The sequence below is a fragment of the Pagrus pagrus genome (assembly GCF_965226575.1).
Source record: "Pagrus pagrus genome assembly, chromosome: 18".
Lineage (NCBI taxonomy): Eukaryota > Metazoa > Chordata > Actinopteri > Spariformes > Sparidae > Pagrus > Pagrus pagrus.
In genome coordinates this window covers 13,014,731-13,158,909 of record NC_140202.1, presented here as the reverse complement: position 1 = coordinate 13,158,909, position 144,179 = coordinate 13,014,731, and the positions used below count along the sequence as shown (strand labels likewise).

General features: G+C 39.7%; 6 protein-coding genes across 15 annotated transcripts; 2 read left to right on the top strand and 4 right to left on the bottom strand.

Moving 5' to 3' along the window:
- Positions 1-61,034: 61,034 nt before the first annotated feature.
- htr1b (5-hydroxytryptamine (serotonin) receptor 1B) lies at positions 61,035-62,516 on the bottom strand. Its single transcript, XM_084380980.1, has one exon. It carries the CDS (start codon positions 62,180-62,182, stop codon positions 61,049-61,051), a length of 1,134 nt encoding a protein of 377 aa, XP_084237106.1. The 5' UTR covers positions 62,183-62,516; the 3' UTR covers positions 61,035-61,048.
- Positions 62,517-73,891: 11,375 nt separating this feature from the next.
- On the top strand, positions 73,892-82,562 carry LOC311273885 (snake venom 5'-nucleotidase-like). Its single transcript, XM_084381173.1, has 9 exons — positions 73,892-74,235; positions 74,400-74,622; positions 74,843-75,031; positions 75,586-75,783; positions 76,209-76,363; positions 76,730-76,841; positions 76,934-77,083; positions 77,675-77,875; positions 81,562-82,562. The coding sequence occupies exons 1-9, from the start codon at positions 73,909-73,911 to the stop codon at positions 81,717-81,719; spliced, it is 1,713 nt and encodes a 570-aa protein (XP_084237299.1). The 5' UTR covers positions 73,892-73,908; the 3' UTR covers positions 81,720-82,562.
- Positions 82,563-83,527: 965 nt separating this feature from the next.
- LOC311273471 (sorting nexin-14-like) lies at positions 83,528-101,303 on the bottom strand. 7 transcript variants are annotated; one of them, XM_084380560.1, is made up of 30 exons: positions 100,576-101,303; positions 100,309-100,429; positions 99,500-99,573; positions 99,034-99,112; positions 98,907-98,950; positions 98,702-98,789; positions 98,530-98,614; positions 98,288-98,444; positions 98,040-98,115; positions 97,833-97,877; positions 97,623-97,703; positions 97,321-97,435; positions 96,843-96,998; positions 96,609-96,733; positions 95,932-95,990; positions 94,953-94,979; positions 93,275-93,421; positions 92,490-92,622; positions 90,708-90,894; positions 90,285-90,368; positions 90,015-90,115; positions 87,871-87,982; positions 87,648-87,688; positions 87,286-87,405; positions 85,989-86,112; positions 85,391-85,555; positions 85,185-85,280; positions 84,961-85,052; positions 84,000-84,056; positions 83,528-83,792 (listed from the first exon to the last, which is right to left on the bottom strand). In XM_084380560.1, exons 1-30 carry the CDS (start codon positions 100,710-100,712, stop codon positions 83,751-83,753), a joined length of 2,970 nt encoding a protein of 989 aa, XP_084236686.1. In that variant the 5' UTR covers positions 100,713-101,303; the 3' UTR covers positions 83,528-83,750. The 7 variants fall into 7 exon arrangements, with proteins under 7 accessions (XP_084236686.1, XP_084236685.1, XP_084236688.1 ...); XM_084380559.1 differs by having other exon boundaries at positions 97,321-97,438; positions 100,576-101,299; XM_084380562.1 differs by lacking the exon at positions 94,953-94,979 and having other exon boundaries at positions 100,576-101,300.
- Positions 101,304-101,983: 680 nt separating this feature from the next.
- Positions 101,984-110,596, bottom strand: LOC311274322 (heterogeneous nuclear ribonucleoprotein Q-like). Of its 2 annotated transcripts, XM_084381899.1 has the most exons (12): positions 110,445-110,596; positions 108,503-108,662; positions 107,428-107,546; positions 107,035-107,142; positions 106,669-106,782; positions 106,252-106,428; positions 106,026-106,161; positions 105,378-105,583; positions 105,107-105,256; positions 104,626-104,747; positions 104,187-104,512; positions 101,984-103,491 (listed from the first exon to the last, which is right to left on the bottom strand). In XM_084381899.1, the coding sequence occupies exons 2-12, from the start codon at positions 108,648-108,650 to the stop codon at positions 103,463-103,465; spliced, it is 1,635 nt and encodes a 544-aa protein (XP_084238025.1). In that variant the 5' UTR covers positions 108,651-108,662; positions 110,445-110,596; the 3' UTR covers positions 101,984-103,462. The 2 variants fall into 2 exon arrangements, with proteins under 2 accessions (XP_084238025.1, XP_084238026.1); XM_084381900.1 differs by lacking the exon at positions 108,503-108,662 and having other exon boundaries at positions 110,445-110,579.
- A 5,503-nt stretch (positions 110,597-116,099) lies between these two features.
- On the bottom strand, positions 116,100-118,663 carry fcf1 (FCF1 rRNA-processing protein). Its single transcript, XM_084381066.1, has 8 exons — positions 118,575-118,663; positions 117,879-117,943; positions 117,648-117,719; positions 117,422-117,570; positions 117,251-117,323; positions 117,058-117,145; positions 116,503-116,597; positions 116,100-116,353 (listed from the first exon to the last, which is right to left on the bottom strand). Exons 1-8 carry the CDS (start codon positions 118,575-118,577, stop codon positions 116,305-116,307), a joined length of 594 nt encoding a protein of 197 aa, XP_084237192.1. The 5' UTR covers positions 118,578-118,663; the 3' UTR covers positions 116,100-116,304.
- Positions 118,663-134,416, top strand: arel1 (apoptosis resistant E3 ubiquitin protein ligase 1). Of its 3 annotated transcripts, none has more exons than XM_084381063.1 (22): positions 118,663-118,710; positions 119,629-119,861; positions 120,346-120,514; positions 122,123-122,343; positions 122,890-122,961; positions 123,278-123,504; positions 123,600-123,837; positions 123,944-124,113; positions 124,311-124,491; positions 125,178-125,422; positions 125,558-125,635; positions 125,727-125,868; positions 125,970-126,091; positions 126,217-126,292; positions 126,899-127,008; positions 127,103-127,282; positions 127,573-127,698; positions 129,047-129,176; positions 129,283-129,341; positions 129,426-129,515; positions 129,605-129,780; positions 132,077-134,416. In XM_084381063.1, the coding sequence occupies exons 2-22, from the start codon at positions 119,714-119,716 to the stop codon at positions 132,177-132,179; spliced, it is 3,063 nt and encodes a 1,020-aa protein (XP_084237189.1). In that variant the 5' UTR covers positions 118,663-118,710; positions 119,629-119,713; the 3' UTR covers positions 132,180-134,416. The 3 variants fall into 3 exon arrangements, with proteins under 3 accessions (XP_084237189.1, XP_084237190.1, XP_084237191.1); XM_084381064.1 differs by lacking the exon at positions 118,663-118,710 and adding an exon at positions 118,727-118,834; XM_084381065.1 differs by lacking the exon at positions 118,663-118,710 and adding an exon at positions 119,007-119,269.
- The last annotated feature ends 9,763 nt before the right edge of the window (positions 134,417-144,179 follow it).

The following is a 144,179-nucleotide window of genomic DNA, read 5'->3' as shown; positions in this document are numbered from 1 at the left end:
ACTAAAATCCAATAAAAACTGTTGTGTCCCATTCTACCCGTATAACAAGACATGTCGGCATTGATTTCGAGTCGATGGCTCAAATGACCTGGGAGCTATTGAAAAAATCGGGCGGTGTATTCGCCAAAAATGGTGATTTTTCATTCAAATATTCATGAAAAATAAAAATTCCACTAAAATCCAATAAAAACTGCTGTGTCTCATTCTACCACTGTAACAAGACATGTCGGCATTGATTTGGAGTCGATGGCTCAAATGACCTGGGAGCTATTTAAAAAATCGGGCGTTGTATTCACCGAAAATGGTGATTTTCCATTCAAATATTCATGAAAAATAGAAATTCCACTAAAATCCAATAAAAACTGCTGTGTCTCATTCTACCAGTATAACGACACCTTTGGCCATTGATTTGGAGTCGATGGGTCAAATGACCTGGGAGCTATTGAAAAACTCAGGCGGTGTATTCGCCGAAAATGGTGATTTTTCATTCAAATATTCATGAAAAATAGAAATTCCACTAAAATCCAATGAAAACTGCTGTGTCTCATTCTACCCGTATAACAAGACATGTCGGCATTGATTTCAAGTCGATGGCTCAAATGACCTGGGAGCTATTGAAAAACTCAGGCGGTGTATTCGCCGAAAATGGTGATTTTTCATTCAAATATTCATGAAAAATAGAAATTCCACTAAAATCCAATAAAAACTGCTGTGTCTCATTCTACCAGTATAACGACACCTTTGGCCATTGATTTGGAGTCGATGACTCAAATGACCTGGGAGCTATTGAAAAAATCGGGCGGTGTATTCGCCAAAAATGGTGATTTTTCATTCAAATATTCATGAAAAATAGAAATTCCACTAAAATCCAATAAAAATTGCTGTGTCTCATTCTACCACTATAACAAGACATGTCGGCATTGATTTCGAGTCGATGGCTCAAATGACCTGGGAGCTATTGAAAAAATCGGGCGGTGTATTCGCCAAAAATGGTGATTTTTCATTCAAATATTCATGAAAAATAGAAATTCCACTAAAATCCAATAAAAACTGCTGTGTCTCATTCTACCACTATAACAAGACATGTCGGCATTGATTTGGAGTCGATGGCTGAAATGACCTGGGAGCTATTGAAAAAATCGGGCGTTGTATTCACCGAAAATGGTGATTTTTCATTCAAATATTCATGAAAAATAAAAATTCCACTAAAATCCAATAAAAACTGCTGTGTCTCATTCTACCAGTATAACGACACCTTTGGCCATTGATTTGGAGTCGATGGCTCAAATGACCTGTGAGCTATTGAAAAAATCGGGCGGTGTATTCGCCAAAAATGGTGATTTTTCATTCAAATATTCATGAAAAATAGAAATTCCACTAAAATCCAATGAAAACTGCTGTGTCTCATTCTACCCGTGTAACAAGACATGTCGGCATTGATTTCAAGTCGATGGCTCAAATGACCTGGGAGCTATTGAAAAACTTGGGCGGTGTATTCGCCGAAAATGGTGATTTTTCATTCAAATATTCATGAAAAATAGAAATTCCACTAAAATCCAATAAAAACTGTTGTGTCCCATTCTACCCGTATAACAAGACATGTCGGCATTGATTTCGAGTCGATGGCTCAAATGACCTGGGAGCTATTGAAAAAATCGGGCGGTGTATTCGCCAAAAATGGTGATTTTTCATTCAAATATTCATGAAAAATAAAAATTCCACTAAAATCCAATAAAAACTGCTGTGTCTCATTCTACCACTGTAACAAGACATGTCGGCATTGATTTGGAGTCGATGGCTCAAATGACCTGGGAGCTATTTAAAAAATCGGGCGTTGTATTCACCGAAAATGGTGATTTTCCATTCAAATATTCATGAAAAATAGAAATTCCACTAAAATCCAATAAAAACTGCTGTGTCTCATTCTACCAGTATAACGACACCTTTGGCCATTGATTTGGAGTCGATGGGTCAAATGACCTGGGAGCTATTGAAAAACTCAGGCGGTGTATTCGCCGAAAATGGTGATTTTTCATTCAAATATTCATGAAAAATAGAAATTCCACTAAAATCCAATGAAAACTGCTGTGTCTCATTCTACCCGTATAACAAGACATGTCGGCATTGATTTCAAGTCGATGGCTCAAATGACCTGGGAGCTATTGAAAAACTCAGGCGGTGTATTCGCCGAAAATGGTGATTTTTCATTCAAATATTCATGAAAAATAGAAATTCCACTAAAATCCAATAAAAACTGCTGTGTCTCATTCTACCAGTATAACGACACCTTTGGCCATTGATTTGGAGTCGATGACTCAAATGACCTGGGAGCTATTGAAAAAATCGGGCGGTGTATTCGCCAAAAATGGTGATTTTTCATTCAAATATTCATGAAAAATAGAAATTCCACTAAAATCCAATAAAAATTGCTGTGTCTCATTCTACCACTATAACAAGACATGTCGGCATTGATTTCGAGTCGATGGCTCAAATGACCTGGGAGCTATTGAAAAAATCGGGCGGTGTATTCGCCAAAAATGGTGATTTTTCATTCAAATATTCATGAAAAATAGAAATTCCACTAAAATCCAATAAAAACTGCTGTGTCTCATTCTACCACTGTAACAAGACATGTCAGCATTGATTTGGAGTCGATGGCTCAAATGACCTGGGAGCTATTGAAAAAATCGGGCGTTGTATTCACCGAAAATGTTGATTTTCCATTCAAATATTCATGAAAAATAGAAATTCCACTAAAATCCAATAAAAACTGCTGTGTCTCATTCTACCAGTATAACGACACCTTTGGCCATTGATTTCGAGTCGATGGCTCAAATGACCTGGGAGCTATTGAAAAAATCGGGTGGTGTATTCGCCAAAAATGGTGATTTTTCATTCAAATATTCATGAAAAATAGAAATTCCACTAAAATCCAATGAAAACTGCTGTGTCTCATTCTACCACTATAACAAGACATGTCGGCATTGATTTCAAGTCGATGGCTCAAATGACCTGGGAGCTATTGAAAAACTCAGGCGGTGTATTCGCCGAAAATGGTGATTTTTCATTCAAATATTCATGAAAAATAGAAATTCCACTAAAATCCAATAAAAACTGTTGTGTCCCATTCTACCCGTATAACAAGACATGTCGGCATTGATTTCGAGTCGATGGCTCAAATGACCTGGGAGCTATTGAAAAAATCGGGCGGTGTATTCGCCAAAAATGGTGATTTTTCATTCAAATATTCATGAAAAATTAAAATTCCACTAAAATCCAATAAAAACTGCTGTGTCTCATTCTACCACTGTAACAAGACATGTCGGCATTGATTTGGAGTCGATGGCTCAAATGACCTGGGAGCTATTGAAAAAATCGGGCGGTGTATTCGCCAAAAATGGTGATTTTTCATTCAAATATTCATGAAAAATAGAAATTCCACTAAAATCCAATAAAAACTGCTGTGTCTCATTCTACCACTATAACAACACCTTTGGCCATTGATTTGGAGTCGATGGCTCAAATGACCTGGGAGCTATTGAAAAAATCGGGCGGTGTATTCGCCAAAAATGGTGATTTTTCATTCAAATATTCATGAAAAATAGAAATTCCACTAAAATCCAATGAAAACTGCTGTGTCTCATTCTACCCGTATAACAAGACATGTCGGCATTGATTTCAAGTCGATGGCTCAAATGACCTGGGAGCTATTGAAAAACTCAGGCGTTGTATTCGCCGAAAATGGTGATTTTTCATTCAAATATTCATGAAAAATAGAAATTCCACTAAAATCCAATAAAAACTGTTGTGTCCCATTCTACCAGTATAACAAGACATGTCGGCATTGATTTCGAGTCGATGGCTCAAATGACCTGGGAGCTATTGAAAAACTCAGGCGGTGTATTCGCCGAAAATGGTGATTTTTCATTCAAATATTCATGAAAAATAGAAATTCCACTAAAATCCAATAAAAACTAATGTGTCCCATTCTACCAGTATAACAAGACATGTCGGCATTGATTTCGAGTCGATGGCTCAAATGACCTGGGAGCTATTGAAAAAATCGGGCGGTGTATTCGCCAAAAATGGTGATTTTTCATTCAAATATTCATGAAAAATAGAAATTCCACTAAAATCCAAAAAAAACTGCTGTGTCTCATTCTACCACTATAACAAGACATGTCGGCATTGATTTGGAGTCGATGGCTCAAATGACCTGGGAGCTATTGAAAAAATCGGGCGTTGTATTCACCGAAAATGGTGATTTTCCATTCAAATATTCATGAAAAATAGAAATTCCACTAAAATCCAATAAAAACTGCTGTGTCTCATTCTACCAGTATAACGACACCTTTGGCCATTGATTTGGAGTCGATGGCTCAAATGACCTGGGAGCTATTGAAAAAATCGGGCGGTGTATTCGCCAAAAATGGTGATTTTTCATTCAAATATTCATGAAAAATAGAAATTCCACTAAAATCCAATGAAAACTGCTGTGTCTCATTCTACCCGTATAACAAGACATGTCGGCATTGATTTCAAGTCGATGGCTCAAATGACCTGGGAGCTATTGAAAAACTCAGGCGGTGTATTCGCCGAAAATGGTGATTTTTCATTCAAATATTCATGAAAAATAGAAAGTCCACTAAAATCCAATAAAAACTGTTGTGTCCCATCCTACCCGTATAACAAGACATGTCGGCATTGATTTCGAGTCGATGGCTCAAATGACCTGGGAGCTATTGAAAAAATCGGGCGGTGTATTCGCCAAAAATGGTGATTTTTCATTCAAATATTCATGAAAAATAGAAATTCCACTAAAATCCAATGAAAACTGCTGTGTCTCATTCTACCCGTATAACAAGACATGTCGGCATTGATTTCAAGTCGATGGCTCAAATGACCTGGGAGCTATTGAAAAACTCGGGTGGTGTATTCGCCGAAAATGGTGATTTTTCATTCAAATATTCATGAAAAATAGAAATTCCACTAAAATCCAATAAAAATTGCTGTGTCTCATTCTACCACTATAACAAGACATGTCGGCATTGATTTCGAGTCGATGGCTCAAATGACCTGGGAGCTATTGAAAAAATCGGGCGGTGTATTCGCCAAAAATGGTGATTTTTCATTCAAATATTCATGAAAAATAGAAATTCCACTAAAATCCAATAAAAACTGCTGTGTCTCATTCTACCACTGTAACAAGACATGTCAGCATTGATTTGGAGTCGATGGCTCAAATGACCTGGGAGCTATTGAAAAAATCGGGCGTTGTATTCACCGAAAATGTTGATTTTCCATTCAAATATTCATGAAAAATAGAAATTCCACTAAAATCCAATAAAAACTGCTGTGTCTCATTCTACCAGTATAACGACACCTTTGGCCATTGATTTCGAGTCGATGGCTCAAATGACCTGGGAGCTATTGAAAAAATCGGGTGGTGTATTCGCCAAAAATGGTGATTTTTCATTCAAATATTCATGAAAAATAGAAATTCCACTAAAATCCAATGAAAACTGCTGTGTCTCATTCTACCCGTGTAACAAGACATGTCGGCATTGATTTCAAGTCGATGGCTCAAATGACCTGGGAGCTATTGAAAAAATCGGGCGGTGTATTCGCCAAAAATGGTGATTTTTCATTCAAATATTCATGAAAAATTAAAATTCCACTAAAATCCAATAAAAACTGCTGTGTCTCATTCTACCACTGTAACAAGACATGTCGGCATTGATTTGGAGTCGATGGCTCAAATGACCTGGGAGCTATTGAAAAAATCGGGCGGTGTATTCGCCAAAAATGGTGATTTTTCATTCAAATATTCATGAAAAATAGAAATTCCACTAAAATCCAATAAAAACTGCTGTGTCTCATTCTACCAGTATTTATTTATTTATTTATTTATTTATTTATTTATTTCGGCATGTTATTAGACAGTCATCATCACACATCATCTTAGTTAAAAATCAGGTAGTACACATGGCCGAAAGGGAAAGCGGGAGAAGCAGATGCTTATCTAGTCCCGCCCCCGTTGCCCACAGAATACATTATTTCCACAAGTTATATTTCTTTTGTATTTTGACGTACATGTTACAGCAGCATGCAGTGAACAGAGCTGCAGTCCAGCTCTAGACAGTCAACAGACTACGTGTGTGTCTGCACAGTGTCTATATTGGTCCATCATGAGTGAACAACAGTCTCTACTTGTTGCCTGGAGTGTAACACAGTCATAAGGTGATCCAATCGATATAGGTTAGTTTCAGTTATTTGGTTGTTAACTGGGATGGTGTGAGAGCCAGTATTGCCGTCTTTATTCATCCATCTCTTCTGTAGCTTTCGCCGCGCTTAGCTTCACCAAGACCTCTTGGTTAGAAGCCACGTCTGCTCGCATCTTTCCCATGTACTCGCACATTGTGGAGATGCCAGATCGCATCTCCACCACAGCACTCCGAGTTTTGGCGTTGTCAGCCCTCACACTGGTCTGCTCGGCAGCGATCTTTCTCAGCTTCCGAAGTAGCATGAACATTCCATATCCCAGGGAGAGCATTCCGATTGTCATGAACGTGAATATGTACACGTCCTCAACGTCCTCTATATCCATTACGGCAAGGCACAAGACTCTCCATTTTCCCCATCCATCCATTGTGTAGCCGGCCATGAAGGTCCCGTCCGGGCATGTAGGCTCACCAGAACCAGTACGCCTTGTTGAGAACACTCTGTCGATTGCATTCAGTGACCAGTTTAGCAACTCCATCATGGACCAATTGATTCTCCTTTGTGTCTCGATTAACAGAGTCAGTTGAATTCTTCACAAAAGTGGATATTTGTACTTTTCAGTGTCAGCTATTGTTTGGGTACAGTTGGTACTTGTTTAGTCTTCCCTGTAGTCTCAACATAGCGTTTGCTGATTCCTGCCTCTGACCTTTACCAGACTCTCTTGTTGGTTCAGTTTATAACGATCAATAATCATATTTACATACTTTTTTTTGAAAACACTCAGATTTGCAGATTTTTTGAGTTCCTCATCAAGATTATTCCATTGTCTGACACCCATGACCGACATGGTAAAAGACTTTAATGTAGTTCGTACCTTTCTCTTTCTGAAAACAAAGTTCCCTCTCAGATTGTGTCCCTCCTGTCTATGTAGGAATAGTGTTTGTAAGTTGTGAGGGAGGCTTTTGTTGGCAGCCTTGTACATCATTTGTACTGTGCGGTAGTTTATTAAATCAGGTAATTTGAGTAATTTTGATTTGATATATAATTGATTGGTGTGTTCCCTGTAGTTGGCAAAATGTAGAATTCTCAAAGCCTTTTTTTGAAGCATTAGCAGGGGATGTGTGTTACCTTTATACGTGTGTCCCCAGACCTCTGCACAGTATTGTAGGTGTGGAGAGACTAGTGCACAGTACAACAGATATAGTGCTTTTTGATTAAGTAGTTTTTGCGCTTTCCAAAGTATGGACACACTCCTGGCAAGTTTGCTTTTTAAGTGTTTAATGTGGGTTTTCCAATTTAACCTGTCATCGATAGTCACCCCCAACACTTTGTATTCATTGACCCTTTCGATATTCACTCCATTGACTTGAATGTTAATACTCTTGTTGTGGCCCTTCTTCCCATATAGCATGTATTTAGTTTTCTCTAGATTTAGTGATAGTTTATTTATATTGAACCACAAGTGGAGCTTGGCCATTTCATTATTGACTGTTTCCACTAATTGGTTCAAATCGTTCCCCGAACAAAAAATATTTGTATCATCTGCGAATAATATTAATTTCAAAATATTGGTTACTTTGTATATATCATTTATATATAGTATAAACAGCTTTGGACCCAGTACCGACCCCTGCGGGACCCCACAGACTATCTCCAAACAAGTTGATGAGTTCTCTCCCATTTTAACATATTGGGATCTCTTGTGTAGGTAGCTCTTGACCCACGTCAACACTATGCCTCTAACACCATATCTTTCCAGTTTAGCTACCAAAATATCATGGTTAATTGTGTCAAATGCCTTTTTTAGATCTATAAAGATTCCTATTGAGTGTAATTTTTGGTCAATAGCATCAGTGATGAATTCCACAGATTCCGTTAGAGCTAGAGCAGTTGAGTGTTTCGTTCTGAATCCATATTGGCTATCGTATAATAGATTATGTTTGTTGATAAAGCTATCTAGTCTATTGTTAAATAATTTCTCTAGGATTTTAGACAGTTGCGGCAGTATTGAGACTGGTCTGTAATTTGTAAATTCATGTATATCACCTTTCTTGTACAGTGGGACCACTTTTGCAACTTTCATTTTGGTAGGAAATACTCCAGTTTGGAATGACAGGTTGCAGATATATGTGAGAGGTGAAATGATTCCATCTAAAACTGTCTTTATTAGCTTCATGTCGAGGTCATTGACATCAGTGGATGTTTTGGATACGCATTTGTTGACCAGGTGTCTAATCTCTGTGTCCTTCACTGGTGTGAGAAACATTGTGCTGGGATTTCTGCCTCTCTCCTTATCAAAGTGGTCCCAGTGTAGGGGTGAGTCAGGAATGTCCTTGGCTAGATCTGGCCCCACATTAACAAAGAAGTTGTTGAATCTTTCTGCTATGATTTCCATATTGTCTTCTTTCATATTATTATCCTTAAAGTAGGGAGGGTAGCTGGGTTTTGAGTTTTTGTTCTTGATCACATCATTTAGAATATCCCATAGTTTTTTGGTATAGTTCCTGTTTTCTGCTAGTAGATTACTGTAATATTCTTTTTTGTGATTATTTAGGATATTATTTAGTTTGTTTCTGTATCGTTTGTATCTCATTTCTGCCTGGTCCGTCCTTAATGTTATGTATTGTCTGTACAGGGTGTTTTTCTTCTTGCAGGCATTTATCAATGTTTTTGTCAGCCAAGGTTTCATGTCTTTGCTCTGTTTAGTTTTTCTTTTTTCTACCGGACAGTGCTTGTCATACAATGTTTTAAATATATGCAAAAAGGCATCATATGCATCATTCACATCTGTTGTATTGTAAACACTGCTCCAGTTTTGCCTTATTAATTCATTTTTTAGTGTATTCAATCCTTTGTCATTCCTAACCCTTCTATACGTACAGTTGGTCTGTATTCTTCTCACAGTGTGTTTCCAGTCATAGATAGCAAAGATTGGTAGGTGGTCACTTATGTCATTTATCAGTAGTCCGCTTGTTATGTCGTTCCCCATAATATTAGTGAAAATGTTATCGATTAAAGTGGCACTGTGGGTAGTGATTCTACTTGGTCGTGTAATGAGAGGTTGTAGGCCCATCGAATACATCGTATTGGTAAACTCATCTATCATCGTATTATTTTTTGGGTTAAGTAGGTCAATATTTACATCACCACAGATGAATACCCTCTTTTGGCTAGTTTCTGAGAATATCCCACCCACACATTCATTGAAATCATCTATCTTGGAGTCTGGTGCTTTGTAAACACAACTTATCAATATATTTCTACCTTTTGCAATACAGATTTCAATTGTCACACATTCCATTAAATATTCAACAGCTATAGACATATTTTGTACCGTCTCGAACTTGATGTTATTGTCAATGAAAAGGGCCACTCCACCTCCACCTTTGTTTCTTCTGTTCACACAAACAAGCTTATATCCTTCCAGGCAAAAATCTGCGCCTTTGTCTTCATTAATCCATGTTTCCGACACCGCAATGATGTTGAAAGGATTTTTGAAGTGGTGTAGGTATTCCTTGATGTGGTCAAAGTTGGTATATAGACTCCGGCTATTAAAGTGAATGAGAGACAGTTTCCCCTCCATCTCAATGCTCCCATTGTATTTCTCATCCGTGTAGTATTGGCATTTCTCAGTCATGTTACAGTAGAAGTGATTTTCCGGGTCAATTCCTTCATTCGGGTCTGTTAAGGTGTGTTTCACATGTTGATGTGTTATCAGCTCCACATTTTCATGTGTGGCAATCCTCTCTGTTATATTCATTGTCTTTTTGTACTGTGTAAGAACCCTTAACCTTTGTTGCTCTGTAGTTATGGAGAGATCGTCAGCCATACCTTAATTGTTGAATTTGTCCAGTTCTTCCTCACTCCTGATTTGCATTATTTTGACGTCTTCTGGTGAAGATCCATTCATTTTGATGTAGATTCTGCAGTTCGCCGTCCAGGTGTGTTGGATCTTGCCTCCTTTCTTCAGTTGTCGAGCTTTTCTGGCGATGCTCGCATTCTTTCTGGTGAGATTCTCGTTGATGTAGACGTCCGAGCCTTTGAGCTTCCTGCCCTGCTTCAGCAGTGCTGTCTTGTATTTTCTGTTGGTGAATCTCAGCACGACAGCTCGTGTTCCAGAGTCCTTCCTCCGGGGTAAGAGGTGACATACTTCCACGTTGTTGAAATCCACATCGATATCTTTGCCAGCCAGGAACTCAGACACCTGTTTCTCCACAGATTTGATATCTGATTCATCAGGCTCCAACGAGTTGGTCGCCGTCGCAGCTGCCTTTGCGTAGGTCTGATGCTTAATCTTGAGGCCCGTCACAATCACCTCGTTGAGTCTCCCTTGCTGTTCCAGGTCCTCCACTCTGTTCCCCAGCTCCTTTAGCAGCTGGTCTTTTTTTGCATTCTCTTCTTGGAGCTGTTTGATTTCAGCCGTCATCTTTTGGAGAGGTTCCATCTTCTTCATGATTTCGGTCATGCTTGTCTTAAGCATTTCCTTTATCTCCTCTCTCAATGCGTTCATAGCCTCCACCATTGTCTCAGATTCGGCTCCACTGGTTTTATTAGGTCTTCCCATTTCCTTTTCTTGTCTTTTTCTCCTTTTCTGCTTTTCTCACTTGCTTTGTAGTGCAAGTTGTCTCAAACTTGGCTCTGCTGCGCTCTGTTGCTGCTTGCAGCTCCACCAAGGACGAATGATAGTATAACAACACCTTTGGCCATTGATTTGGAGTCGATGGCTCAAATGACCTGGGAGCTATTGAAAAACTCAGGCGGTGTATTCGCCGAAAATGGTGATTTTTCATTCAAATATTCATGAAAAATAGAAATTCCACTAAAATCCAATAAAAACTGCTGTGTCTCATTCTACCAGTATAACGACACCTTTGGCCATTGATTTGGAGTCGATGGCTCAAATGACCTGGGAGCTATTGAAAAAATCGGGTGGTGTATTCGCCAAAAATGGTGATTTTTCATTCAAATATTCATGAAAAATAGAAATTCCACTAAAATCCAAAAAATACTGCTGTGTCTCATTCTACCACTATAACAAGACATGTCGGCATTGATTTGGAGTCGATGGCTCAAATGACCTGGGAGCTATTGAAAAAATCGGGCGTTGTATTCACCGAAAATGGTGATTTTTCATTCAAATATTCATGAAAAATAAAAATTCCACTAAAATCCAATAAAAACTGCTGTGTCTCATTCTACCACTATAACAAGACATGTCGGCATTGATTTGGAGTCGATGGCTCAAATGACCTGGGAGCTATTGAAAAAATCGGGCGTTGTATTCACCGAAAATGATGATTTTTCATTCAAATATTCATGAAAAATAGAAATTCCACTAAAATCCAATAAAAACTGCTGTGTCTCATTCTACCAGTATAACGACACCTTTGGCCATTGATTTGGAGTCGATGGCTCAAATGACCTGGGAGCTATTGAAAAAATCGGGCGTTGTATTCACCGAAAATGATGATTTTTCATTCAAATATTCATGAAAAATAGAAATTCCACTAAAATCCAATAAAAACTGCTGTGTCTCATTCTACCAGTATAACGACACCTTTGGCCATTGATTTGGAGTCGATGGCTCAAATGACCTGGGAGCTATTGAAAAAATCGGGCGGTGTATTCGCCAAAAATGGTGATTTTTCATTCAAATATTCATGAAAAATAGAAATTCCACTAAAATCCAATGAAAACTGCTGTGTCTCATTCTACCCGTATAACAAGACATGTCGGCATTGATTTCAAGTCGATGGCTCAAATGACCTGGGAGCTATTGAAAAACTCAGGCGGTGTATTCGCCGAAAATGGTGATTTTTCATTCAAATATTCATGAAAAATAGAAATTCCACTAAAATCCAATAAAAACTGTTGTGTCCCATCCTACCCGTATAACAAGACATGTCGGCATTGATTTCGAGTCGATGGCTCAAATGACCTGGGAGCTATTGAAAAAATCGGGCGGTGTATTCGCCAAAAATGGTGATTTTTCATTCAAATATTCATGAAAAATAGAAATTCCACTAAAATCCAAAAAATACTGCTGTGTCTCATTCTACCACTATAACAAGACATGTCGGCATTGATTTGGAGTCGATGGCTCAAATGACCTGGGAGCTATTGAAAAAATCGGGCGTTGTATTCACCGAAAATGGTGATTTTTCATTCAAATATTCATGAAAAATAAAAATTCCACTAAAATCCAATAAAAACTGCTGTGTCTCATTCTACCACTATAACAAGACATGTCGGCATTGATTTGGAGTCGATGGCTCAAATGACCTGGGAGCTATTGAAAAAATCGGGCGTTGTATTCACCGAAAATGATGATTTTTCATTCAAATATTCATGAAAAATAGAAATTCCACTAAAATCCAATAAAAACTGCTGTGTCTCATTCTACCAGTATAACGACACCTTTGGCCATTGATTTGGAGTCGATGGCTCAAATGACCTGGGAGCTATTGAAAAAATCGGGCGTTGTATTCACCGAAAATGATGATTTTTCATTCAAATATTCATGAAAAATAGAAATTCCACTAAAATCCAATAAAAACTGCTGTGTCTCATTCTACCAGTATAACGACACCTTTGGCCATTGATTTGGAGTCGATGGCTCAAATGACCTGGGAGCTATTGAAAAAATCGGGCGGTGTATTCGCCAAAAATGGTGATTTTTCATTCAAATATTCATGAAAAATAGAAATTCCACTAAAATCCAATGAAAACTGCTGTGTCTCATTCTACCCGTATAACAAGACATGTCGGCATTGATTTCAAGTCGATGGCTCAAATGACCTGGGAGCTATTGAAAAACTCAGGCGGTGTATTCGCCGAAAATGGTGATTTTTCATTCAAATATTCATGAAAAATAGAAATTCCACTAAAATCCAATAAAAACTGTTGTGTCCCATCCTACCCGTATAACAAGACATGTCGGCATTGATTTCGAGTCGATGGCTCAAATGACCTGGGAGCTATTGAAAAAATCGGGCGGTGTATTCGCCAAAAATGGTGATTTTTCATTCAAATATTCATGAAAAATAAAAATTCCACTAAAATCCAATAAAAACTGCTGTGTCTCATTCTACCACTGTAACAAGACATGTCGGCATTGATTTGGAGTCGATGGCTCAAATGACCTGGGAGCTATTGAAAAAATCGGGCGTTGTATTCACCGAAAATGGTGATTTTCCATTCAAATATTCATGAAAAATAGAAATTCGACTAAAATCCAATAAAAACTGCTGTGTCTCATTCTACCAGTATAACGACACCTTTGGCCATTGATTTGGAGTCGATGGCTCAAATGACCTGGGAGCTATTGAAAAAATCGGGCGGTGTATTCGCCAAAAATGGTGATTTTTCATTCAAATATTCATGAAAAATAGAAATTCCACTAAAATCCAATAAAAACTGCTGTGTCTCATTCTACCAGTATAACGACACCTTTGGCCATTGATTTGGAGTCGATGGCTCAAATGACCTGGGAGCTATTGAAAAAATCGGGCGGTGTATTCGCCAAAAATGGTGATTTTTCATTCAAATATTCATGAAAAATAGAAATTCCACTAAAATCCAATGAAAACTGCTGTGTCTCATTCTACCCGTATAACAAGACATGTCGGCATTGATTTCAAGTCGATGGCTCAAATGACCTGGGAGCTATTGAAAAACTCGGGCGGTGTATTCGCCGAAAATGGTGATTTTTCATTCAAATATTCATGAAAAATAGAAATTCCACTAAAATCCAATAAAAACTGCTGTGTCTCATTCTACCAGTATAGCGACACCTTTGGCCATTGATTTCGAGTCGATGGCTCAAATGACCTGGGAGCTATTGAAAAAATCGGGTGGTGTATTCGCCAAAAATGGTGATTTTTCATTCAAATATTCATGAAAAATAGAAATTCCACTAAAATCCAATGAAAACTGCTGTGTCTCATTCTACCCGTATAACAAGACATGTCGGCATTGATTTCAAGTCGATGGCTCAAATGACCTGGGAGCTATTGAAAAACTCAGGCGGTGTATCCGCCGAAAATGGTGATTTTTCATTCAAATATTCATGAAAAATAGAAATTCCACTAAAATCCAATAAAAACTGCTGTGTCTCATTCTACCCGTATAACAAGACATGTCGGCATTGATTTCAAGTCGATGGCTCCAATGACCTGGGAGCTATTGAAAAACTTGGGCGGTGTATTCGCCGAAAATGGTGATTTTTCATTCAAATATTCATGAAAAATAGAAATTCCACTAAAATCCAATAAAAACTGCTGTGTCTCATTCTACCAGTATAGCGACACCTTTGGCCATTGATTTCGAGTCGATGGCTCAAATGACCTGGGAGCTATTGAAAAAATCGGGTGGTGTATTCGCCAAAAATGGTGATTTTTCATTCAAATATTCATGAAAAATAGAAATTCCACTAAAATCCAATGAAAACTGCTGTGTCTCATTCTACCCGTATAACAAGACATGTCGGCATTGATTTCAAGTCGATGGCTCAAATGACCTGGGAGCTATTGAAAAACTCAGGCGGTGTATCCGCCGAAAATGGTGATTTTTCATTCAAATATTCATGAAAAATAGAAATTCCACTAAAATCCAATAAAAACTGCTGTGTCTCATTCTACCAGTATAACGACACCTTTGGCCATTGATTTGGAGTCGATGGCTCAAATGACCTGGGAGCTATTGAAAAAATCGGGTGGTGTATTCGCCAAAAATGGTGATTTTTCATTCAAATATTCATGAAAAATAGAAATTCCACTAAAATCCAATGAAAACTGCTGTGTCTCATTCTACCCCTATAACAAGACATGTCGGCATTGATTTCAAGTCGATGGCTCAAATGACCTGGGAGCTATTGAAAAACTCAGGCGGTGTATCCGCCGAAAATGGTGATTTTTCATTCAAATATTCATGAAAAATAGAAATTCCACTAAAATCCAATAAAAACTGCTGTGTCTCATTCTACCAGTATAACGACACCTTTGGCCATTGATTTGGAGTCGATGGCTCAAATGACCTGGGAGCTATTGAAAAAATCGGGCGGTGTATTCGCCAAAAATGGTGATTTTTCATTCAAATATTCATGAAAAATAGAAATTCCACTAAAATCCAATGAAAACTGCTGTGTCTCATTCTACCCGTATAACAAGACATGTCGGCATTGATTTCAAGTCGATGGCTCAAATGACCTGGGAGCTATTGAAAAACTCGGGCGGTGTATTCGCCGAAAATGGTGATTTTTCATTCAAATATTCATGAAAAATAGAAATTCCACTAAAATCCAATAAAAACTGCTGTGTCTCATTCTACCAGTATAACGACACCTTTGGCCATTGATTTGGAGTCGATGGCTCAAATGACCTGGGAGCTATTGAAAAAATCGGGTGGTGTATTCGCCAAAAATGGTGATTTTTCATTCAAATATTCATGAAAAATAGAAATTCCACTAAAATCCAAAAAATACTGCTGTGTCTCATTCTACCACTATAACAAGACATGTCGGCATTGATTTGGAGTCGATGGCTCAAATGACCTGGGAGCTATTGAAAAAATCGGGCGTTGTATTCACCGAAAATGGTGATTTTTCATTCAAATATTCATGAAAAATAAAAATTCCACTAAAATCCAATAAAAACTGCTGTGTCTCATTCTACCACTATAACAAGACATGTCGGCATTGATTTGGAGTCGATGGCTCAAATGACCTGGGAGCTATTGAAAAAATCGGGCGTTGTATTCACCGAAAATGATGATTTTTCATTCAAATATTCATGAAAAATAGAAATTCCACTAAAATCCAATAAAAACTGCTGTGTCTCATTCTACCAGTATAACGACACCTTTGGCCATTGATTTGGAGTCGATGGCTCAAATGACCTGGGAGCTATTGAAAAAATCGGGCGGTGTATTCGCCAAAAATGGTGATTTTTCATTCAAATATTCATGAAAAATAGAAATTCCACTAAAATCCAATGAAAACTGCTGTGTCTCATTCTACCCGTATAACAAGACATGTCGGCATTGATTTGGAGTCGATGGCTCAAATGACCTGGGAGCTATTGAAAAAATCGGGCGTTGTATTCACCGAAAATGGTGATTTTTCATTCAATAATTCATGAAAAATAGAAATTCCACTAAAATCCAATAAAAACTGCTGTGTCTCATTCTACCACTATAACAAGACATGTCGGCGTTGATTTGGAGTCGATGGCTCAAATGACCTGGGAGCTATTGAGAAAATCGGGCGTTGTATTCACCGAAAATGGTGATTTTTCATTCAAATATTCATGAAAAATAAAAATTCCACTAAAATCCAATAAAAACTGCTGTGTCTCATTCTACCAGTATAACGACACCCTTGGCCATTGATTTCGAGTCGATGGCTCAAATGACCTGGGAGCTATTGAAAAAATCGGGTGGTGTATTCGCCAAAAATGGTGATTTTTCATTCAAATATTCATGAAAAATAGAAATTCCACTAAAATCCAAAAAAAACTGCTATGTCTCATTCTACCACTATAACAAGACATGTCGGCATTGATTTCAAGTCGATGGCTCAAATGACCTGGGAGCTATTGAAAAACTCAGGCGGTGTATTCGCCGAAAATGGTGATTTTTCATTCAAATATTCATGAAAAATAAAAATTCCACTAAAATCCAATAAAAACTGCTGTGTCTCATTCTACCACTATAACAAGACATGTCGGCATTGATTGGAGTCGATGGCTCAAATGACCTGGGAGCTATTGAAAAAATCGGGCGTTGTATTCACCGAAAATGGTGATTTTTCATTCAAATATTCATGAAAAATAGAAATTCCACTAAAATCCAATAAAAACTGCTGTGTCTCATTCTACCCAGTATAACGACACCTTTGGCCATTGATTTGGAGTCGATGGCTCAAATGACCTGGGAGCTATTGAAAAAATCGGGCGGTGTATTCGCCAAAAATGGTGATTTTTCATTCAAATATTCATGAAAAATAGAAATTCCACTAAAATCCAATAAAAACTGTTGTGTCCCATTCTACCCGTATAACAAGACATGTCGGCATTGATTTGGAGTCGATGGCTCAAATGACCTGGGAGCTATTGAAAAAATCGGGCGTTGTATTCACCGAAAATGGTGATTTTCCATTCAAATATTCATGAAACATTTAAATTCCACTAAAATCCAATAAAAACTGCTGTGTCTCATTCTACCACTATAACAAGACATGTCGGCATTGATTTGGAGTCGATGGCTCAAATGACCTGGGAGCTATTGAAAAAATCGGGCGTTGTATTCACCGAAAATGGTGATTTTTCATTCAAATATTCATGAAAAATAAAAATTCCACTAAAATCCAATAAAAACTGCTGTGTCTCATTCTACCACTATAACAAGACATGTCGGCATTGATTTGGAGTCGATGGCTCAAATGACCTGGGAGCTATTGAAAAAATCGGGCGTTGTATTCACCGAAAATGGTGATTTTTCATTCAAATATTCATGAAAAATAGAAATTCCACTAAAATCCAATAAAAACTGCTGTGTCTCATTCTACCAGTATAACGACACCTTTGGCCATTGATTTGGAGTCGATGGCTCAAATGACCTGGGAGCTATTGAAAAAATCGGGCGGTGTATTCGCCAAAAATGGTGATTTTTCATTCAAATATTCATGAAAAATAGAAATTCCACTAAAATCCACTAAAAACTGTTGTGTCCCATTCTACCCGTATAACAAGACATGTCGGCATTGATTTGGAGTCGATGGCTCAAATGACCTGGGAGCTATTGAAAAAATCGGGCGGTGTATTCGCCAAAAATGGTGATTTTTCATCCAAATATTCATGAAAAATAGAAATTCCACTAAAATCCAATAAAAACTGCTGTGTCTCATTCTACCACTGTAACAAGACATGTCAGCATTGATTTGGAGTCGATGGCTCAAATGACCTGGGAGCTATTGAAAAAATCGGGCGGTGTATTCGCCAAAAATGGTGATTTTTCATTCAAATATTCATGAAAAATAGAAATTCCACTAAAATCCAATAAAAACTGCTGTGTCTCATTCTACCACTGTAACAAGACATGTCGGCATTGATTTGGAGTCGATGGCTCAAATGACCTGGGAGCTATTGAAAAAATTGGGCGTTGTATTCACCGAAAATGGTGATTTTCCATTCAAATATTCATGAAACATTTAAATTCCACTAAAATCCAATAAAAACTGCTGTGTCTCATTCTACCAGTATAACGACACCTTTGGCCATTGATTTCGAGTCGATGGCTCAAATGACCTGGGAGCTATTGAAAAAATCGGGTGGTGTATTCACCGAAAATGGTGATTTTTCATTCAAATATTCATGAAAAATAAAAATTCCACTAAAATCCAATAAAAACTGCTGTGTCTCATTCTACCACTATAACAAGACATGTCGGCATTGATTTGGAGTCGATGGCTCAAATGACCTGGGAGCTATTGAAAAAATCGGGCGTTGTATTCACCGAAAATGGTGATTTTTCATTCAAATATTCATGAAAAATAGAAATTCCACTAAAATCCAATAAAAACTGCTGTGTCTCATTCTACCAGTATAACGACACCTTTGGCCATTGATTTCGAGTCGATGGCTCAAATGACCTGGGAGCTATTGAAAAAATCAGGTGGTGTATTTGCCAAAAATGGTGATTTTTCATTCAAATATTCATGAAAAATAGAAATTCCACTAAAATCCAAAAAAAACTGCTGTGTCTCATTCTACCACTATAACAAGACATGTCGGCATTGATTTCAAGTCGATGGCTCAAATGACCTGGGAGCTATTGAAAAACTCAGGTGGTGTATTCGCCGAAAATGGTGATTTTTCATTCAAATATTCATGAAAAATAGAAATTCCACTAAAATCCAATAAAAACTGCTGTGTCTCATTCTACCACTATAACAAGACATGTCGGCATTGATTTGGAGTCGATGGCTGAAATGACCTGGGAGCTATTGAAAAAATCGGGCGTTGTATTCACCGAAAATGGTGATTTTTCATTCAAATATTCATGAAAAATAAAAATTCCACTAAAATCCAATAAAAACTGCTGTGTCTCATTCTACCACTATAACAAGACATGTCGGCATTGATTTGGAGTCGATGGCTCAAATGACCTGGGAGCTATTGAAAAAATCGGGCGTTGTATTCACCGAAAATGGTGATTTTTCATTCAAATATTCATGAAAAATAAAAATTCCACTAAAATCCAATAAAAACTGCTGTGTCTCATTCTACCACTATAACAAGACATGTCGGCATTGATTTGGAGTCGATGGCTCAAATGACCTGGGAGCTATTGAAAAAATCGGGCGTTGTATTCACCGAAAATGGTGATTTTTCATTCAAATATTCATGAAAAATAAAAATTCCACTAAAATCCAATAAAAACTGCTGTGTCTCATTCTACCACTATAACAAGACATGTCGGCATTGATTTGGAGTCGATGGCTCAAATGACCTGGGAGCTATTGAAAAAATCGGGCGTTGTATTCACCGAAAATGGTGATTTTTCATTCAAATATTCATGAAAAATAGAAATTCCACTAAAATCCAATAAAAACTGCTGTGTCTCATTCTACCAGTATAACGACACCTTTGGCCATTGATTTGGAGTCGATGGCTCAAATGACCTGGGAGCTATTGAAAAAATCGGGCGGTGTATTCGCCAAAAATGGTGATTTTTCATTCAAATATTCATGAAAAATAGAAATTCCACTAAAATCCAATAAAAACTGTTGTGTCCCATTCTACCCGTATAACAAGACATGTCGGCATTGATTTGGAGTCGATGGCTCAAATGACCTGGGAGCTATTGAAAAAATCGGGCGGTGTATTCGCCAAAAATGGTGATTTTTCATCCAAATATTCATGAAAAATAGAAATTCCACTAAAATCCAATAAAAACTGCTGTGTCTCATTCTACCACTGTAACAAGACATGTCAGCATTGATTTGGAGTCGATGGCTCAAATGACCTGGGAGCTATTGAAAAAATCGGGCGGTGTATTCGCCAAAAATGGTGATTTTTCATTCAAATATTCATGAAAAATAGAAATTCCACTAAAATCCAATAAAAACTGCTGTGTCTCATTCTACCACTGTAACAAGACATGTCGGCATTGATTTGGAGTCGATGGCTCAAATGACCTGGGAGCTATTGAAAAAATCGGGCGTTGTATTCACCGAAAATGGTGATTTTCCATTCAAATATTCATGAAACATTTAAATTCCACTAAAATCCAATAAAAACTGCTGTGTCTCATTCTACCAGTATAACGACACCTTTGGCCATTGATTTCGAGTCGATGGCTCAAATGACCTGGGAGCTATTGAAAAAATCGGGCGGTGTATTCGCCAAAAATGGTGATTTTTCATTCAAATATTCATGAAAAATAGAAATTCCACTAAAATCCAATAAAAACTGTTGTGTCTCATTCTACCACTATAACAAGACATGTCGGCATTGATTTCAAGTCGATGGCTCAAATGACCTGGGAGCTATTGAAAAACTCAGGCGGTGTATTCGCGGAAAATGGTGATTTTTCATTCAAATATTCATGAAAAATAGAAATTCCACTAAAATCCAATAAAAACTGCTGTGTCTCATTCTACCAGTATAACGACACATTTGGCCATTGATTTGGAGTCGATGGCTCAAATGACCTGGGAGCTATTGAAAAAATCGGGTGGTGTATTCGCCAAAAATGGTGATTTTTCATTCAAATATTCATGAAAAATGGAAGTTCCACTAAAATCCAAAAAAAACTGCTGTGTCTCATTCTACCACTATAACAAGACATGTCGGCATTGATTTGGAGTCGATGGCTCAAATGACCTGGGAGCTATTGAAAAAATCGGGCGTTGTATTCACCGAAAATGGTGATTTTTCATTCAAATATTCATGAAAAATAGAAATTCCACTAAAATCCAATAAAAACTGTTGTGTCTCATTCTACCACTATAACAAGACATGTCGGCATTGATTTCAAGTCGATGGCTCAAATGACCTGGGAGCTATTGAAAAACTCAGGCGGTGTATTCGCGGAAAATGGTGATTTTTCATTCAAATATTCATGAAAAATAGAAATTCTACTAAAATCCAATAAAAACTGCTGTGTCTCATTCTACCAGTATAACGACACATTTGGCCATTGATTTGGAGTCGATGGCTCAAATGACCTGGGAGCTATTGAAAAAATCGGGTGGTGTATTCGCCAAAAATGGTGATTTTTCATTCAAATATTCATGAAAAATGGAAATTCCACTAAAATCCAAAAAAAACTGCTGTGTCTCATTCTACCACTATAACAAGACATGTCGGCATTGATTTGGAGTCGATGGCTCAAATGACCTGGGAGCTATTGAAAAAATCGGGCGTTGTATTCACCGAAAATGGTGATTTTTCATTCAAATATTCATGAAAAATAGAAATTCCACTAAAATCCAATAAAAACTGCTGTGTCTCATTCTACCACTATAACAAGACATGTCGGCATTGATTTGGAGTCGATGGCTCAAATGACCTGGGAGCTATTGAAAAAATCGGGCGTTGTATTCACCGAAAATGGTGATTTTTCATTCAAATATTCATGAAAAATAGAAATTCCACTAAAATCCAATAAAAACTGCTGTGTCTCATTCTACCAGTATAACGACACCTTTGGCCATTGATTTGGAGTCGATGGCTCAAATGACCTGGGAGCTATTGAAAAAATCGGGCGGTGTATTCGCCAAAAATGGTGATTTTTCATCCAAATATTCATGAAAAATAGAAATTCCACTAAAATCCAATAAAAACTGCTGTGTCTCATTCTACCACTGTAACAAGACATGTCAGCATTGATTTGGAGTCGATGGCTCAAATGACCTGGGAGCTATTGAAAAAATCGGGTGGTGTATTCGCCAAAAATGGTGATTTTTCATTCAAATATTCATGAAAAATAGAAATTCCACTAAAATCCAATAAAAACTGCTGTGTCTCATTCTACCACTGTAACAAGACATGTCGGCATTGATTTGGAGTCGATGGCTCAAATGACCTGGGAGCTATTGAAAAAATCGGGCGTTGTATTCACCGAAAATGGTGATTTTCCATTCAAATATTCATGAAACATTTAAATTCCACTAAAATCCAATAAAAACTGCTGTGTCTCATTCTACCACTATAACAAGACATGTCGGCATTGATTTGGAGTCGATGGCTCAAATGACCTGGGAGCTATTGAAAAAATCGGGCGTTGTATTCACCGAAAATGGTGATTTTTCATTCAAATATTCATGAAAAATAAAAATTCCACTAAAATCCAATAAAAACTGCTGTGTCTCATTCTACCACTATAACAAGACATGTCGGCATTGATTTGGAGTCGATGGCTCAAATGACCTGGGAGCTATTGAAAAAATCGGGCGTTGTATTCACCGAAAATGGTGATTTTTCATTCAAATATTCATGAAAAATAGAAATTCCACTAAAATCCAATAAAAACTGCTGTGTCTCATTCTACCAGTATAACGACACCTTTGGCCATTGATTTGGAGTCGATGGCTCAAATGACCTGGGAGCTATTGAAAAAATCGGGCGGTGTATTCGCCAAAAATGGTGATTTTTCATTCAAATATTCATGAAAAATAGAAATTCCACTAAAATCCAATAAAAACTGTTGTGTCCCATTCTACCCGTATAACAAGACATGTCGGCATTGATTTGGAGTCGATGGCTCAAATGACCTGGGAGCTATTGAAAAAATCGGGCGGTGTATTCGCCAAAAATGGTGATTTTTCATCCAAATATTCATGAAAAATAGAAATTCCACTAAAATCCAATAAAAACTGCTGTGTCTCATTCTACCACTGTAACAAGACATGTCAGCATTGATTTGGAGTCGATGGCTCAAATGACCTGGGAGCTATTGAAAAAATCGGGCGGTGCATTCGCCAAAAATGGTGATTTTTCATTCAAATATTCATGAAAAATAGAAATTCCACTAAAATCCAATAAAAACTGCTGTGTCTCATTCTACCACTGTAACAAGACATGTCGGCATTGATTTGGAGTCGATGGCTCAAATGACCTGGGAGCTATTGAAAAAATCGGGCGTTGTATTCACCGAAAATGGTGATTTTCCATTCAAATATTCATGAAACATTTAAATTCCACTAAAATCCAATAAAAACTGCTGTGTCTCATTCTACCAGTATAACGACACCTTTGGCCATTGATTTCGAGTCGATGGCTCAAATGACCTGGGAGCTATTGAAAAAATCGGGTGGTGTATTCACCGAAAATGGTGATTTTTCATTCAAATATTCATGAAAAATAAAAATTCCACTAAAATCCAATAAAAACTGCTGTGTCTCATTCTACCAGTATAACGACACCTTTGGCCATTGATTTCGAGTCGATGGCTCAAATGACCTGGGAGCTATTGAAAAAATCGGGTGGTGTATTTGCCAAAAATGGTGATTTTTCATTCAAATATTCATGAAAAATAGAAATTCCACTAAAATCCAAAAAAAACTGCTGTGTCTCATTCTACCACTATAACAAGACATGTCGGCATTGATTTGGAGTCGATGGCTCAAATGACCTGGGAGCTATTGAAAAAATCGGGCGTTGTATTCACCGAAAATGGTGATTTTTCATTCAAATATTCATGAAAAATAGAAATTCCACTAAAATCCAATAAAAACTGCTGTGTCTCATTCTACCAGTATAACGACACCTTTGGCCATTGATTTCGAGTCGATGGCTCAAATGACCTGGGAGCTATTGAAAAAATCGGGCGGTGTATTCGCCAAAAATGGTGATTTTTCATTCAAATATTCATGAAAAATAGAAATTCCACTAAAATCCAATAAAAACTGTTGTGTCCCATTCTACCCGTATAACAAGACATGTCGGCATTGATTTGGAGTCGATGGCTCAAATGACCTGGGAGCTATTGAAAAAATCGGGCGGTGTATTCGCCAAAAATGGTGATTTTTCATCCAAATATTCATGAAAAATAGAAATTCCACTAAAATCCAATAAAAACTGCTGTGTCTCATTCTACCACTGTAACAAGACATGTCAGCATTGATTTGGAGTCGATGGCTCAAATGACCTGGGAGCTATTGAAAAAATCGGGTGGTGTATTCGCCAAAAATGGTGATTTTTCATTCAAATATTCATGAAAAATAGAAATTCCACTAAAATCCAATAAAAACTGCTGTGTCTCATTCTACCACTGTAACAAGACATGTCGGCATTGATTTGGAGTCGATGGCTCAAATGACCTGGGAGCTATTGAAAAAATCGGGCGTTGTATTCACCGAAAATGGTGATTTTCCATTCAAATATTCATGAAACATTTAAATTCCACTAAAATCCAATAAAAACTGCTGTGTCTCATTCTACCACTATAACAAGACATGTCGGCATTGATTTGGAGTCGATGGCTCAAATGACCTGGGAGCTATTGAAAAAATCGGGCGTTGTATTCACCGAAAATGGTGATTTTTCATTCAAATATTCATGAAAAATAAAAATTCCACTAAAATCCAATAAAAACTGCTGTGTCTCATTCTACCACTATAACAAGACATGTCGGCATTGATTTGGAGTCGATGGCTCAAATGACCTGGGAGCTATTGAAAAAATCGGGCGTTGTATTCACCGAAAATGGTGATTTTTCATTCAAATATTCATGAAAAATAGAAATTCCACTAAAATCCAATAAAAACTGCTGTGTCTCATTCTACCAGTATAACGACACCTTTGGCCATTGATTTGGAGTCGATGGCTCAAATGACCTGGGAGCTATTGAAAAAATCGGGCGGTGTATTCGCCAAAAATGGTGATTTTTCATTCAAATATTCATGAAAAATAGAAATTCCACTAAAATCCAATAAAAACTGTTGTGTCCCATTCTACCCGTATAACAAGACATGTCGGCATTGATTTGGAGTCGATGGCTCAAATGACCTGGGAGCTATTGAAAAAATCGGGCGGTGTATTCGCCAAAAATGGTGATTTTTCATCCAAATATTCATGAAAAATAGAAATTCCACTAAAATCCAATAAAAACTGCTGTGTCTCATTCTACCACTGTAACAAGACATGTCAGCATTGATTTGGAGTCGATGGCTCAAATGACCTGGGAGCTATTGAAAAAATCGGGCGGTGTATTCGCCAAAAATGGTGATTTTTCATTCAAATATTCATGAAAAATAGAAATTCCACTAAAATCCAATAAAAACTGCTGTGTCTCATTCTACCACTGTAACAAGACATGTCGGCATTGATTTGGAGTCGATGGCTCAAATGACCTGGGAGCTATTGAAAGAATCGGGCGTTGTATTCACCGAAAATGGTGATTTTCCATTCAAATATTCATGAAACATTTAAATTCCACTAAAATCCAATAAAAACTGCTGTGTCTCATTCTACCAGTATAACGACACCTTTGGCCATTGATTTCGAGTCGATGGCTCAAATGACCTGGGAGCTATTGAAAAAATCGGGTGGTGTATTCACCGAAAATGGTGATTTTTCATTCAAATATTCATGAAAAATAAAAATTCCACTAAAATCCAATAAAAACTGCTGTGTCTCATTCTACCACTATAACAAGACATGTCGGCATTGATTTGGAGTCGATGGCTCAAATGACCTGGGAGCTATTGAAAAAATCGGGCGTTGTATTCACCGAAAATGGTGATTTTTCATTCAAATATTCATGAAAAATAGAAATTCCACTAAAATCCAATAAAAACTGCTGTGTCTCATTCTACCAGTATAACGACACCTTTGGCCATTGATTTCGAGTCGATGGCTCAAATGACCTGGGAGCTATTGAAAAAATCGGGTGGTGTATTTGCCAAAAATGGTGATTTTTCATTCAAATATTCATGAAAAATAGAAATTCCACTAAAATCCAAAAAAAACTGCTGTGTCTCATTCTACCACTATAACAAGACATGTCGGCATTGATTTCAAGTCGATGGCTCAAATGACCTGGGAGCTATTGAAAAACTCAGGTGGTGTATTCGCCGAAAATGGTGATTTTTCATTCAAATATTCATGAAAAATAGAAATTCCACTAAAATCCAATAAAAACTGCTGTGTCTCATTCTACCACTATAACAAGACATGTCGGCATTGATTTGGAGTCGATGGCTCAAATGACCTGGGAGCTATTGAAAAAATCGGGCGTTGTATTCACCGAAAATGGTGATTTTTCATTCAAATATTCATGAAAAATAAAAATTCCACTAAAATCCAATAAAAACTGCTGTGTCTCATTCTACCACTATAACAAGACATGTCGGCATTGATTTGGAGTCGATGGCTGAAATGACCTGGGAGCTATTGAAAAAATCGGGCGTTGTATTCACCGAAAATGGTGATTTTTCATTCAAATATTCATGAAAAATAAAAATTCCACTAAAATCCAATAAAAACTGCTGTGTCTCATTCTACCACTATAACAAGACATGTCGGCATTGATTTGGAGTCGATGGCTCAAATGACCTGGGAGCTATTGAAAAAATCGGGCGTTGTATTCACCGAAAATGGTGATTTTTCATTCAAATATTCATGAAAAATAAAAATTCCACTAAAATCCAATAAAAACTGCTGTGTCTCATTCTACCACTATAACAAGACATGTCGGCATTGATTTGGAGTCGATGGCTCAAATGACCTGGGAGCTATTGAAAAAATCGGGCGTTGTATTCACCGAAAATGGTGATTTTTCATTCAAATATTCATGAAAAATAGAAATTCCACTAAAATCCAATAAAAACTGCTGTGTCTCATTCTACCAGTATAACGACACCTTTGGCCATTGATTTCGAGTCGATGGCTCAAATGACCTGGGAGCTATTGAAAAAATCGGGTGGTGTATTTGCCAAAAATGGTGATTTTTCATTCAAATATTCATGAAAAATAGAAATTCCACTAAAATCCAAAAAAAACTGCTGTGTCTCATTCTACCACTATAACAAGACATGTCGGCATTGATTTCAAGTCGATGGCTCAAATGACCTGGGAGCTATTGAAAAACTCAGGTGGTGTATTCGCCGAAAATGGTGATTTTTCATTCAAATATTCATGAAAAATAGAAATTCCACTAAAATCCAATAAAAACTGCTGTGTCTCATTCTACCACTATAACAAGACATGTCGGCATTGATTTGGAGTCGATGGCTGAAATGACCTGGGAGCTATTGAAAAAATCGGGCGTTGTATTCACCGAAAATGGTGATTTTTCATTCAAATATTCATGAAAAATAAAAATTCCACTAAAATCCAATAAAAACTGCTGTGTCTCATTCTACCACTATAACAAGACATGTCGGCATTGATTTGGAGTCGATGGCTCAAATGACCTGGGAGCTATTGAAAAAATCGGGCGTTGTATTCACCGAAAATGGTGATTTTTCATTCAAATATTCATGAAAAATAAAAATTCCACTAAAATCCAATAAAAACTGCTGTGTCTCATTCTACCACTATAACAAGACATGTCGGCATTGATTTGGAGTCGATGGCTGAAATGACCTGGGAGCTATTGAAAAAATCGGGCGTTGTATTCACCGAAAATGGTGATTTTTCATTCAAATATTCATGAAAAATAAAAATTCCACTAAAATCCAATAAAAACTGCTGTGTCTCATTCTACCACTATAACAAGACATGTCGGCATTGATTTGGAGTCGATGGCTCAAATGACCTGGGAGCTATTGAAAAAATCGGGCGTTGTATTCACCGAAAATGGTGATTTTTCATTCAAATATTCATGAAAAATAAAAATTCCACTAAAATCCAATAAAAACTGCTGTGTCTCATTCTACCACTATAACAAGACATGTCGGCATTGATTTGGAGTCGATGGCTCAAATGACCTGGGAGCTATTGAAAAAATCGGGCGTTGTATTCACCGAAAATGGTGATTTTTCATTCAAATATTCATGAAAAATAGAAATTCCACTAAAATCCAATAAAAACTGCTGTGTCTCATTCTACCAGTATAACGACACCTTTGGCCATTGATTTCGAGTCGATGGCTCAAATGACCTGGGAGCTATTGAAAAAATCGGGCGGTGTATTCGCCAAAAATGGTGATTTTTCATTCAAATATTCATGAAAAATAGAAATTCCACTAAAATCCAATAAAAACTGTTGTGTCTCATTCTACCACTATAACAAGACATGTCGGCATTGATTTCAAGTCGATGGCTCAAATGACCTGGGAGCTATTGAAAAACTCAGGCGGTGTATTCGCGGAAAATGGTGATTTTTCATTCAAATATTCATGAAAAATAGAAATTCCACTAAAATCCAATAAAAACTGCTGTGTCTCATTCTACCAGTATAACGACACATTTGGCCATTGATTTGGAGTCGATGGCTCAAATGACCTGGGAGCTATTGAAAAAATGGGGTGGTGTATTCGCCAAAAATGGTGATTTTTCATTCAAATATTCATGAAAAATGGAAATTCCACTAAAATCCAAAAAAAACTGCTGTGTCTCATTCTACCACTATAACAAGACATGTCGGCATTGATTTGGAGTCGATGGCTCAAATGACCTGGGAGCTATTGAAAAAATCGGGCGTTGTATTCACCGAAAATGGTGATTTTTCATTCAAATATTCATGAAAAATAGAAATTCCACTAAAATCCAATAAAAACTGCTGTGTCTCATTCTACCACTATAACAAGACATGTCGGCATTGATTTGGAGTCGATGGCTCAAATGACCTGGGAGCTATTGAAAAAATCGGGCGTCGTATTCACCGAAAATGGTGATTTTTCATTCAAATATTCATGAAAAATAGAAATTCCACTAAAATCCAATAAAAACTGCTGTGTCTCATTCTACCAGTATAACGACACCTTTGGCCATTGATTTCGAGTCGATGGCTCAAATGACCTGGGAGCTATTGAAAAAATCGGGCGGTGTATTCGCCAAAAATGGTGATTTTTCATTCAAATATTCATGAAAAATAGAAATTCCACTAAAATCCAATAAAAACTGTTGTGTCCCATTCTACCCGTATAACAAGACATGTCGGCATTGATTTGGAGTCGATGGCTCAAATGACCTGGGAGCTATTGAAAAAATCGGGCGGTGTATTCGCCAAAAATGGTGATTTTTCATCCAAATATTCATGAAAAATAGAAATTCCACTAAAATCCAATAAAAACTGCTGTGTCTCATTCTACCACTGTAACAAGACATGTCAGCATTGATTTGGAGTCGATGGCTCAAATGACCTGGGAGCTATTGAAAAAATCGGGCGTTGTATTCACCGAAAATGGTGATTTTCCATTCAAATATTCATGAAACATTTAAATTCCACTAAAATCCAATAAAAACTGCTGTGTCTCATTCTACCACTGTAACAAGACATGTCGGCATTGATTTGGAGTCGATGGCTCAAATGACCTGGGAGCTATTGAAAAAATCGGGCGTTGTATTCACCGAAAATGGTGATTTTTCATTCAAATATTCATGAAAAATAGAAATTCCACTAAAATCCAATAAAAACTGCTGTGTCTCATTCTACCAGTATAACGACACCTTTGGCCATTGATTTCGAGTCGATGGCTCAAATGACCTGGGAGCTATTGAAAAAATCGGGCGGTGTATTCGCCAAAAATTGTGATTTTTCATTCAAATATTCATGAAAAATAGAAATTCCACTAAAATCCAAAAAAAACTGCTGTGTCTCATTCTACCACTATAACAAGACATGTCGGCATTGATTACAAGTCGATGGCTCAAATGACCTGGGAGCTATTGAAAAACTCAGGCGGTGTATTCGCCGAAAATGGTGATTTTTCATTCAAATATTCATGAAAAATAGAAATTCCACTAAAATCCAATAAAAACTGCTGTGTCTCATTCTACCACTATAACAAGACATGTCGGCATTGATTTGGAGTCGATGGCTGAAATGACCTGGGAGCTATTGAAAAAATCGGGCGTTGTATTCACCGAAAATGGTGATTTTTCATTCAAATATTCATGAAAAATAAAAATTCCACTAAAATCCAATAAAAACTGCTGTGTCTCATTCTACCACTATAACAAGACATGTCGGCATTGATTTGGAGTCGATGGCTCAAATGACCTGGGAGCTATTGAAAAAATCGGGCGTTGTATTCACCGAAAATGGTGATTTTTCATTCAAATATTCATGAAAAATAAAAATTCCACTAAAATCCAATAAAAACTGCTGTGTCTCATTCTACCACTATAACAAGACATGTCGGCATTGATTTGGAGTCGATGGCTCAAATGACCTGGGAGCTATTGAAAAAATCGGGCGTTGTATTCACCGAAAATGGTGATTTTTCATTCAAATATTCATGAAAAATAGAAATTCCACTAAAATCCAATAAAAACTGCTGTGTCTCATTCTACCAGTATAACGACACCTTTGGCCATTGATTTCGAGTCGATGGCTCAAATGACCTGGGAGCTATTGAAAAAATCGGGCGGTGTATTCGCCAAAAATGGTGATTTTTCATTCAAATATTCATGAAAAATAGAAATTCCACTAAAATCCAATAAAAACTGTTGTGTCTCATTCTACCACTATAACAAGACATGTCGGCATTGATTTCAAGTCGATGGCTCAAATGACCTGGGAGCTATTGAAAAACTCAGGCGGTGTATTCGCGGAAAATGGTGATTTTTCATTCAAATATTCATGAAAAATAGAAATTCCACTAAAATCCAATAAAAACTGCTGTGTCTCATTCTACCAGTATAACGACACATTTGGCCATTGATTTCGAGTCGATGGCTCAAATGACCTGGGAGCTATTGAAAAAATCGGGTGGTGTATTCGCCAAAAATGGTGATTTTTCATTCAAATATTCATGAAAAATGGAAATTCCACTAAAATCCAAAAAAACCTGCTGTGTCTCATTCTACCACTATAACAAGACATGTCGGCATTGATTTGGAGTCGATGGCTCAAATGACCTGGGAGCTATTGAAAAAATCGGGCGTTGTATTCACCGAAAATGGTGATTTTTCATTCAAATATTCATGAAAAATAAAAATTCCACTAAAATCCAATGAAAACTGCTGTGTCTCATTCTACCCGTATAACAAGACATGTCGGCATTGATTTCAAGTCGATGGCTCAAATGACCTGGGAGCTATTGAAAAACTCAGGCGGTGTATTCGCCGAAAATGGTGATTTTTCATTCAAATATTCATGAAAAATAGAAATTCCACTAAAATCCAATAAAAACTGCTGTGTCTAATTCTACCAGTATAACGACACCTTTGGCCATTGATTTCGAGTCGATGGCTCAAATGACCTGGGAGCTATTGAAAAAATCGGGCGGTGTATTCGCCAAAAATGGTGATTTTTCATTCAAATATTCATGAAAAATAGAAATTCCACTAAAATCCAATGAAAACTGCTGTGTCTCATTCTACCCGTATAACAAGACATGTCGGCATTGATTTGGAGTCGATGGCTCAAATGACCTGGGAGCTATTGAAAAAATCGGGCGTTGTATTCACCGAAAATGGTGATTTTTCATTCAATAATTCATGAAAAATAGAAATTCCACTAAAATCCAATAAAAACTGCTGTGTCTCATTCTACCACTATAACAAGACATGTCGGCGTTGATTTGGAGTCGATGGCTCAAATGACCTGGGAGCTATTGAGAAAATCGGGCGTTGTATTCACCGAAAATGGTGATTTTTCATTCAAATATTCATGAAAAATAAAAATTCCACTAAAATCCAATAAAAACTGCTGTGTCTCATTCTACCAGTATAACGACACCCTTGGCCATTGATTTCGAGTCGATGGCTCAAATGACCTGGGAGCTATTGAAAAAATCGGGTGGTGTATTCGCCAAAAATGGTGATTTTTCATTCAAATATTCATGAAAAATAGAAATTCCACTAAAATCCAAAAAAAACTGCTATGTCTCATTCTACCACTATAACAAGACATGTCGGCATTGATTTCAAGTCGATGGCTCAAATGACCTGGGAGCTATTGAAAAACTCAGGCGGTGTATTCGCCGAAAATGGTGATTTTTCATTCAAATATTCATGAAAAATAAAAATTCCACTAAAATCCAATAAAAACTGCTGTGTCTCATTCTACCACTATAACAAGACATGTCGGCATTGATTTGGAGTCGATGGCTCAAATGACCTGGGAGCTATTGAAAAAATCGGGCGTTGTATTCACCGAAAATGGTGATTTTTCATTCAAATATTCATGAAAAATAGAAATTCCACTAAAATCCAATAAAAACTGCTGTGTCTCATTCTACCAGTATAACGACACCTTTGGCCATTGATTTGGAGTCGATGGCTCAAATGACCTGGGAGCTATTGAAAAAATCGGGCGGTGTATTCGCCAAAAATGGTGATTTTTCATTCAAATATTCATGAAAAATAGAAATTCCACTAAAATCCAATAAAAACTGTTGTGTCCCATTCTACCCGTATAACAAGACATGTCGGCATTGATTTGGAGTCGATGGCTCAAATGACCTGGGAGCTATTGAAAAAATCGGGCGTTGTATTCACCGAAAATGGTGATTTTCCATTCAAATATTCATGAAACATTTAAATTCCACTAAAATCCAATAAAAACTGCTGTGTCTCATTCTACCACTATAACAAGACATGTCGGCATTGATTTGGAGTCGATGGCTCAAATGACCTGGGAGCTATTGAAAAAATCGGGCGTTGTATTCACCGAAAATGGTGATTTTTCATTCAAATATTCATGAAAAATAAAAATTCCACTAAAATCCAATAAAAACTGCTGTGTCTCATTCTACCACTATAACAAGACATGTCGGCATTGATTTGGAGTCGATGGCTCAAATGACCTGGGAGCTATTGAAAAAATCGGGCGTTGTATTCACCGAAAATGGTGATTTTTCATTCAAATATTCATGAAAAATAGAAATTCCACTAAAATCCAATAAAAACTGCTGTGTCTCATTCTACCAGTATAACGACACCTTTGGCCATTGATTTGGAGTCGATGGCTCAAATGACCTGGGAGCTATTGAAAAAATCGGGCGGTGTATTCGCCAAAAATGGTGATTTTTCATTCAAATATTCATGAAAAATAGAAATTCCACTAAAATCCACTAAAAACTGTTGTGTCCCATTCTACCCGTATAACAAGACATGTCGGCATTGATTTGGAGTCGATGGCTCAAATGACCTGGGAGCTATTGAAAAAATCGGGCGGTGTATTCGCCAAAAATGGTGATTTTTCATCCAAATATTCATGAAAAATAGAAATTCCACTAAAATCCAATAAAAACTGCTGTGTCTCATTCTACCACTGTAACAAGACATGTCAGCATTGATTTGGAGTCGATGGCTCAAATGACCTGGGAGCTATTGAAAAAATCGGGCGGTGTATTCGCCAAAAATGGTGATTTTTCATTCAAATATTCATGAAAAATAGAAATTCCACTAAAATCCAATAAAAACTGCTGTGTCTCATTCTACCACTGTAACAAGACATGTCGGCATTGATTTGGAGTCGATGGCTCAAATGACCTGGGAGCTATTGAAAAAATTGGGCGTTGTATTCACCGAAAATGGTGATTTTCCATTCAAATATTCATGAAACATTTAAATTCCACTAAAATCCAATAAAAACTGCTGTGTCTCATTCTACCAGTATAACGACACCTTTGGCCATTGATTTCGAGTCGATGGCTCAAATGACCTGGGAGCTATTGAAAAAATCGGGTGGTGTATTCACCGAAAATGGTGATTTTTCATTCAAATATTCATGAAAAATAAAAATTCCACTAAAATCCAATAAAAACTGCTGTGTCTCATTCTACCACTATAACAAGACATGTCGGCATTGATTTGGAGTCGATGGCTCAAATGACCTGGGAGCTATTGAAAAAATCGGGCGTTGTATTCACCGAAAATGGTGATTTTTCATTCAAATATTCATGAAAAATAGAAATTCCACTAAAATCCAATAAAAACTGCTGTGTCTCATTCTACCAGTATAACGACACCTTTGGCCATTGATTTCGAGTCGATGGCTCAAATGACCTGGGAGCTATTGAAAAAATCAGGTGGTGTATTTGCCAAAAATGGTGATTTTTCATTCAAATATTCATGAAAAATAGAAATTCCACTAAAATCCAAAAAAAACTGCTGTGTCTCATTCTACCACTATAACAAGACATGTCGGCATTGATTTCAAGTCGATGGCTCAAATGACCTGGGAGCTATTGAAAAACTCAGGTGGTGTATTCGCCGAAAATGGTGATTTTTCATTCAAATATTCATGAAAAATAGAAATTCCACTAAAATCCAATAAAAACTGCTGTGTCTCATTCTACCACTATAACAAGACATGTCGGCATTGATTTGGAGTCGATGGCTGAAATGACCTGGGAGCTATTGAAAAAATCGGGCGTTGTATTCACCGAAAATGGTGATTTTTCATTCAAATATTCATGAAAAATAAAAATTCCACTAAAATCCAATAAAAACTGCTGTGTCTCATTCTACCACTATAACAAGACATGTCGGCATTGATTTGGAGTCGATGGCTCAAATGACCTGGGAGCTATTGAAAAAATCGGGCGTTGTATTCACCGAAAATGGTGATTTTTCATTCAAATATTCATGAAAAATAAAAATTCCACTAAAATCCAATAAAAACTGCTGTGTCTCATTCTACCACTATAACAAGACATGTCGGCATTGATTTGGAGTCGATGGCTCAAATGACCTGGGAGCTATTGAAAAAATCGGGCGTTGTATTCACCGAAAATGGTGATTTTTCATTCAAATATTCATGAAAAATAAAAATTCCACTAAAATCCAATAAAAACTGCTGTGTCTCATTCTACCACTATAACAAGACATGTCGGCATTGATTTGGAGTCGATGGCTCAAATGACCTGGGAGCTATTGAAAAAATCGGGCGTTGTATTCACCGAAAATGGTGATTTTTCATTCAAATATTCATGAAAAATAGAAATTCCACTAAAATCCAATAAAAACTGCTGTGTCTCATTCTACCAGTATAACGACACCTTTGGCCATTGATTTGGAGTCGATGGCTCAAATGACCTGGGAGCTATTGAAAAAATCGGGCGGTGTATTCGCCAAAAATGGTGATTTTTCATTCAAATATTCATGAAAAATAGAAATTCCACTAAAATCCAATAAAAACTGTTGTGTCCCATTCTACCCGTATAACAAGACATGTCGGCATTGATTTGGAGTCGATGGCTCAAATGACCTGGGAGCTATTGAAAAAATCGGGCGGTGTATTCGCCAAAAATGGTGATTTTTCATCCAAATATTCATGAAAAATAGAAATTCCACTAAAATCCAATAAAAACTGCTGTGTCTCATTCTACCACTGTAACAAGACATGTCAGCATTGATTTGGAGTCGATGGCTCAAATGACCTGGGAGCTATTGAAAAAATCGGGCGGTGTATTCGCCAAAAATGGTGATTTTTCATTCAAATATTCATGAAAAATAGAAATTCCACTAAAATCCAATAAAAACTGCTGTGTCTCATTCTACCACTGTAACAAGACATGTCGGCATTGATTTGGAGTCGATGGCTCAAATGACCTGGGAGCTATTGAAAAAATCGGGCGTTGTATTCACCGAAAATGGTGATTTTCCATTCAAATATTCATGAAACATTTAAATTCCACTAAAATCCAATAAAAACTGCTGTGTCTCATTCTACCAGTATAACGACACCTTTGGCCATTGATTTCGAGTCGATGGCTCAAATGACCTGGGAGCTATTGAAAAAATCGGGCGGTGTATTCGCCAAAAATGGTGATTTTTCATTCAAATATTCATGAAAAATAGAAATTCCACTAAAATCCAATAAAAACTGTTGTGTCTCATTCTACCACTATAACAAGACATGTCGGCATTGATTTCAAGTCGATGGCTCAAATGACCTGGGAGCTATTGAAAAACTCAGGCGGTGTATTCGCGGAAAATGGTGATTTTTCATTCAAATATTCATGAAAAATAGAAATTCCACTAAAATCCAATAAAAACTGCTGTGTCTCATTCTACCAGTATAACGACACATTTGGCCATTGATTTGGAGTCGATGGCTCAAATGACCTGGGAGCTATTGAAAAAATCGGGTGGTGTATTCGCCAAAAATGGTGATTTTTCATTCAAATATTCATGAAAAATGGAAGTTCCACTAAAATCCAAAAAAAACTGCTGTGTCTCATTCTACCACTATAACAAGACATGTCGGCATTGATTTGGAGTCGATGGCTCAAATGACCTGGGAGCTATTGAAAAAATCGGGCGTTGTATTCACCGAAAATGGTGATTTTTCATTCAAATATTCATGAAAAATAGAAATTCCACTAAAATCCAATAAAAACTGTTGTGTCTCATTCTACCACTATAACAAGACATGTCGGCATTGATTTCAAGTCGATGGCTCAAATGACCTGGGAGCTATTGAAAAACTCAGGCGGTGTATTCGCGGAAAATGGTGATTTTTCATTCAAATATTCATGAAAAATAGAAATTCTACTAAAATCCAATAAAAACTGCTGTGTCTCATTCTACCAGTATAACGACACATTTGGCCATTGATTTGGAGTCGATGGCTCAAATGACCTGGGAGCTATTGAAAAAATCGGGTGGTGTATTCGCCAAAAATGGTGATTTTTCATTCAAATATTCATGAAAAATGGAAATTCCACTAAAATCCAAAAAAAACTGCTGTGTCTCATTCTACCACTATAACAAGACATGTCGGCATTGATTTGGAGTCGATGGCTCAAATGACCTGGGAGCTATTGAAAAAATCGGGCGTTGTATTCACCGAAAATGGTGATTTTTCATTCAAATATTCATGAAAAATAGAAATTCCACTAAAATCCAATAAAAACTGCTGTGTCTCATTCTACCACTATAACAAGACATGTCGGCATTGATTTGGAGTCGATGGCTCAAATGACCTGGGAGCTATTGAAAAAATCGGGCGTTGTATTCACCGAAAATGGTGATTTTTCATTCAAATATTCATGAAAAATAGAAATTCCACTAAAATCCAATAAAAACTGCTGTGTCTCATTCTACCAGTATAACGACACCTTTGGCCATTGATTTGGAGTCGATGGCTCAAATGACCTGGGAGCTATTGAAAAAATCGGGCGGTGTATTCGCCAAAAATGGTGATTTTTCATCCAAATATTCATGAAAAATAGAAATTCCACTAAAATCCAATAAAAACTGCTGTGTCTCATTCTACCACTGTAACAAGACATGTCAGCATTGATTTGGAGTCGATGGCTCAAATGACCTGGGAGCTATTGAAAAAATCGGGTGGTGTATTCGCCAAAAATGGTGATTTTTCATTCAAATATTCATGAAAAATAGAAATTCCACTAAAATCCAATAAAAACTGCTGTGTCTCATTCTACCACTGTAACAAGACATGTCGGCATTGATTTGGAGTCGATGGCTCAAATGACCTGGGAGCTATTGAAAAAATCGGGCGTTGTATTCACCGAAAATGGTGATTTTCCATTCAAATATTCATGAAACATTTAAATTCCACTAAAATCCAATAAAAACTGCTGTGTCTCATTCTACCACTATAACAAGACATGTCGGCATTGATTTGGAGTCGATGGCTCAAATGACCTGGGAGCTATTGAAAAAATCGGGCGTTGTATTCACCGAAAATGGTGATTTTTCATTCAAATATTCATGAAAAATAAAAATTCCACTAAAATCCAATAAAAACTGCTGTGTCTCATTCTACCACTATAACAAGACATGTCGGCATTGATTTGGAGTCGATGGCTCAAATGACCTGGGAGCTATTGAAAAAATCGGGCGTTGTATTCACCGAAAATGGTGATTTTTCATTCAAATATTCATGAAAAATAGAAATTCCACTAAAATCCAATAAAAACTGCTGTGTCTCATTCTACCAGTATAACGACACCTTTGGCCATTGATTTGGAGTCGATGGCTCAAATGACCTGGGAGCTATTGAAAAAATCGGGCGGTGTATTCGCCAAAAATGGTGATTTTTCATTCAAATATTCATGAAAAATAGAAATTCCACTAAAATCCAATAAAAACTGTTGTGTCCCATTCTACCCGTATAACAAGACATGTCGGCATTGATTTGGAGTCGATGGCTCAAATGACCTGGGAGCTATTGAAAAAATCGGGCGGTGTATTCGCCAAAAATGGTGATTTTTCATCCAAATATTCATGAAAAATAGAAATTCCACTAAAATCCAATAAAAACTGCTGTGTCTCATTCTACCACTGTAACAAGACATGTCAGCATTGATTTGGAGTCGATGGCTCAAATGACCTGGGAGCTATTGAAAAAATCGGGCGGTGCATTCGCCAAAAATGGTGATTTTTCATTCAAATATTCATGAAAAATAGAAATTCCACTAAAATCCAATAAAAACTGCTGTGTCTCATTCTACCACTGTAACAAGACATGTCGGCATTGATTTGGAGTCGATGGCTCAAATGACCTGGGAGCTATTGAAAAAATCGGGCGTTGTATTCACCGAAAATGGTGATTTTCCATTCAAATATTCATGAAACATTTAAATTCCACTAAAATCCAATAAAAACTGCTGTGTCTCATTCTACCAGTATAACGACACCTTTGGCCATTGATTTCGAGTCGATGGCTCAAATGACCTGGGAGCTATTGAAAAAATCGGGTGGTGTATTCACCGAAAATGGTGATTTTTCATTCAAATATTCATGAAAAATAAAAATTCCACTAAAATCCAATAAAAACTGCTGTGTCTCATTCTACCAGTATAACGACACCTTTGGCCATTGATTTCGAGTCGATGGCTCAAATGACCTGGGAGCTATTGAAAAAATCGGGTGGTGTATTTGCCAAAAATGGTGATTTTTCATTCAAATATTCATGAAAAATAGAAATTCCACTAAAATCCAAAAAAAACTGCTGTGTCTCATTCTACCACTATAACAAGACATGTCGGCATTGATTTGGAGTCGATGGCTCAAATGACCTGGGAGCTATTGAAAAAATCGGGCGTTGTATTCACCGAAAATGGTGATTTTTCATTCAAATATTCATGAAAAATAGAAATTCCACTAAAATCCAATAAAAACTGCTGTGTCTCATTCTACCAGTATAACGACACCTTTGGCCATTGATTTCGAGTCGATGGCTCAAATGACCTGGGAGCTATTGAAAAAATCGGGCGGTGTATTCGCCAAAAATGGTGATTTTTCATTCAAATATTCATGAAAAATAGAAATTCCACTAAAATCCAATAAAAACTGTTGTGTCCCATTCTACCCGTATAACAAGACATGTCGGCATTGATTTGGAGTCGATGGCTCAAATGACCTGGGAGCTATTGAAAAAATCGGGCGGTGTATTCGCCAAAAATGGTGATTTTTCATCCAAATATTCATGAAAAATAGAAATTCCACTAAAATCCAATAAAAACTGCTGTGTCTCATTCTACCACTGTAACAAGACATGTCAGCATTGATTTGGAGTCGATGGCTCAAATGACCTGGGAGCTATTGAAAAAATCGGGTGGTGTATTCGCCAAAAATGGTGATTTTTCATTCAAATATTCATGAAAAATAGAAATTCCACTAAAATCCAATAAAAACTGCTGTGTCTCATTCTACCACTGTAACAAGACATGTCGGCATTGATTTGGAGTCGATGGCTCAAATGACCTGGGAGCTATTGAAAAAATCGGGCGTTGTATTCACCGAAAATGGTGATTTTCCATTCAAATATTCATGAAACATTTAAATTCCACTAAAATCCAATAAAAACTGCTGTGTCTCATTCTACCACTATAACAAGACATGTCGGCATTGATTTGGAGTCGATGGCTCAAATGACCTGGGAGCTATTGAAAAAATCGGGCGTTGTATTCACCGAAAATGGTGATTTTTCATTCAAATATTCATGAAAAATAAAAATTCCACTAAAATCCAATAAAAACTGCTGTGTCTCATTCTACCACTATAACAAGACATGTCGGCATTGATTTGGAGTCGATGGCTCAAATGACCTGGGAGCTATTGAAAAAATCGGGCGTTGTATTCACCGAAAATGGTGATTTTTCATTCAAATATTCATGAAAAATAGAAATTCCACTAAAATCCAATAAAAACTGCTGTGTCTCATTCTACCAGTATAACGACACCTTTGGCCATTGATTTGGAGTCGATGGCTCAAATGACCTGGGAGCTATTGAAAAAATCGGGCGGTGTATTCGCCAAAAATGGTGATTTTTCATTCAAATATTCATGAAAAATAGAAATTCCACTAAAATCCAATAAAAACTGTTGTGTCCCATTCTACCCGTATAACAAGACATGTCGGCATTGATTTGGAGTCGATGGCTCAAATGACCTGGGAGCTATTGAAAAAATCGGGCGGTGTATTCGCCAAAAATGGTGATTTTTCATCCAAATATTCATGAAAAATAGAAATTCCACTAAAATCCAATAAAAACTGCTGTGTCTCATTCTACCACTGTAACAAGACATGTCAGCATTGATTTGGAGTCGATGGCTCAAATGACCTGGGAGCTATTGAAAAAATCGGGCGGTGTATTCGCCAAAAATGGTGATTTTTCATTCAAATATTCATGAAAAATAGAAATTCCACTAAAATCCAATAAAAACTGCTGTGTCTCATTCTACCACTGTAACAAGACATGTCGGCATTGATTTGGAGTCGATGGCTCAAATGACCTGGGAGCTATTGAAAGAATCGGGCGTTGTATTCACCGAAAATGGTGATTTTCCATTCAAATATTCATGAAACATTTAAATTCCACTAAAATCCAATAAAAACTGCTGTGTCTCATTCTACCAGTATAACGACACCTTTGGCCATTGATTTCGAGTCGATGGCTCAAATGACCTGGGAGCTATTGAAAAAATCGGGTGGTGTATTCACCGAAAATGGTGATTTTTCATTCAAATATTCATGAAAAATAAAAATTCCACTAAAATCCAATAAAAACTGCTGTGTCTCATTCTACCACTATAACAAGACATGTCGGCATTGATTTGGAGTCGATGGCTCAAATGACCTGGGAGCTATTGAAAAAATCGGGCGTTGTATTCACCGAAAATGGTGATTTTTCATTCAAATATTCATGAAAAATAGAAATTCCACTAAAATCCAATAAAAACTGCTGTGTCTCATTCTACCAGTATAACGACACCTTTGGCCATTGATTTCGAGTCGATGGCTCAAATGACCTGGGAGCTATTGAAAAAATCGGGTGGTGTATTTGCCAAAAATGGTGATTTTTCATTCAAATATTCATGAAAAATAGAAATTCCACTAAAATCCAAAAAAAACTGCTGTGTCTCATTCTACCACTATAACAAGACATGTCGGCATTGATTTCAAGTCGATGGCTCAAATGACCTGGGAGCTATTGAAAAACTCAGGTGGTGTATTCGCCGAAAATGGTGATTTTTCATTCAAATATTCATGAAAAATAGAAATTCCACTAAAATCCAATAAAAACTGCTGTGTCTCATTCTACCACTATAACAAGACATGTCGGCATTGATTTGGAGTCGATGGCTCAAATGACCTGGGAGCTATTGAAAAAATCGGGCGTTGTATTCACCGAAAATGGTGATTTTTCATTCAAATATTCATGAAAAATAAAAATTCCACTAAAATCCAATAAAAACTGCTGTGTCTCATTCTACCACTATAACAAGACATGTCGGCATTGATTTGGAGTCGATGGCTGAAATGACCTGGGAGCTATTGAAAAAATCGGGCGTTGTATTCACCGAAAATGGTGATTTTTCATTCAAATATTCATGAAAAATAAAAATTCCACTAAAATCCAATAAAAACTGCTGTGTCTCATTCTACCACTATAACAAGACATGTCGGCATTGATTTGGAGTCGATGGCTCAAATGACCTGGGAGCTATTGAAAAAATCGGGCGTTGTATTCACCGAAAATGGTGATTTTTCATTCAAATATTCATGAAAAATAAAAATTCCACTAAAATCCAATAAAAACTGCTGTGTCTCATTCTACCACTATAACAAGACATGTCGGCATTGATTTGGAGTCGATGGCTCAAATGACCTGGGAGCTATTGAAAAAATCGGGCGTTGTATTCACCGAAAATGGTGATTTTTCATTCAAATATTCATGAAAAATAGAAATTCCACTAAAATCCAATAAAAACTGCTGTGTCTCATTCTACCAGTATAACGACACCTTTGGCCATTGATTTCGAGTCGATGGCTCAAATGACCTGGGAGCTATTGAAAAAATCGGGTGGTGTATTTGCCAAAAATGGTGATTTTTCATTCAAATATTCATGAAAAATAGAAATTCCACTAAAATCCAAAAAAAACTGCTGTGTCTCATTCTACCACTATAACAAGACATGTCGGCATTGATTTCAAGTCGATGGCTCAAATGACCTGGGAGCTATTGAAAAACTCAGGTGGTGTATTCGCCGAAAATGGTGATTTTTCATTCAAATATTCATGAAAAATAGAAATTCCACTAAAATCCAATAAAAACTGCTGTGTCTCATTCTACCACTATAACAAGACATGTCGGCATTGATTTGGAGTCGATGGCTGAAATGACCTGGGAGCTATTGAAAAAATCGGGCGTTGTATTCACCGAAAATGGTGATTTTTCATTCAAATATTCATGAAAAATAAAAATTCCACTAAAATCCAATAAAAACTGCTGTGTCTCATTCTACCACTATAACAAGACATGTCGGCATTGATTTGGAGTCGATGGCTCAAATGACCTGGGAGCTATTGAAAAAATCGGGCGTTGTATTCACCGAAAATGGTGATTTTTCATTCAAATATTCATGAAAAATAAAAATTCCACTAAAATCCAATAAAAACTGCTGTGTCTCATTCTACCACTATAACAAGACATGTCGGCATTGATTTGGAGTCGATGGCTGAAATGACCTGGGAGCTATTGAAAAAATCGGGCGTTGTATTCACCGAAAATGGTGATTTTTCATTCAAATATTCATGAAAAATAAAAATTCCACTAAAATCCAATAAAAACTGCTGTGTCTCATTCTACCACTATAACAAGACATGTCGGCATTGATTTGGAGTCGATGGCTCAAATGACCTGGGAGCTATTGAAAAAATCGGGCGTTGTATTCACCGAAAATGGTGATTTTTCATTCAAATATTCATGAAAAATAAAAATTCCACTAAAATCCAATAAAAACTGCTGTGTCTCATTCTACCACTATAACAAGACATGTCGGCATTGATTTGGAGTCGATGGCTCAAATGACCTGGGAGCTATTGAAAAAATCGGGCGTTGTATTCACCGAAAATGGTGATTTTTCATTCAAATATTCATGAAAAATAGAAATTCCACTAAAATCCAATAAAAACTGCTGTGTCTCATTCTACCAGTATAACGACACCTTTGGCCATTGATTTCGAGTCGATGGCTCAAATGACCTGGGAGCTATTGAAAAAATCGGGCGGTGTATTCGCCAAAAATGGTGATTTTTCATTCAAATATTCATGAAAAATAGAAATTCCACTAAAATCCAATAAAAACTGTTGTGTCTCATTCTACCACTATAACAAGACATGTCGGCATTGATTTCAAGTCGATGGCTCAAATGACCTGGGAGCTATTGAAAAACTCAGGCGGTGTATTCGCGGAAAATGGTGATTTTTCATTCAAATATTCATGAAAAATAGAAATTCCACTAAAATCCAATAAAAACTGCTGTGTCTCATTCTACCAGTATAACGACACATTTGGCCATTGATTTGGAGTCGATGGCTCAAATGACCTGGGAGCTATTGAAAAAATCGGGTGGTGTATTCGCCAAAAATGGTGATTTTTCATTCAAATATTCATGAAAAATGGAAATTCCACTAAAATCCAAAAAAAACTGCTGTGTCTCATTCTACCACTATAACAAGACATGTCGGCATTGATTTGGAGTCGATGGCTCAAATGACCTGGGAGCTATTGAAAAAATCGGGCGTTGTATTCACCGAAAATGGTGATTTTTCATTCAAATATTCATGAAAAATAGAAATTCCACTAAAATCCAATAAAAACTGCTGTGTCTCATTCTACCACTATAACAAGACATGTCGGCATTGATTTGGAGTCGATGGCTCAAATGACCTGGGAGCTATTGAAAAAATCGGGCGTCGTATTCACCGAAAATGGTGATTTTTCATTCAAATATTCATGAAAAATAGAAATTCCACTAAAATCCAATAAAAACTGCTGTGTCTCATTCTACCAGTATAACGACACCTTTGGCCATTGATTTCGAGTCGATGGCTCAAATGACCTGGGAGCTATTGAAAAAATCGGGCGGTGTATTCGCCAAAAATGGTGATTTTTCATTCAAATATTCATGAAAAATAGAAATTCCACTAAAATCCAATAAAAACTGTTGTGTCCCATTCTACCCGTATAACAAGACATGTCGGCATTGATTTGGAGTCGATGGCTCAAATGACCTGGGAGCTATTGAAAAAATCGGGCGGTGTATTCGCCAAAAATGGTGATTTTTCATCCAAATATTCATGAAAAATAGAAATTCCACTAAAATCCAATAAAAACTGCTGTGTCTCATTCTACCACTGTAACAAGACATGTCAGCATTGATTTGGAGTCGATGGCTCAAATGACCTGGGAGCTATTGAAAAAATCGGGCGTTGTATTCACCGAAAATGGTGATTTTCCATTCAAATATTCATGAAACATTTAAATTCCACTAAAATCCAATAAAAACTGCTGTGTCTCATTCTACCACTGTAACAAGACATGTCGGCATTGATTTGGAGTCGATGGCTCAAATGACCTGGGAGCTATTGAAAAAATCGGGCGTTGTATTCACCGAAAATGGTGATTTTTCATTCAAATATTCATGAAAAATAGAAATTCCACTAAAATCCAATAAAAACTGCTGTGTCTCATTCTACCAGTATAACGACACCTTTGGCCATTGATTTCGAGTCGATGGCTCAAATGACCTGGGAGCTATTGAAAAAATCGGGCGGTGTATTCGCCAAAAATTGTGATTTTTCATTCAAATATTCATGAAAAATAGAAATTCCACTAAAATCCAAAAAAAACTGCTGTGTCTCATTCTACCACTATAACAAGACATGTCGGCATTGATTACAAGTCGATGGCTCAAATGACCTGGGAGCTATTGAAAAACTCAGGCGGTGTATTCGCCGAAAATGGTGATTTTTCATTCAAATATTCATGAAAAATAGAAATTCCACTAAAATCCAATAAAAACTGCTGTGTCTCATTCTACCACTATAACAAGACATGTCGGCATTGATTTGGAGTCGATGGCTGAAATGACCTGGGAGCTATTGAAAAAATCGGGCGTTGTATTCACCGAAAATGGTGATTTTTCATTCAAATATTCATGAAAAATAAAAATTCCACTAAAATCCAATAAAAACTGCTGTGTCTCATTCTACCACTATAACAAGACATGTCGGCATTGATTTGGAGTCGATGGCTCAAATGACCTGGGAGCTATTGAAAAAATCGGGCGTTGTATTCACCGAAAATGGTGATTTTTCATTCAAATATTCATGAAAAATAAAAATTCCACTAAAATCCAATAAAAACTGCTGTGTCTCATTCTACCACTATAACAAGACATGTCGGCATTGATTTGGAGTCGATGGCTCAAATGACCTGGGAGCTATTGAAAAAATCGGGCGTTGTATTCACCGAAAATGGTGATTTTTCATTCAAATATTCATGAAAAATAGAAATTCCACTAAAATCCAATAAAAACTGCTGTGTCTCATTCTACCAGTATAACGACACCTTTGGCCATTGATTTCGAGTCGATGGCTCAAATGACCTGGGAGCTATTGAAAAAATCGGGCGGTGTATTCGCCAAAAATGGTGATTTTTCATTCAAATATTCATGAAAAATAGAAATTCCACTAAAATCCAATAAAAACTGTTGTGTCTCATTCTACCACTATAACAAGACATGTCGGCATTGATTTCAAGTCGATGGCTCAAATGACCTGGGAGCTATTGAAAAACTCAGGCGGTGTATTCGCGGAAAATGGTGATTTTTCATTCAAATATTCATGAAAAATAGAAATTCCACTAAAATCCAATAAAAACTGCTGTGTCTCATTCTACCAGTATAACGACACATTTGGCCATTGATTTCGAGTCGATGGCTCAAATGACCTGGGAGCTATTGAAAAAATCGGGTGGTGTATTCGCCAAAAATGGTGATTTTTCATTCAAATATTCATGAAAAATGGAAATTCCACTAAAATCCAAAAAAACCTGCTGTGTCTCATTCTACCACTATAACAAGACATGTCGGCATTGATTTGGAGTCGATGGCTCAAATGACCTGGGAGCTATTGAAAAAATCGGGCGTTGTATTCACCGAAAATGGTGATTTTTCATTCAAATATTCATGAAAAATAAAAATTCCACTAAAATCCAATGAAAACTGCTGTGTCTCATTCTACCCGTATAACAAGACATGTCGGCATTGATTTCAAGTCGATGGCTCAAATGACCTGGGAGCTATTGAAAAACTCAGGCGGTGTATTCGCCGAAAATGGTGATTTTTCATTCAAATATTCATGAAAAATAGAAATTCCACTAAAATCCAATAAAAACTGCTGTGTCTAATTCTACCAGTATAACGACACCTTTGGCCATTGATTTCGAGTCGATGGCTCAAATGACCTGGGAGCTATTGAAAAAATCGGGTGGTGTATTCGCCAAAAATGGTGATTTTTCATTCAAATATTCATGAAAAATAGAAATTCCACTAAAATCCAAAAAAAACTGCTGTGTCTCATTCTACCACTATAACAAGACATGTCGGCATTGATTTCAAGTCGATGGCTCAAATGACCTGGGAGCTATTGAAAAACTCAGGCGGTGTATTCGCGGAAAATGGTGATTTTTCATTCAAATATTCATGAAAAATAGAAATTCCACTAAAATCCAATAAAAACTGCTGTGTCTCATTCTACCAGTATAACGACACATTTGGCCATTGATTTCGAGTCGATGGCTCAAATGACCTGGGAGCTATTGAAAAAATCGGGTGGTGTATTCGCCAAAAATGGTGATTTTTCATTCAAATATTCATGAAAAATAGAAATTCCACTAAAATCCAATAAAAACTGCTGTGTCTCATTCTACCACTGTAACAAGACATGTCGGCATTGATTTGGAGTCGATGGCTCAAATGACCTGGGAGCTTTTGAAAAAATCGGGTGATGTATTCGCCAAAAATGGTGATTTTTCATTCAAATATTCATGAAAAATAGAAATTCCACTAAAATCTAATAAAAACTGCTGTGTCTCATTCTACCACTGTAACAAGACATGTCGGCATTGATTTGGAGTCGATGGCTCAAATGACCTGGGAGCTATTGAAAAAATCGGGCGTTGTATTCACCGAAAATGGTGATTTTCCATTCAAATATTCATGAAAAATAAAAATTCCACTAAAATCCAATAAAAACTGCTGTGTCTCATTCTACCAGTATAACGACACCTTTGGCCATTGATTTCGAGTCGATGGCTCAAATGACCTGGGAGCTATTGAAAAAATCGGGCGGTGTATTCGCCAAAAATGGTGATTTTTCATTCAAATATTCATGAAAAATAGAAATTCCACTAAAATCCAATAAAAACTGCTGTGTCTCATTCTACCACTGTAACAAGACATGTCGGCATTGATTTGGAGTCGATGGCTCAAATGACCTGGGAGCTATTGAAAAAATCGGGTGGTGTATTCGCCAAAAATGGTGATTTTTCATTCAAATATTCATGAAAAATAGAAATTCCACTAAAATCCAATGAAAACTGCTGTGTCTCATTCTACCACTATAACAAGACATGTCGGCATTGATTTGGAGTCGATGGCTCAAATGACCTGGGAGCTATTGAAAAAATCGGGCGTTGTATTCACCGAAAATCGTGATTTTCCATTCAAATATTCATGAAAAATTCAAATTCCACTAAAATCCAATAAAAACTGCTGTGTCTCATTCTACCAGTATAACGACACCTTTGGCCATTGATTTGGAGTCGATGGCTCAAATGACCTGGGAGCTATTGAAAAAATCGGGCGGTGTATTCGCCAAAAATGGTGATTTTCCATTCAAATATTCATGAAAAATAAAAATTCCACTAAAATCCAATAAAAACTGCTGTGTCTCATTCTACCAGTATAACGACACCTATGGCCATTGATTTCGAGTCGATGGCTCAAATGACCTGGGAGCTATTGAAAAAATCGGGCGGTGTATTCGCCAAAAATGGTGATTTTTCATTCAAATATTCATGAAAAATAGAAATTCCACTAAAATCCAATAAAAACTGCTGTGTCTCATTCTACCAGTATAACGACACCTTTGGCCATTGATTTGGAGTCGATGGCTCAAATGACCTGGGAGCTATTGAAAAAATCGGGCGGTGTATTCGCCAAAAATGGTGATTTTTCATTCAAATATTCATGAAAAATAGAAATCCCACTAAAATCCAATAAAAACTGTTGTGTCTCATTCTACCAGTATAACAAGACATGTCGGCGTTGATTTGGAGTCGATGGCTCAAATGACCTGGGAGCTATTGAAAAAATCGGGCGTTGGATTCACCGAAAATGGTGATTTTTCATTCAAATATTCATGAAAAATAGAAATTCCACTAAAATCCAATAAAAACTGCTGTGTCTCATTCTACCAGTAAAACGACACCTTTGGCCATTGATTTCGAGTCGATGGCTCAAATTACCTGGGAGCTATTGAAAAAATCGGGCGTTGTATTCACCGAAAATGGTGATTTTTCATTCAAATATTCATGAAAAATAAAAATTCCACTAAAATCCAATAAAAACTGTTGTGTCCCATTCTACCAGTATAACAAGACATGTCGGCATTGATTTCGAGTCGATGGCTCAAATGACCTGGGAGCTATTGAAAAAATCGGGTGGTGTATTCGCCAAAAATGGTGATTTTTCATTCAAATATTTATGAAAAATAGAAATTCCACTAAAATCCAATAAAAACTGTTGTGTCCCATTCTACCAGTATAACAAGACATGTCAGCATCGATTTCGAGTCGATGGCTCAAATGACCTGGGAGCTATTGAAAAAATCGGGCGGTGTATTCGCCAAAAATGGTGATTTTTCTTTAAATGATTACCTGACCCAGTTAATCCTCTGAACCCCAAGCAGTTTCTGGACACTTATTGCTTCAGTCACGTTTTTCCCTACTGTGGACTCGTTTTTCATGTATAGTCCTGCACATGGAAACAGCACAGCCAAGAAACAATGAGAGGCTAAAATTGTCTTTTGTGCAGTATGCCACAAAAAAATTACGATATAAGTTTGTAGCCGTCCCATTGTTTGAGACTTGCTGTGTTCCAAAATCCCTCCAGACTAATTGCAGGGGATTCAGATCACCTGTGTGCAGGGTGGGGAGACTGACTCCTGATTGAGGAGTGGAAGCATCTTGGGGCCAGCCAGAAACGCTTGTCTGTTTAGGCCCTATTGTGTTTTCTTTACTGCCCACATCATGTATTGTCCAAGTAGCAGACATTGGGCATTCCCCCTAGATTTACATGTTTTTGTTTATATTTTTATGTAGGTTGGGCTGGCCTGGAAGCATTTTACTGCCAGTACCACCACAAGTTCTGATTTTGTAGGTTTCCACACATATTTTTTTCTGCCCTACTGACAAATTCAACACAGTGGTGAGATAAAGGATTTATTTAGGGAGCAACACAATACAGTGAGGAGGGAAGAAGAGAAAGCAGTTAAAATGGATAATTAACTTCATCAGCCTGGCCAAATGCTGTTCTTATCCAAGTTTCCAGGTCAGTTCAGATTTGTCTCACTAACCCATGCACAAAGATGCATGTGCATCTAACACATTACACACGACAGGTTGACCCGAAACTCAGTGATAGGCCATCAGACTTTCATCAAAACACAGTGTTAACCTTACACAACCTGTTCAAAGCAACATGAGACAAGCGCTCATGTGATGATGCTGCACAAGGACAAGTCAAATGGGGAGACGCACTTTAAAACAAATGATGACATCCTCTCTCCTGAGCAGAAAACCATTGAGTCATCCGCATATGAAACATATAACAGAATATCAGATTGAGGCGGCTTTCAGATCTCTTTTAAATGACCTATTAAAGATGTCACATGCAATGAGAGCTTGAAAAAGGCACATGGCTTTGAGAGGAATTATATCCAAAGCTGTCTCCAGTTGACAGGTGGAAGTGTAGAGATTAATCGCTCGTGTCTTTGTTCTCTGTAAGAGGTGCCAATGTAGATGCCCAGGAGGGTTCCCTCCAGCTGTCCGAGCTGAAAAGGAGTTAAAAGGCGGCGTTCCCATGCTGCTTCGACGAAGATGGAAACATGACTCCAGGTATCCCGCAAAATGGAGCCTGTTTATCATGTTACCCGTGGGGAGGCTTCATTTTCTGTTGAAGGAAGGGTGTAACGCAGCAGGAACGACAGTGATAGAGGGTTGATGCGGAGCGAGGCATGGGGAGGCAGATGATATAAAGAAACTGAACGGAAAATGGGGAATGGAGAAGTTGAAGACAGAGGGAAGAGGGAAGAAGAGGGAGGAGGAGATGGAAGATGGAAAATATAGTGGGATGGAGCTGGAGAACCGGCAATGTATGGCAGGCGAACAAAGAAGAGAAAAGGGTGAAAAGCAGAGAAGGAGGTCAAGTCAATTGACAGCCCATCAGGGAAGCATTTCTGTCCCGGTGTATTAATCCACACCTGCTCACAACCCGCTGCAGCATGACAGAGCCAGCACAGAAACCATGACTATATCCACCGCAGAATATAAACCTGTCAAAACTGCATCAGCCACAGAGCAACACATGCATTGCTGTGGTGTGCTGTGTGGTTTCTGACAAGCTTGAAACACGAAAAGTCATAAAAACATTTCACAAATATAGAGACAGATGTTATGCCAGGCAAAGCAGACAACGTAGAAGAAAACGTTGCCTCTAAGAATGCTGTGAAGGTTATCTGCCCTCTTGTTCATGTGCACATTTCCCTGCTTGTGTCTTGACTTTGAGGGTAAGTGGATCAGACGTTTTTAATCATGTCAACGCGGCTGTCCTCGCTTTGTCTGAAGATGCTCACCTTTCTCGCAGCATTTGAACTCTGAATGGTGAAACATGGTCATGTTCATGGTCATGGCCTTATTTTATGGACATTCTCAAATAAGAAAGAAAACACACACCTGTCAGAATACAAAAATAAAGGTGCCTTATTTTAACCCCTCACTGAACATTTACAGCATTTAGCAGCATCACGCTTATCCACAAGGAGACACAGGCTTTGTGACAGAAAGAGCTTTTTAAAATTTGCTTTGGACTGCATTGACCTTTTGATCTTGGTTGTCAAAGCTGCTGGTTTTACTTGTCGATCTACCGGTATGTAAAAACCCTGAACTGGCAGTCATGAGGTTTGGATAATGAGAGCCACTCAGTCACACATGTTCACCTCCAACATTTCTCATTTCTCGTTGGTCTACATGTCCCCCCTTCCTATGTTGGCAACAGCAATCAGTTACCAGTCAAAGCCAGATAATGTGTTTTGAAGGAGCAGCAGGGCAACTTCCCATAATGGTTGGTGCAGTCACAGTGTTCACAGGCTGTTGGGTCACAGAAGAGGCCAAAAGCTACATGTCCATGTTCATAAATATTGTAGACGAGGTCTATAAGTTGCGCCTTACTTATGAAGATACTAAAATAATAATACAAGGCTCCATAGTCAGCCGAGACAGCACACTTTTATTCTGCTTACATGATTCATTCTGTTCTTGTACCTTTCACAATAGACCTCAATCACACAGGGGCCATTATCCTCAAACGTCAAGCTCAGGGTGGGAAGCTTCAATGCCGGGATGATGTAATGCTGCTGTGTTCCATGTCCTATAAATGTAGGTAATCTTACTTTGTCTCAAAGATGTGTGCTGATATTTCTGATTTAATATCTGCCTTTCCTGATCGTATCGTAGCAAAACAGCATGGTATAAAACAGTAATGTTAGCTAAATGTGGTTGAGTGCTAACCTTAGCTGTTGTCTCATGGAAGCTAGGGGTTTTTGTGCCTAATCCTAACTAGAGCAGTAGCGCAGCATTGTGACAAGACAAATTGGTCTATTGTCTTCCTCAGCCACTTCAGCGTCGTGTTCAAGTGGGCGTATGTTGGAGGAGTCGTGGTCTGAATACTCTGCAAGGCTGCAGCTGGACCCTTGCCCCAGGGTCTGCCAACTAAGCTTCCAGTGAGGCTGGGAGTATCTCCTACCCCCCAGGACACCAGGTAAACTGGGCTGATATGAGTTTTCTCTGCAGGGTGAGCTGGACACACTTTAATCAGGGAGGATTTGCACCTCCAAACTGAGACATGCAATAGAAAAATGGCTTGGCATCAAGTAATGATAAGCATGTGGACCTCGAGGAAGGTGACCTGGATAAACATCTGCAGATGAATGGATGGATGGATGGTACATTAGCCAGATAGCGTATTATCTACACCTTTCAAAAGCTAGAGGGGGTTGAGGGTTCAGCCACAGTCACCTCTGACTGAACTCCAGATTTAACGGGGCTGTGAGTCCACACAGATGCACTCGCATGATCAGACTCAGTGTTTTCCATATGATCTCACACTGACAAATATAATTGATGCATCATTTAATGATTTCGCAAGCGTGAGTCTTGCTTTTACAGCGGTAAGCCAGTAAACTTAATTCATATGATTTGATTGAAGCCTACAGACGTAGCGAAAACGTGTCAAGAGTTTGTCAGAAGGACAGTTTGAGGACAGCTCGATCTATTCTGGGCTAATTGACTGCTCTTATTTTCTGTGACTGGATTTAGCTGCCGCCTTGTTTATGTCGGATAAAGAACTAAATTATCAAGATCACCAAAATTGTTGTATTCCGACTTCAGGGAACAATTCAGAATGATAAATCAGAAATTAGCTTTAGTCAAGGCTAGCTGTGGCTATCTCTAGCTAGCTTTAACTGGATTACTTAGAAATCTACTAAATATCAACCAATTATTAAATGCATTTTAGTTTTGCAGGGCAGTACCGTTTTTTTTGTCAGAGTTGTGGCTTATGTATGTAGATAAAAGTATTGGCACATAAGATATATGTCCCTCCTCCTCTTCCATCTAATGAGTTGTATGTCGGCTTCAGAGCAGAAGACCTCTGTCCCATCCCGTCCTTGAGACAGAAACTAAAAGGTTTGCCGGCGGTGGAAATCTAAAGTTAAGGTAAAAAGCTTTGTTTAACTGTGTGACAAGAGCAGAAAGCTTGTTTAAAAGCGAGGTCGTGGTAGTGAGGGGGGGTATGTGAGGAGAAAGTCACCTATTAGAGTGACAAGAAGCTTGGGGGTTTGAAGACGAGAGGAAAAGGTGCTGAATTAGGTTGTGTCGGGCAAATTTCATGCTAATAGCTTCTGTGACATTTTGTGGCGTTGTTTCTTGTGAAAATGGGAAATTACAAACATGCTAGTCAAGTTTCCATCTCAATGCACCTCCTCATTCTTAATGTGAAAAGGTTAATAGACAATATGTAAATTATCCCTGAGGTGAGTGAAAACCCTCATTTATATTCTTCAAGGCTCCTGATGAAACAGAAATCCATCTTTGTGTGATATTTTGATTCGCTAATGTGTTGCTTTGTTATTGAAGGGATTGCACATCTGACAAAATAGCCCATTGGTGCAGCCTAATGGCTTTAAAAAAAACTAAAATATTTGTGTGACTGTATGCCAGGAGTTTAAATGTTTGCAATGATTACTCCTTTCATACAGACTAATGTATCACCAGATGCAAATGTATTTGCGACAGGAGAGAGAGACAGAGAAATAAAATGACCTCTTGCGTTGATCTGCCATCTTCTCGGTTGTAGCCGTGTCTGCACTCTGCCTTTAAATGAGAACTGAATAAAGTGTAGTGTGCTTGACCTCTGAGCAGGGCATCTCAAGTTCAGCATGTCAGCTTAGAACAAGACATCCTTTTCCTCCTTATGAGACAACAGTTTACTTTTCTCTCTTACTTTTAACTTTGTTTGCTTTGAAAGTCACAGTAAAAAGATTCACCAGCACAAGTATCAGCAGAATATTTGTTAAGATTAAGTGCAAACTAAGTGTTATATATTAATGTGCAGATTAAATGCATAATCTGGGGATGTTTTGTCTCTTTATGGAATATATTTGTCATTTAAAGGTCCAATGTGAAGGATTTAGTGGGATCTATTGGCAAAAAGGAAGTGAATGAACACCAAGCGGTAACCTTCGAGGCTGAAAAGTGAACGCAGAAGTGCCGAGAACTGCATTTTCTCATAGTATTTTTAGCACTTGTGCCCTTTTATTTACATATTTGGGTGTGTAAATGATTCATACTTACCAAAACATTTGGAATAGGTCCAGTACATCACCTCAGCCTATGGGGCAACTCCGACTGTCAAAGTTAGGTCCACGAAAACAGTTACGCGCTTGTTTTTGCCACCGAGAACATAACGGATACAATTCCCGTGGAGACAGACAGTTTGTAAAATGATAAGGTTTAAAAATAACTTAATATCCCTTTAAGGTCTAATGCTATGCATTATTCAAAGAGTGCATGCTTCGAGTGACAGCTAGCTGCTAGCTATCTGGCTGACTGTCAGCAGCCAGTCTTCATTTGGCTGCCGTCAGCTTTGCCCTCACTCCACCTCTTTGTCCATTTTTGGAGCTAATTAACAAAGACACTGACACCGCGGTGTCTCTGTTAAAATGCCAAACCGTTCCTTTAAATATGTTCACTGAAAGCACTCATTAATATCTGCATTTTAAAATCAGTTATTTTTTTAATTACGCAGAAAGGACGAACACAATATGCAAGTGTGTATATAATTTGCCATGGTATACAGTATATTTGGCACAATATCTCTCAGCTTCTCCACCATAAAAACAAAAATAAAATACTTTTATATGAATATTTTATATTTATATAAAATCTATTTCTTGTAGCTGACATAGAACTCTGACACAGGCTAAATTAAACCAACTAAAATCTGCCAAGTGAAAACTTTCTATCTTCAAAATGTTGATGATCAGTTTAAATTAAGTTTAACAAATTCAAGTGAACCAATTTCCTCTGCCCACAGAGGACCATTTAATCTGTCAGCTCATGATTATACTCACACACACACACACAAAAGACACACTAATCAGAGTTATGAGGTTTTTGCATGATCAGAATGCAGGTAAGCAGAGGACACCCTTCTTTCTCTTGCTGGTAATTGAGCTCCTATTACCAGCACACATATGCGCATATATATCATATAACTGAATCCTCAGCAGTATGCACAGCTCCTGTAGCACCACTATATAACTGCCTAATTTGGTGAAATATTGCTTGTCAGGCCAAAGTGGATGTTAAGTGTGATCGATTCACCAAGCTCCACTAGTGACGCTTTCCCACATGAGTAAACGCAGCCAGTCTATCACCAGCATGGCGAGATTTTAGGCAATTATTGCCGTTTTCTGGCTAAAGGTAGCCCGATGCATGGTGTCTTCTGATTTTGTCCGCAGGAGAATCCCATTTCATGATGCAGTATGGGGAAACATATTATTAGACATGCAGGTGAGGTGCTGTGAGCCACTTTGTTGAGCGGCAGAGAAACTGCTTATGGCAACCGATCTGCTGTGAAGCATGGACAGAGCACACATGATTTAATGCACACATATCCACAATATAGTGTGTAACCTTCATCCACACGCGAGCCGAGGTGTGTGCGATGTTCTGTGGGCACAAATAAGGCAGCGAATTGCCCCTCCAATGAGTCCATTTCTCACCGCATCATCTTGTTATCACCGGGTGTGAATGAGAGTAGAACACAGATTTATGGTTCTGCCTATAAGTATTGATAGCGATTGTTTTTACATGATGAATTTCCACACTGTAAAGGTCTTTATGTCAATGCAATTAACATGCCTATGCAAGGGAATGGGTGTAAGCATACAGGAGAGACCTTGAAGGTGTCATTTATAGAATACTGCAAGGAATTGAAGGTAGCTCAGAAAAACATAGGGAACAGTATCACCAAAGTTACCAACAACTGCTAATCTTTGCTAGCTATCCTTTGCTGTAGTTGGCTGCCGTTAGCTAATTAGCTAATTTGATCAGGGAGTCACTGAGCGACTGGGCCCAGCTCGACTAGATTTGGCCGCCTGATGATCACTGAAACAGTCAACAACAGTCGACACTCTTGTTTGTTCACACCTTGTTGATAAAATTCTGGATTCTACCAGAAATTCTCTTACAAATCGCTGCTTTAATAATAATAATAATAATAGTGATTCAGTGGTCAAGATTTAAAAAACACATATAACGTGCAAAACTATGTAAGCAGATGAATCAAAAAGGTCCCATTTTGTCACAGTAGCCTGTGGGCTGTGACAGGATCTTCAAACTGTTGACGTCAGAAAACTTGTATCAGAACCAGCCTCTAATTGTTATTCACCTTCAATCTCCTAACCACTCCCGTGTTGCCTAATAAATGACTTGCTGACTCGTTTTCCCTCCTGTCAAGGTCAATTGTTATCACCTTCATCAGGTAATTTATCAATAGCAGATGGGTCCGCGTGCCTCCGTTTTTTCAGGCAATGAATGCTGTGAACCTTCTCGGACCAGAAAGGGTGAAACAATAAAGCTGTGAACTCAAACGGCATTCAGCAGAAGAATATTTTATAGGTTAATTATCCATGTGTTCAACCTCACTAGCTGTTACATCAGGAATGTCCTTCACTCCACAGCAGACCTGTGCCAAACCACAAACGCAGCATATTCAGCTACAGGGAAAAGAAGCGTGTGTTTGTTTGCATGCTACAATCATCCCGTGTCAACAAAAAGATAATGAGTACTCCTCTATAGCTGGAAGGAACGGTGATGTTACCCACGTGATCCACGCAGCACTTCTTCAGATACATAAACCCTGTTTGCTCAACATCAACACTCTGCATGAAATATTCATTTGCTCCATTATGGATCAACTCTGCTCTATATCGTGGATTCAGAAGGACAATGTTATCTACAGCGTATACTCTTCTGTATGTGTAAGGTGGAGGGGGACGTGGTGTTACAGGGGATAAAGCTGCCAAGCCACTGACCGCAGTTCAACACTGTGCTTCAACATTTAGAAGCCTGACACCACCGGATAGTTTTAAGGAGAGCGCGGGACAAATTCCAGCCGTGTGGTACCAAAAAGTGGTATTTTAAGCCAAAACATGATCTTTTTCTAAACCTAACCAAGTGTTTTATGTGCCAAAACCCAAGCAGACCATAAGATCATCATTGTCAGGAGGTCAAATTGAAAATCAAACCAAAGGAAAAGAAGTTACAACATAAAGAATTGTAAAGTTTCTACATATGCACATTTTGCAGGAAAAATACATTGCAAACATTTATTCTGGCAATTGCGTTCTGACTTCTGAGAAAATGTCTGGTGTTTAATGGTGAGAGACAATTTTTTCATCCCCTTTTGAATTGTATCATGCATTACACTTATGATGTTTGTCAATTTCAAGGATCATTTCAGTCAAGAATGTTACAGTTTGCTGTAAGATAGTAAAATGCCATCCAGTTTTGGGAGCTACATTGTCTCTGTGAATATATGTCACCAACGCCTTTTGTTGGGTTTTCAGCAGAATTGCACAAACTGCTTCACGGATTTCCATGAAACTTGGATGGAGGACGGGTCTCGGCCAGGATTAGACCCTATTAACTTTTAGTGTCGATCCTGATAAAGGGACGGATCCAGGAATTTTTTTCATACCTTCTTAAACATTGAGAGATCGGTGTATTTAGGTAGCTGGTATCTATGAGTGAGCACAAGGACTGGCTATTGGTCTTTGCACAGCAGAGGCTCTTTGTTTTTTATGTCCAAGAAAATATAGAGTATATGTATACTCTATATCATAAGATGAACATGCTGTCACTTCCGTCTTTCAAGTGTAACTACCGCAGAAAATCCTGGAAATGCCGAGCTTTGAATGTCCGCCTGCTCAGGTGTTCTCATCTTTCATGCATGATGAGCCATATAAAAATTCATATATGGAGAGCCAAAGTGTGTGTGTGTGTGTGTGTGTGTGTGTGTGTGTGTGTGTGTGTGTGTGTGTGTGTGTGTGTATGTCTTGACATGATATGAATGGCCCTGCAGAAAGTATGTGTTAAGTACACTAGAAGAGCATCGCCCACTGTCAGCCTCATGACTTATTGAACCACGCAATGTCGTTTCCTCCTCTACAGCACAGAGACTGACGGAGTTGGCAGGGAAATGGTGGAGAGATCAAGCGCTGGTGAGAGTGTCAGCCACAACAGACTCTAATCTGTCAGTAGAGGGAAACGTCACGATGAACTGGTGTGAAATAGGGCTGGGCAATATGGCCTTAAAATAAAACTGTGATATTTTTATGCTAAATCGCGATCATGATAACAAGATATGTCGCCCAGCTCTATTGTGAAATGCTACACTTTCATTTAAATTGATCTGTAGTATTATTTAATGCTCTGCCATGTTTGTAAGCACCTTTAAAGGGTAACTCCACCAATTTCACACATTAAAGTGTGTTTACAGGTTTTGGGGAGTACTACTACATATGTTAAAAAAGTAATGTAAAGCCTTATGTGGCTCCAGGAGAAGCTGCATACCCTTACCCTAACCCAACCCATCTGATACATTTGCTACAGTGATGTTGCACAGTGGCTTAGTTGCATTGGGGGTCATGTAGGCACCCGTCATGGTTTGGGTTTTTGATTTAGTCATTTCCTGTTTTTATTTAGTAAGTTCTCTCTTCATGTATCACGTTTTGCTTGTCACTTCCCCTTCCTGTTAATTCGTGCCTGTCTATTAAAGCCTGTGTTTTTCTCTTACCCTTTGTCAGATAGTTTTGTTCTGCTTCCCCAGATCAGTCCAGTGTCTCCTGAGTTCCTCATGGCCCTGCCTGTGTTCCCAGCGCTTTTTTGGCTCCTTCTGTTTTTGTTTGTCTGTCTTTATATTTGCATTTTGTATTTCTCGATTTCGGACTTTGGTTTTCAGTTTTATTTTAACGCTCGCTTTTTGTTTTCAATCTGCCTGCCCTGTTTGTCTTGCATTTTTGTTAACCTGTAACAGCACCAGGTTTTTGAAACGTCCACTGGTCTCGCATTTAACTCCCATAACACTGCTGGACTCATTATGGACAGTTAAAACCAAATGATCAAAGATATGACATATCACCCTTTTTATTCCACATATGCATCATCCTTTTTAAAACCTGGAGCCTACATGACCCACAATGCAACTTAGCCACTGAATGACATCACTGGAGGCAATTTAAAAGATTACATGCAGCTTTCTCTGGAGCCTCAAAAAGCAAACTTTAATAAAGTGTAAAACTGGTGGAGTTACCTTTTTAAGACGATGATAAAACAAGTCCTCTGTCAGAGTATGTGTGCTGCTTTCATTGTGGCAATAATCAGGATACAAATAAATGCATTTACCTCTGATTTTGAAGAAGTTTTGCCCAAAATCTTAATTTTAAACTGCATTAAAACGCTCACTCAAATGCCCAAAAAATACTTTAAAGCCTTTATTGCACAGCATCTCTGGATGGGAACAGAACATCATACCTGCATCTCACATAATGCTGAAATAAAACCCCAGCATTCATTTATAGACTCTACTCACTGGAATCAGTCTCTTTAGCCATAAGATGTCAAACCGTTTCACACATGAACATCACATACTGCAGATACAGACTGAATGTAGCAGCAAACAGACCCACAGGCACACAGCAGAGCACGGCGGTGGTGTTTGTTCTGCAAAATTGAACTTATGATCAGCTTTCAGCTCTGCTGGGTAAATATCAGCTACAGTTTCTTTGTTTGACGCTGATATGAATCTTTTCTTTTCTCAGAGCCATGAGTGTGCCTTTCTAAATAAAAGAGATAACCATACAGGGCAGCAGCAAGCAGTCCATGACCATAATAAAAAATATATACCACTGTTTATCGCACCTCAGCACACATAGATCTCTGCTTTTTTTTTAAATAAAACTACTTTTTGTACACGTAATGCAAAAAAGGATGTTCATATTTCTGACTTATAACACGAGATGTGCGTGATCGCTGCTGCTTATCGCGTAATGGTTCAGTCGTCGCATGGGAACAACGCGCTACATTGCTCTATAATAGACTTCAGCACCACTCATAAATCCATAAAGAATACTAATAACCCGTCACTAAATGTTCCCGACAGCAAAACACATTTGACCATCAAGAAGAGCTGAAATAACACGTTTGAGTGGTTTTGCGTTGTGCGTAAAGTTCTCCATCGTTCGTTTTTGGGTGAAAACAAGCTTTTCAAGATTTGGAAATGATGCTGAGCAGTTTCACGCCAGGCTTTCTCTAACTGGAGCTTTTAAATCTGGCTCGAATAAATAAAGATTGTTTTTTTGTTTGTTTGTTTGTTTGTTTGTTTTTCGCATGCGCAACTTAAAATGTCCCAGGCATTATATTTTTTTCTGACATTCTTACTATCATATAATCTCATACATTTTTTTTTTTTTTTTTTTTTTCAAAAATAAATACATAAATTAATCTCATTGGAGACCGATGACACTTTCGTTCACGACCTGCAGCATCTGAAGCGCATGAGTTTATGGAAAGCTTTCTTGAAGTCCTCGTTGGACATGGTGTATATGATCGGGTTGATGAGGGAGTTCAGATATCCCAGCCAGGTGAAGAAGTCAAATAACTCGGGGTTAAAGCACGCGTCGCATGTGGCCACCAGCAATGTGTAAATGAAAAACGGCAGCCAGCAGACGATGTAAGCGCCGAGGATTATCCCCAAAGTCTTTGTCGCTTTTCTCTCTCTGGCTGCTGAAATGCGCTTTTTCTCCAAAAGCGCGTCCGACACCGTCACCTTCACCTGGTTCTCGCTTGTTGAGGAGCCGGTGTCGCTGGACGGAGTGTCGTGCCTCCCGCAATGCAGAGAGGATGTGGACGCCACGGACCCAGGGGAGTTGGTGACCAGGTGCGCGGAGGTGAGTCTCTTCCCCACCTTCTTTGGGGACTGCTTCAGGATCCGTTTCCGAGCCTCGACGTATATCCGTCCGTAGAGGACAATGAGCAGCATGGTGGGGACGTAGAAAGCCCCAAAGGTGGAGTAGATGGTGTAGAAAATATGATCCGTGTTGACGCTGCAGCTGGTCAGCTCCTCCGCCTTCACCTGCCTCCAGAAGAGAGGCGGCAGGGAGATGGAGATGGCGATGACCCAGGCTATGGCCACCATCCCGGCCGCGCGTCCCGGCGTGCGCTTTTTGGAGTACTCCACCGCATCCGTGATGGCCCAGTACCTATCCAAAGCGATTACGCACAGGTGGAGGATGGACGCCGTGCAGCACGTTATGTCCGAGGAGAGCCAGATGTCGCACACGATCTGCCCCAGCGTCCAGGTGTGGATGACCGTGTACAGGACGCAGATGGGCATCACCAGAATGGACACCAGCAGGTCGGTGATGGCCAGGGAGGCGATCAGAAAGTTCGCAGGAGTTTGCAGCTTCTTCGACTGAGAGATTGTTGCGATGACGAACGCGTTGGATAAAGTGGTGGCGAGCGTGATCACGGAGAGGATCACCGCCAGACTGATTTGATAGGCGAGACTCTCCGCGCTCACATCCTCAGTGGGTGAATCTGTGATAAAACTGTCGTTTGTGGCGTTCACCGGCTGAGTTGGCTCGACCTGAACGGAGCCCTCCATAACTTTTAGTCACTTTTTGTCATATTTTGTGTCTTCATGAACGTGGCCTTATCCGTGCCACACGGTCAGAAAAGTGGCACAATCAGTCTGGAAATAAAAAAGGATTCCTCCCCTCCTCATTTTCTTCTCTTACATCAGTTTTTAATGTGCAGATGCCAGCAAATATCCATTCCCCGCTGTTCAAACTTCCCCCTTTTGTAGCCATAAAAGAACACTTCTTAACCAGAGAGGGTTTGTGCGTAAATGATGAGCAGCGCGTCCTGATGGCCCAACATCTGGGATAGATGTCACAGATAATCCGCATGTAGGGCAGAAGTTCTCCAGAGCTGTGTCACCTCGGGCCCCCTGTGGTTGAATGGGAGAGCCAACCCAAAGACTCAGTTTTATACAGCCTCTGACATCAAACAAGCACCACCGATCACAGCCTTGTTCTCTCTCTCTCTCTCTCTCTCTGGATGAAGAGTAGGCTATCTGCTGGGTCATAGTGCCCAGTGTTTCTCATTTATCACATGTCATGCACCTTAAAGAGCCTTATTTAAAATATATCACAGAATTTTAAATCTTCTACTGTTGGTACTGGTTTAACCATACGTGTAATAAGTCATCATTTATAAAGGGTTTATAAGCTGTAACTAATAGCTTTACTAATGGTGCCAATGTTTTTTCGTTTTTTTTAATGGATCCCGTATAGATCTTTGGGAAGAACAACTTTTTGGTTGCCAGGTTCTCAAGTCATTAATAAGGTATTAAAGCCTCAAAAGTTTCTACTTTTCTATTAAACAGTCAAGTCTTCTGTTTTACATGTGAATAAGGCATTAGTAAATGATAATAAACACCAAGTCATAACAGGTCATATTCCAAAAAACATGAAAGGGTTTCACGTCTCAAATCCCAGGTCAAGGCAAACAAAGTACGCATCACAATAACCTCCTTTTCCAATTCATAACAGGTAAAAGCAGTGGTTTATAACAGATATAATCTGTTATACAGATAATCTGTCACACAGATATAATCTGTTATAAACCACTGCTATGTCCAGAAGTTGTCAACAGTTATAACTTCACCTGAAAACAATGTTTTATTAAGTTATTACTCTTGTCACTCATTACCTGTTTCTATAGCAGCTTTTACTTATGAATGTCCACAGGAGGAGCTGTAGTAACATTTATATATGCTTACAACTACATGATAGTGTGTTATAAACCATGTATTACAGGTGCTGCTTATGCTAAATTAATTGACATAAAGTGTCGTATTTTAACTTAACTCACACAGTTAGCACAGCTGTATTCTTCAGTTTTACATAAATTAAAGTCCGGCCAACAGAACATGACGAACCCACAAGAAAACATACTTAAAGTGGTAAAAGAAAAAAAAAAGCCCTCCTAGTGTTTCCCAAGTGGCATTATTGTCGGTGCCACTTTTGCAAAGACAACTGGATTGTTTCTATTTGCCTCAGAGTTGCAAATAGCAACAACACAGGATAAAACCTGAGTTTGTTCAATCATTCAGTCTATAATAAATGGATCTCTAGCCAACCCATCTTTTCCTGGGTGATCACATGCCCGGTGGCAGACAAAATTGTGTAGCGTTATATCCATCACGTTGTACCATCAACATTTACTATTGCCAGTTCAACATAGTAAAGAGTCCTAAAGCTGAAACAAGAAGACATCCAAGGAAAAAGGCAAGTTTAAAGTTAAATAACTTAATAAATAAATTTAAAAAAACAAGTCTGTATCAAAAGCTTTCTGAGACTTTTCATTTGAACTGATATGAACTTTATCTCAAGTTTGTCCTTCAAAGCTCCTTCAAGATAGAGCTCACCTGACATGTCGTTAAGTTGATGAAGCGTGAATCTGCTGTTTCCAGTGGTGATTTAACCTTTTGTTGTTGTTTTTATGCCATTGGGAATGAACAGTCATCATTGTTGGGTCTGGTTGCACTGCAGCCCAAGGCTGCATGTACAAATGTTAATGAAAGCATTAATAAAGGGTGAAATGTTTCCCTTTTTTAATCAGCCAACAGCAAATGTAAGTAAGTTGTAAGCAATTGTAAAAGGCTCTCTCACTGTACAAGAAATCATTTTGGTCCATTCCCTGCAGCTCTTTTTCAGAAGATCAGATTGTCCAGATGGAATAAAAAGCTCAATCAATGAACCTGGCAACCCAAATGTTGTTCGGTTAATGGTTAATATCTGCACTATAAAACATTTGTGAATGATTAATAAAGCCATTACATAGAACTTATAAACCTTTTATAGGTAATAAAAGCAGGGGTGACATTTGTTTAGGCCAACCCAGAAGTTAGCATCGCCCTGGTTCCCTTTTTTTTTTAATACACTGCTATAAACTGTTAAGTTGTAAAATTAGAGTTATAGTTTGCAACTAGATTCTGTCTATAAAGACAGACAAGTGAGTAGATGAGTGTCCTTGTTTGTTTTAATGACATTTAATGTCCCCAACAACCTCTGTAGTTTCATTTAGCTACTTGTTAGCAATGGACATTTTTAAGACAGGTAAACGCTTTTTAATTCAACTGAAAATCCATTGAAAAGACCCAAGATGAGGGAACCAGAAGAGCCAAAATGCTGACGTATTTACATTTTTAGGACTCATTCCAGCGTCACTTGATTGGTGTATTATCAGAAACATGGGAAAAACAGAGGAACTGATAACAAGTGAAGCAACACACATGGACTAGATCCACAAGGACTAATTAAGTAATGAAACACAGGTGAAGAGGTGAAAAAAGGCGGGAAAAAACGACAAAAACGGGAAGTGTTAAACAAAAAATGTCAGACACAGATAAAACCTACAAATCAAACAGGAAACACAGAACAAAAACCCAAAATTGTGACAGAAAGTGGTGCCACTATACCTCACTTCATCATTATAGCAAAGGAGTTGACATAGGAGTTCACACGCATTGAATCCAGCCATTTATGGCACATCAGATGTGTGAAAACGGCGGAGTAGTAGTGTAGGTTGTGAATGATGTCACTTCAAGTTCACTCATGGCCTTTACTGAGGCTGCAACAGGCCAATCATCTATTCAAGTGCCTGATGATATTTGTAAAATGAATTTTTAGTCTGGTCTGGAAAGATATAAATTATGCAATCAGACTCTGAATCACACACATACACACACCAGGACAATGTCCATTTTCCAAACTGAGGAACCGAAATGACTCCGAGTAATGAATCTGCTGTTATATATTCTTTTCTCATCTCAAGCGGCTGCAGCAATCCTATCTCCATTCTACTTTTATTCATTTCCTCATCAGAAACTTTTAATTGAAATTGACTTGTCACTTAAATTGCGCTCAATATTCCTTAGAATCACAATTTATTGTGTACGTCTGTGGCGCTCTGCTGGTTTTGTTAACAGCTGATATTCAAAGTTGTAGAAGTTTTTATGAAACTTTCGCACAGTTTTTTTTTTATCAGTTGTAAGCCTTGACTGCTCACTTGTAAAACTCTGTCTAATGAAAGATATAAAGTGATATTATTAGTTTTAAAGTTTGTAATTCACAGTTCAGTCGTCAGGATAAAATGTTGGCAGTTGCAAACGTGTACGTGCCAAACATTCTTATCAGGAGGTGGAGGGGATGGCGGTGGAGTCACAGGCTGCCAAACCAGTGACCGCAGTTCAAGACTGAGTTTCAACATTTGTAAGAATGACACCGCTCGATTTTTAAGGAGACCTCGAGACATCTCCGGCCATGTTTAGATTTTTGACGAAAACAGATTTAAGCCAAAACGTGATGAACCGTAGAGTTTCACATAAAGAAATGTAAAGTTTCAACATATCCATGGTTTGAGAAACAAGTGTTGTGATGTTCTAGTTCAAGGTAAGGATTAAGGACACATTGACAGTGGCACCTTTCAGCAGCATACAGTTTGTAAGGACAACAACTCCTGCTGAATCAGGACCATGGACAGCTCCCACCCTTCTCCTTCACCTGTGTTCTGAATGTAACACCATACTCCATCACGATAGTATTATTTTTGGTGTCTTATTACAAGACAATTACACAAAAACTACTGAACAGTTTTCCACGAAACCTGAATGGAGGATGGGTCTCGGCCCATAATAGACCCCATTAACTCTGGGTGCAGGACAGATCCAGGAATTTCTTCTTCCAACCTTTTTTCTTCCCTTTTCTGAGGGATTAATGCATCTCGGTGAACAACATCAGGCGTATTTGGCTTCTTACAATAAAAAAAAACACCTTCATTGATAGTGTCTATCATAATAGCTTATTTTGGATAAAATACACATAGTTCTTGCGTCACAAGGTTTAGATAACTTATTATCACATTCATCAATACCAGACATAAAGATGCCTGGTACTATCATACGTCATAGCCTTATGAGTCTTGTGTAGTCATGTGAAGGTATTTGAGCAAAGAGAAGGTTTTCCCACCGATCATTTGATCTTTAGTCTTTGCTGGGGTCAATAGGTCATGCTCCACATGTTCAGGTCATGCTCATCACATGTGTAGTGCCACAAAACAAAAAGATGATGCTCGTCTTGTGAGGATGATGATGCACTTTTTAAAGACAAAACACTGCTTGTTGTTTTTTTAGATTTGGCACTTTAGGAGGATCATACTCATACTGAGGTCCACCACAGGACACCAAACAAAGTCTCTACAACAAATTTTGATTTTATTTGATTTATTCTGTCTTATTTATACATTTATTTTCAACATTAACATTTAGATGTGTTTTAAAGCTTTTTACACATGACCAGAAATGTAATTCTAGTGAGGAAATACTGAGTCTTTGTTTTCAGCCTTTAAGTATTCAGTATTTGATACACAAAGTCTAAAAACAGTGGAATTGTCCTTATAAAAACATCCACCAAGTTTGTTTCATCACAAAAAATACTGAGGACATGAGCTCAGTGTCCTTATTCACAGCTGTGGCCCTGCTTCCTGGTCGCCACTCAAATCAAACTTTGTGATGGTCATGAGCATCATTAAGAGTTTGATGTAGCATGAAGGTATCTTGCTGAGGTGCAAGTTAACAATGCATTCATCACTGGAGCTTAAACAAATAATCTATGGCAGGAAAAGTTAGTTCTACTGTTTCCACAGAGAGTAAATGTAGCTGCAGTCCCCCTGAGAATAACAGTGTCAAAGGTTTTTTATGTCACTGAACACTGACTGAATGCTTGGCTAGTGCGTGTGTCAGTGCATTAAAGGAGAAATCCACCCAAAAATGAACAACATTAGCAGTGTGCATTATCTCCAGTCTTTCAGTGTAGTTGCTTTTGGTGTTAATTAATTCTTCCCGGGGATTTCATCCTGGTTATACATATATTTCCTCCTGTTGGACGTCAGAAACTGTCAAAGTCAGCTTATACGTTGAGAATGAAACTTTGTCTCCAGTGACTTCTGTGACTGTTGTTTTATGCTTGAACTCCCCCAGCAGCCAGCGACAAACGTCATTCCCCTGTATCCGAGCTCAGCAGAGCGTAACGTCAGGCAGGGCTCGCTGACACAGACCTTCCTGTGAGTCCATGATTGCACCCCTTGACTGACCGTGACTGCCAGGCGCTGCTAATGCACGAACGCGGGGCACAATACAGCCACCATTACCTCTGTAAACACAAAAACACATGCTTTTTTTCCCCTCCTGTTTTCACACCCTCTTGTTGGCTCACAAACAAACAAGCAGAGGTGAGGGCTACTCCGCTCCGCTCTGGATTCAGTGTGTTATTCGGGCCCTGGTTGCAAACTTTGAGAGATGCAGGCAAACGTGCAAACTAAACGAAATTGAAAGCTAGATTAGAGGAAACACACACATACTTTGCGTATCATGAAATGTTGAATCCAATTCTGTTATCCCAGTGTGATACTTGTGTTTTATTTCTTATCTGTAGTTTTGGTGTAAGTGACCCAGTTCAGTGGCGGCAGCAGCAGCAGCATGGGGCAATTTCTGTGACTCCGTTTCTGTTATCTCTCCTCATCTCTAAACACACTGCAGCTCAGCACAGTACCTGGCAACATCCAATCTCACACCGGCTATTTTTAGTCCGGTAATAAGGTATCCAACCAAGCCTTAAAGTCGATACATTATAACACATACAAGCGCAGGAAGATGTGGGTTTTTCTTCACAATGTGAGGAATGTTATATGAATATTAAAATAAAGGTAACCAAGCAGCTCCCCTGATAGTTCAGTGACAAATATATTCTTTCAAAAAAATCTTTCTAAATTGTATTTTTACAGAAACTTCTACGAGTAACTTCACATAAATTAGGAATAAGAGTTTTCTGCATCTTACGTGCATTTTAGTTCGCCCTCTTGAGCTAACCAATTTTTTTCTTGTCACCGCAAACTTGCTGGGAAATGTCCCGAGGTCTCCTTCATAATATCGAGTGTTATCACACTTACAGATGTTGACTCAACTTCATTTAAACCACTTTAAAAAATGTTTTGGGGGGTGGCCTTTTTGTTATTGTGGTCATCTATTTCTGTCCTTGATAACTGGCAGCTGTAGAGACTGGGACCAAATGAGGCAACCCCAAATCAGGGCAGATCCCTTGTTGTTATGAGATTAAACCCTCCCTCTCCACCTACCCCAAACTCCATCTTATCCAAGTGTACATGAGATGAGAGGGGATGGCAGGAATGACCAAGCTGAGCAGCTAGGTCACCCATGTTTGGATCCTCATGCGTGCAGCTGTGTAGGCTGCAGGAGGTCTGCATTTCAACATTGAGTTTGTATACACAGTTATGTCAGTTTCATACTGTGAGCTGACTGGCACCTGAAGACTGCATATTAAAACTGTTTTCTCACATCGCTGACGTCATGTCAAACAGATCAATTGCATTTAGTTTGAGATCACTTTTTGTAAATACATCCAAAACATATATCTCAACTCATCTCCATGCTACATTAGCTGCTTCTAGGCCAAAAAGCTGCACTTGAACTCACTATGGGAAAATACCACCAGGTAGCAGTAGTCTGAATGCATCACTTATAATCAAGAATATGTCTGATTAAAAGCTGCAAATGAACTGGCGAGGAGGTGAAGGACAAAAAGGGGAGAAACCGCGATAATTGGGTGACATCATGGATTCCACAGCGACAGGCTCGGGAGATTTGCCCTGTCTTTTTCCTCCTCGTGTACTGATTTAGTTCGGTGGCCCCAACGTTTGTGCGTCAGGGCCATAATGCAGTAATAGGCTGCTTTTAAAGTCTAGTGTGATACTGCAACTTTCACTCCAGCACAGGATCTGAACGCTCTCTCCACCACTGTGTCTAATCTGAAGGATGCATTAAAGCACAATAAAAGAATCAAATATAGGACACATGTTGAGAGCCTGTCCCCCTGCAGTCTGACGGCATATGGTGCCTTCTGCTCCGCCAGTCAGCTCTCGAAGGCCTCCGGCTAAAAATGTATCGGGAGAGATTTGGGCTTCTATTTGCAACTGGAGGCTTTTTGGGGTCCTTATGATCGAAAGGAGCTGGCGCCACCATTTAGGGGACTGTGCCACTTTTTGGATGTTTTGTGCCCCAAATTCTTGGAGACCCTCCTAGCTGTGGATATCTGCTCGGCTGTGAAGCATTTTAGCACATGGCTACAAGGAAGGAGAGAGGAGGTGGTGGAAGTGTACAGGGCAGACTTTTATTCCTAGGAAAACATGTGACAGGAAAGGAGCTAAGTGGTGATGATGGCTGCTGATTGATAACAGGCCCTGTGATAGTGCGGCCGCCGGTCAGACTCCTTTCGCTTTAAGTGGAAGTGGCCGGCTCCATTCAGAGTCTGAATGGTCAGATGGGAAACTGACTGCAGGCTGTTATGAGTCCTATCAGCACTTTAATGCTGGAACTGGTCCACAGTTTGAGGAGGAAAAAGCAAGCGTAGAATTGATTTATTAAGCCCAGGCTGATGATGCCGCAGCGATACCATTGTGTCAGTCACTGAGGTTTAGTTGCATAATGCAGATGAGTCTGTAAATATTCACAGCATGCAACTACAGCATCACAGATGGCCTCATTTTAACAATTAAAGCAAGATTACCCAGCGGTATAGATTGCAAACATTGTAACCGACATGCTGCTCCGTGATGTGAGGATGACACTCGATTTACTGCCTGCTGGAGGTATAAGCTGTCTGATTTTGTGTTCGCTTTGTATGTGTGAGGTTCTGGAAGGAGAGAGAGGGCGATAGCAAGAGGAGTAATCTTCAGTGGGCAGACAAGTGCTAATAGCACACATCAGTGCTGGCGAGGGTGACGGCTCGTGGAGTGTGAACAGGAGAGGTTACTGGGCAGGCACGGGGTTGATGTAAGGAACATGCATCACTATATTTATCACCCTGTCAGCAATATCTGGAAATCAAGGCTGTGGATAATCCTGGAGAAACATTATATGGTTATGTATGTAATGTAGGTTCAAAGTCGCAGCTGCTGCTTCATTCCAGAGGAGCTGCATGCAAGAGTGCACGAGAGCAGGTGATTTATTGCATAAACACTCCTCACCTCACTGCCCACAGAGGCTAGCGTCTATTAATGATAGCAGAAATGTGAAATTTTGACGAATATGCTCCGAGTTTCCTCGACACAAGAGATAACATTACTAAACAGGACGAAGCAGAGTGGAGGCGGTGGAGAATCCCAACGCAACTGTGTGTGTCTGAAGAGTGTTTACGCTACAGCTTCACAAGTACAAGGCCATCTGTCTAAGTGTGTCAACTCCTGTGTCACACTGCACCAGATGCAACCTTTAGCAGTTTTGCGGGCTCTTATTCACCGAACATTTCGAGCGGTTGCAAGTCAAGGATAGCCACTTAGTGAGCTGCTGCTTCATGGTGGTGGCACAAACCAAACTGCATTTAGCGCTGTGGAGATCCCTGTCTGTTTGATCTGGTCGACCTGCTCTCAGAAAGTGGCAGAAAGTAACAAAGTAGATTTACTGAAGCACAGACAACTTTTCAAATCCACCCCCCTCCTAGTGTTTCCGTGTGCTTTATTATTTATATTTATTTGTGGCAAAAGACAGCGTTAGCAGCATGGCTACTGCTGACGGCCTGGATGCTGTGCAAAGTAACAAAACAACTGTGAGAATCACAATTTGATGTAGAAACCCTGATCTCAGTGCTTTGATAACCCTTGTTGTATTAATAAGTGGGCAGATTTTGTCACATGCAGATTTTGAATCGTCTTGAGTCCTGGTGGTAAGAGGAAAAACATGTCAGCGAGGGAACAGACTTACACAACACCGACGCTCTTCACTGAATTAATGACCGTCCGTTCACTCTTGTGTTGATTCGGTTTCTATCACTCTCCCTATTCAACCTCTTTGCCTCCTCCATCAGCGGGGTTCTTTTTCTTTACCTAGGGATAGTGACCTGGGTAAACGATGCCTCTTCCTGTTTTGTGACGTGGCAGAACGTATATCTATACGTGGATGGTGTCATTTCTCTATCAGTATTTACCCTAGAATGATAAGTTAAAGGCAAAAAGTTGTCTATTGCCAGTGTAAGTGCAATTTACACATACATATGCACTTATCCTGATAAAATCATATCAGTGAGCTTTTTGCAGTTTTCATCGTTCATTAGGTTGTTTCATCAAGTGCTATTGATGCTGAGTTCACTCCATGGCTGCTGAGACGTCTTTTTGTTTCTCACTCTGTAATTTTATTAAAGACACTTCTTCTGAGAGACACCCAATCAGATCAATTTTATTCATATAGCCCAAAATCACAATCACATTGTCTCAGTGGGCGTTACAATCTGCACAGTGAAAAACATTGTATGTGCTTAGAACTTTGATTCAACTGAGGAAAAACTGTCCATATTGAAAGAAAGCCTTTTAACAGGGAAAAAAATGTTTTTGTAATCAGTCCCCTTTTTTCTCCAGTTCGATGTACCTGTGCACAGCAGTGTGAGGGAAACAGAAATGAAACAGTTTAAATGCGACAGATGACAGAATTTTGTGGAACTTGTCAAGTTTCCTCTGCTGACTATCATCAGGCTGTCACAAATGAAAAAGGGGTCTTTAAAAGGACAATCTCACCTATTTTTGAAAAGAATAATACTAATAATGTTGATTTCTCCAGTGACATTAAATCCTTTTTTATATGTGGGAGCCATAGTGCTTCTCCTTGAGTAACCTTTGAATAACTTTGTAGTGTTTGAGTCCTACTTCTTCCACTAAGGGGTGCTGCTGTGTGAAGGGAACTGTATTTAATAAAACAGGCAGATCAGTGCAGCCCCATTTTACTCCACACACATGAAAAAAGGAGAAAATCTACAGCTGGAGGGTTGTATTATTTATTCATCAGCATCAGCATCATCATCATCATCATCATCATCATCATGTGGAAAGTATGTGTATTGATTTTCTCTGAAAACACCTTTTCTCTGGAAAGAAGAAGTCTTCCACCTGGAAACATACATTCCAGGAAACAACACAAATATTAAAAAGTTAAAAAAGATAATTCCCATGATTAATGTCTAAATTATGAGCTGCTATGTAAGAATTATCACATAAGTAAAAATGTGTATAGGAAGTTGACATTCTGACCTAATTTCAAATTATGACATCAAATCAAGATTTTAGTCAATGAAATGAAATTTGAATTAATTAACTTTTATTTTTCAGGGACTTTGGAAAAACATTCACCAGAATCAAAGAGAACAGACACTGGTGGACCAGATCTATATTTCATCTCAAGTCCCTTTAAGACTACAGAATACAATACACAACCTACTACACGTGATTTAAAGTGACTCCCATGTTTTCTTTCTGATGTCCAAATTAATGTTAAGATGACTGGTTAGTTTGGTCAGTGAGGTTTATCTGAAAATAGTCATTTGAAAAGCAGGCATTTACCTTATAGGGAACAGTAGGAGTAATATGTCAGTTTGAGATGGAGATGTTCATTATCTCTCTAAAGAATGTGTCACGTTCTCAGTGTTTCAGAAGCCATCACATTACACCTATTGTAAAGTTAAATGCATCAGATAAAGTTAGAGATATAGATGTGATTGTTCTATTAACACACAAGTAATGAAATCAGGGTTGAGTTCAACAAACTATTTATTCACTTAATAAAGTTAGATTGACTGAATGAGAAGACACATATTTAATGGTTGTAATTAACAGCTGTAGCTGCTCCTATTGAAGACGTTTTGTTGCAGTATCCATTTGTTTGCTGGTTGGTTTGTCAGCAGGATTACACAAAAACTACTGAACGGATTTCCACGAAACTTGGATGGAGGATGGGTCTCAGCTCAGAACAGTCACCGTAAACTCTTGGTGCGGAACCGTTTTTTCAAACTATGAAAAAGACGGGTCTCGGGAGAGTTTAATTCTCTGCTAATATGTTGATCATGTTTCTTTAGAAACTTCATCTTGTATTGATACATAAAATTTGGTCGTGATCCTCCTGCAGCAGTTTTCCAGAAGGTCGGTGTCCAACCAGTCAAACCCAAAAGTTATTCTTATAAACTGCTTAAAACACTCACGAGGCATTAAGAATGTTATTTATTTTCCATTTATAAACTCGTTATTTACAGCTGTGTATAAATTAATATAATATATTACAGCTAATATAAACTATTGCTGTGCTCTAAGAAAGTATATGTGGTTTAACACATCCTGCCAGAAAAGTCCACGCCTTCCTCATGTAGCTCACTGTACATCCTTGGTCATTCATGCGTTTTTACGCACAGCGACAAGATGAGCGTCCGGACGTCTATGTGCGCTCTCCTGACCTCGCTCTGTCTCTTTCTGCTTTTAAACTGCTCGGGGACTGTGTCGGCTTTCGAGTTGACTGTGCTCCACACCAACGACAACCACGCACGGATCGAGGAGACCAGCGAGGACTCGGGGAAGTGTTCAGCCAGGGGTCCTTGCTTCGCGGGGGTCGCCAGGAGGTTCACGAAAGTGTCGGAGATCCGGAGAAAGGAGAAGAACGTCTTGTTTTTGGATGCAGGTGACCAGTTTCAGGGAACTGTCTGGTTCAACTACTATAAAGGCGCTGAAGCGGCGCACTTCATGAACAAACTTGGTTATGATGCCATGGTAAATATCCTTGAAATTGTCTTTTTTTATTGTGCGACCTCACACCTGAACATGATTTTTTGTTTTGTTTTGTTTTGTTTTTTAATAGAAATGTCTATAATATAATAAAAAGTGTTGTTTTATACTGGAGTCCAGTCAATAAAATCCATTCCTTTACATCGAAGGCTTTGGGAAACCATGAGTTTGACAATGGAGTGGAGGGTCTGATCCAGCCTTTCCTCCAGAATGTAAGCTGCCCTGTGGTGAGCGCCAACATACAACCTGACCAGACTATGGCTGCAAAGCTCGGTGGCTACTACAAGCCCTACACAGTCATAAATGTGGGCTCAGACAAAGTGGCTGTGGTGGGCTACACCACCGCAGAGACCCCCTTCTTATCCATGCCAGGTAAAAGCATAACATGCTGCTTGATTGATGAAGCTTTTGATGTATTCATTGGCACATTGCTGCATTGAAACACTCTCTAGAGCGTTCTCCAGTGTGGTTTAATTTACTGTTAAATTGATTTACACCATCATGTCATCTCATCTTAACCTGATGTTTTATTCACCTGTATGAAAGCTCTGTGACCATGCAAATTAACCATTTGTTTCCCTCTGCCTGTCAGGCCAACACCTGAAGTTTGAGGATGAGGTGGAGGCACTTCAGGTTCAGGTCAATAAACTGGAAACCTTGGGCTGTAATAAGATCATCGCGCTGGGCCACTCTGGCTTTGAGGTGGATCAACAAATCGCCATGCGTGTTAAAGGGGTCGACATCGTTATCGGAGGACACACCAACACATTCCTCTACACTGGTAGTCCTATTTTATTCAGTTAAAAGGACAAGTTCAACCAAAAACTTGAAAATTCAGTCGTTATCTACTCATGCTGAAGTTTCGTAGTCCACAAAACATTTCTGGAGGTACACAGCAAAACGGCGCTGCAGTGTTTTCCGAAACATCTGAAGTAGATGGGGATCTGTTTTGAAAAACACCTGGAAGAAAAACATGAAATGGCTCCATACAGCTCATCCGGAAATGTTTTGCAGACTAAGAAACATCACTAGACTTTCCATCTGCATTAGCGTGAGTAGATTATGACTGAATTTTCATTTTCGGTTGAACTTATCCTTTAAGCTCTTTTCTATTGGAAAGGGGTTTGCAAAAGATGAACTCCAAAACATCAACTGTCCTGTATCTTTTAATTTCACTAATTTCGGTTGTTGTTTGTATTAAATGTAGCTGCAATAGTCTGTGTTTCTGCTTTCACACTACAAGTAAGTTCAGAACTGTGAGAGCAAACTCGCTGTTTCACCTTCGGTCTAACAGGAAGTGGGTGCGCTATAAAACCTCACAATGTCTCTCTGCAGGAAAGCCCCCATCCACCGAGGTGCCGGCAGGTCCCTACCCTTATATGGTGAAGTCGAGTGACGGCAGAAACGTGCCGGTGGTCCAGGCTTTTGCCTTCGGGAAATACCTTGGGTACTTAAAAGTTACCTTTGATGGAGCTGGGAATGTGATTAAAGCCATTGGAAACCCCATCCTGATGGACAGCAGCATACCTCAGGGTAGGCCGCAATTACAGCCTAATTTTCAGTCATTACACACGGCGGCCCGTGTCTGACCTTACAGCTGTTGAAAGGATTTTGAGATGTTGAAATGAGTTGATGTGACATTGAGTGAATTGAATCAGCATGTCTGTCTGTCGATGAATCATTGCTGTACATCTGAATAATTTTGTACAAGTGACGTTCTCACAGCTGTTGAAACAAATGCTTAGATTGCTTCTTGTACATTATTCATGAAATGCATCAAGATTACGTCGGATCACGTTCGAAAGAGTTTAGTTCATGCTTATTCATGTTTGTTTAAATTATAGCAGAACTCTAAAATCAAAACAAAATCCAATTTCCTTTCTCAAGGGTTCATTAAAAATACATTAAACTTGTGTTATGTTTACATAAAGCCTGTATTTACACAAGCTGTCTCTCAGACCCAGAAGTCCTCGCTGACGTTGGGAAGTGGAAGAAAGGCTTGGCTCAGTACTCCTCACAGTACGTCGGACAAACCTTAGTCTACCTCAATGGGACATTTGAGGAGTGTCGATTTCGGGAGTGTAACCTCGGCAACCTGATCTGTGATGCTATGGTAACAGCCGACGTTTGGTTCATTCATTCAGAGAGCCTTAGTTGCTCCCTCTGCTCTTCAGTTTATTAACCAATGAGACAAAAAGACAAACGTTTGCATTATGTCACACGTGAAGCCCGACCTCAAAATGGTTGTAACCTCAGATCTTGCCTGTCATTGCTCAGCATTACGTGGGAATTCACAACATCTAAAAGGGCTGCAGGGGTTTGGAGGAGGCTGACACAAACAACAATTAGCAGATGTTTAGATAGCCTACAGTGATAAGGTCAATCTTCACAAACACAGGAGAGCAACTTTTTCCAAGAAGTCGAGTTTGACTGCTGTGTTAACATTTATTTGATTGTTTTTTTCCTTGTGCACTGCCAGATTCATCATAATGTAAAGTATTCAGGTGAGAATCTGCAGTGGAATCATGTGGGCATATGTATGTTGAATAGTGGAGCCATACGGACACCTATAGATGAGCACAACACAAATGGTAAAGCTGTTTTTAAGTATCACAAAGACCACTTTGCACTGGCTTCAGCTGTATCTTCTTTAAAATGTAATGGTATTTGCCTTTACTTTCAGGTTCCATAACTATGGAGGAGATTCTCACCGTCTTACCATTTGGAGCAACCTTTGACTTGGTCCAGATTAAAGGATCAACCATCAAAAAAGCCTTTGAACACTCCATTCACAGATATGGCGGCATGTCTGGAGAATTTCTTCAAGTCTCAGGTCTGTCTTCTGGCACCTATGCTCCTCTCCAAGGTCTCCTAGAATAATAATGACTGTTACCTTATTTACCCTTTAGGTAAATACGCTTCTTCACTTGCTTTCCAGGGGTTGGTTGAAAAGATCAATAGCAGCCAGTTAGCTTAGCATATAGACTGGATTTTACTATTTTTTTCCCCGACTATTTTATTGGATAGATTTAGCAAGGAGTACTAGGACCACAAAGTCATCAAGGCACTGTTAATTAACACGTTACATCTTATTTTAGTTCATCTGTACAAAAGCCAAAGTGTAAAAATGTTTGTTTGTGGTGTTGAGCTTTAGATACTGTTCGATACTTTAGGCCAATTTTGTTGGCGTTCAACAGAGTCAGGCTAGCTGCTTCCCCCTCTTTCCAGTCTTTATGCTAAGCTAACTAGATGGTGGCTTCATTTCCAACAGAAATACACGAGAGGGGTATCAGTCTTCTCATTGGATAAGATTTCGTTTTTACAAAAATGTCACACTATTCCTGTTTCATCTGTCACTGGTGTCCACGAGGGATATCACTTAGGCAAACATAACATTTCCTTGTTATCTCTCGGACATTTCTAGGCATTCACGTAGAGTATGACCTCTCCAAACCAGTGAACCAGCGTGTCGTGTCTTTGTCCTTGCTCTGCACTGAGTGCCGTGTGCCAAAGTATGAACCGTTAGACCTGGAGAAGACGTACACTGTGGTCATGCCTTCATTCATGGTGGGTGGTGGCGATGGCTTTACCATGGTTAAGGAGGAGCTACTGAAGCATAACACAGGTGGGCAACAAAGGGGGTTCAGAAATTGTGTGTGAGATAAGATGAGCATTTACTTGAAATGAAATGTTCTTTTTTTGCCAATAAATGTGTTTAGTTTGATGTATAAAGACATCAAGAAGGAAGACTTGGTTTAATATGCTTGTGTGTTTCACTGCTTAAAAAAAAATGTCCAAGAGCTAACCAAAGACAGCAATATCAGCCAATCTTCTGATAAGGATACTTTATTTGAGTTGGCTGACTACTCAAAAGCTCACTCTGGGTCTTTAATGTTCTCAAGTTCACCCTCCCTTGTTTTTCTTTCCTGTTTGCCTGGATTCAAATCAAGCCCTGCGCCTTAATGTTTTTTTAATGATGACTCATTAGGGTCCGGGCAGCTAAGCTGCCAGGACACTATTGTATTCCTAGGAATTCTTTCTTTCTTTCTTTCTTTCTTTCTTTCTTTCTTTCTTTCTTCTTCCGAGGAAGTCATACTTCCCATGGGCGAAAACTCACCAAACTTTACAGAAATGTCCGGCCCCATGCCAGATTTACTTAATTCCAAGGACATGTCAATATTCCTCCTGGGGGGGCACAATAAGCGTTTAAATTTAAAAACTTTAAAAATACCTACAAAATCAACAGTACATGCTACAGTTTTGAAACTTTCACCAAACTGTAGCCCCAATACTGCTGAAACTTTAGTCCACTTAAACTCATTACAAATTATGAAGTCCATCACTCAGTTTTTTTCAAAACCTGTAAAACTTATAAAACCTATCTCCTCCCACAATTTTTGCCCAATTGTCACCAAACTTGCTAGAGAGCATCTTCAGACCGTCCTCCACAAAACTTGTTTCTCGGATTTTTGATTTATCAAAAATTAAGCCTACAGTGCATCAAAATGTTTGACTGTAAACAGTACTGTAAACATATACTATCAAATTCTTGCTAAATACATTTTCAATCTTCCTGAAAAAAATTTAGAATATTTTGCAGTCATGGTTGATGGAGTTTGGCAAATATCAGAATTTTATCTCAAAAACTGAATTTTTGAGAACATTTTGAATTCTGCTCTCATGGGAACAACTGGAGTCAATGGAAGAGTGGCATTTTTAAACATCAAATTTTCTCTTATGAAGCAAAACACTGTAAGTTAAAAACAAATCACCAACATTTCCATGCTGTCAGATGCAATTTATGTATTATCAGATTTTTGTTCAGGTAACAGAATTTCTGTCTTTTTGACCATTTTTGAAATCTGCCTTGACAACAGCTGCGACTCCCTGAGTCGACAAATAAAGCCACACAGCAGGTCTCACTTCCATACAATTAGCTCAGTGAGTTAGGAGCTGGTGCTTGGTGTCAGGGGTTGTGGGTTCAAGACCCAGCAAGGATGATGATGATGACAGATCAAAATATCAGATGTCCTCAACATGAAACACAAGACAATTGTCCTGATGGTGGCATCACAGCAAGCCTCTAAATTAAATAAAAACAAATAGCTTGGACTGGACCATGGATGAAAGCTAACCAAATTTTGCACAAAGGTCCAGTCTCATGCCAGATTACCTCAGCTGTAAACCCAAGCCAATAGTCCTGATGGTGGTGCTACAGCAAGCGTCTAAAGTTCAAAACTTTGAAAAATCATAACAAATCAACCATACTTGCTGCAGCTTCAGAACTCAATATTGAAGAAACTTTTGTACATTTAAACCTATTAAAAATCATGAAGTACATCACTCAGTTTTTTTTTCAAAAACTGTAAAACTTCTTAAACCTATTTCCTCTCTCCTCCTTTGATTTATGAAAAATTGAGCCTCAAAAACTGAATTTTTCACAGCATTTTAAATTTTTCTTTCATGTGAACAATTGGAGTCAATGCAGTAATGACATAGCTAAACATCGGTTATTCACTTATGGAGCAAATCAATCATTTTTTAAAACAAATTACCAACATCTCCATGCTGTCTAGATGCAATATGTGTATTTTCAGATTTTTTTCCTAATAACTGAATATTTTATTACTTTGTGTTTGTTTTGTGGTGATGTAATTCCAGTCCAAACATAGGTGGCGGTAATGTGCTTTAATGCTGATTGACACCCTCCATTTAAACTGAAGAAGGAGAATCACTTAAAGTTGATCCAGCTGAGAGTAGGAGACAGGATCAGTGATCTAGTTCAGTGAGTGGGAAACATATATATAAAAAAAATCACAGCAAAACAAAGATTAAATCAAGAGAGCAGTTTTTCAAACCAATCTTTTTGGGGGGCATTTTTGCCTATATGGATAATACAGTGAGAGACAGGAAATGTGGAGGCAGAGATTTATTTTTATTTTTACAGTGGTTACAAATATGCCTGCATGACAGTGTATAGCTTACTCACTTTGTGAAGCCTCACATGATCTGTCACTAGCCAGTTAACTAAGTGAGATAGAAGATGGACTTAGGTGTCAAAGGTTGTAAGTTCAAGCCTCAACTAATGCAAAATGAACATTATGATGTCAACTGTCTGTCTTCCTGTTCTACACTTTGTTGCTCAGCCTCAGAGTTGCCTAAATTTGCCAAAAATAGCCCGGACCCGACCCATCGCTGCGCAGCAGCTATAATTTAAAGTGTTTTTCATCAATTACATTTGTTTTGGTCTTTAGTTTAGTTGCTCACTGCCAACCTTTAAATGTCTCCGAATGGACTCCATTGTTTTAACTTATTTCATAAGATCAGTTGATATTAAGGAACGGGGACAGCGCACATTCTGTTTAATAAGATTTTATCTACAAGATTTTGTTTGGAAAATGAACACTGTAAATATGCACTACTAATGTTGGTGACCTAAAAGTGCAGGTAATTCATTTTTAGGATGAACATGTTTGGGTTTTTTTCCACTGGCAACCTTTAGATTTCGAGCATAAAGTCAATTTCAAACAACACTGTGTGTTAAAGACGACGTAAAGACCTTAAACCACGAGTGGGAGACGTGAATTTAGAATTGATTCTTCCAACTTTCATGGAACATGGAAAAACAGACTCTAGCAGCCTTGTTTAGCCTCTGATCTTACACTGTTTTACTTCAATAAGCTGATTTTTTGGGGTTGCTCAGATTTCTCAAACTCAGTTTTGAAAACAAGAAAGAGAGGAAGCCACATGGCACGAAACATTCTGAAAGGCAGGAAGCTTGCACCCAAGTACAATCCACCACTTCGCTCCAGAGGGAAAACTCTCAAATCAAACATCAGCATGTTGGCATTTAAGCATGCTGATGTTAGCATTAGCTCAAAACAACACTGTGCCGAAGGAGGCTTATAGACCTGCAAGTAACATCTCTCCTCAGTGACGTGATCACAAGTGGACAGCTTCGTGCATTAACAAGGGTCTCGAGTGATCGCTTGTGATCGGATCTCACTTCCCTGCTATATATGCAAATAAACATGTACATCATGTTTAAATCTTTATAAATAACATTTGCCGAATAATCCATAAGGCCCAAATAGTTAAGAATTTGTTGTAGATAGCGTGTCACAAAGTTTATAAAGGTCTAATAACTCAACAACTCACAAAATGCAGCTTTTTTTGATAGTTTTAATATGGCTCTGCTGCTGTCTCTAAGGCTCACAGAGCTTATTACACTGTAAACATTGAGCAAGTGATTTTGAGCATAAAGCATAATACACCAACTAAATACTAAATCTGTTTTTTTTTATCCCCTAGGTGATATGGACATTTCTGTTTTTTCCAAATACATCTCAGACATGAAGCGAGTGTACCCTGCTGTGGAGGGCCGGATCACGTTCAGGAGCTCAGCTGTCTTTACAGCCCACAGCCTTTGCCTGCTGCTACTGGGTTTATGTCTCTCCCTGACCCTCTGATTGGCTTTGTATACTCTGTGAAACTGTGATAAACTGAAGGGCAACTTTGACTGCTTGGAAGCTCCTCTGGGACTTGGTTAACTGCCTTTCCGTGTCGCCAGCTTCAAGGATGAGACAACAGGGCTGCAGGGTCAGCCTCGGGGCGGATTCGACATCCAGCCAGGAACTTATTTTATCCCAAGGATCAGATGATATTAAGGACTGGGGACAACACAGATTCTGTATAATAAGATTTTATCCACAAGTTTGGAAGATGAACAATTTGAATATGAAAACAGTAAATTTGTACTACCAATGTTGGTGACCTAAAAGTGCATGTCATTCATTTTTAGTATGAATGTTTTTTCTTGTGGATTTAAAGGAAATTAATTACTCAATCACGACAGTATACAATATGAAGGAGGCTACAGGCAACATCCAACTTCACTGAGATAATGAACACAGGGAATGCTGGCTGGCTGCTCTCTCTGCCTTCCCTCACTGAAGAGGAATGGATGAAAACAAGCCAAAGCTTCCAAGTGTTTATGCCCCTGATTGTACAAATATGACTGTCTTCCACCTCAATCTCAACTTCCTTTGACACCTACTCAGATAAAGGACAAGCTTAATTTTTGTAAAGCATTGTTTCTTATCTGAGTATGTTCATCGACATCAACTGTTTTGCCTCAGCGACACATTGTACATGAGTAAACCACTTTTGTTCAAGATCTGCTGCCAAATCTTCCTGCCGCCCTTTTGTTTTTGTCATCGCATCTGTTTGCTGCCTTTGTTTACTCCAAAGTCCTCTGTTTAAAGTACTTGTAAAAGCTTGGCTAAAATAAACCAAAAATGGAAATGGAAGGCACTTTCTCAGACATTCCTTTATGTTGTGAAAAATAAATGGAATCGTGACATTTAATCAAAATGAGTCATGAAGTCTGAACATTTTGACATAACTTTCTCTTGCATAGAACCAAAAAGTCCTGCATTAAATTATTTTCTTTTCAATTTATTCGTTTTAATCATAAACTTATTAAATTCTGGATTGTTTCAATTTATAATTTATAAAATAAAGTCCCTAAAAACTGTTTGTTGCGGTAGGAATTATTCAGGTGTTGTGCAAGACAATTCTGTACTAGTTTTTGAAACTAAAAACCTGCTAGACAAACTCTACTTTCACGTATCTCATTGATTGACAAAGACATAACACAGATGACAGCAACTTCCAAAATTGAGTGTAATCACTAAATGATGCTACATACGAAAGCAAAAATTGGCTGTGACTGCAATTATTTTTCTTGAAGTTGCAAGTTCAGTATTTTGTTCACGAGCAAACAAGCTTTAAATGACAATATAATCAACCAATCTTCATGAGAAAACATGAGAATTTATTTTAGAAGACTGAAGGAAAAATGCTGAATATCAGAACCAATACCAAAGTAACATTTGAAGACAATATCTTTTAATAAGTTTTCTGTGGCTTTAGGTTCTTGAACTGCATGTGCTGATTGTGATTTTTCATTTCTTCCTTTCAAAAATAAAAATCAGTAACGATTACTTTTGGAATGAGTTTCCCCATTTCGATTATGTAAATCTGATTCCACAGTGGCCACGTTTCAAACGCTGTTACAGGCTTTAATATGAGGTGACGAGTTTTACAGCAGTCGAGGTATTCACACCTGCAGCAGTTCTACCATGTGCTCAACAGTATCACAGGGTGAAATAAATAAGGATTATTAATAGTAATAATTAATGACAGCTACAGTCAGCTGCAGCAGTCAAACACACTTTTACTCTGTTTGCTTTTATACATAAGAATGCACAAGGACCGCTTTTATGTCATTTATTTATACAATTTATTTTACAAAGTGAATGATGCATAAAGCAGAAGGGTCCCCATGTTTCCTCTTCTTGTTGTGGCAGGTAATCAGATCAGCTGTTGCACGTTGATTGATGCGATCTACACGTTAGTTTCAGGTAACGGGGCCGACAAAAGTCTCTGCATTGGTGTGGGCGTAAGCATGTCAGCTCATGTTCACTGAACTGTTCATTTTACATCCATGGAGCCATCACAGCCGCCTCCTTTTGTACCTGCTGAAGATACACAGACAGAATTAGCACATTCGGTTTGAAGATGTAATATATAAAACAAGGTTAATGAAATATGCTGCTATTTAATGTACGCTATGACACAGTATCTTCGTACTTTTAGTGATCTTTCAGCATCATACAGTCATAATGGATGGGTGGATATATTCAGAAGCTGTACTCCTTTGCTAACCGAGACTAGGATCTGTTTACCTTGTTCAGCTCCGGGAAAAGTTCTTGAATAGCGATGTCCAACAGCACATACGTCAGCTGAGGAAGACAAAGAGCAGGGAGAAGATGAACAGAAGGCCTGGATTTTTTAAAATGCAAAACACATTTTATAACACTATCTACATGCTGACTTGCGGGGGAATATGACCTTGTGATCAATCTGCACAAATTATTTTCTCTCATGTTATTGTATCAAGACAGGCTTTGTGGCGGTACTGACAGTAAAATGCTTCCAGGCCAGCCCAACCTACATAAAAATATAAACAAAAAACATGTAAATATTGGGGGAATGCACAATGTCCGCTACTTGAATGAATCAATAAACAAATGCCTCTTCCGGGTATGAAAAACAAATGTGCTCCGACAAGCCCCAGGGAAATAAAATGTCAAACCGAAGGTGGATAGGGGCTTGGGTTTCAAGGGGTTCCCGACTAAACCCAGTTTTCTCACTAGAAAGAAGTGGGCAGCCAAGAAAACACAATAAGGCCTAAACAGACCAGAGTTTCTGGCTGGCAATCTAAGAGGGAATGCGGTTCTCAATGGCTCAGGGACAGGTTCAGACTGAGGGTGAGAGCCACCTGGGCGCCATTCCCCACCTCTTTTAAGCCTTGTCACACCGTGATTGGCTGGGAGGGAAATGCCCCAAGCTGCTTCCACTCCTCAATCAGGAGTCAGTCTCCCCACCCTGCACACAGGTGATCTGAATCCCCTGCAATTAGTCTGGAGGGATTTTGGAAAATCAGCCCAAAACAAAGAAAGATAGCAAGTCTCAAACAATGGGACTGCTACAGCTTGATCTCACTTTCACTAACACATCACCTGTCACATATTCTCTCAGGTTGATTTGTTTTTGTCTTGTTTATGTGTGTGTGTGTGTGTGTGTGTGTGTGTGTGTGTGTGTGTGTGTGTGTGTGTGTGTGTGACTGCCCTTGTGCTTTTGTACCTGTTTGTTCAGAACTGGCTGTTGCAGTCCGTCAAAGAGCAGACGTACGCCTTCGTACTTGGCCTCTTCTCCGATACATTTCGTCAGGAAGTCTAAAGATGATAGGTTCATGAATTTCCAAGCCGACACAAAAAACTGACCACTTGTCTTCACATCTGTACATCAGTGTTATGGAAAGTGGAAAAGTCACATAAAAACACTAGCTGTAATAAGTGAAAGAGTACCTGGAATATAGGTCATCATCTCCTCAAATGTCTTCTTCGCCCTCCTCTGCTTGTCTTGAGCCGAGCGGGGTGCACTGCTCTCGCAGAAAACTGTGTCTGCGAGGGCCAAGATTACAAGTTTAGCAGTTCACCTATTAAATTAGCACGTTTAAAGTAATATTTCATCATTTTTTTTAGAAAAACACACATTGGATGATTGAATGTACCTCTAAGCAGGGTGATGAGTGAGACGAGCCGGTGCTCCTGCACCACCTGGTTCAGTTTGTACTGAAGGTAGTAGTCTGTGTAGGTTTCCAGTGTGTTCTTGAGCAGGATCCTGCCCGTCATTAGCAGGTGGTGCAGCCAGTCGGGGATGTGGAAGACGACTCGTCCTGACAACCATGAAGGAGAGGAAGAGGAAGACAGAGAGAGTGTGAGTGAATAATGGGCTCTACTTCAGGTCGTGATGCTGATTCCTGAGGGAACACGAACAGTAATTCCTTACTGCTGTATTTTTTAACACCTTCTATGTTCTGTATTTTATTCATTCTTTTATTCCTGGTAATAATAAAGGATGTCTAAAGGTATCATACATACTTATAATGTATTTACTGGCAATGTAAGGTGACCTTTCCCCCCTAGATACACAACTATGGGGGAGCTGTCCTGAGCTACAGCCGACCCTCGTACAAGAAAAGCAGACCCTCACTTGAAAAATCCCAATACTCAACTTCAGTGACTGTAACAATGCATCAAATAAAAAATGACCATGATCAAAAAATGGGGTTGGGATGAACATATAGCGATAAACAACATCTTACTTACCCAGAAACATTAAGTAGTCATACACCCCTTCAACAGTGATCATTTCCATGAAGTAATTCTGGTTGTGTCTCTTCTCAGTCAACTCTGACCGGTTGGCATTGTTTTTGAACAGGTCATTGAAGAGCTGCGAGAGAAGGATTTACATTCATTTTTACACTCTGCTGAGGTGAATATTTCTATATGTTTCTATTAAAAAACAAAATGTAAAAGTCTTTCCTCATTTTAAGCCTTATGACAAGAGGTTAATTGTGTTCATCGCTCGATTCGGAGGCGATGACACATTAATTCCAGTACTTCAGTGAAGTGGACATTCATATTAAATCAGCCAGAAATGGGTGACATTGTGTGTAAAAAGCTCAAGGCTTGTGAAACCTTTTGTGATCTCAACGATTCGGCCTCTGGCAAGTTGTCAACTCAAAGGCTTGGAGCCATTTTTGGCCCACTGCCTGTCAGAGCAGATAACAATTGTGTGAACTATTTTAAATAGATGGGTCAAAATACGGTGACCCAGATTGTTACAAAAACTGCACCGATATATATTTTTTTCCCCAGAATACCATGTACCAGAAAACTGAAAAAAACAATTGGCTGTCTAATGTCTCTCTTTACTTCTTTAAAGGTACATTTCACCCCAAAATTAAAAATATTCTTTCTTCTCACCTGTTGTGCTATTCATCCATCAAGACTCTAATGGTGTGAGTTGCAGAGATATCGACCAAAGAGATGTCTCCCTTCTCTTGAATATAAAAGAAAATAGTTTCTCTTAACATGTTCTGTGGATTATAAGTTATGATTTCTTAAACGAGAAATTGGTGTTTTTCAAATGTAATTTTTTTTTTTTGTGAGTGCCATCTTGTTCCATTATATTCAAGAGAAGGTGGTCGACACCAACACAATCTAGGTGGATAAACATCACCACAGGTAAGAGGAAAATATGTATATTTGATTTGGGTGTGAACTGGCCCTTTAAGCTCCAGTTAAACTTCACAGCTGGACCAATGGTATACAATTCAAAACAAATGAACACTGACATTAACAAAACACAGAAACAAAACAACAGTGTAAACAGTTTTTTACAATGATGTCTCGGCAGACTTTGCACTAAAAACTATCTCAAAAACATTTAAGCTCAGGTGGATTGTAGGTTTTTGACCAGAAAGTGATCAATGGCAACCGTCCAATGTGAACAACCATTAAAACTAACTCTGAGCGCACTCCACCTAGACTCCAAGGATAACATTCCTGGGGCCTAGGCCTGCAGAAAGAAAGTGAGGGAGTATGAGAAAGACTTGGAAACCTTTTTATCGTTTTCTGAGGTGGGACTCAGGATGGTGAGCTCGGGGCGGCTGGGTTTGGGTTTGGGAGATTCACAGGAGTTGAAGAAGGACTGGATGAAGGGCTCCAGATGCTGCCCTTTCTGAGAGAGGAGGCAAAGGACACAAACTGTGTAAGATCCAATGACAGTAGGATTTCTCTTACAGATGTATTTGCCATATAAAATGTTTAATGGCCTGCTCAGGTTGTAAGAAAAACACAAGTGAAAGCTTAAATTGGAGCGATGTGATGGGAAACATTTGTTTTGTTGAAAGAGGAGATGGAGAGAAATTGAGCAAGTCCCATCCCACACACATTCACACCACACACAAGTTCATTTCTTACCTCTTTTATCAGCTTGCTGGGAACTGACTTAATGATTTTCCCTGTGAAACAAAAATACTTTATCTCAGTGATGTATGGCTCTGTCACATTTTTGCCTTTGGCTGAAACACAGATATCTTTTCACTGCAGCTCAAGGTCAGGCTGCCCAAACATTTTCACACAGTGTTTGACATGTTGTGCTGTTCAAACATAATCCATCACACCAGTCACACTCATACTGTACCCAGGTTCACGTCAGGTAGCATCTTGTCCAAGAACTGAGACTCCATACTATGAGGGGACAGGAAGTCGGCCAGGAGCTGACTGTTGCTCAGCTCCGGGTGCTGCAGAAGTTTCTGCAAAGAAAACGCATGTTGTCTTTTATTTTGCAGCAGAACATTACTTGGAGGACCTTGGATCGATGCTGTGGCTTTTAAATATAACACTTATTCAATCAAAACTCTTTAACTCATTTTATAAAGACAGGCAGTAGTTTTTCAAGGACTATACCTGTAGTTTTGTATGTTTTATAGCCTATAGACAGAAATAATATTATTGCTTACATTTTTTTTCAGCCTTCAAGGTAGCCTTTTCTGTTCTTATTTCAGAATGATATAAAAATCAACATGCAGTGACTTTTTGAAAAAGGAGTCTATCATAGCGAAAGACGGCATGGCTCTAAGGATGGCAATGTCACTGTTTAAACAGCTACTGGATGGATTGCCATTCAATTTTGTACCGACATTGCCTCAGCTCAACTTTTAATAACCATCAGATCATAATTTTAAATTGTGCAATACTTTGTTTTATGAATGACATTCCCATCTGCCTCAGCTGTACTTTTTGTGCTGTGTTAATTGCAAATGTTGGCTTAATAGACCTGCAACTATTAGTCGATTGAAAGAAGGCTAGTTTGCAACTATTTTTAAAATCAATTAATCGTTTAGTCATTTTTCAAGCAAAAATGTCAAACATTTGCTTCTCAATTGTTGGGATTTGCTGCTTTTCTCTGTCACTTATGATGGTAAATGAAGAGTTTTGGGGTTTTGGACTGTTGGTTGGACAAAAAAAGCCATCTGAAGACATTACTTTGGCCTCTGGGGAAATTGTGATGAGAATTTTTGACAGTTTTATTATATTTTACATGCTAGACAATTAATCCATAATAAAAGTAATTGTTGGTTACAGCTGTAACATGTGATATTTGTGCAGGAAGACTTGCTATTTAAGACTCTTTGTTTGTTTTTCACTAAAATAAGATATGTGTCCTATCTGGGATGCAATGAAAATATTTGTTTCTTAACGAAATGTAAATTCAATGTATTCCAGTATGTTTTTAGTGCAATATTAATTTTTGTTTTAGGAATATTATGGTGATTATCATGATGATAACGTGACTCACAGTTATATTGGACAGGGTAATCCTGACATGAATCGAGATGCTAAACATGGTAAATATTACTCGCCAAACATAAACATGCTTACACCATAATTGTAATCATGTTAGCATCCTGATGTTAGCGTTTCGCTCAAATCGCCCCTGTGCAGCCTCACAGAGCTGCTAGCACAGGTGTAGAGTCTGTCTTGTTGTAATGTCTGGTATTTCGAGAAGGAAGCATTAAAAATCTTTCCTTGGTGTTGTATTCTTGACACTTCAGTTGCAACACATCTGAGATTTTCTGCGCCGTTTCAAGAAATAACTAAAAGAAGACAATCAAAGTTGAAAGTTGAATGCGATGCTAAAAAAAAAGTGGATGGTCATCACAACTGCAGAGTCTGAAGTGTGTTTTGAGAAGTTGCATCTGTGACAGCCAAATGAGACAGAGAGATAATTTCTTCTCCATTAGGAGGGTTGTTTTAACCTGTCACGGGTCCTGACATACCATAACCTTTGTTCTCCTACGTTCATAACGATCACTTTTAAAAGGTTTTCTGAAACTGGACACACTCTGTTCCTGGAACAAATGCTCAACAACTGAACCCATTACAATTAAATCTCCACATCTGGTCACTCGAGTGCTGCCTATTCAGCCAGTTGCACTGAGTGGAAAGATTTGTCTGGAGCACTGTGTGTGAGCGTGTCTGGGCTCTGGGCCTGAGAGAAAGTGGAATTAGGAAGATCTACAGAAGTGAATCTGTCACTTTTACTCTGTAAGTTGATCCGGTAAGTAACTGCAACGTCTCCCTCTTGTAAAAATACTTGGGTTAGGGTCTTACTTTCAACTTCACAGATTTTAGAAGACATCAGCAGCTGGTTTGTCTCTCTGCACAGGAGCATTACACAATCAGAGGTTTCTTGTTAAGTCCTGTCTCACCTCAAAACTATCTATATTGGGTAACTGTGTCTGATAAAATTCAGTGTCCAGTCTTCTCAGATATCTACTGTACCTGAAGGTATTCCTGGAACTCCTCCCGCTTAGATGTGAGGAACTCGTAATTCTTGGGACCGATGATTCTCTTCGAAGGCAACTGCGCATCTGGAAAAGAGCCTACAGGAGGTGTAAGATTTCACAGATTTATTTCCAATATGAGCCCCTAAATGATGCAACAGGGCCATTAAACTTATAAAGGTTCACTTGGAAGTAATGTTCTGTGAATCCTCTGGAATCTGTGAGAACATTTTGACGGGTTTTTTCTTCCAATATGCAGAAGACTTACCATGAAACTCAGTGAGCTTTGATTCAAGGACGTAGAACTCCAGGTATCTTCTGTACACGGACCAGTGCTCAGTCTCATGTCCCACTGCAGACAAACACAAACATACATTAAGATTCATGAGCTAGATCTCCTCTCGCTTAGCATCGCTGCTATCTGAGGGAACTATGCATGATGGGAGCTCCAACAGGCAGCGGGAGGTAACTGAAGTTAAGTTTATAGATAAATGCTAAAGATTTGAAACCAAGTTATAGAAGTTTTACACATTTCTGTAATCATGACCTTAATATCACACATTATTGGTCAAATTCTTACTCTGATGAAAAAGCTATATCCTACAAAAGAGGACACAACAGCTCACCCTCAGACCTGACCTCCCTCAGATGACAGTAACTGAGACAGAAGGACGGGTCTGCCTGACCTCACCTGCCTTCCGGTCGTTGCGCTCTACATCGATACAGAACACAGGAATCCTCTCCCTCTTCACATCGTCATCATAGAAATCAATGTACGGGATGGTGATGTTCCAGGCTGAGAGGTTTCGGGGGGTGCTGGGGGTGGAGGCCGCCTCCATGGGGGAGTCATCCTCCAGCACCATCATGGCTTCCTCCACCTTGAATGGAAGGAAGTGAGAGAGGTGAAGGTCGGGTAAAGTTGGCGCCTTAAGAAGAAACAGGTAATGGTCAAGATTGCTATTATAGTAGTGCAAAACATGACTGGAGAGCTGTCGTTTAACTATTGGATTTATTTTGTTCTTTGAATTGAAGGTCTGTTGATCTGGTACTAATCTATGATTCAAGTTTGCTCATCTGTGTCACCTGTGTTTTCCATCCAGTGCCCACCTATAAAAATTTACAACAAAGGAAATGACTCTTTAAAAAAAAAGGTTGCCTGAGACTCAGACACAAATAAAGGAAATACAAAACAAAACACAGCAATATCCCTTTACATTAAGTTCAGGAGGGGCAATTAGGCTGGAGCAGTATTCACAGACATTCAGCGAACAGATCCTGTTTCACTGCACCAGCTATGGAAGACAGGTCATTACATCTGTACCTATACTGTACGTATCATCCTAAACACAAAATGTGTATAATAAGAGCAAACAGCCAGGAACTTCCTGTACAGGAAGTGTAATAACACATTGGTTAAATTGCTCTCAATCAACGCACAAGTTTAGTCACTTTCCAAAGTCTCGCATGTGAAACCTTCTGGCAATTAAGCATGCAAACTCCTGCTGTGCAGACGAGCAATTTAAAACCAACAGCTAACCTCATTAGATATCTACACAATACATGGCTGTCATGGCATCAAAACGTAATTTCTTAACATTCTGTTGATAATTGTCATGTTGAATGTTGCTGAAATCTTTAATGCTTTCAAATAAAATTCTGACACATTGCACCTTTAATTTCAGGGCTCTGTACGTACGTAACGTATAGTATGTTTAAACATGATTAAATTAATACTCAGCCAAACCTCCATATTTTAGAGCCAGTTCTATAGTTTGTAGTTTAACACTTAGTTTAAACTTTAACTCAATTTATGTTTTTTATAACACCCCAATAATACTTTAGGTTAATTAATTTGTTTGAGATTGGGTTTTCTCAAGGACTATAAAGACTTTGTCGACACTTTCTAACTTTATTTTATAAACAACTGAGGTTATTGCAATTTCTTGTTGAATTCACTTATTCCTGTTTACAATAATCAACATAATTTGTTAAGAAATCTAATTATGTATGTATTACTGGGTGCACCTTAATTATGTGCTGGTGAAACTTATTTACAAAACTTCAATGGAGCACCCGACAACTGGATATACTTTATTTATTCGATTCTCTCTGAACAGTGTGCAGAAAATGTTTCATCAAACTTGCAACACAGGTTAACAAAATTCAGGGAAGCACGGAGAATATTACAGTTCAGCTGGTTCCTCAGAACAGCACAACCACTTTGTGTAATTGGGTGAATTTCAAGCCAGTAGGCAGTGATCCGAGATTAAAACCTGTGATATGTTAACACATGTGGGGCAGATTTGGTGAACAGTGTGGCTTCCCTTTCTTTACTCGCCAGCACCCCCACCTGGTAACTACATTGATTGTGTAGAATTACTTTCCTTTAAAGTTAACATGCAGCATGAATCAGAGACATCTGTAAGAATGAGGAACACACACATGAATGCTAATATTTTCAGACCAGCCTCACCATATCGTCCTCTCCCTCCACCAGCCCGTAGGATGGCAGCATGGCTCCCTCCATGGTTGTGCTCTTGAACACTCCTTTGATCTTACTGCCAATGCGGCTGATCCCGAAGGACTCGCCCCTCTTCGACGTGTTCCTGCAGGCCAAAACAGGGATGGTTATTAGACAATGCGCGATGGAGGCCGTGTGCATGGCTTCAGCAAAGCGCATGCAGCTTGAGAGAAGTGGCGGGGAAGGAACCGAGGAGGAGAGGAGGGAAAGCGAGTAGCAGCGGACTGAGCGTCGGTGCAGCGACTGTACAATGGGGAGGAAAAGCTTAAGTAGCCAAACGAGAAGCCAAAATGTCACATCACAGCCATCTCACAATGAAATGCCTGGGTTTCTTGTTTAAAGACCAACAGCAAACAGAGCAGTGAGCAGTGATTTCATGAACAGTGATTTCAGATCTGCAGGGGATCACACTTTTTAATATCAACCAGATCAGGTACACAACATCACAGGTGCTCTGCGTGAGTGCCTGTTAGATTAAGTGAGTGATATACCAAATACACCAGAAACTGAACATTGAGAAGTCACTGCATTGTCAAAAACAACAGGCGAGTCTTCAGCCTAAACAACACAGAAAGGTTGGGGGAGGACACAACATGACAAACAAAAACAGGATCCCATGCATCGGCCCAACCATGCAGGCTTCTGGCTGGGACTGGGGGGTCACGTAAAGGGGGGGAAAGTGAACAGCATGACATAACACTGAGCGACCTGTGACACACGGATGGACCCTGACTTACTTGGGTGATGAGTGGCGGTGGGATAGCGAGCCGTATGGGAAAGTTGTGAACGTGGACTGGGCATGGAGGGAGTTAAAGGATGCGGGTGAAGAGCTGCCAGAGGCGGTGAACAGTGAGGATGGGGACTCAGGGCTCCAGTCCCAGGAGCTATAAGCAGAGCAGGGTCACGTCCCCAACGGGCAAGACGAGGGAGAGGACCGTGGATCATACCGGGGCAGGCAGTGTGGTGGTTACAGAATCAGAGTGGACATACAGTCACAGACACAGCACGGTGGTGGCAGTACATAGATGGAGTAAAGGGCGGACAGACGGGCAGAGTGGAAGGGAAGGGGGGGGGGGTTAGTGAATTGCAGACATGGAGGGAGTTGAGGCTCATAGTTGGTGAGTGTTTACAAAATGCCGGTTCTATCTCGTCTGAGAGGCATTATTCATGCTGCTTTGAAAACTGCCTTTATTGCGTTCTTAACCAGAAACTAACACATTAGACCAACCATCTTTTCTGAAGTTCCCCTAATGTTTCATTCTCCAGTTTTGGAAGCGAGCAGACCTCAATTTGAAAAATTATTAAAAAATAGAGTCTAAACCAGTGGTTCCCAACCTGTTTCTGTTAGTAAACTGACAACCGCTGACATTTTTTTATGGATATTTCATATTATATTCAATGCATAACAATACCAGCACAGAACAATTCTCTGTCTGTATTCATTTAAAAACATTTACAATCATACTTACATAAATGGCTTCTTTTTTTTTTCTTCTTTTTTTTTGGACAAATTCAGTGTTTTCTCCTCCATTGGCCATTGTTCCAATAACTCTTTTGTTTTGTTGTTGTTTTAATGGCATACAGTTCTAACAGAACAGGCTGTTAAGCGAAGAGCAAATGCTCTGTGAATGTAGCTTGAGTTCAGGTCTTCACCGTGCCCTTATCCTGTAGATGTGTCCTATAAGTTGATCTCTTGAATAATAATCTCAACTTTAAACAGAACAATATAATTTTCTTTACAAACGTGACTGAAATGCTGAGATAGACCTGTTGATTTCTTATACCCCTTAAAATCAAGAAGGCCTAGCAACCTAAGCAAAAAGGCAGTTTTCCTCATGGGGGAATGTCGGGTGTATGGTCTTGACCTTCTCTATGTGAAAAGTGTCATGAGATAACGTTTGCTGTGATTTGGCGCGACATAAATAAACCTGACTTTTGACTTGACCACCCATGAAGCTCTGGCGGCCCCTAGTGTGGATCAGGACCCCCAGGTTGGGAACCAGCTGGTCTAAACCTTCCAAAACTAATGTTTTATATTGCATGTGTTCAGCAGCACAGCTTGATTAACATATGATTAATGATGACTCATGCTATGATCAACAGGATTAGCTGATTAAGGCCACTTTTCTCAGTCTTCTCTCATTTGCATTTACAAATAAAACACGTATTTAGGGGTGAAATTAGATTAGCAATTCAATTATATTCATTATTACATTGTCAACTCATGCTCATTGAACTGAAGCCCTGACTGCAGCGGGCCCAGAGCACAGTGAATTTGTTTTTTTAAATAAATGGCAGCACGTGTTCCTCTGTAGACCAGTCAGGAAAAGAATGACGTGTCGTTTGTTTCTTGCGTGCAGCAGCACTGCTCAGCCAGCCACTGGTTTGATCAGCACACTGATGCCTTATACTCACCGAATGTCATCCAAACTGAGGCTATTTCTGGAACAATATGCACAAGGAGTTAGTGGCAGGGCCCCATGGCCACATACACACCACACCCCGTGATAGAAACATGACAGTCGATCCCTGAGCTAAGGTCACTTCTAATTTAAGTTTCATCATGCTGCAAAGTGAATAACTCTCATTTTCATATTGCTTATTTGCAGCTCGTTTAAGATATTTGATGCAGCTAGCACATATATACTATATTCTGCCTTCATTGTGCAGTGGGTAGTGGGATACAGGGGGTTGTAAACATTCAAAAATGTCTATTAAATTATCAGTGAAATTTAGAAAGATTGCAGGGTGTCAACAGGTATTAGCAACTTAACGTTAATGATGCTTTTTAAAACTTTTTCAAGCTGATTTTAACCAAATTTAAGATGGATTTTGGACAAATCATCTTTTTTTCTTATACAAGCATTAAAGGAAAGTATAAAGTTAGGTAGTATATGTGTGATTTTATGTAGGAATATGGTTATTACAGTGAGTTAGGATTATCTACATTTTGCAAACAGGTAAGTGCAAGTAAAAGGTTAAAAGACAGTATTTTAGAAAGAGGTTTAAAAACAGGTTTATGTCACTCAGAGGACTTTGACTCATTTAGACAAAAATTGCATAAAATGTTAAAATTTCAGACGACGTAATGACTTTTATGGCCTCATATTTGTAAAACTGAATTTCAGACATTTTAAGAATTCTTTAAGACCTGTAGACACCCTGGACTAAAGGATGTGGGGTTGCTTGTGGCACAGCAATCATTTTTCTGCCAAAACAAATAAACTACCAGTGAGGCATTCTGTGTTTTACATGCTTGCTGTGGCTACATCATCAAGAGTCAGCTGTGCCTTCTGTCAAACACTAACTGATGGATCAATATACTGGCAAACATTGTGGGTCAAGCTTTTATTTTGTTACACACAAGAACAAATATTGCCCAACCGACACCTACCTGCTCATCCTGGAGTTCCTGGCAGGGGACTCGGCCCCTCTTAGAAGCTGGCGGAAGTACTGAAGGTAGACACGGAAAAGGAGCAAATAAAGGTCAATCAAACACAGCATATGCAAATCCTGGACCAGTATATAACAGGAAAAGTTACCAGTGTGCTTATCGAGTGACCTTTTCATGTCTTATAAAACAGCTGGACTGTTTATTTTGGAGCAGGAACAGCAACGGCAACAAAATATCAAATAATATCATTATTTTCCAGACCCACTGTTCATGCAGGGCAGTGGCCTGCTGTGGACAATGGTCCACCCAGCTGTATTCAATGAAACAGCCTCTGAGGGGTGAAATTCGGTTTGGCAGCTTGGCATAACGCCAGTGTCGGCTCATTGGCCAGTTGCGCGTCTGGTATTGATGACACGGCCGATACTGGTTGGTGGCTGAGAGATCGGAAGAGGATAGCGCAAGGAAGTCAATAAATTCCAAACTGAGTCTAATTCCAGTATTTGGTAGATATACAAATACACAAATTTACTTTCAGTTTGTGCTAAAAGAGCCGCGTTTTAAAAGGACAGTATTTAGAGATCAGATTCAATTCAGATATAAGGGAAGGGATTCATAAATTGGGCTGAGCCTCAGGTACATATGAGTTAAGGGATTTACTTCTTAATGGAGATGCTAACCTCATCACTGTGACAAAACATGGGGGTGAAAACGTTCTCCAGGAGGGACAGGACGTGCTCGTAGGCTTCAAACAAACACCTCATGGTCTGCAGCTTCACCACCTCTGGATACGGGCCCTCTGCAACTGGGACAAAGAACAAAAACCACAGAGACTACATGTTAAGAGCACACATACGTGCTAATGTGGGTCTGGTAGGTAATTATAGGATTCTTGGAAGATCCCAGTCACATACTGTTGCGTATTTCTTCCACTATGAAGGGGTCGAAGCGGATCTTGTCAACGCTCTCGTCCAAACAGTAGGTCTCATAGATCTTCTTCACCTCCTCATGAAGCATCATCTTCTCCGAGTCGGACAGCTCTGGGCACAATATCCTGTCGTTGAATTCCTCTGAGGAGTTAAAAGAGCCGTACACCTCAGTCTCACTGTGTGTCGGGACCTTTATGAATGCATCACTGCGGTGCCCATGAGTGTCAAGGCTATGGTTAGTTTCTAGTGAGTTTTGCTGATGCTTTCAGACTGAGAGGTGAGGGAAGGGCCAGACTAGGCTATAGAGTAAAAGAATGGCATCACAGCTTCTTAAAATTACAAGAAATTAAACCAAAAAGAGCATTTGGAATTTGAACCGTATGATTTAAAACCCTGATTTCGTGCAGGTAAAAGCAGCGGAAGTATCTTTTGAAGACATCTGAAAGGCTCGGGACACACTTACCGACTGCGAGGCAGAACTGGAGCACATGGACGGCCCCTTCTTGCTTCAGGAAGTTCATGAAACGGAAGAGAAGGTCTTGCTGTTCTCTGATTTCCTTCAGCTCCAGCTTCAGCACCTGCTGAGAGTGAGACGGTGACAACACAAACAGAAATCACAGTTAACAAAGGCAGCGCTTTTTAAACAGTTCAAAGATATGTGAAGCTCGGGGGCTAAAACACGCTCAGTCTGCATGTTGTGATTGCAGCATTTACTAGATATTACTGGTGGCTTGTTGGGGAGGCAGTACTTGTTGGAACACTTACAGAGGGCTTTTTGTTGCGGAGATCAGAGTACTTTTGCAGGAAGGGAACCAACGCTGAAGCGGGCTCTGTGGCCTCTTCAGGCTGGAAGGAGAGAAGTAGATAGAAAACATGTTTATCTCATCGACCCATGAAACATATACACTCTGCAGCAATATGTGTGCAGAATGTGAATGGAGCTACCCGTGCACATCAGTTCACAGCTGTACTTACAGGGGAGTTGTCGATAAATATCAAAAGCAAATGATTCACTGTGTCCTGAAACAGAAAAACAGCAGCCAGTAAGTAAAAAAACGTTTAATGTTCAAAAAGAGACATCGCACGTTAAAATAAAATAAATACAGATCAAATATAGTCTCAGACTGTGTTAGCAGAAGGCTTTGAGTCAAGAAAAATGGCCCTTGATGTGTCTACACTCACAGGATCAGCCAAGTAGTCCATTGAAGGAAGGAAGACAGAACCAGCCAAGACTTCTCTTATCAGGAGAGTAAGAGATCTGAGAGGAGTGAAGAGATAAAGCAGCAGGAAGTAAGAAAATAAGAGTGTAAAGAATGATCCTAATCTACTACTGTTTGGTGTCAGCGCTGTCAGAAGGCCACTGGTAGTGTGATGTTTCGTGACGGACAAATAGGCAGTGCAGCGCTTTGACTAAAACAGAGCTGTGTTACCTGCAGTCTGTAGCCTTCGGTGGCAGGATGTAGGGGAAGAGCATCTCCGTCAGCTTCCTGAGGTAGAGGAGCTCATCTCTGCGACTGCGAAGGGCTACGTGGAGGTCAGGACCGTACTCCTCCAGGGCAGCTTGTTGAAGAAACTCCGAGTTCTTCACTACAAAAGATCGGAAGAGAGCAGAGAGGTTTGTTTCTTTGCTTTTGATGGTGCACGCAAAGAAAAGACTGGACGTGAGCGGTACCTTTCTGTCTCGCCTTGCTGATTACTTCAATGTGCTTCATGGAAACTTTAAGAAGCTTTTGTGTGATGAGGGACGCCACATCCACCTGAGAGAGAAAAAAATTCAAATAACTAATGATGAGTCAATCAGCATCCAAAGGGTTTTAACTCCGCCACATGGTCTCATTTGTCACCTTCTGGGTTCGGCGGACCAACACAGCTGCAAAGAAGCGCAGAGTCACCCTCAGTTCGTCCACAAATGCCTCATCATCAGTGATGTCTCTGAAAAGAAACACTGTATGGTCACATCCATCGCTGCATTTAGCATATTATACAGGCCTTATTGCATCACCTTATTTTAAATCGTGGTATGCAAAAAAATACAGGAAAATGGATTACCTATACCAAGGATACACAAAATTTTCCAGAACCAGCTCCAGGATCTTAGAAAAATAAAACAGAAAAGGACCATCAGATAATTTGGCATATCCATGTAATAATGATGTGATGATGAAGCATGTTTTACCTCTGAAAGAGACGCATCCACCTTAGAGGGAACCTTCAGGTCAAGCCACGGCTGATAGTTTTCCAGTAATAAAGTCGGTCTACCAAATAATAAAGAAATAAATACATAAAACACACAATTATACATAAAGAAAAGTGCAAGAGTCCAGTCTGACCACTAGATGGCAGGGTAACACCTTCCATAACTCGATGATAAATAACAGTGTGTGATGATCACATTTAATGCATGTTGACAAACCAAATGCAATAAAATAAAGGCAGATTTAAATAGTCTGTCTTTGATTAGACAAAAAAAATGTGATTAATAAAATGTAATTAATTAATCACTGATTTTTTTTTTCTTTAACTAAGTAAATGTCTGCGGGCATTACGTTTAGCTTCTCGGCATAGCTATTGTTGACACATGTGATCAGGTCACAACACAGCCACTTCCTACTGCTGCACCATAACATAACCAGGTATCTCACCTGTGCCTTTTGCATTTGATTTTTCCACAAACAGCACAGCTGTGGCCCAGTGGAAACAGCTCCTGTTGGTAGGACTGCCGGAGAAAGTTAACATACTGTAGATTAACAGCTTTTACAGGGATCCTATCCATCATCATCCTCTGTCACAAGTATTAACATGCTCAAATCACTATGAACCTTAGATTTATCATGTGGAAGCAAAAATGATGTCGGTAACACTTTATAATGACCATCATTTATAAACTGTAAATTTATTGTTACTGTTACTATTTATTGTCAGGTTTCGGAGTAACGGAATACATGTAATGGGATTATGTAATTAGGATATCAAAAAAGGGACCTGTTTTCAGTTAACGTTAGGGAGAACGGATGTGATTAGGATACATATATATTTAGCAAAAAAGAAAAGGTAATACTAACAGGATTACAATTTTAAAATCAAGTATGATAGACGGCAGAGTCCCACGCAACATCACTCTGGTCTCGAGTGAACACACACATGTTATATTTTGTGAGAACTATAAAACTGAGAGTAACTGAGAGTAATCAAGTGACATTTCTTTATATTGTGATACTTGAATTAGGTTACTGACTACAGGTAATTAGTAACTATCAGAATACATTTTAAGACTTTATTAACAGTGAAATAACTACTAACTAAAGTTTAACTAACTACACATTTACCATTCATCAATGTAGGTTATTAGAAGGTGCTACCATGTTGTCAGATTGTTACTGATGTTGTTATTATGATGAAGGCTGAGTCACAAATAAAATGTGAACTCAGTCTTCATGAACCTCTGACCCACCTTGGTCTTTGGTTTGATGGAGATGAAGATGTTGGGAAGCAGAGACTCTGGCCCCAAAGAGCAGTAGAAAGTTACGACCCCAGCCAGGAAGGACCAGAACACCATTATGATGTGTATATATCTGACAAAACACAAGAAACACGCAGCTCTTAACCGAGTAAAAACACACAATAGTCCCTTTATAGCATATAAAAGGGCTAGATATGTGTGTGAGGGGTGCCATAGATGAAGCTGCAGTGATGGAGTTGACATGCACTGTTTACTTGCCTGTTTAACAGCAAAGTGGACAGCAGCAGGACCAGCAGCAGAAAGCAGAAGACTGGGTACTGTCGGCCCAGCTCTCTGAACCGGTCCAGCTTCATCCTGCGTCTTATTTTCTGCAGACAAGCCCCGATGCATCCCATCTTCGTCAGCCTGTTTACATGCAGCCTATTGCATTTGACTGTCAAATGAAGAAGAAGGCATCTTGGAGCGACTGTCCAAAAAAATAAATACAGGCGTGGAGAGGCGACATGGGACACAATCCAAAGTCATTGTGCGCTGCTCGCAGTGATTTCTTTATTTATCCGCTCAGTGCACTGTGGATGTTATGGGGCCATTTCTCAACGCAGTCCGGGCAGCGTCGTTAATTTTGCGGAATCAACACGCAGGTCGGTAGGATCAGCTGAGGACGGAGCGAGGCGCCGCGCACAGATGTAAACCGCAGCAGGATTAGAGGCAATTACGCGGCATCACGCGTGTGCGGGCCGTCCTTAAAAAAATAAATAAACTCCCACAGTGTTCAGATAATGGCTGCGGCCGCTCATGCTGTCATTTCTGCCCCATCGAGGGGGTAACGTTTCGCTGCCTGCTCGTCAGCGCCGGGGACGCGTGATGTCACCTCCGCCGCGCTCACAGCAGCGGGCGGCCCAGCTGTAGTGTAGTTCACCCGCCGACAGACAGACAGACAGACACGCAGCTACTTCATATCAGCTTCATGCTTCCTCAAATAAATAATGAATCGCACGAGGTTTGAGGGGCGACGCCGAGGTGGGAGTGCCGCTCCTCCGCCATTTATTAATTGTCTCAGATGAAGGGCTCGAGGTGCATTGTGGTAAATAACCCACATTTCACGCAAGAAAACTAAAAAAGGAAACTGGAAATCTTTTTCTTTTTTTTACGTACAACAATCGTGCCTGTTAATAGTGAATGAAATAAACCACGGACCTTGAAGGCACCAGTATGTCTACTCCATGGATGTATTGAGATTAATGCATTTGAAACTGTATTATTTTGGGCCACCATCCCAGTAATTGACCTATATTTGCCTGTCTTGATGGTTCCTTGAAATACACCATTTTGAATTTTTTTTTTCTATCTGCTTTGACTAAAAGTATCTGCTTGAATCCATGGTTTATAAATGTAATAGTGAAATTCATTGTCTATATTGAAATGGGTAACTGTACTTAGTAGTATTCCTTCACCTGTCATAAACAAAGTCTTATTCTTTGCAGCTTGATCCACAAAGTGAATTATTTTTAACTAATGACATAACATAGTAAACTATTTTCTTCACACTAAGCAGACGTGTTTCACAATCACACACACATTTCAATGATATACCCGCTGCCAAACTGAATCAAACACCAGCCAAGTTGAATCTCATGAAGATTTTATCCAAAGAGTAAGACACAGATAGAAATCAAAAACTTTATTACAAAAATAAGTTACACTCACCTCCATTTTACAGTATAAAACAATTTATTTGCAGGAATGCAAAAAACGTTGTTGGCCACCAACAATAGTTTAAAACTGCTAACATCTTTTTTTCAAAAGGTGGTTGTTATGATTTTATTGAGGGAGTTAACTGTATAGAAAACTGGGATTGAAGAGCAGTTTCCTTTTGCTATACCCGGAAATAGAAATCATTCACTGCAGTATCCCTTCTACCACTATGACTATGATCCCTCACCAAATCATGGCAGCTAACATTAGGCACACATGCTCGCTGGCAGGGCAATATGGCAATTCAGTCATCTGTCAAGATTAACTTGAAAGATCTTCTACGTAGTTGCTGTCTTTGGGAGCTGGGAAGGGATCATTTGAGTTAACATTATTTTATACGATGAAGAATTTGATTAGGTTGTTTTATTCTGGTGTTGAAAATGTACTGTATTGTTATAAAAACAAACCCACTGGAATAATACAGTGGCACAAAAGGGACACTGCAGGGCATTATTTGTTTTTCTTTTTTTTAAATCAAAGGCAGTTGGATGCCTGTGATGTTGAAGCCTTTACAAAAGTAACATTTTATCCGAAAAACTATACAACCAGTAACTACATACTCTGAAGAAGCAACGCAGCTAATTCAGTTCAAAATAGGATAAAAGCAGGGCTTGTTCAGACTCATCATATGAGATTGTTTTGCATGCCCAGTTTGACTGTTTGCAGTGTCAGAGCTGCAGCTGAAATGACTATATTACATTAAGTACATCGTTTTTGCGCCGCAGCTCTTGTGCATATTTTGTATGAAAACAAGCCCTGCTTTCATCAATATAGTTTCCCTATTTACAGTACAGGCCGGGTAGTTTAGTCCTCTGTACTGAGGTAGTCAACCAACCCTTTAAAGACAAGTTCTGAAAAGAACCACTTTCCTGGAATGCCTGACTTATCCATGCCAGGTGGGTACACCCTAAAAACCTGCAAATGTTCTCTGTCAAACATCCAGATCAAACGATTAAGATTAACATGGATATTCCGACGATAAAAATTGCGATTAGCACAAAAATATACAATAGCATCAAGCTCATTTGAGCCACTTCAAACCTAAGAACTTAAAAAGTGCAAATTCTTCAATAATTATTTAAAAAATGGCATGTTCAGGGACAGGGAAGGGGGAGATTGTATGGGCAATACATAGAGCCCTGTTTATCAGGGCTGGGTACAAGGGCTTGGGGGCAAAGAGGCTGTGGTGAGTATTGAGAATCCTCCGATCATCTTTTAAAAAGGTGGCAGTTTCAGAAACAAATGAAAATAAAAAACATAGGGGCAGGGGAGATGCTTCTTCTGTAAGGCTGGAATATCATTGGACCTTTTTGTCGTGCTTTTTTTTCTTAACATCCATTGCAGCTTACGGTGTAACCCCACACATCAAGTCAGTATCCACTGTGACAGGTCAGGACCGCCCTCGGCCCCGTTTCCCTGCTGGATCAATGAGGAAAGACAAAATTAGCACAGAATTCAAACTGGAAGAAAAAAATCAAGGCACCCGTGCTGTACATACATATTCCCTTTTAGTGAGACAGATTAATGAAATTTCAAAAAGTTTAGGCTGGAGACTGCTTTGCTACTAGGGTGGGACTCAGCTGGCCTTCTTAGAAATATAGTATGTCGTTAATGACCTTTGTCTGCTGGCAAACAAGCTGACTACTCTGAAAGTTGACACCCGTCGAGGTTCCTTATGAGGCCAAAAAGCAGGTGTAACTTTTTGTAAGTGCAGCCTTATACTATGAAATGATAGATAAACCTTTAACTATTCCTGACATCATTTTAAAACAATCAAATACTTAAGTTTCAAATTTCCCCAACTACAGCTGTTTTCATTTGCTCATCTCTTACACCTCTTCCATTCACGTCATTCCTCTGAACTGCCTGCTTTGATAACTGGCCCACAACATATGCGGTCATATGAGACTGAGCCAAGTTGTCTTTTTTTCTTTAATACTCTAGAAAGACTTCTAAAGAAGCACCGACAACATAAACTGAGCCACGTAGCAAGCTCTTTTTCACTAGTGAGCAGTAATGATTGGGAACAATACAGTAAAACTTAGTCACCACTGTGCGACTAATCTGATTTTACCCACTTTGAACTGTGTCGCTCAAAAAAAATAGTAATTTACCTCTGCTCGTTCCAGGGCCTCCTCGCTGGGAGAAGCCCAATCGGCCCCTTGGTGTGACAGAACCACGGCCCCTGGTCTGACTAGCACCACCACGGACTCCTCCCCTCCCTCCTCGTCCTCTCCCAGACCCCTGGAAGTCATCATAGCCGTAGTACGGGTCATCGTAGCCGCCCCGGTAGTTGTGGTAGTCGTATCCGTAGTAATCATAATAGTCTTCATAGCCATAATAGTCAGGGGGGTAGGAGTAACCTCCGCGCCCGCCTCGGCCCCTGCCTCTCGTGGGTGGTGGCATGTGGGGAGGCCCGTAATAATAGTATTCATCATACCTGAAAGAGGCAACGCAGACTCAACATAAACATGGCATCCTGCTTTATAATTACCATTTTAGATTTGATAACGATTTGGCCAAAAAGGCCATAGGTTTGACGCTTTTTCTTACATTTGTGTTTTAGCAGCTTGTCTCTGGGCTTTGCGCTCCTTCCTCTTCTGGTCCGGGGGCTTGGCGAAGACGATTTCGATGTGCTCTCCCTCAAGGTCTTTGCCATTGAGATCAGCCAACGCCTACAAATTTATCAAGACAATGAAATCATGCTTTTAGTTAAGTTACAACAAACCTATTTCATGAAATGGCATTAAGTGTGGTCTTTCTGTTTTTAAAGGCTTCAGCACAGTTAAATATCATTTTCTGAGCTTAGCAGACTGTTTGACTTATTCAAATTCTTGCCTTCACCCACTTCGACATTATATCCACATCATTGATGATTCTTTTCTATCAAATGTCATTGTGTTTATATTTTGTGAAAGTACCATCCCCCCAACTTTGTCACAATAGAGGTATTTGGTCAGTTATACTGTGAGATTTAAGTGTGTTTGAGAAGACATATGTCGTATGTCTTTGTAGTGAGTTTTTTAGGCCGTACCTTCACAGCACCATCTCTTTCCTCGAAGTGGATAAAGGCATAGTCTTTCAATTTCTTCACCCGCTCCAGCTTGCCAAACTGACTGAAGGCCTTTTCAAGTATCTCCTCCGTCACAGTGCTGGCTAGGTTCCTCACAAACAGCACCTTAACCTGGTAATGAAAAAACAAGGCTCAGTCTTTTTGCAGAAACGGGAACAAATACAAATGCACAAGTCAGTCACAAAGACTTTGGTCCCACATGCCACTTATCACCAGTGGCCCTGTGCCTTACCTTGGCCATGACCTCAGGATCTGGGTCCTCGATGGGATCAGCCCATTCCACGGTGACCACATTGCCCCACACCTTCACCTTGCCGCTCATCAGCCGGCGGCGGGCCTGAGCTGCCGTCTTGTGGTCTTCATACTCCAGGAAGCAAAAGCCCCGATTCTTCTTCTTGTCGTCTGGCTGGTGGTACAATATGACATCATTTAGACCCTCTGTAGAGATGGGAGAGAGGTGGAGAAAAAGCAGCAGGTGGTTAACTGGAGTCAAACAGGTGCAATTTTAAAGCTTGATTCAAAAAAGATGAATGATCAAAACAGAGAAAAGACTTCACACTGATTTTTGTTTTTCTGTCACTCAAAAAAACCTGAAATTTGAGTGCAAACAACATCTGAAGTCAGAAAATTGGTTTCATTATATTTAGTGTCCAGTCAGATCTTAGCGGTAAGCCATCATTAGTAACCTAAGTCACTTAGCTTGGTAATGAGGTCATCATTTGGACACGAACAGAAAAAGCTTCATCCACCGATTCTTTCATAATAAATCTCTAATACAGAGCAACCCTCATCAAAATAGTCAGGAAAAAAGGAAGTTATATTAAAATGTTGGGATGAAGGTACTGAATACATTTTACACCAAAGGAAGGTGCTGACTCACCTGTGACTTTTGCAAATTCCTCAACAATCTGCTCTTTTGTTTTACTCTTGGGGATGGAGCCAACAAACAGTCTATTATTGGCCACAGAGATGCACACGCCGATGTGTTTACCCGGTCGAATTTCATTGTTGTTGCACTGCAAAAACATGGAGGATAGTTTAAGTAACAGGGGCAAAAAAATGTCTATAGCAACTTTTAATGATCATTGCCAAAACAGTATGTGTACCAATTTGACAGCCTGTTGTGCAGCTTCTTTAGTGCAGAAAGTGACAAAGGCGTAGCCTCTGTTCAGGCCACTGAGAGGATCCATCATCAGGCGCAAATCCCAGATGGGGCCAGCTTTCTCAAACAGTGGAACCAGCTCATCCTCAAAAAGGTCTCTAGGGATTTTACCTACAAATATCTGCAAGGTTAAGAGGAAAGAGAAATATGGTTCATGAGAGCAACTCTTTCATTTGGCATATAAAGTAAAGACATGGGCAAGCATAGATGACATTAAGGTATAAAGGTATCCATTCAGTTCTTAGCGGTAAACTATCAGTGTAACCAAGGTTACTACAGAGAATCATTAAGTTTCATCATGTGGACACCGTATGAAACCAGAATGCATTAGTACAACTCAAAGAGGTGACAAGTTTTGTACCTCTGTACCGATGGTTGGCTGGGCCCCTGAGTGGGCAGACTCTGGTGGGGGACCTCCATACTTCCTCTGGCCTGTTGTCACATCAAGTGTGTAGCCAGTCCTCTCCAGCAAAGCCTGATTATCAGAAAATGTGACAGAAAATAAATCAAAGGCTTCTAGATATGTTTCAAAGCAAACTGCTGGGAAAACACATTGAAGAAAAAGACAGAATATTTTATTTTATTGTGTCTTATGTTCAAATAGCATCCTGGTATACAGGTGAACTTTATTTTTGCATTTAAAAGCACTGAATCAATGTTAAAGCATGTTGTCCTCAGCATTAAATCAGATGCGAAATCAACATTAGAGCACAGGATTAGTTCTCACTTTGATTTTGGCTTCATCTGGTCCTTTATTGGTGTCTGACACTTTGGTCCCTTGTTTCTCTCTCTGTCTGTACGTCTTCATCACGCCACAAAGAAAGGCACTTTTGTTCTAAAATTAAAAAAAAAATTCAACAATAATTAAAAACATGTTAACATCATTAAGACAACCTCTACTTCCTGGTGCAACAAGGAAAGAATTAGCTGTTACACAAGTCAGTGAGAGTCCATCTTGTAGATGAGATCAATGATAGCTAAAAGCTATTGTGCAACCACAACTACATCATGCCATTATACATTACACTGCACAGAGGATACTCATCCACTTTGTGTGAAAGTATCATAAATCCAAGGTCAAAGTGATCTAAACAATACACCAAGAGTGCCGCACACCTACCTGAACATGTGAGAGGTCACTGTCCTTAAATTGCAACAGGACTTGCAGAGCACCTTCCTCGTTGAATTCTTTCAGAGCCTCAATCGCTCGATCATCTAAGTCACTGTGTGACACCAAACCTGGAGGAGGGACAACAGAGAGAAATGTTGAGCTACCAACAAGAAAGTCTGAAAGTTTTTATTACTAACTTCCTATTTAAACCCAGAAATTTAAAGTACAAAGATCAAAGAGTAATTAAGATGAGACATTTTGCATTAGAAATATCTTTTAAATCATGAAATGGACAAATAATGGCTATTACAGTGAAGTGTGGGCGCAGCCTAATCTAATGGAGCTGTATTCAGGAGTCAGGATGCACTTTACTCTCCAACCAGCACATTTTGCAGAACTAATCACAACAGATGTGACAGTGCAACTCGATATGCCAGTGCCCCTCTATACAGTGGCTGGGAGTTTCTAATGAGCCGGTCTGCATTCTCCTCTATGGAGGGGCCATCACCTGTCCCAGGCAGCCACACACCAGACAGCTGCTGCCATTGTTTCTGCTGCGGTCCCATCTGGCTGAAAAGACCAGACCACTACTTCTCTAGATCTGACCGACCAAACAAGACCTAAAATGACCCCCCCACACTTGTCACTGCAGGCCACCCCACATAAACTTAGAAAAGATCTGACCAATGCAACAGATACTTGAGTTGTAGCTGTAATCATTCTGGCACCTAATCTTAATTTTATGGGATGCAAAGAAACTTTACAGAAATGAATGAATGGAGAGACTGGACAGGCTCACCAGACCCTCCTAAGGAGAGGACTATTCATTCGCCCTGACACCAGTGATCATGCAACCATGTTGGGAATGCAAATGCTGCAATCATTTACACATTTTCACACTTGTAATGTGTAATTCACTATTTTGTAGCACTGCAGTACCCATTTTGGTAGAAAACCACAAAAAGTTGCTTCAGGTTCCCAATTCCCCCATTCAAAAAGGTGATAAAATGACAATACATGCAAGAAATTGATAAACATGGAAAATTGCATATTTGAATATGCAAGTATATTCGTTGTGCCTTACCTGCTATGTAAATTTCATCTAGTTTTTCAGCAACTTTCTGTGGTAAACCAGCTTCTAATAAAGTCTGGAAGTGCTCAGAATGGGTAACTGCAGCAGAGGTGTCCATTGGTTCTTCTGGACCATTTCCATTAATATGTTCTGTGGCCATGTCTCCAGAAATCTGTGTAAATGCAATGAGCCAAATTAATCCTGGGTCAAGGGCAAGACTTGGGATGTGTTCAGGAGAGTGCAAAGTCTCAGACGAGTCAAGAAAATCATTTGGAAAAACATACAAAAAAAATGGTTTGAACATTAATTATCTTTGATACAGGTGACTTTTAAAGAATTAAGTGCATATTATCAATAAATATGGGATGTTGCCATTGTCAAAACAAGTCCTCATGATTATGTGGTCCCTCACAGTCTAGAGACTTTTCACAATCCTGAGTTAACACTTGCAGCTCTCAGCTTGCATGAGGCAGAAGCCCAGAAACCTGCATATAGGCAGTTGACAGATGTTTCAACATTGCACGCAACACTGACAATGCACATACCAAATTCCCCCCAGAAATCTAATTTAATGACATCTCGTAAAAAAAAAACAACGAAAACTATTGTGCGTGTGTCCATATAGTAGTATTTTCCATTCTGGTTTGATGTGGGCTGGGAAGTTTGTGCAAATGGAGCCGAGTCCACTTGCTAACGCCTGTATCACAGCCCTCTTGGTCGCTGCTGGTGCAGAAGCCTGGTCTGCTTTGGTCTCTAAATTACATGTTAGCTTACCTTCTCACTGCTGACTTCAGCACAGGCTAGATAGCTGATACACGTGTTCCATCAGAGAGTGAGCCCCGGTTTCCGGTGGCCGACCAAGTATGCACCCTTTAGCATTTAGTTTCTTGACACTTTGACAGCACATATTGTGACACTAAGGTAAATACTCCAATTATCATGTTAATGCCCAGCCCAGCCATGTGTTTGTAGCGACTGAAAATGAGGCATGAACTTGTGTAAAGCAGCAATCTAACGGCTGTATGTTCACATCACTGAATTCAGCAAAGCTAGGCTCAGCAAAACGTGGACGGCACTCTTCTGTTTTGGCCTAACATTAACTTCGCTATTGTTACCCTAAACAGACCGCACAACCTTTATCTTGTAGTGTCTCACATCGTAAGCACGTGCTTTCTCTGTAGTTAAAAACATTTCTGCAACCTTAAAAGTAGCTGTAAACCCCCGGTGCAAATCAACAGCGAATTGAGATTGTCTAACATTAACAGATCCTCGCGAATACATTATTTTAATCCGATGTTAATGATATCGTTAGATTTAGCGGGGAGGGACTGGCTCGCACACGTTGAGGCTAGCTAACTAGCAGGGCTAGCTTGCACAGCTAATGTTACAGCAATCGGGCTAACAGGGACCTTCATCGGGACAATAACATGAGGCGCCAGTATGCATTTCTATGAGTGCATCTGCATTCACAATTTTAGTGGGCAGGGAGCATGTCATTTAGTACAACAGTAGCGCGGGATCGAACATTATTTCCAAGATAACAGGCTTTTGACAACTAGCTGCTGTTAGCATACGATGACAATGAGCATGCCAATTCCATGATCTGTCAAAATAGGCTAGCATAAGCTAGCATGCTAATTCGGACGGAATTTGAGTGAGGCCATTGTTACAACGTCATTTGTCGGTAGGGACTTCGCCAAATGCCCGAGTATAGCTTTAAAATTGCACTAGATTAAACGAGGCCCGGGAAGCTAAAGGTTTAGCCTGCTCGATGCGTGGTTTGTCAACGTGCCGCCATATAGGAAGAGTCCATTTTCAAAAAGCCGGTCTGGAGAACTCGTTCCCAACCACCACCACCAGTTTCCACATTGTTTGAAACAGCACCACACGATTCAGACTTTTTAGCCATCAATTAAGCAACAATCACGTGACCAATTAGTAGCATTCGCCCTACCTGCCGCTGGACCACCAACGTGTATGGTGTTGATTATTTAGGAAGATAAATGTGATATTTAAAAGACAGAAAAAGTGTAAAACTCCCGGCACTGATCCGGCTTCAGTCATTCACTCTTGATGATGTAAAATGGCTGCCACGTTCACGCCTCGAGTTTTGTCTCGTCGATGGGGTTTCTTGGACAGCCCAGCACGGGCTTGCCTTGTATGCATTTCAGAGCGGAGCAGCAGGTCAGCCACAGCATCCATCAGCAATACTAACGATCACAGCACCGCTTATTACACGGATGCAAAGGCACAAATGAATTTAAGTAGAAAAGTAAATCTTTTAATAAAACGAGCAATTATTACTATGGAAATACTTTGCAGATTATTCATAATTTAAGAATAATATAGCACCTAAATTGTATAATTAAATAATTATATATATACATATACATACATACATTTGCAAAAAAGTATTCTCAGACCGTTATCAAATGCCAGTCCACATAGGCTATATAAATATAAAAACCACATAGCCCACTGTACATGGGACCTAACAGACCAGTACTTATACTTTACACCCTACCAGCCCTTCTGTATTGAGCACTGAGTGCTTGACTGGAGGTAGAGGTTGGTCCCACTTTCCACCACACCGTGTCACTCTTCTCACAGATTCAGCGCTCACCTCCCACATGAACAAAAGAATAAGGAATATGGAGTGCAGCATGAACGTGTACAGAAAACACTATTTGTTTGATAATGAGACGAGGGCCAGTGGTTTGTTATGTAATGGAAAATTACATAATTTTCACTGATTTTGCAAAAAGATTTTCTGCAACTGGATATAGGAAAAGTTGATGCTGTTTGACACCACGAATGCATTACATGTAGTGTGAACAATGTCATTTGTTCTCTTTATCGTGCTTTGGGTTGAGAGTGAGTGTCAAAAGCAAAATTGTAAAGCAAAGTCCTTTGTTCACATTTGGACAGTCCAAGGTTTATGCCTGAGTATTATAGTGATTATCATTTCAACTACACTACAAATACTTTGCAGTGACAAGGGCATAAATGTGGGATTGGGTTATCTGCTATCTTCATCAAAACTTGAGTGAATCATGGGCTTAATGTTTGGCTCATGTCTGAAATAATAAAATTTTAGCAGGTAACTGACTCCAACAACCCCCACAGGTAAAGAGTGTTAACAGCTGGATGAAGATGGCTGGGAGATATAGACAAATAGCTTACGCAGCCGTTGAGGAATCAAGCTCGGGAATGATTTCCTGGCTCTGTCAGTGATATAGCTTTCATACACAGAATCCATAGTGTGTTGCAAGTTGTTGTTTGGCAAAGAAAGGCAATTTACTTAATAAGAGAGAGACAAGACAAAGAAGATGTCAAAGCATTCATAGTGTATATTTTGAATTTATCGACCACATTTATTTCTCGTGCCTCAGAGAACAAACCTTTAACATAGCTGAGACAACTGGGTCAGAATGTTTCGGATTCAGTCGTAAAACTAATAGGCAGCAGGTGCCGAAGTCAGTAGGAGGGGCTTTCTGTAAGTTTTCAGGTATATCAGCCAAAACTCTGTCTGCAGAATCATAAAATACACTTTATTTTACCCTAAAAGTTCAATTGAAGATCCAGTTTCTGATGTCAGTTATAGTGGTCCTTTGATAAAAAGTAACAGAAAAAGGGAAATTTACAGTACAGTCGGGTTTGATTCTTAATTGAAAAAGAAAGTAGAAAATATTAATGAGATGACGACGTCTCTGGTCTTGTTCCAAAAGGCCAAAAAATGTTTTTGAAGAGCTTCTCAAGTAAAAAGAGCAACATGATCTAGTAGGAATTTGATTGAGTTTGAGAAGTGTACAAGGTCTATTCATAATGATCAATGATGTGGATATAATGACTAAGTGGGTGAGGACAAGTGTCAGAACAAGTAGAACAGTCTGCTAAGTTCAGAAAATTACATCACTTTACTCTAACGAGCCTTTAAAACCAGGAAAAGACAACTCTTATCACCATATAATCATGTCTTAAATCTGAGACTATATATAGTCTCATATCTCAACAGCGATATAACATCTTTCTCTTGCACAGCCCTGGGGTGAAGCACCGTAAAATCTTTGAAACCTACTTAGCTCACATCATGAAGACTTAGTAAGTAACCCACCTTGAAATATCTGAGGCCTGCTTTGCTCTTACAATGCCTTAGCAGAATGTCCTCCTTACATCACAGCTAACTGAGCTCACATTAACTTTATTGCATTTGGGATTTGAAAAATGACTCCCAAACCTGAGCACATGGTTTTGGGTTAGTGAAATCAAGCAAAAAATGCTTTGACACACCCATCAACTGGACCCAAAAGAGATGGGTGCTTAATGACTGTCCCATTTATTACCACACATGCTTGGGAGCACTGATGCTCCTCCCCCAGCATAAGAACATATGGGCACTCTGTTGTTGCTCTGGTCAGGTAGTCAGCCATGTTAGTTCCTGTCTGAAAAACATAACAAAAATCAAGAACAAGATCCTTAAAAGTTCTTACAACGGGCTAGGTTCAACTCCAAATGTGCCACAACATTCGGAGCAGAGGGACACGAACAGATATTTTCTCTCTGCAGATTCAGGACCTTGTTATAACTCAACCTGAAAACTGAGGTTTGCATACTGGTATACTATTTCTTATGAATTTGGCTGTTTGATGAAGTAAGCGCATTACTGTATATGCCAGTGGTTCTAAAACTGTGGGGCGGGCCCCACTGGTGTGGCATAGTGCCACTGCAGTCTGATCGCTGTAAACATAGAAATACCGCGGTGGCACTCGTGCGTAATGCTGGTGGATGCGTGGATTTTCACTGCCCTCACACTGCTACAGGACAATGTGAATGGAAGAATTAATGACAAGTGTTTTTCAACCTTCACCTCAGACACAAACTCGTCTTATGTGTCAGAAATATGCATTTTCTTCGTCTTCCTCACGGTTGTGGCCGTGATTCACTATTCACTGCAGGGAACCATTGATCAGAAGGCTGATAATACACAGTACTCCACCCGTTACGCAGATTAGCACCAAGTATGACACATTCCTCGCCAAAAGAAAGACCTGAGAGTCATGTTACATAACCTGCCAACACATAATAGATGCATCTTGGAAGAACATGGAAGCTTTTCACTCTATTTAGGACATGGTTGGTTGTGCACTTCAGCCTCTTGTGGTTAAAGTGAGTATTACAAAAACAAACGTTTTAGATAAATAAGGAACTTCGAAAGATTATCCCGGCAAAACTTTTTTCTTTTTTTCCCACTAGATTACAAGTCATTAACACAAAAGGGGAAATAATTAAGATCAGATTTAGAAAATGGATCACCAGAAAAATAAAAAAAATAAATTCTCACTTGCCCCTCAGGGCTTCCGTACAACACAGACGTGCTTGTGAGTGTGACTCTAACAACCTGCACATGATAAAGTTATTAGATTTATTTTTGTGAAATATGACCATATGAATATAACAGGATGTGTCACGATTCAACTGCAAGGACTCATACAAAAAATTCTGATTCTACAAACATGTGCATCATGCATCCCAACATCCACCTGACCATGGCCTCAACCAGAAGTTGAGGGTTGAGGTTTCTCCATGAGAGAATGCAGGTGAGTCATTCTGATCAATACACCCAACTTCTACTTCGATTATCATAGAGGGATGCACGATTTCGATTTTAGCTACTTCATATTTCAAGGCTTTTTGTTTGGCTCCTGTCTTTGTAGTACTATTATGGTTCATTGTACTTTTATCACGTGTTTGACTAACAAACATATCTTCCTACCACACAGCTGCAGCCTTGCTTAAGATTTTACTTATGAAGTTGAAATCTTTCAACAGAAATTTGGATTTTTAATCTAATTAACAGAAGGTATAGTTGAGTATTTAGCTACAGTTATGTTTTCACCTATTTTCCAAGTCTCTGCTTTGTTTCTGCAGTCTTTATGCTTCTCACTGCATGTTGTGATTTTTCAGTTTCATGTCAGCACACACTGACCCTGTTCACACTTGATATCAACATACGTCCTGAGTGATCTGATCACAAGTGGACAGATGCACAGTACAGGTGTGAATACCCCCAAGGTGCATTGAGGACACATATGAGATCTGATCTCTTAGCCCACAGTCAGAGGTGGTCTGGGCCACATGTGACCACAGTTCTTTTGTCTTGGGCCACATTGAAGGACCGTCTACTCTAATAACATCCTCAGCTGGAAAACAAGAGGCCACAACAACAGGCAGAATTAATCACACTCTGTCTGATTTTCATGTAGTTCACTGTAATGCAAACTAAGCGTTTGGGCTCTCTGAACCTGCCAATTTTAGAAGCAGATGTGTCTGATTGTGGTTCAGCTAACAACTGGACGAGTAACCTTAATATCACCAGACTCCCTTACAAATTGCACAATTTTAGGAAGAGTTGCGTGAGGAGAAACAGCAACTTTGAAATCATTCATGCCTTCAATTTGGAATTGAATGCAAAACATTAAGTTGTTTATTTCCTTGTAAAAAGTGTCAGTTTGTCACAGCATTGCTGTACCAGCCTGTCTGCTTTGTGTCTACAGTCCATCTAACCTGCCAACATTTAGCAGCTGTTTGAACACACTGTTTCAACTGATTCCCCCATTTACACTAAATTTATGAAAGAAAGAAAACATTTTATGGACAGTAAACATGTCAAATTTTAGAAATACAGGAAGCAGTAACCAATATAACCAACTTTGTCAGCTTGGGAGAAAATACCTAGACTCCTTTAAAGAACTTTGTGAGTTGTTGAGTTAGGAGAAACTTTATAAACTTTGTGAAACACTGTCTACAACATCCTTAACTATTTGGGTCTTCTTGTAAATTCAATAAATGTAATACAAAGATATTTCTTCTTAGTTTATAAAACATCATGTCTGTTCGTCCCAGCGATGTACGTGTTAATTTCCATATAGAGCGAGGAAGTGAGGTCCAATCACAAGTGTTCACACGATACACACGTTAATGCCAGATGTAAACTGACGGGCTTTAAGATGTCCACTTGTAATCGGATCGGACGGGTGTTAATACCAGGTCTGAATTTCCTCACTGATTTCTTCTCCTTTTTAGAAGGTACAGAGTATGTAGCTTATATGCGGTCTTGTGCAGAGGTAGGTTTTATGTAGGGCTATGGTTATTAGAGGGAATTGGGTTGATTTACATTTCACCAACAGGTAAGTGCAAGTATAAAGTAAAAAGCCAGTATTAGGTTCAGGGGTAGGTTTATTGATTTGTATTATTTTATGACTTTTAAGACCTAATTGTAGATCTTTAACACTTTTGAGGATCTGCAGACACCCTGTTGTTTACAAGAAATGCCAAAGAGTGACAAAGTATAGTTTTTACCCTCAGTTTAAATTCCAACATGCACTGGTCATATCACAGTAGATTTAATAAATGATTTCAATCATCATTTATTTATTATTTATACTAGAATAAACTAACATAATTGTATAATCAAGAAGAAAGCCACAACTATGCAAAATATGAAACTAATATTTGCCTAGGTTGTTTGCCGTGGTAAATTCGTATCTTTGCTCATCAACATGCCTGTATACATTTTTGGTGCTGGAAAAACTGCAGACTGAAGACAACATGCATTTCAACAACTCATTTATTCTCATCACAGAATGGTTCATAAGAACAACAAAACAAAGTGATTTGCAGTTAGATCAAACACTCCCCATCCCGACTAAATCAAACTTCATAACCTCACAATATTCTTGATATATATGAAAATGAAAGCAATATCAAACAGGAAATTTCCATCTATATACAGGTCCGGTTCAGTTGTAGGAATATTAAAACCTTGGTGCACCATAGTCGTCAGGCATCCGCTCAATATTGTACCTGTATGGAAAAAAACAAACAAAATCAGTACAGCTGTGTTTCTGATGAAGCTTTTACTTATTCCAGAATTAAGTTTTACATGTTATGAAAGAAAAAACAGACATCATAAGTTGCCACATAGTTAAAGCTATATTTTCGAGCAGTGTTACCTGTGGTTTGAGATGTACATGATGGGCACCCCGGGGATCTTCCTGATCCTTCTCTTCAGGTCTCTGTCCACAGTAGCCAGGATGTAACACTTGTGCTGTGGAAATATTTTTATGTAAGTAAGTGCCAAAACTACAGAGTTACATGGCCTTCTAGACCTAGAAATGCAACTATAAAGGACATTATGCAAGTTCATACTTGCATAATGTCATTGTCATCTGTCATGATGTTATCTTTATTTTTCCACACACTGCTGCTGCTAACTGTGCACACCATTCATGCATGTTATAGACCTTTTCTGTGGCAGACATTTTTAATGCTCATAGCAGGAAAATCACAGATGTCGTATACTTAAAAGCAAATAGTATTTAAAGCACAATACAAGGACCATTAAAGTAGCTCACCTAATGGAGTCAATTACAGTACACTGTGCTTTTCCGGCTATGATCAGCTGAAAACGACTCTTACTCAACATATTGTAGTGTTCATCATGAAGTGAACTCTTGACATTCGATTACACGTGTGTAAAGCTGCAGTTGTACTTTAAAGCAAATTACCTGTGTTACCCTTTGGACTAAACAGTCATCGGCATATGTTCCCTTGTGTGAGCACGGCAGGCGTTCAAACCTTGGATCCTTGGCTATCCTGCAAAAACAAAACACGCAAAAAATGTCATATGAAGAATTATTTTTAAGAAGACATAGAATAGGTTCATGACCCTTGTGCTAATTTATATTCAGCAGCTTGTACCTGAGTGCGACTCTGTACTTCATTCCAAGCTTTTCAATCTCAGCCATCACGCAGTCTGTGATATATGGGATGCCTGGATTGGATAGAATTGCAGGAGAAAAAAATGATTTCCATGCTCACCAAGTATCGTTATTAATAATAATAATAATAATAATTGGCAGCAGTACTTACATTTTGCATACAGGCAGTCCATCATAGACTGAACGATGTCCAATTTGGCCTTGATGGAGAAGTTGATGAAATTTGTGTCGATAAGAATGTGGTATGGTGGACCAAGCTGAGTGTTGTACTGGAAGAACAGGCATGATGGGTGCTTTGAACTGTGCAAAAACAAATGAAGTTAAAGAGCCATCCACCACAACTCATCATTTAATGCAAACTGTAGTGTCCAACTTACACTTCTCTTTCCTTAAGCTTGGAGGGATCTTTCTTCTTTTTCTCTGTTGCTTTGGCTCGGTCCTTCTCTTTTCTATAAAAATAAAGAACAGGAGTCCTTTATGATCCACAAACTGCTTTTATTGTTTGTTTTGTTGCATTTGTGCATGAGAATAAGCTTGATTAATAAACTGTACAGAGCTAACAAATAAGATGGCTAAGCCAAGGGTGAGTAGCAATTATTTATACTCACATTCTGTGATCTTTCAGATTGATCATTCTCTTCATGACAGCAAACTTGTTTGATTTCTGCTTCGGCTAGACCGAACAAGTAAAACACAGAGTAATTGGTTACAATCAATATATCACAACTAACAGTATCTATTTTTTTTACTGCAGGAGTGGACACTGTTAAACAGTGTTAATGGAGAATTTGAGTACATCACATCGATCACAACATCAGCAATCTACTGATTAAGTATTCAGCTACCTTCTTTAACAGCTTGAAGTTTAGTAACAGAGAAACAAAACTGATTATTGAAGCTGTTCTTTAGATATGAATACGACTTATACAGTTATTTACAAAACAAACACCGAATTCATTAGCTCAACACTGAAAATCTAACCACAGGGCTACATTTGTGGTCAAAACGTCTCAGGTTGACAACTGCCGACTGAATTTGATTCATTTTGTGGCCAAAACCTTTGGAGTGACAAATGTAAACCACATATTTAGATGAATATTGCGTTCAGCAGCTGTAACGTGAGGTACAAGTTAGCTTACTTAACATTGATGCGCTAGGCTAACAGTTAGCTGACTTAGTTCAGTGGCTTGTCTGTCAACAAAGCGTCAACGCCTACTTAATGATATACAGAATAGTACACTTTAAGGTACAACAATCGAAAGGAGAGCCGTGGTGTAACTATAACACAGTAAGAGATTACATACCATGTTTTAAAGTTGAGACTACAGCTGAGTGAGCTTGCTCCCCTCGTGTATCGATGCGCATACAGGTGACGTAATCAAAAAGCGACACCTTTTCTGCGCATTTTCCGGGTGCTAAGCTAATGCCTGACAGACGAAGGTAGTTGCAGTGTTTGATGGCAGAGATTAATGACATTTTTACATGTGCAGTTTTGCTTTGTGTAGCCGTGCATTTGCAAGAGACGTCTAGTGGACGTGTTGCGACTTTCGTCTTGATCAACAACGTGGGTTTGCGACGAGCTTTGTGAAAATTCGCTTACATTGTTGGCTAACTTGGCTAGCAGGTAGCATTGTGCTGTCGGTGTTCGCTATACAACCGATGCTACCGTGGCAGTTTGTCAGTGCCATGCTAGCAGTTGTTAACATTAGCCTCCAGCTTTACCTTGCGCTCATGGTGTCAATAGACCTGTGAGAAGTGATGATATTGCAGTTAGCTTGTTAAACGTAATGCTCCGCTCCCTGTGTTTTCTGGCTTTTGAACCGTCGTCCACGCAACTGTCCGGCAAAACTTAACCAAAGCTGGCTGTTTAGATAGCCTGTTTTGTTAGCTATCTGGTTGTTTATGACAGTGGCAGCGGATGACATTTGGAAACGTTTTGACACCTGAGCTAGCACTTCTACACAGCTCGTCATTATCAGTACCACCATCGTCTGAACTGGTATTGTTGAATGGGTTTTAGGGTGTAATTTAGACTTGGTTTCTATGTCTTGGGTAGCTTATCCTCGCCAAACAGATGCTAGTTAGAGTTTTATGACCATTCTTTAGCCAAGTTCTTCATGCATATTTCAGTGCCGTAGATTACATGTAATGTTATTCTCCCATCAGCCAACACTTCTCCAAGGTGACACTTAAATATTCATGCTTTCTTGGCAAAGCAGGTTGTTGTGAAGCTCTCATCATATACAGTCTAATTGACCATTGTTCCTCTGAAGGATTCATCTGCTGAAAATGTAAGCTTTTATTCCTGTATTTTGGTCTAGCTGTTTTGAGCCTAAGCAGTTTTTTCTTCACTCGTAGGATCCTTGACTTGACTAGCCCCCTGGTGAGAGGCACTTTTCCTTTGAGCACGGAGGGATCTCAGTGAAGGCTGAAAGATGGTCTGATGGACCGCCGCTTCTTCCTGACCTTCCTCCTCTGCTCTGTGTCGTGGATCTTCTTCTGGGAAGTGCGCTGGAAGAAAGGAAAAGAAAGTCAGATTGAGGAATGGCTCCAAGGACATAGCCTCTCTCAGTACGGACACTTATTCGAAGGTCAGTGGGTTACAGTCATCTCCGTTTGAGATTCACATGAGCATTGCAGCTTAGAAGTTTGGTTGATGGTCTAATCCAGGGTGAAGTAAGCAGGTGTAGATTCAGTGACCTGCAAGAAAAGTTCTAATTGCTTGAAACTTTCTGGTTAGGATGGTTTCTCAAAACATGAGCTTACATCCAGCACTTTTCAGCTTTAGCAGATATACCAGGGATAAGTGTCATGTTTAACTGGACTTGAACTATGATTAAGGAAAGGAGATCGTGTTGCTTATTGCTTTGACCCTGGTCACTTTTTTGGTTTTGAACACTGAATATTCAGGCTTATGAGATGCCTGTGGCATGCACGGACAATCAGCACAGGCTTAAATGCTCATTATGAGTGACTTTGATGAGTATTTAAGCCCGTGCTCAAGCATTACTGATGTTGATTTGTTGGAAAGTTATGTGATTGGGGATTTCTCTGTGCTGTTCATGTGTCATCCAGATGTACAGACACTGGAGGAACTGAGTCTGAGTGTACTGAGTCGTCTGGAAGAGGTGGTGAAGGAACAGCAGCGCTGGAGGGAGATTGCAGAGGCCCACATCCAGCTGCTCCGAGATTTTGCCTTCCAGGAGTGGCTTTGCTCCCAGAACCTGGAGCATTATTACCATACGTAAGCAATGAAATGTCTTAACTCTAACATCTACACCAATCTGGCATACAGTCATTTGCAGCTTTCCCTTTTGCAAACAATTTCTTGTTGGCGTGTCATAAAATGTCAATTTTTCCCGGAAAGTTTGTTACTTTTTTCTGTAGAGTCTTGAATTGGCTATGTGTTTACAGTCATGTTTAATGCTGGTTCACACAAGCTATATTTGTATATGTCCACTTGAGGGCACCCTCTGCATTCATGGTTAGCTGAGTTTGCTGACACTGGGCTGTGGAGGCTGCAGTGTTTCAGAGGGTCACTGCAGTAGAAAGTATTCTTTAGAGACTGTTAGCGTGAGACCCTGCAGCAATGCAGATGTTTGTGTGTATGTGTGTTGGGTGCTTGATGCAATCACTGCCGGCTATGATAAGTAGTTGCTACTTTATCAAAATGTTGCCTGTTTGCCCTGTCTCAGTGGAGGGAAAGTCAATTGTAATGTTTCTAAAGGTCAGTTGTCTGTCTCAAACACAGAATCATATCATAGTTGTTTATAATGTTAACAAGCAAAACTATCTGACATTGATAATGGGGCACAGTGTCATCTTTCTGAAGGTCATGGCTGTCACACTACCGCTGCCTCCATCTTTATTCATTGGACCGTATACCTTTTTTTTCAATGATTCTGGGAGAACGTTGATTCAGTGACTTACTGTCGTAACAGAAGATGGTCTTTACACACCACACACTATGAACTGTACACAGCAGCATGCTTGTCAATTCATATTCTGCATGACATTAAAGGAAACAAGGTCAGATACATGAGCTTTGCTTCAAAATGTTAGTAAAGTCACATGTTTATTTCTCTGTACAAAAATAAACTATGACTTTTACATTTTGTTGATGTTAAATGTTATTAAGGGGGAAAAAAGTTTTCTGTGAATGTTTAGCCCTTAAAGTATGTGTTAATACAGCTAAAAGATTTTCATCTTATTTCAGTAATTATTACAATAATAATGTGTGGCCGTTATAATTACACTACGGTACACTAAGGTTAATTGCCACACTAGCCTGTTCCTAGTGTCAACAGACAAAGACGCAATGCTGCAATAGTAGCTTTACTATAGGAGATTCTGTTTTGGGTTTATTCGTTGAAACAATTTATTTGGCATTTTCCTGTGCTGTGTTTATCTAGACCTCTGTATGGTGCTACATATAAGTACTATGAACATTGAAACATTAGAAAAGTCATTCAGCTTGTTTTGATGCTCTCCACATTGATTTATCATTCATTTGGCTCAGGTGGTGCCCAAAACAGCTTGGATGTTGTACCTAAGCCTTATAATGGGAGGGAGAACCCTGCATGCCGCACCACCTCACCCTTGTTGTTGACATACCTAAAGAGTTAAGCTGATAAGATAAGGGTTACTCTTGCAGAGTTTCACAAAAAATCAGTGTTTGTTTTGTGTGTGAGACACCCTGTTCGCAGTTCAGTCAGCAGTATTGCTCAGTTGGTGTAGAGCAGCACTGAGCAATCATGATGGGGTTGTATTTCTAATGGCTTTATTTAAGCATTGCTACCACGCCTGCGCTTTACCTAACTGCACGTACTTTCACTTTTGTTTCCCAACACAGACTGAAGACTTTGGGTTGTGTGAATCTGGATGACCTGTCACAGTTTGACAGTCAACTGCAGCTGTCTCTAGCTGCCTGGGGCTACTACTACGAAGACTACATAAGGTTGTCTACAGGCATCAAAATCCTCCAGACGTCCAGGGGGAGTCGTGACCAGGACTACGAGATCCGGCTGGTGCACAGCCTTGCTGAGAGGCGTCTGAATGAGAAGTGGTCAATTGGTGAGATCATTTTCTTGCCTTCGAATTGTTGTAGTTTGGGTCGCGTTCCACAGCTGCAAAATGTCAGGAGGCATTTTGATATAAGACATAAACATTAGATGGATTGCACTGTTGCTACGTGCTGCTAAGTGTTTTCATAAATGGTGTTGCAACAAGAGTCACACATCATTTGAGTGTAGCTCAAGTGAAGTGTTGGAGAACACTAATCTTAGTGTTGCTTCATCTCAATGTACAGCCCAACATCTGTTTGATTTTCTGTCTTTTTCTCCCTCATGAAAACAGTGTTCAGTCCTATTAAGGATAAATGTAGGGCAATATAATGCCATTCCTAATGCACAACCATATTACTTGTTATTATACACATAGTACCCTTATTATATTGCTATTCTTGCCCAGAGTGTGGTTTTCGACTGCCTTACAAAAGTTCACAACAAGTCTCTTAAATCACACCTTGTTTGTTGTTGCTTCATTTGACAGATCAGCATGTAAGTGTGTATTGTCTTCATCTCAGTTGTTCATTGGTGCATTGTCCTCTTGTCTTTTCAGCGGGAGCTCTCATATTTGGCTGTACTGTGGCGCTGTGCTTCTTGATAAGGGACCTCATGTTTTACGTTATTGGTGAGTCCTGTGTTGTTGCTGTGATTAGAGTTTGGACTGATATGGGTGGTTCTGTAGGTGCTACTAGGTGACTCATTCATATTGTTCATGCAAGCATATACTGAAAATGTGGTAGTACTGGTTTTACAAATTTGCTTCATAGTGTTTGTACAGACCAAGGGTTTGTTATACAATTTTGGTCTCATAAATCTTTGTCAAACTTAAATCTCTGTTTTAGTAGTGAATCAACTTATTTAAAAAACTAATAAATGCCTTGTCTTTATTGCAAACACCTGCCAAGAACCTTTCTCCTGTGTTTCTTCCCTTCTTGTGGCAGGTGGAATTACTGTTTCCATCATAGCGTTTGTCTTTACCATCAAGTTCCTCTGCGAGCTTGCAGCGAGGGTGGTCAGCTTCCTGCAGAATGAGGATCCAGGGCGACGCGGTGACCGCAGCATCTACGACTATGTCCGGGGCAACTACCTGGACCCACGTTCCTGCAAGGTGTCTTGGGATTGGAAAGAGCCGCAGGAAGTGGGACAGACTATGAGTTTCAGGGTCCAGGTATATTGGGTTGCAAAACTAAGTTCATCAATGTAGAATAGATTTTTTTATTTTTTGTATTGAATTGTACTCAATTTGTCCTTTTGTCTTCTCAGCTGTTCTACAAGAATGGCCAGCCTTTCCCGGCTCATCGACCAGTGGGACTGAGGGTCAACATCACTCACATTGAACTGGCTCTGGACATCCCTGTTACACAGGAGGTTCTGCAAGAACCAGAGTCCAACGTAGTCAAGGTGGCCTTCACAGTGCGCAAGGCCGGACGCTATGAGGTTGCCGTCAAGCTGGGTGGCCTCAATGTGGCATACAGCCCGTATTACAAGATATTCCAGCCAGGTATTACTACTGTATCTGTTATAGATCCAACCCATGTTTTGATATGTTTAATTACTAATTTGCCAAGTGTTGATTGAGTATTCTTGTGCTCTTTTGTTCATTTCAGGTACAGTTGTCCCATCCAAAACCAAGATAGCCTACCATTTCTCTACCCTGGTGCTAACAAATGGCCAGCAGCACACTTTGCAGATTGAACCTCGGGACGAGTATGGAAACCCAACCAGTAACTCCACGTCTCTCACAGATGAAGCCAACTACAGCGTCCATGTGCACTCTGTAAGGCAACACACCCCTTCCCTATTATCCATTATACTGTCGTTAATGTCTTGATTACAAATGTAAAAATGAAAGCCAGCATTTCTCCTCACTCTTAAGTTCCCAATTGCACAATCACCAACTTCACAGAATAGATTCTTACTAGTCTGTTCCAAAAGTCTGAGCTGGGATTTATTTTAGTTTTCCTGTTCTTCCAGCTGGGCACAGCGGACGATGACAATCTGGAGGGGTACTACAGTAAGTCAGTTTCACTCAACAAGCAGCAGTGTCAAGTGATGCTGAGATTGACCCTAAGGAGGACGGGCTGTTTCAGGGCCCGCATCTCCTACAAAGACCAGCCGCTCAGCAACGGGGAATTTGACATTATTGTTCTCAATGGTGAGCATTCTTTCCATTCTGAAGAAAAATACACTACTATAGAAGAAATTTGTCCCAGGGGCCTCATTATAGAGACTTCCAAAGTCTGAAATGATATCCTATCTGAGTTTAGGATGACATTTAGAATTTTTGGTATGACAGAAACACGTCTCCTAACTACACACCTTATCTTAGAATAGGATTTTAGCTGTAACAGAACCATCCTAACTGAAAAGAAGTTACGAAAACTAAGTTAGGTGGCATAGATTCAAAACAACTGCCTATAATTGCAGCAGCACTGTTGTTATGTCTGTATGGCAATGATAATGAAGATGGGGAACAACATACACCCCGACATATTTGGATTGAAAGGCTACTGAAACGGTAACTGTTGGAGAAACTAACACTGTTGTTAGCCTGTTTGATAAGCTAACATCAATGTAAGGCTGTTTAAGGTAAGATATGAGGTCTGAGATGGGATAGGATAGAAACCTGAGTTTTGTAATTGCTTCAGTAATAGGAAGATAGGGTTTTCTTTACTATATTTGAAGCCTAAGATATAGGACTAGCCAAAAATGTCTGTAATGAGGCTCCAGGAATGCAATGCACTTTTCTAATAACGTCTGGGTGCATTGAAGAGATTTATTTTTGTTCCTTCAGCATGTGTTTTCAAAGCCTATAACTCATATTCTCATTACATATTTCAGAGAATGAGAAGGCCTGTGTGGAGAAGAATGTTTCCACTCCAGGCATAAGTATCTACTTTGAGGCATACCTTTACAGCAGTGGGAACTACAGCAGTTCCTCATGGCAGTTACCAGCCTCCTCTTTGCTAGCTCCCCAGAGGAGGCCCTCCATGGGAGAAGAGGAGGATGAGCACGACTCTCCTGTGGAGGGACAACCTGAGAAGGTTAAGAAACCAAAAAAGGTCTACTGTTACATATCGCCAAAGGTAAGTGGCCGGCATATAGAGGTTAGTTTTAGTTAGTACGATTTTTCTGTCACTGTAAGAAAGTAAGAGATTCTGTATTTGAGAGGGTTGAACTCAACATTGATGCAACATAACTTGGACTTTTATGTCAAACAGCAACTATCCGTGAAGGAGTTCTACCTGAAAATTATTCCGTGGCGCCTTTTCACCTTTCGAGTATGTCCAGGAACAAAGGTAAGCAGTGCTGATGTCAAAAAAATATATAGAACAGGTCCACTTGCATTTGGTTTGACAAGCTCACCATAATCTCCTGCTCTCTTCCTAGTTCACTTATTATGGTCCTGACCCGGTTCACAAGTACCTAACTCTCGTGGTGGATGATGGGATACAGCCTCCCGTGGAGCTCAGCTGCAAAGACAGGAACATCATGGCTGCCACCTTCATTCGCTTCCTACACAAGAACATTGGTTCGTCTCAGTCTAATGTTACCACTGTTGCATCAAGCTGCATTTAGTAAATACTGCCTTTGATGTGGACCGCAGCAGTAATTTGATGATATTGTCCATAGGTGGCTCTGAAACCTTCCAAGACAAGGTGAACTTCTTTCAACGTGAACTCAGGCACATCCACTCCAAGAGACCTCGCACCAAGACCTGCCTAAAAATCACTCGACACTGCATTCTAGATTCAGTGAGTGCTGCTTCATAACACTGTTTCATAAGCATTGCATTATAAAACATATGGGCATGTAATCAGTCATGTGGCTCCAGTGAATTGAACTCTCTCATTTATCTGTTTCTCCCGCTGTTGCTCAGTCCCTGAAGGCAACGAGGAACTTCTCTGTGTCAGACTGGAGTAAGAACTTTGAGGTCGTGTTTCAGGATGAGGAAGGTAAACAACACATTTAAATATAACTGAGGTACACGCTGTCTTCAGTGTACCTTAAAGGGACAGTTCATCCAAAAATCAAAAATATATATCTTTTCTCTGACCTGTAATACTGTTAATCCATCAAGACTGTTTTGATGTGAGCTGCAGAGTGTTGGAGATGCAGGCTGTAGAGATGTCTGTCTCCTCTGAAATATAATAGAAGCTAAGTTAGCTTAGTTAGCTCGCCTCTTGTTGCTCAGAACAAGGTCTTTGCATTATATTGAGTAACTGGGTCACGATTTCTGTAGAGAGACATTGCTGTTGAGTGTTTCTTTGTTCCATTATGTTATAGAGAAAGTAGACATCTCTAACTTAGATATCTTCAAAACTCAGCATCTCACACCAAAGAATCTAGATGGATGAATAGCGCCACAGGAAAGACGATAAATATGTATCTTAATTGTGAGGCAATCTGTCAGTTTTAGGTTAAAATTTCTAAACTTTTTCTGTTGCTGCTAGCACTTTACATAAAAACAAAAAGGCCTCAAAATTTCCTAATAGAAAGTTACAGACCCAGTTTTTCATTGAGGTGACCACACCGCTAAAACCTTTGACATTTCCCTGCAGCTCTGGACTGGGGAGGGCCTCGCAGGGAGTGGTTTGAGTTGATTTGTAAGACGCTCTTTGACACCTCCAACCAGCTGTTCACCCGTTTCAGCGACAACAACCAGGGCCTCGTACGTTTATCTTTATTACCACATAAACCACATTCAAAATCACCTGTGGCTGCAATTAAGGAAAAATAAGAGAGCATTCATCTTCATTTTCCAGGTGCATCCAAACGCCGAACGCCCAGCCCACCTGCGTCTAAAGATGTATGAGTTTGCGGGTCGCATCGTAGGGAAGTGCCTGTATGAGTCGGCGCTGGGTGGGGCCTACAAACAGCTGGTCCGAGCTCGCTTTACACGGTCCTTCTTGGCCCAGATTATTGGCCTCAGGATGAACTACAAGGTATGGAACACAGTACAGGTTTTGATTGTTTACCTTCTGCTGTCAGCTGGTCCGTCTCATCACTTGAAACTTTAATCGTAAAGCCAAGAAACTTGACGTGTTTCTTGGCATTATTTATTTCGGGGAGAACAAGCCAGCATGTTTTGCCATTTATCCAACTTCCCAAGATTTCAAAGCAGAGAACTAAAGCCGACTCAATCATGTTTTTATCCCTCCATCGAGAAGATTAAGTGCCATGTTTATTTAAGAACTTCATTTTCTTATGTTTTCGTATTGTTTTCCACACGCAGTACTTTGAGACGGACGACCAGGAGTTCTACAAAACTAAAGTCTGCTTCATCCTAAACAATGATGTGAGCGAAATGGACCTGGTGTTCGCCGAGGAGAAGTACAGCAAGTCAGGACAGCTGGAGAAGGTGAGGCAACACTTTGGAAAGGACCCTTTGTTTTTATCCCTGATGTAATTTCACAGGAGATAGGAGCAATAAACCAAGCAAAAGGAACCATATTGGTTGTTTGGCAAGCTACTCGTTTTTCTTTAAGAGGGGGAGTGTTGAGTTTACAAAAAGGTGGATGAGTAGAGTTTGGTATTCTTGGCCCTTTTGTAAACTTTGTTGCTCGGTTATAAAAATACCACACAATAAGTGGATGTGTGACTTCCCATGTTGAAACGGAGTTCAACCTGCTTGTTATTAATTAGAGACATATTGCCTAATTGCCCAAACATTTCTACTAATTCATAAAAGTGCAGGACAACCAAACACATGTGTTAGTAGGGGTGTAAATCACGATCACAGGTTTCACAACGATACAATATTGTATTATTTCAATTCAGTGATACAGTATTTTCCAGTATCACAAAGTCTGCCACAGAACAATTACATAAATTAGCCTTGATGTTAGCAGACTCCCTTTACTCCATCCAGCCATCCATTATCTGAAACCGCGTATCCTTTTCAGGGTCATGGGGGGGTGGGAATGGGGCTGATCCCAGCTGACATTGGGCGATGGCGGGGTACACCCTGGATAAGTCGCCAGTTCATCACAGTTCCTTTACTCAAGCTTCACAAATTACATGTTTTATTTAGACTGCCCTTTCACTGTTTCTTTAAGTCACTGCATTTTGTGACCGAGCACAATTCAACACACCACACTTGAATTGACAACATTGTTGAAACAGAGTAGTTAATACTGCTTTAGTGAGAGCGAAATGCTGAGATTTCCTGTTTGAGTTTGACCCGTGTTTTCTCCGAAATCCAAAATATTTCGCACTGATGAATTGTTCACAAGAGAGGAGTTATATCCTCATCGTCTTTTTCTTTTCTACTTGCCATTACCTGCCCGGCGCTAACACTGTTTGAATGTTTAGTGAGGAGCTGCACCTACACGTGTGCAGTGTCACCTACACTGACGGTGTAGGTGACACGGACGTGCCGGGGGAATTTGAAAATAAAGACGTGTCTTTAAGATGATGATATAGATCAAAGGTCACTTGGCATCAGTCACATTAGACTATGAATGCTGAATCGATGCATCGATCCCGATCAATGGTTTGTTGTTGTTTTGAAGTGTCAGAACCTGTACAATTAGATTTTACAGGTCAATAAAGTTTCTGAACTCTTACTGAACTCATATTCTCATCCCGTCTCTGCCATCTTGCCTGTACTGGTCTTTGAGACCCACACAACAAGAGATTTGTAAACTGTTTCATTCTTCTTATGTAATTTGGCCAACATTAACATCCTGCCACATGTTCTCTTGCAGGTGGTGGAGCTGATATCAGGGGGAGCTCAGATTGCTGTTACCAATGAAAACAAGATGCATTATCTCAACCTGCTGGCCCAGTACAGACTGGCCAGCCAGGTGAGAGATGAGGTGGAACACTTCCTGAAAGGTGAGGAAACCAGCACAGCTGCAGTCTGATATGTTTTGCCAGTTTCTCTCGTTTGAGATCTCCGGTAATGTTCATGTAATTAGAGTCATTTCCTGATTAATTGCAGGTTTGAACGAACTGGTTCCAGAAAACCTGCTAGCCATATTTGATGAGAATGAGTTGGAGGTATGTGTGATGTTTATAATGAAATCCTGTTGATCTTTAAAATGCCACTGGCTAATTATGAATTTTTCCGTTCAATCTTTTCAGCTGTTAATGTGTGGCACCGGGGATATAAACGTGCAGGACTTCAAGGCCCATGCTGTGATTGTCGGAGGATCGTGGCACTTCAGAGAGAAAGTATGTCATGGAAATTCTCTGTTTCCATTTTCTTTTAACAGCAGGCCGGTGACAGAAATGTCTGAGTATGTTGAATTTCTGTTCCGCAGGTGATGAAGTGGTTCTGGGCCGTGGTGTCTAGCTTCACCCAGGAGGAGTTGGCTCGCCTGTTGCAGTTCACCACCGGCTCCTCACAGCTTCCACCTGGAGGATTCAACACCCTTTGCCCCTCCTTCCAGATCATCGCTGCCCCCACACACAGCACCCTGCCCACTGCACACACGTGGTGAGTAGGAAAACACAAGCAAAACAAAAGACTTGAGGTTTTAGAGATGGCAGTGTCGGTTGGTCCACCACTTTGGTCAAGACTGAAACAGCAATGAAACATTTTTTAAGGATTGCCATAAAATTGTGTACTGGCATTCATGGTCCTCAGATGATGAATTCTACCAACTTGGTGATCACTGACTTTTCACCAAGCCCCGCCAACAGGTCATAGTTTTAGTTTTTCCTGTGGAATATCTCAACATCTACTGGATGGATGGGTGCAGATATTTCGTACAGACATTGGCCGCGTTTCCCAGATTCGATCGTTCTTAAGGACTTAAGAAGGCTCTTAAGAAGGGTTCGGCTAAGAAGGAGCGCTAAGATGCGGGTGTTTCCCAGATGCGTTCTTAACTGCCTTCTTAGGAGAACCTTAAGATCAAGCCAAAGAATCTTCTGAAGAAGCTCTTAGTGGGAGCTGTCCACCGCGGTGCTGCTGTGCTGAATCAATCGATGCCAGGCAAATCGATCACCCACCTCTTTATCAGCGCATAAGTGTGTGTGTGTGTGTGTGTGTGCTGTCAGACCGGGCTGTCCAGGCAAAGAGATCCAACGGCCGTTGGATCTCCGCACGGGGCAGCCGGTACTTTGCCTGGACAGCCCGGTCTGACAGCACGTCCAGTGGGGAGAAGTGCTGACGCACGTATGCATTTATGTAAACCGTCTGGCTTCGCGCACGGCGACGCTGTTGGTTCGCAGGGAGAATGTGCTGTATTGCAGCCATGGTTTCTCACACGCGCGGACTTTGGCAACGCAGAGTAGCAGGTGAAGCCTCTCTGGATGAGGTTCAGCTGAGTTTAATACATCTGTTCCCTTGATATCTGTGAAATGCCACAGGGTTGTTGTTTTTTTTTATGTGTAGTAGGCTACTATAAACTCATATATGCAGATGTTGCGGAAAACTTAAACGTGTAATTCAATAAAAAGGTTTTTTTTCATCTACCATTTTCTTATTTTTTTTTCTTGCGCCAGTGGTCCGCAGCTATGAGCGCATTTTAACATTGAGCATTGTTTTATTATTTCGCAAAGTGGAGGATATAAATTTCCCTGACGCGGCTTGATCACTGAGCATTCGGTCGCTAAGAAGGCTGTTAAGAGTGGGTCAGCTCGATCTTACATTTCCTTCTTAGCGAAAGATCTTCTTAAGCTAAGAGCGACTCTGGGAAACGCATCCTTCTTTCACAGCGTTCTTAAGAGCGCTCCTAAGAAGATCTTAGCACTTAAGAGCTTCTTAACGAATCTGGGAAACGCGGCCATTCATGGTTCCCAGATGATGTATCCCAATGATTTTTGTGAACTACTGGCTTTTCCTTTAGCACCATCATTAGGTCAAAACTGTATTTGTTCCAGGTTGAGTCCGGTTGGAGGCCTTTTTTCGCTCCTCCTCAATTCCCATCATCTCTCCAGTAATACTGGCTAATTTGTTTCCCAGAATTCCCATCAACCTCAGCTGTACTTTGTGTGCCCTCACTGTGTTGTTGTTGTTGCATATTTTACTTTTTTTAAAACATTTTTTTACAGTTGCCAAATATCTCAGTGTTGTGATCACTTTGATTTCTGCTGTTATAGCATTACTGCGTGTCAGAGATGTGGGCGCATCTCTAATGAGTTCGACCGCAAACATTATCCCTAAACTGTAACATTTCATTAACTCACTGTCATTCTGTGTTTGGAGAATATTTCTCCTCCCTCTTTGTCTTTCCACCATTTTCTCCTCTGCTTAAGAAACTCTTAAGGCATTTAAAAGTCCTCCTTCTCACTTCAGGGCTAAGATGCTTTGTGAATAACTACAAGGATCTAGTCGTAATTTTAAGGAAAATACATTGTACATTGACAATAAATTAATCTTCTTCATCTATTTTCAGAGGCAGATGAATACATAGGAGTTCCTCTATTAAGTATTTAATAAATGTATGTAGGATAAACTCAAAATAAACTACAATTGCTGTGTGTTTAGTAATGACGCAACATGTCACCCAGTGCACAGTGTGGCTTATTGATGTGTTTTAAATAGCTCTTGGACAACAATGGGGCTCTATGGTACAGAGGACTAAGACATGTCAGGACAGGAAATGCTTACAACTAAGTCATTGTTGGTTTCTGTCTTTTCATTGGATTTCTTAACACTAAGAAATATATATATATGAATCACCATACATTTATTCTCTAGATTGTCAAATGGTTAAATCAAAGTTAAATAAATGCTTTATCAGGATCTCAATGTTTGCTGACTCTCTATGGTCCTCTTTTCTCTCTAGTTTTAACCAGCTGTGCCTCCCGACCTACGACTCCTACGAGGAGCTGCACAAGATGTTGAAGCTGGCAATCAGTGAGGGCAGCGAGGGCTTCGGCATGCTCTGACTCTCCCATCGCTGGCACTGTGGGCCCACTTGTACAAGAGGAGCTAGCACTGCCCATTCCAGTGTACCTGTTCCCTGCATTCATCTGCATTTAACAGTGGGCGTCTTGGCAGAGAATCACCCAGACTCCCTCTAAATACTCTCTCAGGATGAGAGGGCGTTACAGGAAGAAGGCTGACCTGAACCCGGGACTCAATGATGTGAACTCCTGTACTACTGTATGTATATAAATATCTTGCTTTTGTACAAAAAAAAAAAAAAAGAAACCAGGAACTGCTGAAAAGGGCGAGGCTTGGGCTAGTTTTATTTCTTAATGCTAAAGTTAGCTTAGTTTTATATGTTTGAAAGACTAGAGCAAAGGCCTTGAGTATTACTGTATAACTACTTTTTTTTGCGTTTTGCAAACTGAGGAACACTTAAGTGCGACGGCAGCCTACTTGTGATGTGGGTGACGCGTGCATCTCCAGCACTTTGGCCTTAATCGATCAGGGACTGATGTGTGTATGTAAATATATAATATCACTCTTTTATTTCAATACTTGTACATAGGAGTGTGTATACATCTGGTTATATTCATCTGGTTACCTTTTTTTTGATTTGACATTAAAGGAGAAGGGATTTCTTTATTGTTGCACGTTTGATGGGTTGAGAGTTTATATGATTTCTATAAGCTTTTTTTTTTTCATTCAGAAATTAATAGGTTTTAAAAAAGCCAAGTAATTTCTATTGTTTATACATGTTTTTAACTTATTGTGTCTTGAAAGAACATTTGTGTTGACCCCTACCATTTAAAATATGTTCGTCTGGAGTGGGAAAATGTTTTTGTTATTGTTTTATAACCTGCCTTATTCATGCCCTTTGCCTCTGATTGTATCCAGAGAGGTGCGTAGTCAACAGGTAACACATATATTCTGACTTTTCTTCTAGTACATGCAGGGGTCATTGTGGATGTGAGTGTTGGTTGGATGTTGGGGAGAGCCCATGTATAACAAAAATGTTGTTATATATGCTGAATGCGTTTTACTTTTACATTCACAGCCTTTTATGGATTTACCTCAGAATCTCCTATGCCACCTTTGCATCCTCTGTTCAAGCACATGTATAGCAAAGCATAGTTTGTTCATAGTTGCCTCCTTCCAGTCCTGACAATACAACCTTTAGCCATATTATCCCACATCCTCAGTAAACTAAAGCATTATATCAGTGGTGTTTCTATCCTTTATGTTATTGTAAAACTATTTATCTTCAATGCTGTCCGTACTGTCAATATCCTGAGCCAACAATTGTTTTTTCTCTTTTTTTTTTCTGTTAATAATTCTGTAGCAATTCCTTTGCTGTTCCAGAGTTTACATGTTCATTAGTCATATGTTTTTTTTAACGGTGTGTGCTGCCAGAGTGTTTAGGAAAATTCATGTTTAGACTTGGAAGCAAAAAAGAAAACATTAATGGATTCATCTTCTCATTAATATTTGTATTTATGTTCGCATTCCCCCTCAGAGCACTCTGGATGCAGTTTCACTCCTCACATTCTTCTCACAGTCGGCAGTAAAAGTTTGACTCGGCCACGAAGAGATTCGATGTTGTTTTTATTCAAAGGCAAAGATGACACATTCTGACTGTAGTTGCTGCAGGTTGGGATAAACTGCATCGGTTCACCCGAGCCAATGCAGCGTCCGCTTGGGATTTGATGAGTATTCGCTTGTGCTTTAGCTGGCTTTTTACAGTGTTAAGAGGTTTATAAGAGGGTTTATGTTTGTTTGGGTTGTGCAATGTTGACCTGATGTGCTGAGGAGACAAGTGAAAATGTTATAAGTGCTTATGAAAATGTTTCATGAAGGGTGTGTTCTCAGCACCAGCACCAATGGCTGATATCATATTTATATGAAGTAAAAGGTAGTTTAAGCATCACGTGTTAGCTGTCCCGTTAGATAGGACCATTATAAACAAATATGAAGGAGGTCTGTCCTGTAGTTTTATGTTCTTGTTTAATGTTTTTGCTTTTCATGAGCATCTATTACTCTGTTTTATGTTTAGGTTGTTTCTGGGTTAGATGACATGAGTGTGACTTTTAGCATTGTAGATATTGTGAAATATTTGCCTATGACTTTGAAGCTGGGGTCCCTTTTTCTTTTCTTTTTTTAACGGCAAAGTCTTTGCTGATGAATGTTTGAGATTCTCTGCACTGCAGGCCCTTTGTTTATGGGAATAAAAATGATGGACTAAATTCTTACGACCTTATCTCACTTTATTTTTTGCGCATCATATTTGGATTGTGTGAAACAGCGTGATTACGCAACCTTCTTACACTTTAAACCTGGAATTGCATTTGGCACGGGGTACAGAAGAACTGGAGGATATTTTTGGTCAAAATCAAAGTCCAAATAGAAAAGAGAGAGAGAAAGAGAGAGAGAGATAAAATTAAAGGGATAGATCATTTTTACTACACTACTAGGACAATCAGGTTGCAATTAAATTTTAAAAAATGGAAAAAGCAAACTTAAAATGAAAACGCTCACACTGAAAGCTTAAATTTTAAATGTGAAATTGAAAAAGGCAATTAAAAATAAGAAACTCAAAATGGAAAAGCTTTGGTGGATGAGAAAATGCACTTTTAAAACTTGGCATTTGACATTTTACTTGAGGCTTGAGGAAGGGTATAACACACACAAACCACTCTGTCCAAAATTTGCCAAGAGGTCGTCTGAGAAAGAAGACCAAAAGTGTTGTCAATATAATGAAAATAAGCTTCACAATGTTTTTGCCTCCACTTGAGGTAATGACTTGCAAGATCTCATCACTGGTAGCCCTGTTGTCTTAATACATGGAACGGTCTTTAATCATGAGAGGGTTTGATGCATAAAAATAGCAACAAAAACATCCATTGAAGGAAAATTCATGCCAACTTAGATAATTGAAAAAAAAAAGTTTCAGTCATTTTTCAAGCAAAAAGTAAAAATTAGCTTGTTCCATTTTCTTAAATGTTGGGCTTTGCTGCTTTTCTGTCATTTATGATAGTAAATTGTCACTTTTGGCTCTTTTTCACACTTTTTTGGACATTTTATAGACAATGCAATTTTTCCATTAATAAAATAATCACCAAATTAATCAAAGATAAAAGTAATCGTCAATGAAAACTGAAGACTAGCTCCTTCAGTAAGTTTGGATAGTTGTGGAATTAGTTGCAATGGACGCAGAAAGTGAAGTTAAACGCTCTTTAATCAGAAACTAAAATAATTTTCAGATTTTTTTTGATTTGCATATTTTATTTGAACGTTTCATATCGAGATGGCTACATAAAAAGACTTCCGCCAAACTCTCACTTGTATCAAGTCCAGTTTATTTCTTGGCCAGCAGAGTGCATGTTTCAGACACAAGGGGGCAGTGGCTCTACATGTGACATGAATAGAGGACACATGCTGCCTCTGCTGTCATCTCCCGGAACAGCTCAGCAGCAGTGGAGGATGAGGAGCCTTCCTGTCTTCAGCTGAACCTCCACACTTACAGTCTTAAACACAGACAGCAGGACACATTGAATGCCCTCTCATCCCCCCCACGCTCACATATAATAGATACCTCACAAATACTTAAAATTAAACAGTTCATTCAAACCTGCTGGTTTCACATCAGCTGAAAGAGTAATGACATCAGTCTTTTGGGAGCTCTGCTGTGTATAGAAGGTGGTAATACCTAACCAGGAAACAGGGGCTCCCTCTCCTTTCGCCATATGGAGACGGTGGCGTAACTGCCAGCCATATCAGCACATTATAGGAACACACTCTAGCATGACTGAATGTTTGCTTCCTGACTCATACAGCGTCTGACTTTCTGAGCAAAGCTCCTTTTTTAATTGCTTTGCTTGAAGGCTGTGGACATGCAGGCCCTCCATGCTACACCCACATGTTCCTGGCGTGTCTCCTCACACTGTGGTCTGAACGCTATCAGGGGCAGGCAGAAAGGCATCTTGAAGTACTTGGAGGCAGCAGTCCAGTTATTTGGTCTTGGCATGCACCTGTGGATTTGCATAATGGTCTCTCTCAGATTTCCCCCAGGAATGCTTGCTAAAGAGGGACCACAAATCAGAAAGTCATCCTCTGGCGCTCGCAAAGAGTAATGTACCATGTTGGAACGGATGTCGCTCCCAAGAGAACCTGCGGGAGATCATTCAGCAACAATACTGTGCATTTTTGTGAATCCATGTGATGATACTAATTCGCTGGGAAAACATGTTTTTCCTGACAAATCTTCTACGTTCGAGTCCATAAACATCTCCAGACTTGAATGCAGTTCAGTTCTGGGGTTCAGGGTTGCCAAGTTCCAAGGGGAGTCCATTTATGGGTGGTTCTCCTCAACCAAAGAATAATCGAAAATGCAGTGCCTCATTTCCTATCTCTGAGTCAGACACCCTGCCTCAGAGGAGACGTCGATCAGTCTCTCTGATCAAAGATAATTGTCCGCAGACATTGATCTTCACAGAGCAGACAACACAAACGCGGCACGCCTTGAGTATCTTTAGAACATGACTGCTCTCCCTCCTTCCTGCTCAGCAGCCGTGGGGTTGTCTGCTTCCCATTCCAACATGCAGCTCCTCATTACCTGATTGGACGCCACTGATTAGCTGCCAACTGGATTGGCTGCAGGTATTCATCATCTGTGATGATTGTGCCGATTTAGGGGCCAATCTTAATCAGGGTCGTCGGGGGACAGGAGAGCCTCGCTCAAACTGCAGACCTGGACTGAAGTTCAGTGTACCTTTCACTTCATAATGTACTGAATGCATGATAGATGCGAAAGGTCATTCAGGCCTCAGTCCAAACACTGGAAAACATCTGGTCTCTGTGGCTTACCTTGCTAAGCAGCTGGATTTGCAAGATCACATGATCATGTGATTTTGTGAATTCATCTTGCCAGGCTTCAACACACAGTGATTCAACCAATCAGCATTCTATGGATAACTAATGGCAGTAACGAGCGTGGTTTTAGATGCGACGACCAGTGAAAGAAGTGACTAGATTGAAAACAACAATGGAGGTTAGCACAGATGCTACTATAGCATCAGTTATATCAGAACTGGAGGGTGCATTTCATTAAGAGGAGAGCAAAGAACAACACTAAGGGCTTATCTCAATGGAGAACATGTCTTCACTCTTCTACCGACTGGCGATGGTATGAGTTGATTGACCAATTGGCTCCGCTGGTGGTAGCACTCACCTCCGATACGATACGATACGATATCTTTATGATAGTTTACTCTAAAATTCATTTTTCATTCTTTGGCGGAGCTAGCTGAAGACAGGATTCCCAACCGAGCAGTGCACCAGAAACCCAACCAATTCTGCTGTTGATCTGATTGGTTCCAGTCAGCTGTGATAGACGGTGATCGATAAATGGTTTGTCAAATCACATGCCAAGTATTTTTCTTGTCTGCCCTTTTCCAAATGATTTCTAGCAACACCAACCAGATGGTTATGTGTAACAAACCATCTGGCGCGTCAGGTTAATCTAGTGAACAAGCCCGCTTTTTCCAGCAGTCTAGAGAGGAACTGTTGACATCAAGGATGCATCATCAGTGGAGGGCATTGCATTCTGCATGACCTGTTGAATATGACATGCGCACATCTGTTCGCACTTTGGGTCAAGGCAAATCTGCCATTTTTTGGATCCAGCTGGGAACTAACTTTCCCAATCCAAAATGCTGGTTCAGAACTAGGTACATGAACCGGAACGAAACCATGTTGGTTGAAAACCGCATGAGCATGCAGTGTCCTCCTCCAAAACAACCGAGACCTTGAAAGAAGAGTTCTCTCACTCCTCTCATGCCAGCTGACCACTAAAATGACTTTGACTGTTTTGGGGGAATTTCTGCCTCATCCGTGTCTTCTGCAGTTGCCCTATCAGGATCGTAACTGGCTCCCTTTATGACTGCTGACAGCGTGGTGGTGGAGGATTATGTGGAAAACGGCTGTGAGAAACGCACATCACAGTGATGACAATGGTCTGGCAACGAAGTGCAGCAAAGGAATGTATGGATGGGATGCTGCTGCTGATTAAAGACATTTTTTCTCCCCATCTCTGGCTATTTCACAGATTCTCTGTTGCCTCTATCAATCCCCTGTGATTTAAGTGCTGAGACCTGGCTCTCAGCACGCGAGCCGGGATGCCGCGAGTCCACACTGAACAACATGTACGAGCTGCCACACACAGATGAAAAGAAGTCATTAAAGCACATTCCTCTATCAGAAACAGGACTGGCAACACATGTTTTGTTTTGAAAATGATATAAACGTCCATGCGTACAGCTGAGGTCAGAGACGAGCAGAAGCTTACTGCTGCGAGCGGTCTTGGAAAACTGCTAGCGTGGAGATTAAGTGTCCCCCAGCTGATGGCTGTCTCTGTTATATATGATGTTGGAGAGAGGCTATTGATTCATGGGGTTAGTTGTCCTGCTGGGATGTGCAGCTGTATTACATTCAGTGTGTCGGCAAACATTTCACTCCTTATATTTCCTCTGTAAAGACAAGGTGTCTAATGTAGACTGTCCAACAGTTTGACAAACACCCCCGTGCCGCTCCGTCTTTACTGTCAGCACTGTTGTCACTATCGCAGGTATGGATAGGCTGTGAGGTTCATCTTGATTTCGAGTGAAACAATGTTCTCATGTTCCAGCAATATGCAGCTGAATCAGGTGCTTCTCATTTCAAGGGCAGCACATTTCCAAGGAGCACACGAATTGATTGATTTGCAGCCTTTAATTGTACAAACATTCACAGTCAGGAAGTCGTCCTGTTTTCTGTCATCCTGATTCCACCTGTAAGTGTACAGTGTAAGTTCAGCAAACAGTCAGTGCAGTGCATCTGCCTTTTTAGTGAAATGTCTTGACAACTGTTAGATGGATTGCCATGACATTTTGTAGAAACATTAATTGTCCCCAGAGGATAAAGCCTACTGACTTTGGGCATCCCTTGACTTTTGCAGCACAACCAGCACCACACTTTGCGATTTGTGCAGACATTCATTGTTTGATGTTTTTCCACGATGAAGCACAATCATTTTTTCTCTGACTTGTTCTCTGCAAACAACGAGAGTTTGTGCAAAATGTGTCAACAAGTTTTAGATGGATTGCCATGACATTTGGGATGGACATGATCCCCAGGGGATAAATCCCACTGACTTCGATGAGCCCATGGTTTTCTTTTTCCAGCTAAACCACAAGGTTTGTACTTGTTGGTTGAAATGTCTTGACAACTGTTAGATTGCCATGAAATTTTGCACATCATTAATGCGTCCCCAGAGGATTCATCCTACTGACTTTGGTGATCCTTTGCCTTTTCCTAAAGCACTACTAGCAGGTAGTTTCTCTTTTCCTTTGAAATATCTCAACATCTATCCAATGGACTGGAACTCATTTATTACAGACATTCATTGTTGGATGTCCTTCAGGATGATGCGTAATCACTTTTTTCCTTCCTCTGCAAGACATGAAATTATGTGCAAAATATGACAGCATCTATTGGAGAGATTACCACGACATTGGGTAGGGACATTCATGGTCCCCAGGGGAGAAATCCTAGTGACTTTGATGATCCGCTGATTTTTTTTTTTTCTGAGGGTGGCAATTTTTTGTTGACATGCCTTGACAGCTGTTGGATAGATTGCCGTGACATTTTGTGCAAACATTAATGGTCCCCAGAGGATAATTCACACTGACTTTGGGCCTTTTGCTGCACGACCAGCACCACATTTTGCATTTTGTACAGACATTTGGTTGGTTGGATGTGAGTCAGGATGAAGCATAGTCACTTTTTCCCTGACTTTTCCTCTTCAAAACCATGAGATTTTGTGCAAAAATATGTCAACAGCTTTTAGATGGATTGCCATGAAATGTGGTACAGGCATCCAAGTCCCTCTCAGGATTAATGTAATAACTTTGTTGATCCCTTAATATTTGATCTAGCGCTGCAATCAGGCCAAAATCATAATTTGTCCAATACTTTGATTTATGACCAAATACCTGACATCTCCATCAGTCTCAGATGTGCTTTGTGTTATTGTGTTATTAGTGATTGTTAGCATGCTAACACATTTCACCAAGATATGGTTGATATTATACTTCTTAATTGTTAACATAATAAACTTTTATCTCAAAGCGTTGCTGTGGCCAAGTAAAGCCTCATAGAGGACGGCTGTAGTCTTATCTCCCCGTCTGCTCATAAACATCCCCATGTCAAATTGTCCTTTTAACTGTACATGCATGTAAAATTCTTCATATAGTTCCTGAACCGTGGAGAAGAACAGGGTGGTTTACTATACTTTCTCCCAATGGGATGAAAGGCTGCATAGCTCTGTCGCAGGGTCACAAGGTCAGCAGCGAAGTTACTGACATCAATCCTGACTCCCACCATTATACTGTACATGACCGAAAAATAAGCAAGAGTCGATGGGATGTTTGCTACCCTCTGGTTGGCATTGGCCAGTAATGAGCCTGGCATTGGCCTTCTTTCCAACCGCAGCCACTTCAAGCCAGTAGAGCTCCAGGCCACTGGGTTGCTCCTGTAACTCCTCACCAGGCAGAGCCTAGGTCTCTGTGCACACTTTGCTAATTTGACATTAAACTATCTTAAAAATACTATATGTTTGTATAACATTTACATTTTAAAGAGTTTCTTAACAAGCCTGATGTTTATCTTCCTGCTGTTTCTGAACCCATAAAGTGGCCACACCTGGAGTATCCCACAGCACCACACCACTATACCTAAGGCTCAGTATCTGAATGAACAACCATGTTCAGCTTTTAGTCATCTTTTGAGTCATTACAGAGTTTGTCAACTCAGGGGGAATTAATTCATTCATACATACTTTCTCCCGTTTGCGGATGAGGTTTTAAATGACCACAACTGTGAAAACGCAGCAGTAGTAGCAACATCTGGCTTGCACATGTGCCACTTCTTTTTGTGTACAGATCAGCAATGGCCGGTTTACAGTTTACAGTGAAGAGCCTCATATCACCTTCACCTCTGTGCTGTGAAGTCGAATCGGTTGAGAGAAAAACAGTTTGACGGCAGCATCGTAAATGGTCGTATTCTCGCACATTTATCTCGACTGAGAGATGGTTAGGCTGACACCACATGCCACACTACATACTGTTAAATGTACTCAAGGGGAACTGCCAGGAGCTGGTGTGTTAGAGATGTGAATGAAAGCAAAGAGAGGTGAAGCACACCTGCTGGAAACTGCTGATTGAGGGAAGCGTGTTCCTGTCCGCTGCCAAGAGATGGTCGGTAGAGGAGGGACCACCCCGATGAGAGAAGGGAAAAGGGTGAGGCTCCTTTCGGACTGACGGAAAGATCGACTGCATCCTATCAGCTGCTGCTTCCAAAACGTGCCCAGCTCTCAGTTTAGATAATGGCAGGCTGCCGCCTTAACCCTTTGAAAAGGAGACTGCGCGTTTTCAGCTTGATTTCATTTTAGCTATGTTCTCATGAATAGCAGATTCACACGACTCCCCTGGACAGTCACTGCGGCGTGTAAAAGTCCGATTCATTGTTGCCACACTTTGAAATCTCTTCTCCTGTGGGTTCCCGTTCTCATAAAGTTATCATGTTCCAGGTGAACAGGATGTGATGTAACTCATCCAGGGCTCCTCTCTGCTTTCTGTGTAAGCATTTCAGGTCATGGCAGGAGTCCCTTCCTGTTCGAGGGGTGTTAGCCACCCAACGGGATGAGGATACCATCCAGGACACTCTGGGGAGGACATTAAAGGCCCGAAACAAGTGAGGACATGAGAGAGGCCACGGACATGGCAGAGAGTGTTTGCTTCGCTCCGGGTGTGAGCTATGCGAGGATCTGCCTGTATATTTTTCTTTTTATGGTGACTGGTTGAAACGAGGAACCCCCATCAAGGGTCGCCGCACTGCTACACCAAGAATATCACGGAGGAAGATGTAAACAAACTCTTATTTTTAACTATACCTTCAAACATGTGTGTTTGGAGACCTTTTGCTTCTCGAGCACATGACTCCACAGATTTGTTTACATGACGAGAAACATGACTCATTCTCTTTGAGTCACTTCAAAGAAAAGAGCCATTTGTGTTTTCTGCTATAAGAGGGTACTCGTGGTCTTTGTGAGCTCAAAGATAAGAGTCATGCGGTGCTAACGAGACAAAGAATGCATTTATGTTGTACAGTTTTCGACAGACAGCACATCAACAGACTGTGATTGAGATCCAAGTGGGAGAGGGGTTTGCTGCCGGTAAACTCCAGCACGAGGTCAGTCAAAGAAAAATACGTACTGCTGCTCTGGGCTGATCGACAGGAGAGAGACATGCTAACACGCCTTTTGATTTTGCTTCATTTTGGACAAACGGGAGAGAAGAAGGCCCACCGGTGACACCGTCCAGGCTGTGAACATACAAAAACACATTTGTATTCATTGTAGCTTCTGCCATTAGACTGTCATCATAATCAATCAGATCGCCTGTTAAGATGTTGCATCCCCCCAGCCCCCAGCCTCGCTCTTTGTTTCCTTCCCAACATATTTCACGGACATGATGGAATCTCACGACTTTTTGAAAGCCGCCGTTCTTTTCCAGACCGCCGTCATCGAGTTCAAAGCGCTACACGCCTTTGCATAACAGGCCAACAGCTCCACAAGGACATACAAGTTTTGTCAGACATCCAACACTGTCCACGGAGTGCGGTTGAGATTTTTTCCATCCGCTGAATTAATCTGCGATCTCATTGCAGTCATTAGAGAATGCAACGGCAAGGTTTTTTGTGGCAAAGTAAACATTACATCAGCAAAGAATTTACCCAGAAAGACTCGTCCAAGGTTTTGCATGGAAACAAACTTGAAAGCAAATAAAATTGTACGTCTGAAGTTTTGTCAAAATTCACAGACACCCTGTATTTATTACCACATAAATATGAAAACCTTCCATTTTCTGTCTTCTGCTAAGCATGAAAATAATATAATAGGGGCTGTTATGCAACTCAAGGAGTTCCTGGGTGTTTGTGACAAGGAGATTGAGCTATTTTCTGTTTAGTTTTGTGATTAACAGCCCCCAGGTTGCCTCCAGATGTGGCTTGGCCTGAGACACACACACACATACACACGGAGTGAGTTTTTTGATCAATTTCACCAGTAAAAGAGTGACCCTACACAACACTATCCATCATCATAAGGGATGACGCAGTGATCTAATAAGTAGATCCGACTCCTCGCCGCAAACATGGAATCATTCTTTATGCTAAATGGTGGACAGATGCTTGGGCCCTCTGTAAGCAATCACGGCCAATGATTACCAAACGTCTCATCACACACGATCAAACTGGTGAGAGGAAAACAATAAGGTGGTGGGGGAACAGTAGTTGGACTAACAGGAATTCGACCATCCCAGACTCTAATATTAGCCAGGCCTTTTTGTGGATAGTATCGCAGACTGCATCTGTCTTTGCTGATTTGTTAGAATGCCACAGAATGTGTTTGTTTTCAGGGGGAGGCCTAACATATTCTGGATCAATCTACAAACAACAAACAGAGACAGGGTTGTTTATGAGTATCAACTACACCCTTCCATTCCATTCTCCATTTGCCCATCATCAAATCCCCTGCAGCCTTATGCAATTTCCCAAACAATTAAACTGGTACGGAACAAAATGTGCAAGATTTTAAGCCAAAATGTGCTCTGAAATCTATCTAAACATCCCACGCAATGGACTTATATCAAGGTCTGTCTTATTATACGGGCCCTGTGATTGATTCCTCTAGGTTATCTTATCTCGGGGGCCAGCGCAGTTAAAGGATAAGTACCGTTTTTTACAACCTGGACCTTATTTCTGGCAAAAGATATGGTCATTTACTCACCCAGATAACTTTGGTGTCATTCGGCGTCGTTCGGACGAAATTAGATCCAGTGTAGCGGCGATATATCCATATAATGGGAGAGACGGGGCAGCGACACACAGCCTCTATATAACGTATTATCTGCCACGAAACTAGTTAA

Excerpts from the sequence above, each read along its gene's own strand:
- htr1b (XM_084380980.1), bottom strand. The coding sequence starts at position 62,182 with ATGGAGGGCTCCGTTCAGGTCGAGCCAACTCAGCCGGTGAACGCCACA.
- fcf1 (XM_084381066.1), bottom strand. Across the intron at positions 117,720-117,878 it reads AATCTGAAAGATCACAGAAT|AAAAGAGAAGGACCGAGCCA; the intron begins GTGAGTATAAAT and ends TTATTTTTATAG. Across the intron at positions 116,354-116,502 it reads ATGTACATCTCAAACCACAG|GTACAATATTGAGCGGATGC; the intron begins GTAACACTGCTC and ends TTTTCCATACAG.
- LOC311274322 (XM_084381899.1), bottom strand. The coding sequence starts at position 108,650 with ATGGCCACAGAACATATTAATGGAAATGGTCCAGAAGAACCAATGGAC. Across the intron at positions 106,429-106,668 it reads AGCCAACCATCGGTACAGAG|ATATTTGTAGGTAAAATCCC; the intron begins GTACAAAACTTG and ends TTAACCTTGCAG. Across the intron at positions 105,257-105,377 it reads ATCCTGAGGTCATGGCCAAG|GTTAAGGTGCTGTTTGTGAG; the intron begins GTAAGGCACAGG and ends TTTCATTACCAG.
- arel1 (XM_084381063.1), top strand. The coding sequence starts at position 119,714 with ATGGACCGCCGCTTCTTCCTGACCTTCCTCCTCTGCTCTGTGTCGTGG. Across the intron at positions 123,838-123,943 it reads TTACAAGATATTCCAGCCAG|GTACAGTTGTCCCATCCAAA; the intron begins GTATTACTACTG and ends TGTTCATTTCAG. Across the intron at positions 127,009-127,102 it reads GCGACAACAACCAGGGCCTC|GTGCATCCAAACGCCGAACG; the intron begins GTACGTTTATCT and ends TTCATTTTCCAG.
- LOC311273885 (XM_084381173.1), top strand. The coding sequence starts at position 73,909 with ATGTGCGCTCTCCTGACCTCGCTCTGTCTCTTTCTGCTTTTAAACTGC. Across the intron at positions 74,623-74,842 it reads CCCCTTCTTATCCATGCCAG|GCCAACACCTGAAGTTTGAG; the intron begins GTAAAAGCATAA and ends TCTGCCTGTCAG. Across the intron at positions 76,842-76,933 it reads AGATGAGCACAACACAAATG|GTTCCATAACTATGGAGGAG; the intron begins GTAAAGCTGTTT and ends CTTTACTTTCAG.
- LOC311273471 (XM_084380559.1), bottom strand. The coding sequence starts at position 100,712 with ATGGGATGCATCGGGGCTTGTCTGCAGAAAATAAGACGCAGGATGAAG. Across the intron at positions 98,445-98,529 it reads CAGCAAGGCGAGACAGAAAG|TGAAGAACTCGGAGTTTCTT; the intron begins GTACCGCTCACG and ends GATCTTTTGTAG. Across the intron at positions 97,439-97,622 it reads TCCGCAACAAAAAGCCCTCT|CAGGTGCTGAAGCTGGAGCT; the intron begins GTAAGTGTTCCA and ends TCTCACTCTCAG.